This window comes from Puccinia triticina, chromosome 11A (assembly GCF_026914185.1).
Source record: "Puccinia triticina chromosome 11A, complete sequence".
Lineage (NCBI taxonomy): Eukaryota > Fungi > Basidiomycota > Pucciniomycetes > Pucciniales > Pucciniaceae > Puccinia > Puccinia triticina.
This window is the reverse complement of record NC_070568.1, coordinates 3,039,426-3,147,068: the sequence shown is the minus strand read 5'-3', so window position 1 is coordinate 3,147,068 and position 107,643 is coordinate 3,039,426. Positions and strand designations below refer to the sequence as shown.

The following is a 107,643-nucleotide window of genomic DNA, read 5'->3' as shown; positions in this document are numbered from 1 at the left end:
GCAGGCCGACCTCATCCGACCATGCCGACCCGCGAGGCAGCATGGTCGGCTTGTCTGATAGGTCCGGCCAACCCATCTGCCCGGTGGGTCAGCATGGTTGGCTCGCCCTCGAGGTTGTCAACAGGTCGGCTAATGAGCCGACCTTCCCAACGAGTCACCGGACTAGTCAACCTGTCCGTTGGCCCAAGGTCAGAAACTCACTTGAAAAAGTGAGTTTCCTGAGAGCACCAGTACGATCTGCCGAGCGTGCTCGCGGATTGTACATAGAAGAGAAAAAAAAAAAAAAAATGTTGGACTTCACACTGTTTGCTCTTCATGATAAGAAGAGAATGCAGTATATAATCGTAACTTAGATGGAAGCTGATATGAACATTGTTGTCATTGCAGTGGTCGTAAGCAATTGCACCGGTCAGCGGTCAACCTCCAAAGGCATGGCGTGGTCGCCGGATCGACCCACCCTCGGGAAGATTTTTGCTGCTCGGATCTCCTCATGACCCAAGGCCCTGCGGCCAACGTCTGGGCAATCCCAGCTTGAAGCCCAACGTCCGGGTAGGATTTGTGGCCTAGCCGCTGTCTGGGGCAGCCCGACCTTCCCAACATACACTCCTCCCAATGTCCACCGTGCAAAGTATTGCTGCAGGGGCAGAGAGGGGGTGGCCAACGTCGGACCGGACGTCCGCCCGCCGTCCAACTGCACCCGTGGTGTACGCCTAATGTCTGAAGTCTGGCAGGGAAAGGAAGGATATTCAACCCCAAAATAACTAAATAATTATTTAAAAATCAGCAAAACATGTGCAAAAAAAAACTGAATAGACAGTTTCATTGGCAGTGCTGATGCGCACCCTCACCCAAAAATTTGAGCAAAAAGACCCAAAACTGATTGAAGGAATCCGTTTTGAAGGTCAAAGGAACCCTGAAGGATATTACATTGCTCTGAAGATCCATTTTTGGATTTTCTGATAATATGCACAATTGAATTTCTTTTCTGCAACAAAATGCAACACTACATGTGTAGGATCTGCAGGTTTGCAGATCCAGGATCCACCAGGCATGATGGTTGCGCATCCTCAGTTTACATTTCCTCATGTTTTTTTTTTTTTTTTTCTTTCATTTTTAAACCATTAGTACAGTGCAAATGGTTTGTATTGAGGAGATGAGACCAGTGCCAAATAAAAGCTGAGGTCCAGAAGTATCTTTTTGGCTCTGGGGCAGGTCCACAGGACCTGAGGGGGAGGCTGGCTGAGGCTTAATATTTTCCCTCCAGCCAATTGTGATTTCTTTCCCAGCCAAAATTTTGACATTACGCGCAAGTCCCTCCCGGCGGGAGGGGCCGCTTTGCGGCCAGCCACAGCGAGCCTCTCACCAGGGGGGACTTGTGTTAAGTTAGAGGGTCTCCCAGGCGCCATCAGGGCCTGCTGGGCGCCGCCGGGCGGTGTTGCTTGACCATCCCGGGTGAGTACGCCTTGCACCCGCGCACCTTTGGGTAAAAATGAGGGGTGTGCGCGCATCCCACTTCTGCATGAGATCGGGGGCCCCAAGCATCATTCTTGATTTGTGGGGGTTTCCTCGGGGTTACCCGCGGGGATACCTCCATGGGTGAGGTCGGGACCTGTTGGCTGCGGTGGTTTCTGTGGGGGACCCCACGGGGATACCCTACCCAGGAAAAAAAATGAACTCCTCAGTTCCAAAATACCAAAAAATCATTGACATGCATAAAATCCTGCCCTCTCAGCCTCACCTGGGCGCACCGCCCTTGCGCCAGCCAAAGGCGCACCCCTTGAGGGGGTCTTCTAGGCGTCAATTGGCACACACTTTCTCAAATGTGGCGCCGTCAACCCTACGGGTGAGACTGCTTAGACCATCCGCACTGGGCGCTAAGTTAGCCCGGATTAGGGTACTTAGTTCGACCCCGCAACCGCATTGGGTTGGATCAACCGGGGATCAACTTGACCCAGAGCTTGGTTTGGAGCTAAAGGGGTATAAATCTAGCCCCCACTAGTCCTCGGACTAACCTCTAAAATGCATATGCATCATGCTCAATGGCATGAACTCTATGTGTTTAGGTGCCAAATACATACCATACAGGCACCTAATCACATAATCTCCGACAGCCTCGGACCTCCCAATCTACACCGATGCGGTCAGCCACTCGGATTAGCCTACTCCAACCGTAATCTGAGAGTCCAGACTAACTTAGCAATGGATGCGGATGCTCTTAGGGCCCAATTATAAACTAGTTCTGGAATAATTTTAGGATTGGTTTCAAATAAGTTTGAAATATCTTTTTGCTAACTTTTTTGGGATTGAAAATCTCAAAACAACCCAAACCACCTCAGGGAGGTGGTTTGGGGGAAACTGGTTTACCAATACTGTTTTGAATGTGATTACAGCTCAGCATGCAGATGCCCTCCATACACCTGACCAGTACTTCCCCCCCCCCCCCCCCCCCCCCAAAGGCCACAGCATATGTACTTGCGCAAGATACAGCCATCAAGGCTGATTTGCAGGTAATTGCAAAATGGAAACCATGGACGGATAGCCAGGATGCAAGCGCATCTATCAATGCCCGGGACCTCATATGTAGCTCGCAGAATGAGCGAGCTACAGGCTCTCGCAGTTGAACCAGGATGTTGCGCGCAAGAATCAGCCTTCAAGGCTGATTCACGGGTATCTATTGACTTGGGAGAGTTGGCAGACATTGGCGGCCAGTTGTCCCAACCCAGGTTGTCCCCCCAAGTTCGTGGGAACGCTGCTGTTGTCGCTGCCATTGTCTTGGCGCATGCGAGACGGACAACTGCTGACAGAGCAACCTGTGGTAGTGTGATGCTCACGTTCAGTTGCGCCGGAAATTCATCCAGCATGGTGGTGGGTTTATAATTTACACTTGGTTTGAAACAGGTTGGAAACAGTTTTGGCCCCTGTATCTGCACCACCAAGATTTTTTTTTTGATTTCAAACTTATCACCATGGACGTTTGCTCAGCACCTGTTTACGATTGCCTTTGTATAATCCATGCCGAGGTTTGGTCTGAACATTGTAAGGTACTGGTTCAAAGTTGGTTTGAATTTGGTCTGATCTTTGTTCAAAGAATGGTTGATGTCAGGTAGAATCTAACTGGATCCAAACTGGAATTGTATGAGATGTATTGTGGAAGGTACATGTAGAACATACACCATACCTATGCTGAAACTAAGCCCAACTGTGATCAGGTGGACTTGATCCACAATATTGACCAAATATATGAATGGTTTGACCTGATTTTTTACCTCCGTGTATACCCATACCCTGTAGATTGCTCTGATGCATGTTTTAGTATTTTTTTGGGTCAGCCTAAGTACACTCCAAAAAAATCCCAAAAGCACTCCACAAGTGAGTGTATGGAGTGCGCGCTCCAATGATTGTTGGATTACAGAGTAGAATACTCCAAGTTAGCTGGAGTGCAGAACCAGGGACTCAAGAGTCTTTGGAGTGTACCACAAAGAACTGCAGTGGCCAGCACATGTATTGAGTGCCGGTGAGTCCCACTCCATAAAATTAGAGTGCATATCCCCAGCACTCCATTCATGATATTTCTCCTCCCTGAAAGGGGAGTGCAGAGCTCTCCAGCCAGAGCTGGAGTGCATATGGGGTTCAAGTTGAACCCCAGTCAAGCAGGGTATACTGTGTACACACCCTGTCTGGCCCACCCGGATGCCCGCTGACACCTCTTGATCACCGGTACACCACAGGGGCAAAAGAAAAAAATCTTGATGGGAGTGGAATCTCCTCTTGATTAATGGTCCATGCCGGTCATTGAGGGGACTCACACCTCTCAATGACTGGTGTGTACAGGTCAGTGAGAGGAGTGATTCCCCCCAATGACCAGTACAGACCTGGATTGAGGAGGTTCACACCTCCTCTCAATGACTGGCCCGTGCTGGTAATCAAAGGGAGTCACACCTCAATGACAGGTGTGTACAGGTCATCAAGAGGTGTGATTCCCCCCAATGACCGGTACAGACCGGCATTGAGGAGATTCACACCTCCTCTCAATGAATGGTCCGTGCCGGTCATTGAGGGGACTCAAACCTCTTGATGACCGGATTGTGCCGGTCATCAAGGGGACTCACACCTCTCAATGACCGGTACAGACCGGTCATCAACGGGACATGTTAATCCCCTCTCCCCTTGATGTCCGTCCAGGTCATCAAGAGGAGTAACACCTCCCCTCAATGACTAGTCTGTGCCAGTCATCAAGGGCACTTCCACCTCTCGATGACCCATCTATACGGGTCATCAAGAGGAGTAACACCTCCCCTTGATGATCATCAGTCTGTGCCGGTCATTGAGGGGACTTACACCTCTCAATGACCGGTCAATACAGGTCATTGAGGGGAATAATTCCTCTGGATGACTGGTCCGTACCAGCCATTGAGGGGAGTAACATCTCCTCTTGATGACCGGTATGTGCCAGCCATTGAGGGGAGTCACATGTCCTCTCAATGACCTGTAGAGACAGGTCATTGAGGGGGGAGCACTCGGCCATTGAGTGGGGTATGTACTCCACTCAATGGCCATTAAGCAGCATTAAACCCCAGAACGCCGCTTAATGGCCGGTCATCAATGGTGTGCACAGGACTCAATGGCCAGTCATCATTAGTGGAGTACACACCCCAGTTGATGCCCGGTCATTGGGTGGGATGTATACTCCTCTTGATTGCCGTTCATCAAGCAGAGTGTGTACTCCACCCGGTGGTCGGCCATTGATTGGAGTGTGGGTTGAAGAGATCCACCCGGCCAGTTGAGGAGCTTATTACATAAGCCTCTCCAAGGAGGCGCGCAGTGTAGGACTCCCCATTTTCACACAAACATACAGGCGTACATTAGTGTGACACACACCAATTCATGTCAACCGCTTCAAAACCAAAAGAAGTCAAAAATTTAATTCAAAAAATTACTCTACTTCTACAATAGACAGAAGTCTGAAGAGGAAAAAAATACTAACACAACTTGGGAAGACAGCAATTCCCAAATTCCAGACTAATCAACAGTAGTTCAGGCTCAAACTTTGAAGCAATGTCAATTGTAAGTCAGATATGTTATTTTTTTCTTTATTTAAAAATATTCCTTGAATCAGGGAGAAGAAAATGGTGCAGTAAACCAGAAAAAATGTGAAAAAATGTGATCCTTCTGGAAAGACAGTTTTTTATAAACTTGGCATCTAATTCACTACACAACAACTCACGGATTCAGAATTCACGCCTTGAGTATCTTGAAAATTGTTCATCCTCATTCTGAATTGAATCAATCCATATTTTTTTTCTGAAAGATCCATGTGCAGTGGAAGTTGGAATTCAGGGTGATTCAACATGCCTCAATTCACTTGTGCATGGCTTGGCCTTAAATCCCCACCAAAAAAAGAAAATTTGGAAAATTTGCCAGTTACGGCACACAAAAAGAATTTGCAACTATATTCCAAGGTGGCTACACCACCCACTTCCAAGGGTGTAAATATTATATGTTGCCATTTCAAGAATCAACCAGCAAATGGTAGAGCCACTCCACCTCATACCCAAAGCCCATTTCTGCCAATAAATTAGAAGAGAGATCTCACATCCCTGATCATTTCAAATGGACTGAATTGGGGATTGCCAATGCATGCATTCATCATTCTCAAATGGAACTTAACTATCAAATTTTCAAACGGTCTGCTTCAATTTGAACACAGGCTCAGCCACTACCAGCCAGATAAAAAAATATACTCTCTTTAAACATCAGCACCATTCAAAGACCCCATTCCGCCCAACAAACTTGAAGTAAAAAATTGAATTTGAAATCAACTTGCATGTGAACTCCCTCTTCTACCCAACATATAAATCAATCACAACCAGATTTTTGAGTCTTGTACAAATTCTTTCCTTAAATCCGAGTGAAAATAATGACTTGAGGCGTAAATATGATTCTTCTTCTTATAGTTTTCCAGAGACACATCTTGCTATATGTTGATTCAATTGTTGAAAATCTCAGAAATGGTGAACTAGATCACTTCTGGGATGTTGCTTTTGACTATGAATCACAGGTTGTTTTTTTCCGTGCATTTTTGTGTCACATTTTCAGTAACCATATTTTCCTCCTTGATAAGTGTTGCCTAATTGTATCTAAGCCTTGTGATTTTTTTCTACAATCTGTTCATGTAACAGCTAACCTTGAAGACTCAGACAACCAACTTGCCACCAAAAAAAAATCATGGGGATACCCTGTTAACCAAGCTGATCTTTCATTCTTCTTGAATTCCTTTGAGGAATAAAGAATGTCTGCTAGTTGAAACCTGATGGTAAGATTTTGGCTTGTATCTTTCACAATTGTTCTTGCTACCAAGCTCCTGAGAAACCTTGTAATGTTTGCTCTTGTTTTGGGTAGGCTCCTTCACATGTTGAATTTCTCAAGGTTTGGGTTTTGGCCAAAGAAAACACCAGCTGAGGCTCTTGGAATTCTAGCAGAGCTGATTGCTTGCTGGCCATTGCCACAACATGTCAAGCAGAACCAATATAGCATCTGCAGGTCGGACAATGAGCATGGAAAATGATGCACATTCAATCAATAGCAAATATTTCAAAACACTACTCCCCACATCATTCCTGAAACAATAAAAGGGAGCCAATCTAGAATATGATGATTCAATATAAAATTAGCCCAGACAGCCACAGAAATTTGAGTAAGATTAAGATGTTCAGATTGAAATTGATACCCAAGATTGTCCAATCATCATGTCAAGCAGACCCAACATGGGAAATGCATGCGTACTGGAAAACTGGCACAGAGAGTAATGAAGATTCAATCTAAAAGAACTGTTAGAGAGGGTTTCAATTTTAGAGAAAACACACCAAAAATTCATTGTTAAATATTTAATACATCAAAACGTTTTCAAATTTACTACCAAATTTTTGTGTTCAGATTGAAATTCATTTTAAACAATAGATGAATCAGGAATTTTGCCGAAGAGTTTCTCTTTTCCAAGCTCACATATCAAGTTTATCTACAGCTTTATCCAAGTATATTAAAGCCTCCAAATCATGAAACAAAAATTCAAGGGTTTCCCCTACAAATTTACAAAATACACAAAAAAAATCAAGGGTTTCCCCTCTACAACTGCCATGAAAAAAACATCCAATGTTTCCCCTCTATAAATGCTAAAACCAACAAAAAAGCCCACAAAAATCGAAATAGGACAACAAAACATAACCTGCACCCAGCCACCTAGCATCAGCAAGCTGATGCACCGTGGCCCACTGTCCATCCCTGTCTAGCAGGGTCAAAAAACAAGTGAGAGGATGGCCCCCAGCCATTAAGCACAAGGGGGGCCACCGAATGTTCCCCCACCAAACTGCGCAAGCGCAACAGCGGACGGGGGTGAGACAACCCCCCGGCTGGAAGCCAGCCCGGGGAGTTGCCTGAGGGAACAAGGCTTCCTCAGGTCCCCTATTTATAGACTCCCAGCCTCACCAATGCCTGCAGGTTGCAGTCTTCACCATCTTCACGACGACCAACGCCACCACCATCACCCTATCTATCACACAGCGCCGCCCTGGTGCCCGTCACCACGTGCCCTGCAAGATTTTGTCTGGTTACTCCTCATGAACCGTCATTTCTAACAGGCTGACTTCCATTCAGACTTGCGCCTTGCCAAATAAACCCTCACACCTCCCTTTACCACTAGCTCTTCTTCCTGGCGTTGGCAGTACTGGGTGATGAGGGATGAGGCGGTCTGTTGCTGTTGTGAGTAGCATTGGTTTTGCGTCCGGGCGAGGCTCGTGGTGGGTGTTCTCGAGATGATTTGCAGCATGTGTTGTTTTTTTGCAGTGGGGTTTATCCTTATTTTTTCTTGGTGTTACTCCGTACACAGCACTACCTCTAACCCTACCAACTACCACCACCCGAAGATGATGCGGCTCGCCACCTGAGCCTTCTCGACCAGCCGGGCAGCAACACTGGAAGCTGAAGCCCACGCCCTCCACCCTCGCCGCCGTCCCCCGCCAACCTACCCAGCACTGCCCTCCTCGGCGCCAAATGGCGCCCACCCATTTTCCCGACCAGACCCCTGCCTTCCCATCCTTGTCCTCAGAGCTCACCATCAAACTCGGACAGAAAGACTCGCCCGAGCGTGAGGCCATCCTTGCTGGTACGCCAAAAAACTCACCGTCTCTCTCTCTGTTGCTGTTATGCACCCTCTTCTACAAAATTACTCACTTCTCTCCTCCTCCCCGCTGTTCTCCATCTAGACAACTCGTGCTCGAGGGTTAAATAAGCCCGCTATGGTCTTCGAGGACTGCGTGTGCAAAGAGGTGAATGTCAAGATACTCATCAAGCTGATGCTAAATCCCTCGGCCCTGCCGCCGCTGGCGCAAAATATGAAGCTGACAACGGCCGTCTGACAGGTGTCCCATCAAAGCGTTGCAGCATGCACCCCGGTGGCTGGTACCAGCATTGACGACAGCGGACGCGGAGCTGACAGGGCTGCTCTGATACCTTTTTGGGAGCATGCAGCGGACGATGGAAAGGGTATCGGGGAGCGAGTTGGTTGGGACAACAAACAAGGCATTTGAAAAATCTCAAGAAGTAGACTAAGCATTCTAAGTGTCAAGACTGATCTTACTTGCCAAACCTCCGGTCTCTCATGATACCAAAGGGTTTGTTGCCATGTTTGGAGGAGTGACAGTAACTCGAATGCAACAGAAACTGCAAACAAGCTGACTGCTAAGTCACTTTTTATTTGATTTTCTGCAGGGTCTCAGAAATTATCATGGATACTATCCATTCCTTGTTTTTGAATATGGCCGGCTGATATTGAATTTCTTGTTCTGAGTGGCTAGACTACGGAAGAGTCTGTACCAGCCCCACATGAGCCAAGCTGATTTTGTCAAAGGGGGAGGGCTAATGGAGCCAGGCAGGGCCAATCATGTCCTTGGACGGTGATGATGCTGGACCTTGACTGATGCTGACCGGCTGCCGGCGACGCCCCTCTAGAACATCCATCTGCCAAAGCCATGTTGTGTCTTCCCCTTCTCCCTGGCCGCACTGGCAACTTTTCTGAACGAGATCCACACCATTGTGCCTGTGTCCTTGTGTTCTTACTTGTCCCACTCCACCTCCGCTGCCTTACTGCATCTCTTCTTATTCCTTCTCCTCCTCCTCGACCTCCCTATCCATCCTCCGCTCAATGGTGCAGTCAAACCAGGAGATATCCGCATAGCAAGAAAAGGCAGTTGGCTCAAATGTAAGCCTCCTGCGCGAGGAAGAGGAGATGGTGTTACAGGCGGAAGACTGAATGTTCAAGCACAAAAAGCACTGGCTGAAGCGCACCATCCACAAGCTTGTACGCTCTGCGTGCTCTGTGTTGAGGGTAACTTGGTTGACACAAGACTAAGAGAGAGGTTTGACAAGATGTCAAGGAAAAAGTCCAAGGACAGTGAGTCAAGATATAATCATCATTCAGTGAAGGAAAAGAGAAGACAACTGAGACAGGGGCTGAACTATATAAGATGGTACAGATATGGACCAGCTTTGGTGTATGGAGTAGAAGCATACAACTCTATAAGAATATTGTACACTATCTTAATACTCTGGGTCCACCCCCTTGCTGCTTACTTGTTCACCCACCTCCTCTGCTTCCTGCATTTTTCCTTCAATCAGTAATGCTTCTCTTGCTAGCTATCAGTGGAGAAATGAGGGCTCCGAGTTGGAGGGAGGAGGGAACACAGGCCTGAGGAAGAAAGCTCAAGGCCGCAAAAAAAGACAAAGAATCCCAGAAGGAGGGCCAAGCTGCTAGCTTGTGAAGGGGAAAAAAGGCCCCTCACTACATGAGACTCACTGGGTCTCAGGGAGCAGGCGCAGGAACTGATGAGGATTTATTATCTAAATGCACAAACCTTTATAGCTATTACAACTGAGGGAAAGGTTGTGGGCAGAAGTTGGACATGCATATTCATTCAGGAGGGAGAAAAAGAGTGACAGAGATGTGACAGTGAGAGGAATGGAAACCTGGGTAGTTGCAGTTTCAACAATCAGTGCCTTTTCTTCTCCTTCATTGGCAAAGGGCTTCTGGTTCCTACTGGTGCTGCCCTCCCATGCAAGAAATTGGGGAGGGGAGGGGAAGTTGAAATAAGAGAAATGCCTCTTGATTAAGCCTAAGCAAATAATGTGGACTTGTGTGGAGTTTTCATTTAAGTAACAATATGCAGATAACCTTAAGCCATGTTAGAAGGCAAGTGTTTTTATATTTTCATACCTGTTATTGGATTGAGATGATGGTGAGGAGGAAATGGTGAAAGAGGAGATTATTTGGATATCTTCTTTTGGTGCAACTTCAGGATGGCCCAGAGAAAAAATAGCTCTGACTCCATAATTTTCATTTTTATTACAGTGAATTCTGAGGAAAATATAAAACAAGCTCATCTCTCACACTTGTGACAGATGAATAAAACAATTTTAGAAGCTAACTACATGTCTCAACTACAGGAGGATGTCACATCTCAACTGCAGGAGTATGTTGAGAATCTACCCATCTCAACTACAGGAGGATTTTGAGAATCTATACGTCTCAGCTACTAAATCAATTGAGAAACTACACATCTCAATCACAACAATATTGGCAAGGTCTATCTAAGCTGGATAAAATCAAGAACTACAAGTCTTAATTTATGATAAAATAAGGTAATTTTAATATTAAAAATCTTGATTGAATAAATAATGCTGAGAGTGATGATGAATCCAACACATATAAACAAACTACAATGAAGCATGCCCTGGTGAGTTGAAGGTGGAGTTTTGGTCATTGGGTGCAATGTTTGTGGTTCCTGTGGGTGCAGGCTAGGGAGATTTTGAGCTGGAAGAAAGTGAACCCTGCAGCGGCGCAGCCGCTCTGGCCTCTAGTTTCTTATGAAATGACTCTCTGTAAGCTTCAAGGATTTATCTTGAGCATCTTCTAAACCTCAGAAGGGTGAATTTCACTCTTTCACAAGAAGTTGAGGAATATCTCCTGGACATTTGGGAATTCAAGTTGACAAGATCTTCTCATGGAAAAGTTTTTTTATACTCACAAGAGCCTTAGAATTCAGTCTCAAGCCAGATTGAACCCATCTCAAACTTGCCTTGAGCTAAATTCAGCATTGTTTCAACATTAATTCAGCATGGATTGAGCACAAGTTAATTGAGTGGAAATTGAGTGTAACTTGCTGATAGAGTCCAGAAGTAAGTTTAAAAGTTTAAAAAAATTATTGAATGATTGGAATTGCATGCAAGTGCTGAGCAAGCTCTCCTGGTATAACCCCATGATTAATCAAAATATATTATTTAGTAGTAATATGAGAAACTATTGTTTCTGCCAGCCAGTTGAAAATTCCTTGCTGTGTGGTTGTACATATGTTTTTAAAGAGGTAAAGTAATTTATATGGTCAAGTTGCAGTTGGTATCAATATGATATCAGACCCTTTCCAACAAACATTCAGCATAACTTAAGCAAAAATTCAGCACAAAATTACACATCACTTGGAGCCAAGTCCTTAAATAGATCTTAAAGGATTCCTAAAGAGAGGGGTGAAGGCACTTGCACGCAAGTGCTGAGCAAACATCCGTGGTGTATTTGAAAACAATCCCAAAATTATTCCAAAACTGGTTTATAATTGGGCCCTTAGGGTTCTCCACTCAAAAAACATCACCCCTTGCCCAGCATGGTAGCCCGCAGAGCAAGCCCCCTTTACTACAAAATAAACTGACCTGCATGTCTGGGCCATTTCAAGGTGCTTATTTTTTCAAGATGAATATCATGTATGATTGACATCCAACAGCTTCCCCAATTTTGGGAATCTTGTAGATAAAGGCATTGAAAAAGCCTAGTACAGTTCTACATATGCATGTAATCAGCTTGCAGATGTTGAGTTGGAACAGGTTACATGCACATTTCAACACAGCTCATGGCTGGAGCTTTAACCCAACCCACCTAAAAAGTTCTAGCTGAAATGATGCATTACCCCACCCTTTGTGCGCAATCTAACATGGAGCAGGCTGTCCATTGATCACATAGATTTGAATCCTGCACTAGCCTCCAGGTTTTTATCTCTTGACATTTCTATATTTGCTCTCATGAGCTGGGGAAATTAGGCATGCAATTCTAGCTGTCTCAGACAACTATTAACTAATGACAGACAGTGTCTGTCATTACGGTGGACAACGTGTAATGGTGCTTGAGAGTGATTGGTGAATGGTGATGCAGATAAATTGGCTGCTTGCCAAAGAAAGTGAAGAAGTCGTCCTTCCTTGCTAAAACCATCACAAATCTTCACTCCTGATCCGTAGTTATTTGCTCCAAACTTTTGTCAGGCCGGATCAGCTGGTGTACGTAGACCCTTCTGAAGTAGTGAATACGTGAGCCCATAACTAACGCAAATGCCTGATTTAATGTTTGCATACACTTTATCCCGTCGTTTGGCCAGCCCCGCAATCCGGGCCAGGAATACCAATGGCTTGTGGGATGTAAACCCTGGGGTTTCAGATTTTTACATGACATTTTTTGCAGGCCATATGGCTTTCAAATCTGGTGACATGCAAAATTCACAAAACATCTGTGGATTTTGTAGTTTTGCATGCCTTTGGCAAAATATGATATAAGTCTTGCAAAATATGGCTTGTAAAATTCTTGGCGGGTGATGCAGGCAGCAGTTTTGCACGCTTTTATTTGCAAGCTATATGGCTTGCAACCAACTTGTCTTGCAAAAATGCATAGTACAAGCGAGAAAAGAAAATTTGCAAGACTTGCTCTTGCATGACATGCATATCATTTGCAAAGCTGCCCGTCTGTAGGCCCCAAAAAGAATTTTGCATGTCTTGTTATGACTTTGCAAGACATATATTTTGGGATGGAACAGCAAGAAACAAACAAGGAAGGTTACAAAATAAAGATAATAAAATACTCAGTTTTTACTTCTGGCTGACCTTCAGGTAGCCCAGGTGTCTTGTGGAGGTGGACAAGGCAAAACCTTTCCCTTCTTGGCAGGCCAAACTGAATTGTTGAGTGGTGCAAGATTGGGGGACATGACCGTTGGTGGTGGCAGCACTTTTGGCAAATCCTGCGGTTGCAACTTCAACTTAAACTTAAGCAATACCGGTTTTTTGACCTCCGGTGGGTCACTCGTTTCAGCAGAAACATCGGGTACGTCCGGGGATGGCTTGGAGCGTCCTAGGAGGTCAGAAATGTCGGGGAGAAGGCTGTTGGAAGCTTTCTTCGAGGCCAGTGCCAAGAAAGTTGCAGAGACAGGTTTTTTGGATGGTTTGATTGAGGGCGGTGCCGGGGAAGTCACAGGTGGCTGCGAAGGGGAGTGAGGTATCAAGACAGAGTTGTAAGACAAGTTGATGATTGCTTTCATTTGCATGAAAGGCAGATCACCAGCGGGTTGCTTGTTATCTTTTGCAATCTTTGCGATTGAGTCTTCCATGTGTTTTTCTTCTTACGGCGTCCATATCCTCGAGTACATCAGCCAAGAAGTATCCGGGGAGACGCCTGAGATACTACCTGGCACGCGATTGATGAGCTGGGCAAAACCATTGTTACAAGCGTTGTTGTGGAGCCAAACACCAACCATACTACCCAAATGTTTGAGCATCTTGGCCCAATAATGATTATGGGCCCAATAGCCTTGAGACACCAGAGTATAAGTGTGACCGCAGATCAAGAGCTTGAACGGCCAATCTTTGGTCCCCATGAAATCCTGCCTGGCTTGATTGTCTGCTATGTGCATTACTTCGAGGTGGATGTTGAGATGAAGTGGGGGGAGGTTGTCTTCAAATGCCAGCTTGGAGATCTCAAGAAGGTTATTTCCGTTGGTGCTTTGAGTTGGTAGATCGACCAGCTTGACTTTGGAGTTGAGGCGTTTGAGCTTGCGACCAAGGCTGAAACGCTGCGCTGCGCTACAAAAAAGCGGTCTTTTAGCGCAGCGCAGCGGGGAACCGCTGCGCGGTCAGCCCAAAAAGTGGTAGCGCAGCGCCAGTCCCGCTGCGCTACCGCTGAAAATAGCGGGGGCCCGCTTTTTCCCCAACCCAAAAAGCGGTAGCGCAGCGGACGGGGCCGCTCCTTTCAGCGCCGCGCAGCGTCCACCAAAACAGCTACGCTTTGCGCTGCGCTTTTTTGGCTGGCAGCGGGGGAGCGCTACGCGGCCAGGTCAAAAAGCGGTAGCGCAGCGATGGTTCCGCTGCGCTACCGCTGAAAGTAGCGGGTTCCCGCTTCTTGCCAGACCCAAAAAGCGGTAGCGCAGCGGGCGGGGCCGCTACTTTCAGCGCAGCGCAGCGGCCACCAAAGCCGCTGCGCTTTTTGAAGCGCAGCGCTTTCACCCTTGTTGCAACCCTTTGACTTTTTTGGGGTTGCAGGTTTAAACAGCGGTTGATTGGCCTCTGGACATACCCGACAGACACGGCCGCATGGAATTTGAATGCCTTGGGTCGTCCAGATGTGAAATAGGTTTTGAACATCGGTGTAGGCGGTATTGGAGCTAGTGAACATGTGGGGACGGATGGAGATAACGTGGGCATTGCGCTTCTCGTAGGAGTCTGCTTGTTTGGTCTCCGAGAGCGCCTCGCAGGTGAACTGTTGATCTTCAATGAATCGAAACAGCTTCCAAAAGTTGTTGTTCTTCTTGTGGTTCAACGGGTCAAGAAGTATTTTGATGAAGTAATCGCAAGAAGCGAACACCCCTCAAACAAAACTTCTGGGTTTTTGAAGTTCGCCAACTCCCATAGCTTGTTCTGGCCCCTTGTGAGTGTTGATTGGATTGAGCCAGTCAAGTTCATCTTGTAAGTAACTCTTGCGGAAAAATTGAAGAGCAGAGCAGTGAAGATATTGGTCCCCTTGCCGCTGATGCCTTGTTGCCACAAGGGGGTATACAAAGCATACAAGCTCTCTAATCCAGCTGCCATCCAGCATTGATTCTTTTTTGAGGGATGGTTGGGGACGGCGATGTACAAACAGTAACTCTGGCCAGGAGTTTTGACAAAGTTTGCCGACTTTGTCTTGGCCTTCTTGGTATCCGGCTTGGCCAGTGCGTCAGTGGTGTTGGGAGGCCGGCCATTGTTCTGGTACCGCTGGCGCTTACAAGACATTCCCAAAGAGACTCCAACTTTGGTGTTTTTTTTGGCCCTATACTTGATTGCGACACCCTTCATGACGGTGGTCCAGTTGTTGTGTAAAACCTTGACAAAAGAGAACAACTCAACCATTCCTTGCAACAAGCTGGTCCTTCCTTGGCTGAAGGTGGTAGATGTTAGTAATGTTAAAAAAGAATAACAATAACCCAAAAAAAGATGCCCACCTGATCATGTAATACAAGCAATGTAAACTTTCCTGGGCATTGGTCGTGTTTGGGATCCCGTCAGCTCCGTCTTTATCGAGCATTGCCGGCCGAGATGGGAACAGGATGGCCTCAACATCTGCCACTGTCCACCAATCCAATCATCGTCGTACTTTAGGGTATCAGCGGTGTATGTGATCAATTTTCTGTTTGTGAGTCTGACCACCTTGGACCTGAGGTTCCAAAAGATCCAAACAGCATTCTTGGAAGCTGGACTGAAAACAAGAAAAACAACGTGAGTAAGATGAATAAGAAGAAATTAACCAGATGAGCTTAGCTTACTTCATCGTCAACTGATATAAGAGATTGATTGCGTTTGATTTGTGTCACCTGGGCAGAAAAATGCTGCTGGCATCCTTTCAACATAGACACCGCCTTTTATTTTTCTGAGAAACAAAAAACATCCATGTATACCGCCTTGTGTCCCTGCATCTGAGCCTTTGAGAAGTCTACTACTTGTTATACTAGGAGGTCTTGTTCCTGGGCGGTAATTGAAGCGTTGTTGGAAAACTGTTGCATTAGAGTAGTGAAATGTATCTGGTGGTACTTGACCGTCAACCCCCAAATCCACGAAATTTGGACTGGTATCTATTGCTGCAATTTGTCACAGAACATCAAAGTTGATAGAAGATACCCATTCTTGAAATAACGGTACGTCACATCTGAGACCAGTTCTCCGTTTTTATTGCGAGCAAGTAGCCTCTCTGCCATCCACTTTGTCTGAAAAGTGAAATGCTCCAATCCAGGTGAGAATGAGGCCGAGATAATGTAGAGGCCTTGCCTTATTGAAATAAAGTGAAATAAGGGAGAAGTGACAATCAGTTTGTCTTTATAGGGTATTCACAAAGAGGATGGAGAGACTTACGCGGCCCAACTGAACATGTTGAGAATGAATCGGTCCTCCAACCCAGCGCCTTTTTTCCCTGTAACAATGCCTAACTCAGCCAAAAGCGACTTGCGGTAGTATGCAAGACTAAAAACAAACAAGCTCAGCTTGGGCTGCAACAAGATTGGTTGGAAAGTTAAAGATTTACCGGTCACTGTTCTGAAAGCAAGAGTGAATTCCGGTGACACCTTCAAAGGTGGCATCTTTGTCCTTGCTGTTGTCTCCTTTCTTCCCCAACTGGTATTCAAATGATGTCAGTTTCAGACTGGGTACATACAAACAAGCACAACAAAATAGATAATCTTACCTTCAGCTTGAAGGCACCTGCCAATGGATTTTCTTTGACAAGCTTGGAAAAAGCGGCCTTAGCTAAGGGGTCTGGTTTCTTGGCCTTGGCCCACGGATGGTCGTGGGTGCCCTTGTGTCTGAGTAGCCCCCATCCTGATTCAAGATGGACGTCAAATCGTAGTGAGGTGTCTTTGCATGGGAGGTGAAAGACATTCCTGGTGCACTCTCCGGCAAGGCCTTCACACTTAACGGGTCTGAGCAATAACAGTAAGTCAGCTTGGATGACATTCAGACATGCAGACAAGTAAAGATAAATGTACATACTTTTCACGCGACTTCAATTTCTCTATCTCACCGCTCCCGGTGGGGGGGGCGCCCGCCCACTTGCATTCCGGGTTATCGCAGACTAGGGCCCCAAGACATTTATAGCGCTACACCTTCCATTTTCCATTGGCACGGCTATTCCCATTGTGCCGCTTGACAAATGCCGTTGAGCCAAAGTTAGTAATATCTTTGCCGGGTAGTCGTAAAAAAGTTGTTTGGCCATTTGGATAGAGGGGATAGCCCTGCAGATTGAGCTGGCAGCCATGATCAATGAAAGTCTGGTGATCGTTGTTCATATCTGGTATGAACCACTCTTTATCTTTTTTGGTTTATTTCTTCTTCTTCTTTTTTGTTTTTTGTTTTTTTGTACCTTCCGATTGTCCAGAACTGCTGCCGGAGTCCAAAGCGCCTTGGTTGGATTTTTGAGGATGCAGGGAGAGAGGAACAAGGGGTGTATCACTCTCTTGGTTTGATTGCTGATCAGTCGCTTGGTCTGACTGCTGATCAGATGCTTTGTATTCATCTGACGTTGTTTCCGCCACCACGTGTCTGGGACGCCGCATGCTTGTATCCTTCCAGGTCCTTCCTACCTACATACATATTTAAATGTTTGATATGGGTCAAGGGCCCGGCGGACAAATGATAATTGATATTAAACTTACTTGATAATCGAGGATTGTTGGGATTGTGTGCAGTGGAAAAAAAAACTGACGTTTGTGGGATATGATGTGCAAATACGGGAATGATTGCTTGTAAAATTCAAATTGGGCCGGGTGGGGTGGGAATTTTGCAATGCATGAGCTGCATGCAATATTGTCTTGTGAGGCAATGGCATTCAAATTTATGGTTGGTGGGTTAGGGTTGGAATCTTGCATGACTGTGGTGCAAGTGTTGTGACCAAAAAGGAGTAAAGTTACTTGACAGGGGTCCCCGGTAGTAAATTTGCAGGCAAATTTTTGCAAGTGTTGGGCTTGCATGTCATATGTCACGGGGGATGTCATGCAAAATTCCAATATACCCCGGTGTATTGTAATTTTGCACGCTATTGCCTTTGCACTGCTTATGTCTTGCAAAATAAGGGCCTGTACCATACAAAATCTGTTTTTCCTGCGCGAGGAAAACAGCTTTCTTTTTTTCAATATTCTGTTTATCAAGCAATAAAAACAGCTCTGCATAAAAGTGTACCATAACCACAAGTTCCTTCACTGAGTTCCTTGCTGGAAGAATCTTCTCCGCTCGGACTACACCACAGGAGTGCGCCAACGTTGGTTTGCTGATTGTTTTTGCCGGCAACTTGACCCTCCCCAACCCAGCCAAACCTTCCTGCTGGCCGCCGTCGTGGTGTTGGGGTTTGCAGCCACAGTGTCGGGCCGACCACAAGCGCTGCCGCATATCTGACGGCAGCAGGGGCAGGTCGTTGACAGGCTGCCCTTGTTCAAACAAAGCTCTCAGCAACTCTCCAGGTTGTGAGATTATGTTTTTGGGCATCCCCATCAGCAATCAGCTGTTGAGCTACCCGCCATGTGATGGGTGCGTGGGATCATGTACTTGCGCACCTCTGCCGTGAGAGGCCGTGAGAGTCCAGGCATGAGACGTTCGGCGCGCCGCAAAAAAATCCGCACAGCAAGGCTTGAACACATGCTCCAGTAGTAGCCCATGCTCAGAGGCACCATATCTTCCAACTCGGCGAAAGGCCAATTATGATTACTGGTTGGTGAAATTAACAGTTTAACATTAAGCGGACCGCCGCGCCCACCAAAAAAAAAATGGCAGCATTTCCCCCTTCCCCCATCCCCAAAACAATTACGGGTACCAATGCACCTGGATCGCTTGGCTCTTTAAGCAATTGGCGCCGAGCAAGAGCCAAGCAATGACCAGCAATCATTGACTCACTGCCTCCTTTTATACTTTTCCCGTATAATTCAATTCAACCCGGACTCCGTTAATTTAATTTCCTTTTCCCCTCCCACCTTCGCCCACATCCCCCTCCCCTTTTTCTTCCATTGTCACTTTTCCACATGCAATCGATCACTCGAAGATGGTTACCTGAGAATCTTTTCAGAACTCTTAAAATCACCCCAAGCCATTCTCCAGGCTGACACCTTTTCCGGTGTGCCTCCGAGTCTTCCCGGACGCAATTGATCCCACAAAAAAGGGAAACTGAGTTTCATTTCAGAAATTGTGACTTTATTGCGCTGCCGGGAATGGATTCTTCCCCAATTTCCTCTGAGGTCGTGTCCAGGACAAGGTCTTCGACCATTTCTCCAATCCATAATAAGTAATCCATGTCCAGTTCAATGACCGCAAACTTTTTCCACCTCTTAACACCTTTTCTGGCATCCCTCCAAGCTTTCTCGGCGATATGACAAACAAAACTTCAGTTGACGGTATTGGAACTGCCGTAGCCGTCAAGCGCGAGACAGCTGAAAATAACCTTATGGTGACCATGCGCCACCACGACTGGGATCCACAAGTACGGTTTCCCCCTGAGCCCATCTACATGAAATCACCCACAATGCATATTATTGCATAAACTAATTTTGAAATTGTCCAAATTTGATCGGTCCAAAATTCCGCATCCCCGGTCGACGCAACATGGCCAATACCCATTTCCTCTTTCAAGTCAACCGAGAATTTTCCCTGATTGGGTTTCTTTGTGACTGGGACATGGAGAATGGGATGCCAGTAGTCGAGGTTTGTCATAACAGATAAAATGACTGACCCGGGTGAGCCTTGGCAAGACAGCTTCCGGGTTGGTTTGACAGCCCTGTGAGCTCAAGTCTCCAGTATCAGATGTGTCAGAAAAAAGACTGACCTTTGTGAGACGCCGACGACGTGCTACCCTGCATTTGCACGGCAGCCCAACAGTGTGTCCTATGTTGTTGGGTTGTCGCTCCAAGGGAGCCCAGGACAAGGACGGCTTCCGGGCGGCTGACAGGCAGCGCGAGTTGGGTCGAGCCACTGGGTTGCCACCAGGCAACTGACCGGCAGGCTTGCGGCGGAATGACCAAGGTGGTCGCCTGTTGTCAAGAGGGACGGCAGCCTGACCGTTGCAGACGCCAACGACGTGCTGCCCTGCATTCACACGGTAGGTTGACGTGTGTCCCTTTGTTGTTGGGTTGTCGGTCCGAGGGAGCCGAAATTGCTCTTGTGGTGTATGTATGTACACACATACATAACACATATATTAGCACTCTTCACGTAAGCTAAACATCAGCAAGATTGAAATAAAGTTTATCCCATTGTGCCAGCCAATTTGGCTGGGAAAGTATGCTGATGTATATCTCTCACATGGTCATAGATTTCTTACGTGAACAGTGCTATTATGCAGTCTGAGGCCGACAGGGTTCCTCAACATCAGGCCGATAAACACGTATTGGTCCACAACGGAAGGCAGGAGGGCCAAACCTCTCCTTCCTCTCAGACCAATCAAGCTGTGTCGGTCAGAGAGGAAGAGGCAGACAAGTCTGTGACCGCTCCATCCGAGGGGAAAGGGAGACAAACAGGACCCCGGAGAGCCCCTACCAAGCCGACATATGTGGCACGTATCTGGGGGACATTTTTTTGCAAAATGCTCCTGATGTAATTCAGCAGATATGTATCCAAATTGAATTTTTGTCCTCAGATGATCCTGATGTGGTCGGTATCTTTTTGGCATTTCCTGGAAACCAAAACCAAATATTTGGGTCTTGGGTTCAATTCCCACCCAAAAAAGCGTTTTTTCTGCCAAATTGTGCCCTTTAGGCCTTTATTTTTGAAAATCCTCCTTATGTACACCGTATCTAAGCTGGGTCTAATTGGGAAAAACCCAATTTCCCCACGTATCCAAAACCCGGAATTCCAGGAATTTACATATGTCAGCTTGGTCGGGGCTTTCCGGGGTCCTAGACAAACTCCCCCCAGACACATTGTATCGGTCCAAGGGGAAAACACCCCTTCTTCCTCTCGAGCTGATCTAGATAAATCGGGTGGAGAGCAGGAAGGGGTGGTTTTGAGTGATATGAAGGAAGTATTGTTCCGTCCAAGGGAGAAGAGGAGACAGATCCTCTCAGACCGATACCTATACATTGTATCGGTCCGAGGGGAACACTCCAGAGTCCACTACTTCCTCTCGGACCGATCAGGTTATATCAGGTGGAAAGAGGGGAGGATTCCTCTCGGACCTGTATGATAGATGGTCCGGGAGGGTGGAGGACAGAGCTCCTCTCAAACAAATACTTTGTATCGGTGGCAGGACTATCCGGGATGAGAGTGCTGTATCGTCCGAGAGGTGGGACGGGCGGGCGCAGCGAGTGTGGAAATTGCTTGAGAAAACAGGGTCAGACCTGTTTCTGGAAATTGGCAATTTCTGAAGGAAATTGATTACTGGATCCCCCCAAAAACGGGTGCTGTGGTACATGTTTTTGAGGGGAAACTTTTTTCTGTAAGAAAAGCAGATTTCCGGCCGAAAAACTGCTTTTCGAGTCGCTATGGTACTCTTGCAAAATTATGGGCACCCGTAAACCCTAATTGACGCTAGCGAGTCGTGGATGTTCGGATTGGTCCTCAGCCCTTTTTTCATCTCCACCGATCAATCAGTGGCATCCAGTTTTCTGAGTTGGGGCAGGAGTCGTCTAAGAGGGAGCATCCTCGACGGTTTAGGGAATTTGGCTAGCCTTCAAAATCTCGAGGAAATGAAATCATCGACCAATAGCGGCGAGGTTGACTTGGAATTGCCCCCATCTCAAGCCTCACAGCGATCGAGGCACGGCGACAGTTCTCTTGAGCCGAGGGGCGGAACAATCGCTTTCCGCGCTTACGCGGGACGTGGATGTGGGACTAGTGGCTGTCTGTTGATTCCTCCCTCCCTCCATAGAGGCAGCCGCGAAAATGGATACGAAATCTGCAGATAAATAATTCTAAGTAGTGCCCGTACTGCCACCACCCTTCTGGAAGTGGTAGCGAGTCTCCAAAAACTCGCATCTCGTGTTATTCGATCGGCGGTATGCCAGACAGCAGTTCCAGAAGCCAAGTAGCGATAACCAAGCACAAGATGCTCCAACGCACTCGAAGCCTTTGGTCTGCGGCCTCTCTCCTTCTCCCCTGCATCTTCCAGCACATTGCCAGCAGCTCTCTGCCGAATGAAACCGCCATCTCCTCCCAACAACTTCCGGGAATCTTGAACGCTTCTTCGTTCCAACTCCCAAGTTTATCGTCCATATTCCCTTCCAGCAACTCTTCTAATAAAGTTTTGGACGGCTCCAAGGCATCGGCCCCACCAGCTCCAATAAGTGAGTCCGCTGGCGGAAGAGGATAGCAGATCGCGCTCATCTCTGACCGCCTTGCTTGTCGATAAATGTTGCCGTTTTTCTTTTCTAGCCCCGTTGAGCCCAGATGCGGTAGCGAAGCAGTCCGACTTCGATCGCAAAAACATCCCAGGTCGTCCCGTGCACACGGCAGGTGGTACGCAACTGTCTTCCTGTCTATAACCGCTTCACACCTTCCGCTGAAAGAGGTTTTTGTTCACTTCGTTTTCCGCTTTTCCGACACGCGTGTCGTTGTATAGCGGGCGCGTATGGGACATTCACGGTGACCACGAATTTCGCCCAGAGCCAAACTATCATGGACCTGTTTTCTAACGGTAAGCCCTCAAGATAGATTGAGATCTGTTTTTCTATCGTTGATGTCACACGATTTGGCTAAGACTTTTTCTTGTTTATGATGGATCAACAGTGGGTCAAAGCACCCCAGTCACAGTCAGATTTTCGAACGCTCTCGGTAAGAGGAAACCTCCTGCATCTCTCAGAGAAAAATAAGCTGTTGAAAGACGTTCTCACGCAAAGTTGGCTCACTTCAAGGGGAAAAAGGATCGTTTGATACCGCGCGTAACGTCCGGGGATTTGCGATGAAGTCAGTTGTTATCATTTCTGGTGCTATTCAACAGAACATCGTCAATCTAATGAGTGAAATTTGTGTGCTTCTTGCAGGTTTCAGACTAAGCAAGGAGCTTGGGATTTAATTTGTAAGCTGTAGAACACTTCCCAACAGCATCGTTCTCCCTGATATCGCGTAAGCTGATTCTCGGTCTTTCTTATTCAGCCAACAATGCTCCAGTTTTTTTCAGTAAGTCTGTTCATTTTCAAGTCATTTCATTCCTATTGATCTTAGGGAACCGCGTTTGCACAGTTCGTGACCCAGCTAAGTTCCCGCCCCTGATCCAAAGTCAAAGTCGGGATCCTTCGAACAACTTGGCCAATGCGGATCCTGCGTTGTGAGTCAAGGACCTAATTTAGACAGGCCGCCGCGTCCGTGTCGCTGTTGTCCGAGCTGCTGATTAGCGATCATGATGTTTAATAGTAACTACTTTCCAAACAATCCAGAAACCATGAACATGTTTCTCCGAATCTTTTCGAGCGCAGGAGTTTCCAGAGGTACCTGGTCATTCCTCCCCCATGCCCTCTTTTCGGTTTCGGACTCTAATGGATGCAATATTCATTTAACCATTCTCAATAGGATGGATTCACACTAATGCTTGGAGTATAAATACTTATCGATGGTATAAAAGTGACGGTAACTATCAAACTGTTTACTTCGCATGTCCATGAGACTAGCTTATTCGATAAGAAAAAACGCACATTTCATGGAGACTAAAACGAAAACCCCACGTAATAAAATCTCTCGACAGGTACATGGTCTTATGTCAGGATAAACTTCGAAACGAAGCAGGGTGTATTAAATTTCACGGCGGCAGAGCAAGCGCAAATAACGGATCCCAGCTATTCAGCCAGAGTAAGTTGCCTGCAGTCCTCCCAAGCTGAACATATGTTCGGGCCGAAATCGATCGCTTATTGGTTTCCCTTACTTTTTTTAACCATAACTCACAGGAGCTCTATAATTCAATCCAATCCGGCCAGTTCCCTCGATGGACTATGTATGCTCAAGTCTTGTCGCCCACAGATGCCGAGAACTTCAGATATAATGTGCTTGATCCTACTAGTAAGTCACTCTGCAACCATCGATGATATTTTAATCGTCCTAAAGTATGTCGTGGTATAATCATTTTCTAATTCTGCAACGGGCAAATTCTGCAGAGGAATGGCCTACTTCGCTTGTCGTTCCTCAAGAGATAGGTGTTTTGGAACTCAACAAGGTGAGATACTGACTGATCACCAATGTCTTTTAAAGGTATCTTGCTGAACGCTTTGCAACGCTCTCGCTACCCCTACTCACTTAAAACCCGGGCGAATTCCTTCCACAGAACCCAGCAAATTATTTCACCGAAGTAAGGAAACTTATCTAGCTCAACATATGATCAACTTATTCAAACCAACAGAAGCTGAAATCGAACTCAAAAAAAACTAACATTTCCAGGTAGAAAAGCTTGCGTTTTCACCTGCTAATGTAGTACCAGGTTGGGCAGCAAGTCAGGACCCAGTTTTGCAGATGAGATTATTTGCCTACAGTGACAGCTCTGTGAGTATACGGCCTCAACCGACGAATAGTTACAGTGAAAGTATATTAACAAGCTTCGCCGATAGCGTTATCGATTGGGTACAAGCAGTCCCACAAGAATGATGAAGAGGTTTTTGCCGAACCGTAAGTTGCAAAGGTACTTGAGCTGGAGAAAAGACGACGAAGAAACTGTGAATTCCAGATTTTCCTGACCTAGACCACCTTCCTCTTCTTGATTACCCAGCTCCAGTGCTCAATACACCAGGTCAAATTCTCAAAAACTCGGCGAAAATTCTCACCAATTCAGCCCAAAGTCAGAACACGTCAACAAACACTGCTCCTCAGTATGACTCCGAGCATAGCTTATGGATCAACCAAGCGCTCCAATCAATGAACCAGGTCTGCCAGCAGTGTCGATTCATTCCACTCAATAATTTAGTTGAACGTTTCCCATCGCATGTAACACTAGGTCTCGGAAATAGATTTCGAGCAACCAGGTTTCTTTTATGGCAATCTGACTCGAGACCAAAGATCTGAGCTCATCCAGTGAGTGAAAATAGATGGATACCCGAGCATTGCATAATCACTAATTTGGGGAATTTGATTGACGGAAAGAAATATTGCCGGCGGTTTGAGCGTGGTTTCTTCGCCGGATATCCAAGCCAATCTAATTAGTTGGCTGGCCAAAGCTAGTCCTGAATTATCCAAACAAGTGTCTTCAAAGCTGAAAAGTATGACTGGATGATCATGTCTTAAACACCAAAAGATTGTTGTATATGATGAATTAATAAGACCTTTCATCACGGGAATCGAACTCTGTATTTTTATTGTGGCAAAATAGACGGCGGCAAAACTGGCAATGCCCACACGGAGTGACCCTCGACAGTTGCAGCATCAAGATCTGTCCTGAGGTCTTCGTTTTCCAGGTAATGTTGGAACGTCTTATCTGAAAAACCCCGCGGTCGTAGTGAGACACATGGAGCTGCGCGGCCCATCGGGCTAGTTTGTCCGAGAAGCTCGTTTCTTCTGGTCTTGAGGCGGGCAAAACTGGGAAAAAAATCCGAATGGTCATCCGCAGGAAGAGACGCAGCCCTGTAGCCCGTCTGTCTAGGCTCTACAAGCAAGCAGGATGTACAAGTGCAGGCGGTGACCATGTCAGCGCTGTCGGAGGGACAGGCTTTACAGGCATAAAACTTGCTCCAATTGGCACCCTTCCAGTTTATGTTGTGAGACACATGGACCTGCGCGGCCCATCGAGCTAGTTTGTCCGAGAAGCTCGTTCCTTCTGGTCTCGAGGCGAGCAAAACCTGAAGAAAAATCTGAACGGTCATCCGCAGGATGAGACGCAGTCCTGTAGCCCGTCGGTCTGGCCTCCAGGCGGTGACCATGTCAACACGCTGTCGTGTGTCAATGGACAGGCTTTGAAAGCATAAAAATTGCACCAACTGGCACCCTTCCAGTTTAAATCCCCAAATATTTACAACAGCTCTCATCTACCTCAGGGATTTGTTTTCATTGTGGTACATACCAATTGTAAATGGTTTATTTTCTACCTTGGCTTCTCAGTTTCAAACTATTGAATCTCATTGCTTCTGTTTAACCATCACTGGGTTAGCATTCCAGAAATGCTCTACTTGAAGAATTTCAGCTTCATCTTGGCCTTTCTCTTGCAGGTTGGGATTTGTTTCTCAGTGTTGCCCAACAATCCTTTGAGCAAAGCTAAGGCCGCGGGAATTGATGCGGAAGCCTGTAAGTTTTCAAGATTTCAACAAACCATGTAGATGTACACATATTATGGAGCTATATGTTTCCTAAAATTAATCAACAAAAATTTGTATATTTTTCAGCTTCAATGGGGGGCAGCCACAGCAAGCTGTCAGAAATAGGTGATTCTGATCCAAATAGCTCAATGTATACTTGTCATGAAAAGCTAAATTTAACTGGGTTTTCCAGAATTGGGAAAAGATGATTGTAACTTGGTGAGCCAATCTTCTGACAACCTGGATCAATTGTCAGAGGAAAGCCGTGATGAGTGGATGGGGGGAATTCATAGTGAACTCTCAGAAAGTGGCAAGTCTGATTTTGATATAAGTCTTGTTAATTTATGATTGAGAACTGAATATCCCTAGGATTTTTAGATTCAAAAAGAAGGGATTGGTTCTCCATGATTAATTCTGTTGGCCAACTGGAGAAAGACTATGGTAAAATTGAGGTAGAGAAATTTGAGTATACACACACTAATGCAATAATGGAAGCAGTTGAACAATTGAAAAGCCTTCATGAGCAGATGGAAAATCTGTTTGGACCAGACTGGGATCCAGAAGTCCAATTGTCAAGAGCTCAACATTTGAAGGACAAGTACAGTAACTCAATATGGGAAATATACAACCTCCTCAGGACTTTCTTTAATTACGAAAAACCAATCCATCATCTGAAGGTGGCTGCAAATAATTGTATCTTAGAAACCATCAATTTCATCTGGAGATACAAACTCGCAAATATTGATGATTTGGAGAACCTGGAAAGGGAATTCTCAACAAAAGCAGGTTTGAGGTGGTTTGTAAGGGCCATTATATATGGTGTATTTAGAACAGACACAGAGCTTTGGAATAAATATCATTATTATCCAAAGGTAGAAGATCAACTTAAGTATGATATTCACACGAAGCATATTTACAATACATACAAATGTTAGTGAATGATAATTTTATTGTTTCTGGGATGGCAGTTTGAGCTAATTTATCTGAGTTTTCTTTTTATGTGAAATGAAAAAAAAAAAATGCTGATGTAGTTCTTCAAAAAAAACAGAAAGATTTCATATTGTTTATGTTGGCCATTGATGAATATGGAATTGAAGAAAGTGCTGAATGTTGGAAGGATGACCCCATTACAGAACCATTTTCCAAACCCATGATTGAGCATATTCACTTTATGCGCAAAGTGAGAAAATATGTTGAGGACGAATTAGAAAATGAAAACCCAGATGGCTCCACCAAAAAAGAGTTCTTTCTAAAAGTGAAAGATGATCTGATGGAAATGAGGAAATTTTATTTCAACCCTCATGTCCCTCCTGGATACAACACCAAAGAGTTTGAGGTAGCTTTGTGCCACAGATCTGATGCTTTGCAGTTTATTCATGAAAGAATTGGCTCAGAATACATGAATGAGCCAGAATTCAAGGAATATAATGAAGATACTGCCAACTTTGAAGTCAGATATCAATTATACTTCCTTCGTGAAATTTATCGTCCATGGAAGAACATTTTAATGTACTATTCTCAGTATGCATCACAATTCATGACAAAGGGAAAATCTCATGAGGTACCTGCCAATCTCCGCAAAGAACTAGGAATGGTTTATTGGAAAAAGATATTGAAACATGTCAACAATTATGAAAAATTCAAAACTGAACATAGCAAGAGGCTGGAAGAAATCACAAAGCGTGGATTTTACAGATTATTCATCAAGGAGCAGGAACAATTTATTGATGATTTACCACATTTAAAAAAGAAGTTTGAGCTCTTAGTTAGTGATGCTGAAGAAAAATAGGAAGCTTTGTGATTGAGCCACTTGTTTCATAAGGGATCTTCTGTCCACATATCTTTCTCAATTACCTCTGGTATGGATTTGAGTTTTCTTGATCTGTTTCATTCTATATTCTCCAATCTCCAAGCTTCTTCTTCTTTTTATTTGTTTTCTATTCATTTCCTTTCATATTCAACAGGCTTCTCAATGCAGCTCAGTCTATTTACGTCACCGCTTATTCATGCAATTAAGAATCATTGTTTCTCTCACACTCTTTCATTGCAACGGTGTTTCACTACTTTACTCTATGATAACCGGGGCTGTGGAGTAAAGTAGCAAAATGTGCCTAACATTTTGACAGTTATTGTTAACGCTAGCGCGCAGATAGCTGCGTCACAGTTATTGTAACTGACCCGTTTTTTTGTACAGCCGTTGCTAGTCAAGTAACGTGTTATCAAGGAAAGTAACACCAGGAAAAATCAATTGTCACCAGACATCAGGTGACATCAAAAAACAATGACTGTCACTTTGTTCCTGCTCTGATGCTACCACAACCAGGCTGCAATGGCCCCTTAGTTGCAATTCAAAGTTTGCCCCCTGTTGCCACCAAAACTTTGAAACCCCCGGGGGTTGCGCGTCATAAATTTGACCATTTATGATGTATAACGCGGCAGCCAAACGGGGCCTAAGCAATTAAGGGCCAAATCAGCCCTTATCAAGCAGAGCAACACTTTATTAAGCAGTGAAAGGCCAAAGCAGCCCTGAAATGGCCTTTTATTGCTCAACATATTGATAAATATCTGCTGCTCTGCGCATAGATATCGTAGTGGCCTTGAAAGAAAAAACACCCGCCTGGTGCAATATTGATATTGCACCATATTTCCCCATGGCTACCGGTCTGGTTAGCGTAGAGGGACCAGAAATTGCTACAATAATGTTACAATATTGATAACTGTAAAGTAGGGACCCACCGTTGTTCATTGTGCCACCCTGAGCCATATCGGGTGATAGCTTCATCCTCACGGCCCCTCATCCTCAAGTCTCTCTTCTGCGCACCCGGGTCAACACCCTTTCAGCTAATGTATAGTCCGCCATACATTTGAAATTGGGCTACACAATAGTCGCGGTGCGTGCTCAGCCGCGCTCAGCATCTCCCAAGCCTTCTCACCACAATTTCTGGTCATTTCGACCAAGTTGTCTGTTTTCATGTGTCAACCCCCGCACCTCCCTTCAATTCCCATTGATGTCAAGTAGCTGGCCCTATAACGAAGTGACCTACCATTTGCTTGACTTGCCGGACCTAACTCCTTGCCTTCCCTCACACAGAAACAAAAGCCACCTGTACAAAAATAGCAATGCCTTCCAGAAGCCGGACGGGATTTGTCCACCAACGTGCACCAACATTACGCAATCGACGAGCCCCAGCCAACCTACAGCCACCCGACCACAATAATGAACCATCGGCGATGCGGCCTGACTTGCTTCTTTCACCTCCCTGGCCAGCCCAAGATACCCAGCCCCCTCCACATGATCCAGTACCCGAAGAGCATCACTATGGCCATTTTCATGATGACCAGGAACGCAACACTGACCCCTCGCTTCTTCCCCCTGAGATGGTCACACAGTACGCTATCAGAAGGGACACGCTCTCTGCTGCATGGAAATCGATCGAAAACGCAATGACTGCTTCATATTTTACCTGCCAAAATCGAACCCAAAACTGGACGAGCTCATCCAAGTACCTTGATCCCCTGGAAGATTGTGTGTGCACCATTCGCCGTCATCGGGCTGTAGATTTGATAAATACTCATGGCAAGTTAATCATACCTAACCACTCTACCAACCACACATGTACTAACTGAACCCTCCTCTCTACAGATCGATTTGCCCAGCAGCAAATTGAGTTTTGCTCATGCATCCCTGACACCATACGACTGATGTACCATGGGTACATTGCCGCATCACCCACAGCTCCTCGAACAGCATTCGCCATACCCCTGGTCCAGCTTTACCAATCTCTGTGGCATGAGTCAGCTGTGCCATACACATCATTCATCAAAGGCCTTGTTTGTCATCAGGATACCCGCTCTGCCGAACCACTTTTAGCTCGGGGTCGTTCCAGGAATCCACGTGACCTTCGCCTTCCATTTTCGCAAGCAATGGACATCTACGGTCGCATCCAAATCCTTCGCAAAGAGCTGCTGAATGCCACACTAGGGCTGGAAAAGAAAGACTTATGGGCTTCCCAGTGCCCCTCTTGTTTTGGACCCAAAAAATCTGATGAAGTGAGTAGCTTGGATGGAACAGATGCCATTATAGCTATGGATGGAAACTTCCAACATAGGCATCACCACTTCGCAAGTACTGATGTTCCTTCTGAGAGCGACTATCCATCAATTTTTATCACACCTTCACAAATCAATGCGCATGAGAATCAAATACAATCTACCAACGAAGAAGCGGCGGGAGTTCAAGTGAGTTTCCATTCAAGTTCCATCTAATCTTTGCTGGTTGCATTCTGGTTGCAATTTTTCTGAATTTTGGGCACATATGTGTATCTGGTAGTCAACTTGCTCGGATTCTCACAAGGCTGCAAATGATGTTCGGAACTCAGCCTCTTGGGACAAATTTGATGATACCGGGTTATTTGGCTGCTGTTGTCGCCATGACATACCCTTGACACTGAACAACATTGAGGGAACCGGTGAAAAGTATGTACTTCCACCATAATCTCCCCGGGGCATTATGACTGTGACCTTTAGTTACCTGAATGTCTTAAACAGGCTTTACTATCCTATAAGCATACTTGATGATATCCTGAATGACTTTACAAACAAGAAATTTGGACTCCTTTACGACATTGGGTGCCATTTAGATGCGCATGTCAAAAAGGTAAGTGCCAAAACAGCTTTACTTGACTTCCGCCAATGGATGAGCACTTCTTGACCCAACATCATATTCATTGTTATCAAACCAATTTAAGCGAGACCTACTTGGCAATCACATTGATCGTGTTGCATTTGGAACTTCTGTTTTCCATGCATATGTTCATAACTGGGCGTGTCAAATAAAGTATAATCCACGCTACAACACCGACTGGGGCCTAGCTGATGGTGAGGGGATGGAACGGCTGTGGTCACAATTGTCGGACCTTGTTGGCCCACTCCGAAGCGCAACACGTATTCATCGACTGCATGCAATTGCTTGCCAATGCAACTACTATACTTCAAATCTGAAGCAAGGAGCTGGTGAGAAACGTATTTGGATCAATTTTTGTACCGCGCTACTCTTGTCACAGAAATTGATTTGTGCTTTCCAAAACTAAGTTGATTGGATGCATCGGCATCTTCAGCAGGCTATAGATAGCATGGAAGAATGCCAAGTCAAACTGCAAGAGATCTACGGTCGGTTCAACCACTTCTCCGATGAGTGCTATACATCACAGTTCTTCGAAGCACAATGGATTGCGGAGAGGTCGTACTATGGCAATAGAGATCATGTGAAGGAAGAACAGAAGATTGAGCTGGGAAAACTACTTGCATTAGAACAGGATTTGATTGAAGAATGGTAAATATTGTAGCCTTTGCCTCTCCTAGCCCTATGTGCCACACGTACGCAGCTGTGCAATTGCAATTAACTTCTCAAGTTTGTGTTTTTATTTAGGGAGGAAATAAGATCTCCAGAGGAGTCTCTTGCATGTGTACGATCAATGCGGGAAATTCAACTCAAAATAGAACAGCAGCGTCAGCGCATTGGTGCCAACGAGCTACTGGCTGGGCTCACACCTGAATCCGAATCGCTCTTCCTTAAAGTTTGGTGGGCCAAAACCAATCTCAGACAGAAGTTCCTTGCTCTACTTGAGGAGAAGAGGCCCCTCGATGCCGTCCGAAAAGGTGTAGCCTCCAAATTGGGTTGGTGGTGTCCAGAAAAACTGTTGTTTGTTGCATTTAACATACATCACACTGAAATATTTATCTATTACAAACTATGTAGGGACCGACGGGAAGGAACGGCTCATAATTGCCATACGCAAGCGGACTGCCGCCTTGCAAGCTGTCCTCAACACTTATAACCGCCACCTTGATGCATTTCACCTCGCTTTTCCGCAACTAACCACGCTAAAGAAAATCGAGTATGATGAGCTAATGAGCTTGGATGCAGACAGCTCATTTTGGAGCGATGGTGTGTTCACAAACAAAGAGGAGCCATGGGCTGTTGACGCTGACACTCAGGACGGTATGCGACTACTTGCACGTCTGACAAGATGTGAAGAGGAAGTGCGGCGAATCGGCCAGGAGATCCGCAGGGCTGCTCGTTGGGCAATCACCGAACACAACCGAATAATTCCTTTGATGTTTGGGCTCACCTCCGAAATGGACTGGGCAAATGCGAGGCTTCAACCTGTCATGAATCATTCAATCTTACAGACATTGTCAAGTGATGATGATCAATTAGATGCAATCAAAGCCATCCTCCACAACCACTTTATCGAGCTATCATCCCTACAGTTACACTGGAACACCAAGTTGGTTTCCCTTGTATCTGCTTCAGGGCCTTATGAAAATGATAACGAACTAATAAATGATTGGAATGAGCAACTTGTGCGCCTAACATTTCTAAAAGCGAGTGGACACTTATCAGTGGTTGCTGGTGATTTCAACAATGCCATCGGCAACGCCTTGGACAATGTCGATGAAGCAGCTCTCCAAAACTTCCTTACCCAAGATTTCAACGGCGGCGCTGCTCCTACTAATTCTCAGGATGGACAACATGACGAGGATGAAAACAATGAACTTCTAGCCCCAAATGCAGATCAATTTGAACTTGCTCTAGAGCAAGAAGCTCTGACTAATGCCCTGGCAAACGGTGCGTGTTTTCCATGCTTTAGGAGCTAAGAAGAACAATAGTTAAACTATGCTACTCTACCTATCTTGCTATGCTTTAACCCACAGAGATCTGAAATAGGTTTGCAACATGAATAGTTACTATATCCTGTATTGCATCAGTTTGAACAGTTACGTTACAGGTTTTTATAGCATGCGCATAGTTACCACACAATGTGACATGATTTTTAGTTACAATGAGTACGTGTGTTGAGTGAGTTAAGAAAGGATGAGTGTGTACGAGGAGACAGAAAGCGATGATGTCAGTTGTAGAGAGAGGCAAACTAATCCCCGCACTGGCAGAGCTCCTTATGGTCGACCTTGTCAGTAAAAGCCTCGGCAACAGCGGGATCGCTACAACGCAACAGCGAGGCGGACAAGTTATGCTGGTTTATTCAACAATGCTGAGTGAGACCCAGGCATCAAACAAGAAGGAAAATCGAGCAATCGCGGCCTTCCAGCAGGCTGTGGCCTATTGCAACGCCAACGGCCAGTCAGTCGACATTGCTGTATCAGGTGATCCGCTGGGTCAACCAAGGCAAAGAGAGGCGGGCCTTGATAATTCTGGAGCGGTGGCTGATGGACACTGTATCTGGCATCGCTGCCAAGGTCGGAGCAGCCAGAGAGGAAGGAATGAGGAACAGACAATGTGAACTGAGAGCTTAGATCAATTCACAAAGAGTCGAAGCAACATAGCCGTGGGGAGAACCAATAGACCACCTTGAAGAGTCAATCAACTAACCCGAGAAATCATGCATTGCCTCGGGCGAGTGATATTCCAGCTTATTCATTCCTTTCTTTTCTAGCAGTTCCGATAGCTCGCAGGTGCGCTTCCGAACTGATCCTGGTGGCGCGGGGGTTGAGGATAGCTCGTAGATACGTTCCCGAGTGGAATCGCATTGGTGACCGACGTAAGAAGGGTGATTTCGCCGAGCAAGGTGATGAGACAAATCCACGCGCGCATATTGTCCTGTACGAGTCCGATGGGTGGTGGCCTACAAGACAGTGTATGGCTTGTGAGAATGCTGCCATGGCACTGGTCAAGTTGTTAGTATCGGGCCTTCGAGTAGTGTGTAGAAGTGGAGATAACATACAAGAGCATAAGAGCAGATGGGACCAAACTGTTGGCGCCACTCAGCACGAAAAACTTAGGACTCCAAGTTCACCGTCCGAAATCCTTGAAGAGAGTGAAGCGACTGAAGAAGACTCCTGTTTGAGCTCTTCTTTGGCTGATCGAGTTCGCCATCAGCTTCATCCGAGTCAATGCTTTCCTCGTCGTCACTGTTGACAAAGCCAAAGCCCTCGTGGTTCTCCTGTTGGCACCGTTTGACCGGGAGTCGATCCGAGCCAAGTTTTGCAATGGTCTAGCCCTGGTGAGACGGTGGTCATCGAGAGTAACTGTGTTCGGAAACCTCGACTTCTTTTGGGGTTGAGCTTGAGTTTGAGGTGTACAGCTGGTCCAATCGGGCGGGTCGGAGTACATCCCAAGAATGTGTCAATAAATTAAGCGAGCTATCTGGGGGCTTAGACGTTCTAGAGCAAAAACTCAGAGAGAAGTTGTGAGTGGTGACAAACCCGAAAACACAGCTAGATGAACAAGGAGTGAGCATGTTAGAATGCTTAGGTAGCCATGAACCCTTGAAACACCAGCTGTAGAAGATGTTAACTCCAGCATAATGTCCCATCCAAGTTCTTATGTAGAACGGGATCACAATACTGAGGAAAAACATCTTCGAGACGCTGGCGGATCAAGGGTTTGAGAAAGCTTGTGGCAGGCCAATGGAGAATGATTCACTGACGAAGTGAAAACTTACAGTGAGGAGTGGAGAGCTGAATCGTTGGTGGAGTGCGCGATGAAAAAAATTGAAATAGTTATTCAATTGCGGAATGAAGAGTTTGATCTTCAATGAGTACGTGAGTTGTGGTCTTGATGGAGGCTGGTACCGGTCGTCCGTGGAGGTTGAGAGCGGCCAGGGGAAGATTGTGGTGACTAGTGGGGAAGTGGGATCGGTGCCGGTTTGGATTTGGTCAGGCTGCCGGTTAAGGTTTTCCAAGCTGGATTTTACCGGGACATCGGGGGATCCAAGCCCCTCGAGTTGATCAGCGGGTGCTTGGATGGATCGCCACGGCACCTGTGGCCTCCCGCAGGGGTCAATTTAACTCACTGCACGCACACTGCATGCCAGAATCTATTCATTTGTATAGCACCTTTTCTATAACTTTTGATTCACTTTTCTTCAGATCCTGAGCAGAGAATCCAAGCTTCAATGTTCCTTTCTATTATATGTTGATCCATTGGGCAGCTGGTTAAAATTTTGTATTGTCACAGATATTGGTGGCAAAGTGTGCCAAAACATGTAGAAAATAATACATGGTAGATTGTAAATAAAAACCATGCTGTTTTCAAAAAGATGCAAGCTTGTTGACAAGCAAAGAAATGTGGAATGAGGCAGCTAACCTCAGTAACTTAGGACCCAATTTTTAGCATCATAATTGGTTGTGATGAATCATGTGTGAAACTCTGAATTCATCAAATCAATTCTCACATGTGAGATAACACAGACACACACATTATTTATCACATAAAATATGCAGCATTAATATATCAGGAATCTCAATACTATATATTTCCACACCACTGGTCAACTGTGCACAGTTGGGCAAGTTTGTTTTGGCACTGGTATTTTCAGCTTGAGTCAATAATGTCATTGGAATGATAGATGTGTAATTATTTTTTACCTTCAGAATAGCAATATTGCAACTGATGATTTTTGTAAAGAGTGTAAATTTTGTCACAGTGCTAATGATTTTCTGATTATTCCATTTTAATTTCATACAGCTGAAAACAGAATCCCATATTTTCTGAAGGTGAATTCAGGGCCTCATTGGATTATTATGGATTTTGGTTAATACTACAAATGCCAACTTTCCTTGTTGGATAAACCTGTGCTAAAAATTACTATGTAAATAACAGAAAATAGATTGAAACATAAATCACTCCTAAACTGATCTAGTTTTTATGTTGTAATTAGATAATTTATGACCGATGGCATATATGTGCCAGCTACCGCTCCTTTGTGTTTATCCTTTGCTGTCAAGTTTTTGGGGGTAGGCTCACATCATTCAAGAAGTAAATAGGCTCACAGCATTCAAGAAGTAAAACTTGGTTCTATCCCACAAGATTGATACATCTCACAAGGATCTATAAGGCCCGGTCCCACAACAAGCCCAACTTCCAAAGCTATGTACTCCTCACCCGCTTCATATTTGTGCTTTCCTCAACTTGTCTCAAAATAGACTTGTGCAAAATTGTGTGACCAACTTACAGTGCAAAATTGTGTGACCAACCTAGTGCCTATGGTGCAAAATTGTGTGACCAACTTACAACATTTGTATGTATAAGAATGTGAACCTGACAATAATTAGGGTTCTCAAAGTTGAGTGACATAAAATCATAGCATAATTTTTCTTGGACTAAAGGTCAAAAAGTTGATATGGAATCTTGTGTTATGTGATCTACTATCATCCCTCTACCCCCAGCAAATTGGTCCATATGTATCAGCTTTTCAACATTGAACTTGAACCCATAAGGCTTGAAATTTGTATGTTTTGAACTTTGAGAACCGTAAATGAACACATCACGTCAGCAGAGCAACCCCCCGTGTATTGGTTCTCCAAACCTTGCCTCCATTCATTCTGACAATTTGCTAGTCTTATCTGATTGCAGAGCACCTCAGCCACCGCTTCACTCCGTCTGGCCTGATTCACCTAGACCGATGTATTGGGTCAGCACAACTTAGCGCTCTGAGTTTCCAAAGAGTAAATGCCACAGATTGGTCTGAAATCTGGGTTTCTCTCAAACCAATGCAAAAAAACTATCTGAGAGGCCGGCAGGAACAATAGATTGGTGCTAGTCACCCTCATGTTATAATTAGTACAATAGTTTTACTACAGTTTCATTATGCAACAGTTGCCCTCATGTCAATGCATCAGATCTGTCGGAGCTCCTCTTGGGCCAATAAGATAAATCAGTTTGCGAGGTCAGCAGGGAGGGTTCCTCCTTCCTCCCACAGGTAGCGCGGGCATTCAGAGCGATGGAAAGACAGATACGAGGCCATCAGAAGAGATCTTGATAACCAAACACCTGTGGTCTAGCATCTCTTGGACCGACACAGCAGTTTGGTTCCAGGGAGCATTCTTACTTCCTCCAGACTGATTTAAAGAGCTTTTTTGGCCCATGGGAATCTTGGGCCAACACATCACATCATTGCAAGAGGACAGAGGGCAACAAAGATTTATCCATCCTACAGATGGATCGGAGCAAGAGGAGAGGGAGGGGGGAACATCGGAGTAGCCTACCTAGCCGTGTTGGTCCAACAGTATTTCGGGTCGATGTATTCTGGCTCTAATAGGCACTTTTTACATTGTTCCAGCTCGAAGAACCATTGCGGCTGCAGAATCCGAGTAGTACTGTTTGGAAGAAATCAGATGGTTGCCACGCCTGGGTGGCCCGTCGCGGAAAACAGGGATGTAAAGAGATGGTCCCGAGCGTCAGGACACCAAGTGGCGGAGTATGGGGGCTTTCGAACGATGGTCATGGATCAAGGACAAACAACGGCACCATGACTTGGAACCAAGACCAAAGATTAGTTTCAAATACCTGGCCAGTCAAGAATGCGAGGAAACAGGAAGGTATCACTGACATAGCAACCGGCGGCAAATCGCGACAAAAAGATAAACAATCGAAAACATGAGAACTATGTCGAACGATCGAAGTAAGGGTATCAGGCTCAGCCAACTCGTTTGAAAATAAAAGACACATACCGTTGGATGTGAAAGACTGGAGTGAGCCATGACAAACAAACCAATGTCCGATTGAGGATTCTTCAAGGGTGGCTTGGAAGTGGTTTTTCTGATTTTTTTTGTGCCTCAAATGGGTTGAAAATAAGTTGGTTGACATCAGTTCCTGCTCGCTGGAATGGAGGAGAGGGGTAGATGGGCGGGCTCTGGAGGGCAGACCGCAGCTGTGCCTTGCCAGCAACCAGAGATACATAGAGCAAGGTGTTAGATAAAGAGCTTACCGTTCTGCGAGGGCGGCCCAGTGGGGGACGATATACTGATGGTCCATTTCTAGAAAAGCAAGGTTGATTGATTAGTTGTCCACCCAGAATAATGCAGGTTGGAGGGTTCTGATAAGTTTGAGGATGGATCCTGAGCGTTCGCCAAGGGGTTGTGAGCGTTCGGCAAGGGATTTAGCGCTGTCGTAATGGTGAGGATGGCAATTAGGTCTGGATGTGGCTGCTGCGTGCACAGCGGGGGAGAACCGAGTCATTTTGATGAGCTGCGGCGGCTTGCTTGGCAGGCTGGAAGTTGGAACAGCTTGTGGTTGGCCCGATTTAGGAATAGCTACTACGCCGCAGCGGATTATTTCCCCCCCGGAACGGTGGGTAGTTACGTTGCTGATAACAATCAGTAACGGTAACGTAACGGTTTTTAAGCCGTTATGGTTACAGTTACTCGTAACGGTGGCGCGCTACGTTATCGCGCCATTGTTTGGACCATTTTTTTCTGTTTGTTACGTTATCCAGGCCCGCGGCGCGCCAGATAACGAGCTGACTGCAGCGCCAAAACGGCCCTTGAGGGCTTGTTATCGCGTTATCCAAGCGATAACGTAGCGTAACGGCGTCAGAAAAAGACCCGTTACGCTATCCACATGCCACGCAGACGGCCCGTTACTCGTAACGTAACGGGGTGCGGCGGATAACGCAGGTAGTTACGTTACGAAAATAGCGCGGATAACGCAACGTAAAGTAACTACCCACTGCTGCCATTTTTTTTTGGGGGGGGCCCCCCCAAGAAAAAATGCCCAACTTGACGCATTGCTTGTGAGAGAAGTTTTCATACTCAATAAACAGATCAGGTGATCAGGTATTATGAAGAACAAGTTATCATTGGCTGAGTCAGGATTGTATGAGAAGCTGTCCGGGAGCTCAGAACCGGAGCATGACAGATCTTGAGTGTAGAAAGCAACAACAAGAAAAATTGTGCTGAGAGAGCTACAGACAGATGAAGCAAGTGAACACAATCACCGGCTGTCAGAGTCTGATTCTACAATTTGTCGAGTCTTTCGACGTTTTGGAACTGCGGATGATTCAGAGAAGGATGAATCTAGAGCTCGTTCTTCAGCGGTCAATGAAGGGGCTTAGACCCTCTTACGCTGTTTTTTAGGTGCTGATTTTGTTCTTCGTAATTTTTTTGGGGGCTTCAGTGGTTGGCACTTGCGTTTAGAAGGTAGAAGGAGGTGATGAGCTGAGCCGTCTTCCCCACCAAGATGATCTGTAGTTCCCGGTTGCGCAGAGTCATGCCGTTGAGGTTTCTGTTTGATGATGCGAGTGCGGCCAATCAGTGCGTCTTGATCTTGGATCACTCGGATCAGTCCGTTGTCAATGTCTTCAACAATTAACTTTGCCTCAGTTCCTCGGAGGCTGTTGCTGTATGATTTGATCCAATCAGCCTGCAAAACATGTCCTGGCATGAACACAACTTTATAGCCAAGCTTTCCCAGTGCATCGTTGCATCCTTGCCACGACCAGCTGTCTTTCTTTCCATCAGTAGCTTGATCTGTGATCCATGGGGAAATTAATTTTTTTTTTAAAAAAGTGTCTGGATTGAGCTACACATAAGTTTTTGACTCACCAACCAGTTCATTAAGCTTGCTTTGAGCGGTATCAACTTCAGCCTTAGGTTTACCTGTTTGTTCACAGGAGTAGAAGTCAGTACCAATGCATTGTATCTTGGATTATCGACTGTAGACTGACGTTTTTGAGTTCTCTTCTTTCCAAGACAAGCTGATACGTTGTTTAATTGGGCACCAGTCAGAAATGCTTGGAGTCGGCTTTGGTAGTTTCTCAATCCATCTGTGGATGTAATTTCCTGGACAAATTCGGCTGCACCTGGTGTGGCTCGCACGTTCTGGAAACTGTAATCACAGAGGTGGGTTGACACTGCAAAAATGACAATTTCACAATGATTGCTTGCAGCAATATGGACAGCCTACAACATAATAATACATGTCAACATCTTAATTTTCAGATTCAAGGACAGTATTTCATTGATCTCCAATTACTTTTTTTTGCCAAGTGTTCATCCATTTTTCAACACGCTTCTCAGCCTGTCGAAGGGATTCTGAGTTAGCTCGCAATCCAGCAACATCTTGATCTTCATTGCTGGCGGCAAGATTTTCAGTATCATAAGCAGCTTGTTCTTCTGGAGTCATAGCCTTCCACATGGCAGACAGTTCACTCATAGCTGTTGATCCTCCAACACCCTTCCCTTCTAAAGCCGTAAGATTGCGTCAGAAAATCATGGAAGTTGGAGATAGATAAGAAACTGCTTACTTCCTCGAAACAAGTTTCCATGTTTTATTTGGAAATTATTCCAACTTGAGAGGTCACGAACAGCCTGCTTTCGGCCCCTGTTAGGTGAAATTTGAAGGAACTGTCAGAGCCAATCTACTGGACCGGGGAAAGAAGTGTGACTCACAACAGGTCTTCGACCATGCCAACAGACACATGTCGTTTGACGGCAGCGGCAGCCAGTTCTCGCTGTTGTTGTTCATAGAACTTAAAGAAAAAGGCCTCATCCTCCGCTGTCATGACCTTCTTAGATTTATCATGTGCAATCTTGCGTATCTCCGCAGTTGTCTTGTTCATGAACTCAGCCATGGTTGGCTGCACAGCTACTGGGATTGGGGGAGGTGGGTTGTTGTCGTTGAGGAATCGTGTGATTGTTTCGCGCTGGGTTGGGACTACAGGGATGGTCAAGTCATTTGCAGTTGGGTCATCAGCTTGTGTGCTAATTCGAATTTCAACTGGTTCTTCGGCCCTTTTTTTTCGTGGCTTTCTAGATTTGGGTTGTTTTCTCGCTGGATCGGTTGCATTGCTGGCTTGGTTGGGCAAACCTGAATGTACCCTAAGTAATTCCTAACTAGGAATCCGGTTGGGGTGGAGACAGTGCCGAAAAAAAATTATTACAGAGGAAAAAAATTTGTAAAAAGAAAAAAAAGGAAGATCATCGAGAAATTTGTAGCTACTATGACAAATCATGACACACAGCTTGTAACCAAGAGACGTGATCAGCAACATAGCAACGGGACTGGCAGCGGAGACGAACAATTATGACATTGTGACAGACAAGGAGATTGGCACGTTGCCAGGTGGACAGGAAATGGGAAGATGAAAATACACAAGTCAGAGGTCCAAGATGAACCGCTTGAAGCTATAAGCAACGCTTCGGCCTCCGCTCCGTTTCCCCACTATCTTAAACATCTGCTAGCTCCGATTCCTCACCCCCCCGCCTGCCGTATACATATCATCGCCCCATCAGCTCATTGCGCCTGTAGTGTTGGCCTATCGTATTTGTACCCTTGGAGCCAATACTTTTCCCTCTTCCAAGACCCCGACCACCTCAAAAAGTTGCTCCCTGAAAAGCGCCACGGAAAACTCGTCCGACTTTGAGACAAACTCTTTTGAGTTCTTGACGACTTTCAGTAAGTCGTCCATACGTTTGAGTGCCGCCCAACCGACCTCCACCAGTTCACCAATCAGGACCGTCATCTTGGCGCCGTTCATCCGGGAAGTATTGCTGATACCCGGGAACGCAGGTGCTACCGTCTTCGTAAAGCCCGCCAGACGATCTTCGACCGATTGCAGAAGCGCGTGGCACACCTCTTGAAGCCGGTTCATGGCGCTTGGAGATGAATTCTTCGCCATCACCTTCCGCTCCTTCTTTTTCTTGAGTACGTCCACGACCCGCTTGAGTGCCAACACGCCGGAATTGAAGTTTTGTGTCATTCTTCCCTTTGCCGTCAGCTGCTTGGGTGAAACGATAGATTCTAATGTTGTGAGATGTTTGTCGTTAGGTCGGGGACCAGGAGGAACGGGAGTGTTGGCCCCACCAGTCAGGAAAGCTGGGTGAGCGGTGGTAAAGTCAGGGACTTCCTCGTGATCCAGGCGAGTCCTCTTGGCTAAGTCCCGGTCACGAGGTGAGAAAGCCGTAGCGCTTGGTCGCTTGGAAGATTTAGCCTGGTGTACCCGTGGGTTTGTGAGGACCTCGACATCGGAATCGGTGCCCGCGTCGCAGTTAATGCCGTTAGCGGCGTGGGAGATGGGCCTACTGGGGGCCTTTTCAACAACGAGCATCTTGTATTCTCGCGCCAGAAAGTACATGTGAATACATGCACTTCCGGAACGAATGAAGTGCATGCAGCCACAGGCGATGAGCCGACCTTCAATGACGCCAAAGGGGGGCTCGTAATCCACACAATAAGACGCCTCCGTGGGCCTGGAGAACGAATCTACTTGAAACTAAGTTCAGAGTTCCGTCAGTTTCATGCATCAATGTCAGGTTGATGTTGGACAACATACGTGCTTGTCGTACTTGTATACCTGAGCCCCTGTGACTTGGAGGTACTCCTTCGTGAAGCCTTTGGCACGGTCCTTTGCCCGCTTTTGATACTTGTTGGTCCTCTGTTTGACGAATCCTGTGTTCACCTGGCAATAATCCCGGCCGTAATCGGGCTCGACGACGTCACAGAAAGTGTGAGTCAGCTCATCAATTCGTGGCCGCTCGGATACTTTGATGTATTTAGTCTTCAGGACACGGTGCCAGGCTTCCGCATAGTTGTTCGTATGCATACCCTGATGTGCGGTCTTATTCACATATAAGTTATTTCAGTGAATTTGCACAGTGTTCAAGTATGAGCCAGAAAAACAAGAAAAAACTTACCGTACGAAAATGCAGCGACCAATGTTCGATATAAGTGTACCATTGCGTATCTACATAGGTTGCATACATCGGGCTGATTTGCCGCCACTTGCTGAGATACAACATCATTCGGCTCATTGGGCAATTGACTGCGTACAGCATCTGGCGGAAATCTTCGATTGCTTCGGGTGATCGCTTGCCAAGATGAATGATGGCGTTGGTCTTCAATGCCTTCAGGACATGGAAAAGGCACCAGTAAAGTAGCGGTGCTTGTTCGAAGAGGTCGGCAAACACTTCCTCAACGGCTCGCTTGATTGCCAGAGCACAGTTGCTCATCACGGCGTGTGGCACCAGGCCAGAAGAAGATCGTATCCACATTAGTAAGCGTGCGACAGGCCCCCTGTTTTTTTTGTTGAGTAAAGTAGCGAGTCAGTGTTTGTGTCAGCCTTAGAGTCAACACAGTTGACCTAAAACTGCCTTTTATCTCCATTTTATACCTAAATGTGCTCATATCTTTTTAACCTTACAACATAAGGTTGTTTTGACTTCAGATTCTGATTTTTCATGCAATTTTGACCCTAGTGTTCACTGATCACTTTACAATATCTCTACTCCTTCATAGAGTTTGTGGTTTGTGACACACATGCGCAGCAGAGCCGTGTAGTCGCGCCTGAGCACTCCCAACCACATGTACATGTGTGATTATGTCATCCAACTTTGAAAATTTTCGAAGTCAGGATCCCCCATGCAGCTGGAGGATCCACAGACTTCAGCACACCAGAACCACCACCCAGATAACCCAGGATCACCACCAAAGAGCCTACTATACTCCCAGTATACCTACCGTCACAGGCGCCTAGGATATTGACAGTAAGTAACCTCTTTCACTGAACCTTGTTTATCTCAGAGGTACAACTCTGTGTCTTGCTTGATCTGCTCTTTCTTCTGGTTTTGCCTCCTTCTTGATCACAGGGCTGTCCCTCCAATTCTACAGGCCTTTGCCTCTATCTTGATCACAGGGCTGTCCCTTATTATCCATTGGCCTTTGCCTCAAATCTAGGTTTCAGGGCTGTCCCTCAGGTTTCCCTTTAAGAACCTTGACTATCCAGAAGGAAGCTAAAAAATTGTGGCTGGATTAAACTTATCTAATCCAGATACCCTCCTGAGAGGAAGCTGTAGCTCTTTCTAGCACAGATTAGCAGCACTCTTCTGAAGAGTAGCATTGCCAGTGGACGTGCATTCCCACTAGAATAACCTAGTACTCTTCTTCTTTCTTATCCTGCTTGGTTTCTCTCTTTCTTTCTCTTTTTCTCTATAGTTGTATTTTCTTTATCCCAAGAAATCCAACTATTGCTCCCCCCATTTCTTGTGTCCTGCTGTCACTATAGAGACTCAGGCTCACAGTTTGGGTTGGGTGTGACAAGCGGTAACATGGGAGGGAACGTGGATGAAGTTGATTATGAAAGGTACTTACGTTCCTAGAGAGCTGGTGAAGGCCCAGCATACAGGCAACCCCTTGCCAGTGACGGGGTTTCGGATGAGAACCGTGTATAAGCTGACCTTGCAACCTTGAGAGAGAAAGTAGTTCTGGACGGAATTGTGCGTAGCGTTGATGAATATCATGGTTTTACCGTGTCAAACCATCATCTCCCGCTGCCAGGGTGATTGGATGGCAAACATAAAGTCCTCCGAGTCGGTGAGCGCGGGGGCGTAAGTGTACCAGCCGGTACTGTCCAAGCGAGCTTGCCAGAGAGAAAGCAAAACAAACACGTCCGGGTTACATCTAGCTTGGATGGTGAGCCGCGTCTTGATCAAGTAGTTGACGATGTCGTAGAGAACGCCATTCGCCGCTGGCACGGCTGCACCGGTCCTAGTACAAAGCTGAGGAGTTGACATGGAAAACTTGATTCAGCCACTGCCCAGTACTACATTCTGAGCCGATAAGGTGAAAAAAAACTTACGGCGTCAAGATCACGAGATAACAATAGGCGACGGATCCCCTTCCATCCAAGACCTGAATCCACGCGGGCAACGATCCAGTCATGGACAACCTTGGGGATTTGGGTATTTTCCATATCTTCCTTAGTGTTGAGCTCGTGGGAATGCTTCCAGAACCAATCAACCCGCAGCGAGTTGGTGGCAATATGGTGGGTGACGGTGAATCTTGCCTTACAGCCACACTTTCGACCAGAGGGTGCTTTCCGGGAATTGATGGGCGCCTCGTGGAACCCGCTGCGCGGACATTCGTAGTAAAGCTTGAAAAAAAATGTAGCTGGCCAACCGGGTTTCTTAATAAGAGACGGGGCTTTGTTGTAGAACGTATTATCGAGGTTCCATCGGACTGTGGCCTGCATCGCTTCGACAAAGTCGTGGGCCTCAAAGAAGGATCGACCGGGGATGGTGAAGCAGAGCGGATGGGTATTAAAACTGGGTGCAGTACCATTGATCCATCGGACCATTCGCATCGTGCATGGAGGGAGTTTAACGCCGTGCGGAACTGGAACCTCTTCAATAAATGGCTCCGGGACGATGTCTTCGATGTCAAGTATGAGAGGATACAGGTTGGTTGGGGGTTCGGAATGCACATTTAGCATTTGGTCGATAGAGGCTAGCACGGAAGAGTGAAAGGATGTTGTTGTAGGAGAAGTAATGGGTAACATGCTTTCGGTGGGGGATGGTGGGAAAGTCGTAGCTGTTGAGGGTCGGTCTTATAGGGGGGCTGGTGGTGATGGGGGTGAGGCGGTCAACCAAATGGGCGAGTGGAACAGGGGGAGGGTGGAGGGTGTGGGGCAAAGGGTATGGGGTTGGCCGTGGTGGTGGAGGTGGATGGGCGAGTGGAGTGATGCGGAAGGGAATGGGCCGGATGGTGCGGTGATGTGGGAGATGGATTAAAGATTAAACAAGGTTGCGCGGGCTGAAAGGAGCTATAACGTTGAAGTTTGAAAGGTTGGAGAATAAGCTCAAGGAGTATATGTATGTATGCCGGATGCAGACAGATAACAAACTTGGTGGATTTCTGGGCAGAGTTTGAACGCTGTGGTCGATGGAAAATTTGCCAAGTGCTATATCTAAGACTATATCTATCACAACCCTTAATGGTCGATGCAAAACAAAGCAAAATATCAAAGCTGGCTCCGGGCCGAGTGGGTATGTGTTGAATGGGGGATTGCTGGGGGACAGTGGTGGTTGCTTATATGGGGCCCGTGGTCCCAGGGCTCTCCTCGGGAAAACACATTACTTCTGATTGTTTTTTGCAAGGAGAGCTCAGACAACCGGACATGATGTGGGATAATCTTGGTGCTCATCATCCTCACGTACCTTGCCGGAAAGCCGAAGCAATAATCATTAGGTTTGAAGTATGTAATTTTTTTTTTTACCTGTGGCCCAATATCCAAGGATACCGTTCCACATTAAGAATTACTTAGGGTATTTTCAACTCTTGCTTGGTTGGTGTTAGGCGGACTGGTTTGTGACTTGTTTGTTGATTGGTCTGGGCCAGCATGACCGGGCCTGTTTGAAGATTGCTGTTGGCGACACTGCGAGTCAGCCCCAGCGGGGAGACCATGACCGCTTTGGTGATTGAGGTTGGAGGGTATTGGATTGCTGAGGTTGCCAGTAGCGAGATCAGGGCCGCCGTAACGAGTATCGACAATGGAAACACGACCAGTAGCAGCATTGGTGGAGCGGAAATCGCCAAGGCAAGCGCTGAGACCGTGAGTACCGCCAAGATCACCAATATGACTGCTGCTGAGATTGCCGAGATGAGGGCCACCAAGACTGCCAAAATGAGTGCCGCCAAGACCGCTGAGATGAGTGCCGCCGCGCTGAGTGCTGCCGAGACCCCCGTGATGAGTTCCGCTGAGACCGCCGTAATGAGTGCCGCCGCGCTGAGTGCTGCCGAGACCGCCGAGATGAGTTCCGCTGAGACCGCCGTAATGAGTGCCGCCGTGCTGAGTGCTGCCAAGACCACCGTGATTAGTACCGCTGAGACCGCTGAGAGTGCCGTGATGAGTGCCGCCAAGACCGCCGTGATGAGTGTTGCCAAGGTGACTTCCGCCAAGATCTTGAGTTCTGTGAGGAGAATGACGGCTTCCAAGGGGACCATGGCCATTGGGGGGTGCGCCAAGCTGGTTGATGTCCCACAAGCTGGGGGGCGGTGAAATACTAGGTGGCAAGCCAGCTTGGCCAGGGGAGGAGCTGTAGTGTGATTGATGGTTGCCATGGGCTGGAATCATTTTTTTGAAGTGATTTGGTGGTTTGAATGCTTTGGTGGGTGGTGTGCTTGCCGTGACGGTGGTTGAAAAAAAAAACCCGGTGGTTTGGGTACGTGAATGAGGAGTGGTACAAATCAAAGTGAGTGACATCAATGGGAATTGAAGGGAGGTACGGGGGTCGGCACATGAAAACAGACAACTTGGTCAAAATGACCAGAAATTGTGGTGAGAAGGCTTGGGAGACGCTGAGCGCGGCTGAGCACGGGCCGCGACTATTGTGTAGTATGATTTCAATTCTATAGCGGACTATACATTAGTTGAAAGGGTGTCGACCCGGGTGGTAACGCAGCAGCTCTGAAATGGAAAACCTTGATGAATTCTTCCCGGTCGTGTCCCGGAGGAACACGCGGATCGAAATAAAACCGCCTCATCTCCATCAAATCATCTTTCACTTCCAGAAAGAACGCTTTTCTTTCGAGCTCCCCCGGGCCTTCATCCTCCAACGCATCCTTGATAAACCGTCTCACTTTGCGCATGAAGTAGATGAGCTCGATCATGGGCTTGGAGAACGGCTTTGTGATCGGGCCATCCTTCCAACATTCAGCACTCTCTTCAATCCCATAGTCGTTGATGGCCAGGGTAAACAACACAAAGTCTTGCTCTTGTTTCGCAAGAACTATATCAGTGATTGTTTCATAAAAAGTCAACAAAAAAATCAACTCCAATGGCCACCCCAAAAAGAAGAATATTGACTAACATTTGTATGAGTTGTAGATATGCTGCATGTGAAGGTGATATTGTATGTGCTCTTCCACCGTGGGATGGAAATGATACTCATTCCAAATCTCTGTGTCTGTTCTAAACACACCATCGATGGCCCTTACCAGCCACCTCAGCCCCCCTTCCCTGGAAGATTCCCACTCTAGGTCTTCCAAATCGTCGTCATGGGCAAGGCTGTATCTGCGGATGAAGTTGATGGTTTCTAGTATGCAGCTATTTCGAGCTACCTTCAGATGATGGATTGGCTTTGGATAGTTTGAGCCACTCCTGAGGATCTCATAAAGTCTCCACATTGAGTCTGTGTACTTGACCTTCAAGTATTGGGGTCTTGATGCGTGCACTTCTGGATCCCAGTGTGGTCCAAACAGCGTTTCCATCTGCTCATGAAGGCTTTTCAAGCGCACAATTGTTTCCATTATGGCATCAGTGTGTGTTTGCTCATATTTCTCTACATCAATTTTCCCATAGTCCTTCTCCAGCTGACCAACAGACTTGATCATTGAGTACCAACCCCTATCTTTTGATTCTGGAGCACCCAGGGAAACTCAGCTCTTAATCAAACAGTTACCAGTCTATCATGATCAGACTTACCGCTCTCTGAGAGCTCAGCATTAATGCCCCCCATCCACTCTGCATGGCATTTCTGATCAGGTGATTCCTGTACATTGAAATGGCCATTCTCCAGGAGGTGGTCAACAGAAGCCACTGCCAAGTTACCATGACTTTCTCTCGAGTCTAGAACACCCAGTTAGCTCTCTATCAAAACTATGCAGCCTATCCTGGTAAGCCTCACCTGTTGCCGACAACTCATTCCGACTGTCCCCCACCGAAGCTGAAAGGAATATAAAATTGTTAACATGGAAATGGTTAGGTCCATGATCCAAAGACATTCTCATACTGTACCTAGATGTTCGAAAACCTACATGCCTCCGCACCGAGTGCGTCCTTCGCTTCGTTCACAAGATTGTCGTGCAGCGACGCCCGACACATCCAGCCTCGAAGGATGAAGGCCGAGATGAAGCTGAATGTCTTCGAGTGGCGCATTTCTGGACCGCCACCCTGGAGTACTGATGCTGGTCCTCAGAAGATCGAGAATAAGCTACAATCCGTGTGGGCTGCTGCTGGTTGCTGGCAGAGCTCGTTGCGGTTTTCAAGTGCAAGCCTGCACTTGTACCATGCTGTTTGGAGAGCTACGGATTCCGTCCCTGCGGCGAGCTTATCCAGCCTCTCCCCGTTTCAGCGAGAGGCAGGGACTGTGTAGTTGCAGGAAATATGTCTTTCGCGTGGACACACCGGTTCAGCAAGCTTCTCGGAAAGCCCGGACCCATGAGCTTACTCCACTTCGCCTGGAGCGAGGCGGATTCCGATCGGATACTCCGGAGCCTCATCGACAAAAAGTGGGCTGGCGGTGGCCTATTTTGAGCTGGCCAGACACGGGGTGTGCCAGCAGGGGGACAAGGCCCATGTGGCGGTCGGGAAGAGGGATCCGGGCTGGGCGTTGAAGGCTATCCCCATCGGGGTGGGTTACCATCGTTCCTGTCTCCAACCAGCCACGTTCGTGGAGGCCAGCGAGCCCAATAGCTTGGCCGACTCCGGGCCGGCGACTAGTCCGGCGGGGCATGAGCACTAGCCGATGAGCTGCTTGCCTCCATGTGCACATCCGGATGAGCTCTGTAAAATAGCTCTGGGCTGGAGATGATCAGCGGATGGTGATTGTGTGGCGGATCCTGTAGGCGTTGGCTGAATTGGGAAGGGCTGTGCGGGGCGAGGCCTGTTCGCAGGCAGCCGCACAGCCACCCCACCCCATACAAAACACGCCCCCCATCCGCCTGGAAACCCCCACGAAAAACCCCCCACGATGGACGACCACCCCACCCCCACCACCCTGGGACATGCAGCGCAGACGCCGGACGAGAAGAGGGCACCGGCAGACGGCCGACTGTCGCCGGGGACCGCGACGGGCCTCAAGCCGCTGCTGCTCAATGGATCCTTCAGCCCCCTCCTGTCCTCGACGCCCGAGCTGGCCGCCGCGAGCTTCGACCCGCCCCGCAACCCCGCCTCCCGGCCCGGCAGCTCCTCGCCCAGCCTCGGCGGCACCCCGGGGCCCGGCCGACGCTTCCATGGCCGCCAGAGCTCGCGCGCCTCTTCCCGCAGATCCTCCTCGCTCGACTCCGACGACTCGCTCGCCGGACACGCGCCCCCCGCCCGCTCCTTCTCCGCCGACGACGCCGCCCCTATCCGGCCCAAACGCAGCTCCATCTCCTACTCCAAGGTCCCCCACCCCGCCGACTTCCGAGCCCCCCAGCCCCTCTTCGCCGACCCCCAGGACTGCGGCCTCCACCTCCACCACCCCGCCGATAATGCCGCCTTCGATACCGTCATCGACCGGCTCATCAGCGACCTCGTCTCCTGCGCCCACGCCCTAGGAATCCAGGACGAGCTCATCGGCACCGACCTCCTCCAGCCCTGAACACCACTCTCTCTCCAGCCCTCGCTCCAAAAACCCTCATCCAGCTTCCTCGCTTCGCCAGCCCCTCCTCCACGCACCTGTACAATATCGTTATCGACTATCCTATCATCCCATCCCCCCACATAATATGTACTCCACACTCCTTCCGCTTCTGCCCCCTCGCGTTTCGTCCTATTCGGTGTGTGTGTGTGTGTCTTTTTTGACTTATTTTCTTGCTCTTCCAGTCCTGCTCTGCTTGCATCTGTTCCCTGCTTCTTGTGTATCCTCCCTACCCCCTCGAACACACCCGTCCGCTTCGCGCGCTTGGAGACCGCCTCATACGTATACGCATCCAGAGATCTCGGCCTCGATTTGTCGTCTAGTAGTCCATCCCCGTCTCCCCTAAATAATCCTCTTCTCGCTGCGCTGCCAACAGCGCTTGGGCGCACCACGTCCCGTGCCAGATTGTCCATGCGGCCTGTGTGGGGGATCCGATTAAGGTGGCGTCTGGAGCCGCAACATGGCCACCGCCAAGGCAAGTCTCTACACGGCGGACACAAAACTACAAAGGATGTCTGAAGGCAGTTCGGAGATCTATCCAAGTTGCTGCCAGCGAGAGGGATGTCAGCACTCTGGAAACCCCCGAAGTCTGCTATAGGCGGGACATGTAAATGTATGAATTTTTCACATTTTTATGCAAAATGGCATGAATGGGCACAGGGCATTGAAACCCAAAAGAATGGCATGATTAATGCATGAGATTTCTGCCAAAATTTAGATAAATCTGCTACATACTATGTACCCGCAGAACGCGGCTTTTCATCAGGGTATTATTTCCCTGGGGGGGGGGGGGATTTTGGCTCAAGCATACACACAATGCTGTATGGATCATTGGGCCAAAGGACACCATCCAATTCCAGATTTTGCATTGCCCACATTTGCGGGGGGGGGGGGGGGTCCAGGGTCCTGGGAGGTTGCAGAACTTGTCAGCCTTGGTGATGCCAAGAACTGAGTTCTTCTAGCAACACCGGGTGATAGTAAAAAAAAGGGATGTTTTTGTTTTATTTCAAAGAAATAAAAAATAAAAGAAATATTTTTTAAAGCAGGGGCCTGCAAGCAGGTGTTGTTTAGATCCCTCAAAAGATGACTGGGGCCTGCTATGCAGGGGTAGTTTTGTTCCCAGGAAGTAGAGGAAGAGTGCAATATATATAGAGAAGGGTTTTTTACTTACTAATAAAGAACCTCTCTCAATATCGGAGCGCACTCGGAAGGACAACAGGCTTGAGTTGAAAGAAAGCCAACTGCTGAATTGATTGAAATCTGTATAAAGAGACGAGTCAAGAAAGTAGTTGGATTATTGTTTTGTATGTCTAAGCTGAGGAGAGTGAGAATAGAGGAATAACTGACCTCCTTAAATAGTATCTTGCTCTCCTTAGTAACTAGTCTTTCCGTCCGTCTTAGTAGCTCATTTCTATGGGGCGGTCTATGTCAATCGGTTATTACTCTTGAGCTTGGATGGGGCGGATGGTATTGAGATTATCGCACGCTTGGATGGGGCAGTTATTATTGAGAGGATCCTAGTTGGGGAGGATCTCTTAGTTCTTGAAAGTCACCGGATAGGTGACACCTGTCACTTAAATGTCCTTGACAGGGGTACATGTAGCTCGCGCACCCGGGTATAGTTTATTATTCACCTGGAATATATTTCAAATACTCACTAGTTTAAGGATTAATATCAACTTAAACTATATGAACATTATTAAGTATTTATATTTATATGTATTTACGGACTTCGCGCACTGCAAAAAACTCTTTGCGCACTGTGGGGGTTGTTGTCTCAACGTCCCGCCCCCAGTGCGCGCTTCCGCCACGGCTCTTTGCACACTGTGCATTCCCCCAAAAAAACGGCTTACTTTTCTGGAGATATTTTTTGATGAGTCAATAGAACGACCTTTTATGACCCCCCCAAAAAATAATCAAGTCATTTGGTGGTCTCCTTGAGCCTAGAGAAAATTGAGATGAAATAATCATATTTTGTTGCGGCAGGGACCTGTGATATCGCTTCCTGTGCCCCAGTAGCCCCAAAAATTTCACAGTGTCATGGTAAATGTGCAGATTCATGATTTGATAATTTTCAGAATTTTTCTCAGAGATATAAGGGGTGCGCGGCAGGCTTAGTAGGAAAATTACTGCTAACTGTATAGCTTTTTTGTTACACACCCAAACAGTCCCAAAATTTCAGAAATGTTTTCATTGTGGATACTCCCCGCGCCATAAATTCCTTGGCAATATTGTGTCATGATAAAATGAGACATAAGGGGTGCGCGGCAGGCTTAGTAGGAAAATTACTGCTAACTGTATAGCTTTTTTGTTACACACCCAAACAGTCCCAAAATTTCAGAAATGTTTTCATTGTGGATACTCCCCGCGCCATAAATTTCTTGGCAATAGTGTGTCATGATAACATGAGATATAAGGGGTGCGCGGCGGGCTTAGTAGGAAAATGGCTGCTACAGGTATAGATTTTTTGTTACACGCTGAAACAGTCTGAAATTTTCAGGAATGTTTCAATTTTGCATATTCTCTGCGCCATAAAGCTCTTAGAAATAGTGTGTCATTGAAACATGAGATAAGTTAGCAGTCATTTTCCTACTAAGCCCGCCGCGCACCCCTTATATCTCATGTTATCATGACACACTATTGCCAAGAAATTTATGGCGCGGGGATTATCCACAATGAAAACATTTCTGAAATTTTGGGACTGTTTGGGTGTGTAACAAAAAAGCTATACAGTTAGCAGTAATTTTCCTACTAAGCCTGCCGCGCACCCCTTATATCTCTGAGAAAAATTCTGAAAATTATCAAATCATGAATTTGCAGATTTACCATGACACTGTAAAATTTTTGGGGCTACTGGGGCACAGGAAGCGATATCACAGGTCCCTGCCGCAACAAAATATGATTATTTCATCTCAATTTTCTCTAGGCTCAAGGAGACCACCAAATGACTTGATTATTTTTTGGGGGGGTCATAAAAGGTCGTTCTATTGACTCATCAAAAAATATCTCCAGAAAAGTAAGCCGTTTTTTTGGGGGAATGCACAGCGCGCGACGAGCCGTGGCGGAAGCGCGCACTGCACTGCAAAAAAAACTGTGTCAACTGTGAGCAGTTGACATGCGGTAACTCTGAGGAAGCTTGTGGTGTTACACCAGCCTTACCCAAGGTTTGACTCAACCAAAGCATCAATGCACAGTCACTGTGCACCTTGCACAGTGACTGTGCCAGCAAAGGCACTTGTGCATTCAGGTGGAGTTACAATGGTAGCTTGGCTTGAGTATCCTGCATGTCAACTGCAAGCAGTTGACCAAGTTTTTTTTGCATTGCTGGGGGCGGGACATCAAGACAACAACCCCCACAGTGCGCAAAGAGTTTTTTGCAGTGCGCGAAGTAAGTCCGTTAAAATATGATTCTTTCATCTCAATTTTCTCTAGGCTCAAGGAGACCACCAAATGACTTGATTATTTTTTGGGGGGGTCATAAAAGGTCGTTCTATTGACTCATAAAAAAATATCTCCAGAAAAGTAAGCCGTTTTTTTGGCGGAATGCACAGTGCGCGAAGAGCCGTGGCGGAAGCGCGCACTGGGGGTGGGACGTCGAGACAACGACCCCCACACTGCGCAAAGAGTTTTTTGCAGTGCGCAAAGTAAGTCCGTGTATTTATATATACTAGGGAACTTGCGGCTGCGCCGCGTGAACTGAACCAAAATGGAAGTTTACAAATGGCACTATGTATGTGTATCATGTAAATAGTTCCCTTGACTTGCAAACTTGTGTTAAACAGTCCACTTCTGCTCCCAATGGCCCAAAGGATAATGTGTTATTGTACCCACAGATTTATTTCTGAAGTTTTGCACAATTCAATAATACTGGATGAGTATCAGGAAGAGGTCCAGACGTAAATTGTACTGCGTACCTGAATTTGTATTGACAAGCAGCTGGTTTTGGTGGTTGGGATAGGAGATAGTACATATAATTGACCGGGATGACTGTGCTACCCATCTGGCAACAGCTTGGGAATCAAGCACTTGGGTCTGGAGATCAGGCAATTTTTCCCACCATTGTCCAGTGGAGCGCATCACATCTAAGACACACATCTTTGCAGTCACCAAGATGGTTAGGTATTTCATTCCCCCAAAAAATTATTAGATGTTGGTCAAATTCCAGGAAAGTCATTGTGACTTTCAATATGCTGTGGGAGGTTTATTTGCCGGTAGAGATAGTAGAGCTACAAACAGGTGGCAAAGCAAATAATGGATGGGTGGAAATGAAATTACTTGGCCATGACAGTGGTATTTGTATGATACCTGATGCTAGGGAGTGAGACTCATTTCTGGTCATGCTTCCCCAGAATTGGCAATGAGGACCCTGATCAACACAATCAACCCACATTAAATTTATGGCAACTGGTGCCAGTGAATGTCTCTCAGGCACCGTCATGTTTACTCGGACTCAGCAATCATGGCACTGATCAACACAATTGACTTGCATGGACAGTGCATATTATGGACCTAGATTTGCAGGAGTCAGTTGTGATGTTGATCTGGAGTCCAATTCCATTCAAGGAATACACAAAATTCAAAATTGTGTATCGCGTTTGGAACCGGATCTGGCAATTGAGAATAAAGCTTTTGTTGTGCTGGATGGTCTAAACATCCATATTTCATAATTTGCAAACTGTATGTGAGGGATTTGGCAAAAACCATGAGTGGAACGGGAAGTGGTCTTGTTTTCTGAAATTATCAAACCAACACACACCAGGAAAAAAGAATGATCACTTGCCAACAAGTGACATAGCAAAGTAAAAAGGGGCCTTTGTACTTTTTGATGTCACTTGCAGACAAGTGATCATTCTTTTTTCCTGGTGACAGTTGTTGAATGAATCTAGAATAAATCTAGGTGAAAGTGTAGTGGATAGCTTTTTCTTTTCACCTCTGGAATAACAAGATTGTCCTGTAGCAAGAACAGATCCAAAATTAGGTATAACAATCACTACTATAGTGAACAGTTGTGGATTGAAGTTCATTTTTGGTCAAATACATGCGGATGACAGGTAATGTAACTATGAACCAATCATGGAGTGAACATTGTGTCCAGGAAGTTCCATTTGCAACATCAGAAGCGGCCGAGTTCTGCTAGTTGAGTTCAGGAGCGCTAAATTTGCATTCAATGGTATCAAAATTGCCCGTTCCCCATAGAATTGTGCATGACCACCGTGATCAAGACTGCAACCTCGGAGACATCTGATCTCCACGTAAGTGAAATCACATTGGTAATGGGCCGGAGCAGCAAGGCCAAAAGCGGAACGTGGTGGGAACTGCCTCCAAAAAAACTCTGTTCAGCATATCATCTAGAAGCATTCCTAATCAGGTATGTAAATCATTGCGGAAAAGCGGGGAGGACGGTTACGGAAAAATTGTGGATGTGGTATTGCCCATGTTTTTCAACTTACGGTGATCAGAGGACCGGCCTTAGGCAACTTTGAATGATCAGCAAAATGCTGTTTGGCCATGTCGGTGATCGCGGTAGTTTCATAACGCAAGGCGCTGCGGCCTACAATATGGCAGTGTGCGGCAAGTTTGTATCCTTTTCAGTTGATTGCTAAGTGTCTTGTCGGAGGAATTGCACATTGATTTTGTCAGTGGCGAATGCATTGGGCCATGCATGATCTGGATATGGAAGTTAGCCTGAATGTGTCAACTTGAATAGTGTTGTTCTTACTGGTTGGCGTGCACAATGTTCATCGGTTTTGGAATTGTCTGAAAGTCCCAGGAAAGCAAATAGTTCAGTACTATTAGGTTCTATTTCATGAGGGGCGGGCACTGGACGTTGGGCTTTGGAAGTGGTTGCCCAAATATGGAAATGGGTGAGTTGTGATGTGAATGGATTGGAAAACTACTACTTTTGCGACAAAGAGTTAGGCCGATTTTGTCGTCTGGCGTCAGGAATTGTGCATTCGGGTTGTTGGCTCGTCTGTTTTAGAAAATCACAACGGAGTTTGGAACCGGTTATGGAGAGAAGCATTTCGTTTATAGAAACCCAGAGTTGAGGGTGATCTGATCAGGGGGGTCGTGACATTTGTTTGTCGTATTTTGGCAGCCGGAATTGAATGCCTTTGAAATGGAACAAAAGAACCGCGTGCTCTGCAACGGAGTGCCAAGGACCTGCGGAGAATCGAACAAAAGATTTGTGTGCTGTGGATCAAAATGCCGTCGACCCGCGCGGCTATAAATAGGTGCGTCGCCACTGCCTTTGATTTAATCATTTGAGTCACAGGGCCGGCAGAGACAACGCAACTATTTACTTATATCTGCTATCAGCCATTTGAGTCACAGGGCCCTGAGAGGTATTGACTGGCTTTGCCATAATAGTCGTCCTCCCAGGTCGTTCCTTTATATTAAGGGCCTGTACCGTGGGCCTCAATTTTGAAAAATTTCAACTTTTTTTGCCTGGCACACAAAAATTGAAAACTAGCGGAGGGTTCAAATGTTGAAATTCTTCAAATTTGGGCTCAAGCCTACATTTTGGCCAGGCTCAGTTTTTGTCCCAAGAAATTTTGAGGCTAATAAATTTGGAAAATTTCAATTTTCATGCCCTATGGTACAGGCCCTAAAAATCATTGATTACGCCAACAAGTACTTTTTCCGCAACCCTATAAGGGGAAGTGCTGCGCGAAAAAATTACTTGTTGACGTAATTAATGATTTTTAATTTGTATTATAGCTGACAGATCCTATATATATCTGTCACAAAAAACCGTGAAATATTAATTCTAATATTATTTATAATCCCACTTTCTTAAATCCACAGAATTCTAGACCCGCAGATCTAAGTTTTGGGGTGTTTTTTTTCTCACAAAATTAGGCAAAAATTGCCTGGCACGTTGAAATATCCCCAAAGGCCCAAAGGCCCTATGGATGACCCTCCAGCTGTGCCGGAGCAACGAGCAAAAGAGGGCCGGTTGGTAAACTATCCAGGGAGGGCCTAACCAAGCAGTTCGGGGCCTCCCAGGGAGGGGGCGGACGAAACCGAATCCCCTGAGGATCAAACGACTCACCCCCTCCTCTTTATATACCCACCAGCAACACCCCACCGCACCGCACCTTTAGCCAGACCACGGCCACGCCACCCGCCTTCCTATGTCACCGTAACCGCCTTGGTGGCACCTCCACCTCGCCGCGCCACCCAACACGCCACTCCCAACAACCCGCATACATACCATGTGTGGTCCTTGCCCTGGCAAACAACAACCCAGGAAACATCCCACGCCACACATTCAAAAAATTAAATGCAGAAGATATGGAAGTGGTAAGTGGCGCTTCCTTTAACCATTCTCAGCATCTTCTAACTTTGCTGTTGAACTGAAACGGCATTGAATCTAGACTCCGGCACCTGAAAGTCCAACAGCACATCAAGCAAGTGATGCAATGAAGATCGACGATGGCCCGGGAGCAGACTCGACAAAGATGGACGTATCGAAGACAGAGAACGGAGAGACTAAATCGTCAAAGCGGAGAAAGGACGAGGGTTCGATTGACAAGCTCTCGAACCTCTCTAGGGTCACAGCCACTCAGCTGCCATACATCACCTTCCCCGATGATTCACGATACGTCCCGGTGAGACCTTTGCTAGCATCGTCGGCGACCCAGAAGAGCCACCACAAGGTAGGATTGACCGGTAGCTCGACCAGCGTGGCACATGCGATTCTGAGCCAGGCCGACTCGATCGCGACCGGCGCTGGAGGTGGCATATTAGTAATGAGAGACCGTAAACCGGACGAGCCTGCTGAATTCTTGGAAATGAGCTCTTTAAAAAACGCGGCCACTAATCCGGGCGCGGCTGCCGCTAATCCAGCTGGCTCGAATAATAACGCAGCTGCCGAAAGCGCTGCTGATCCTGATCGAGCTTTGCTAGATGGTCCTATTGCTGATTTGCCTCCTTCATTTGAATACAATTTTGATTCGTAATTGTAATCCTTATAATCCTGTTTCCTCTCTCTCTCCCTCTTTCTCCCTGGCCCTTGTCTCCCCCTCCCCCCTTCGCCTTAAAAGATACGAAATACTGCTCTCCTTTCTTTGTTTGCGTTGTCTTTTCGTAACTTGATTTGGATTTTTTCCCTATAAGTACTTGGTGTACATAGTAACAAGAAAAACATCTGTTAGAAAAAGACTCATTACTGATCGGACTCCAGAGCAGCGTGGCGCCCGATGCTTTGAATTGAGGCTAGGTTATTCCCAAAAAAGAAAGTCAAAGGTTGGCGGAGTGGTGGTTGCAACAGGACCCTGGAGAGCTCTGACTAAACCTGCTTATGTAAATAAGGGGAAATCCAGGTTTTGGATTGCATTCAAAAAGGCCCAGAGGGATTCGAGGTGCATATTGTGATTCCGCTTAAGCTTGAACAATTCAAGATTTTTGGTGGGCTAAAGTTGTGGCCTTTGAGCCACAGCACCAGTAAAATTTTGGTTTTCTGACCAACACAGCTGCAACGGCCTCCTCAAAGACCCACCGCCGCCACACCACCTCAACAGCCAAAGACCTCGGCATCCCGGGCCTGAGATTCATCATGATCAAGGACATGAAGGCCGTCCAGCTACGAACTTAACACAAGTCCCTCCCTGTGCTCGCGGGGCGCGAGCACCCTCCCGTCCTTCGGAGACGCTTCGCGACTCCTCGGAGAGGCTTAGTTAAGCTCGGTCCAGCTAAGCTTCCCCGGCTGGGAGGGCATCTAACTCCGCCTGTCCAATTGCCAATCCCTCATGGTTGCTTACCTGGCTGTCATTGCCTCTTTGATTAAGAGAATCTGACCCAATCTCCTGTCCGCCGCCGACCTCGACAATGACCTACGCCTTCTCCTCAACCTCCCATCTGCCCCTTTTAACAAAATTCACAGTGTTCAAGACCCAGTTGAAGTCAGTTGTGGCTGGGTACGCTCACTCCACAATCATATTGCAACAACCTCCTCCTAAAATCTTTGTTTTTTTCTCTTTCAGGACAGGTCATTTTTTTTTTTGTCTGTGCACAGATTGCCGAGTTGAATGTGATTTATGTCACGGTCTTGCCGCTGATCTCCAAATGTGTGCCATCCTGATTGTCCATGTGGTCATCAAATTGATCAAAATCCACCACCACTCACCCAACATTTTACAGTTGTTGTACTTTTTGTTCTTGACTATATAGCAAAAATGTTTATCAGCATCCAATAACAGTTATTTGTTGTTTGTAAGGACAATGAAAATTTGATTTGATTAAGAAAGGATTCGATTTTGCATAACATGCAGGCATCATCATGGGTCCCCAAAAGTAATTAAGGCAATATCTCAAATATTTCAGCAAACTTGCTTGACATGAGCACCAACTGAAAAACACTCAAAGTCATCAAGTGCTGCCTCTGGTTTACATTCAAAAACAATTTGTTGTGATGTTCTTCCTTTTCAGCAGGATGGTTAGATTTGAATCTGTACTGTTGTTTTCCTTGCTTCCTGTCAAAGCAAAGGGTATATTTCCTAACCAATGTCAAAAACCTATTGCACTTGCTCATAAGGTCCTGGAAACTTTATTGGTCTCAAGATAGCAAGCAAGGCTTGTTGAACTTCTTCTTCATCCACAAACCTGCCAACCAATGGGAGGAAAGGAAATATAGTCCATGACATTCAGAGGTTAATAATAATCAAAATAGAATTAATTGAATGTACATGCACTAAGTTTGAAACAACACATGAATTATGATAATTCAATTGCCAGTTTACAGGACAGCTCACATGAGGATATTCTGAGTAGCATATCTCAACAGAAGGACAAATTGCGAGAGGAGAAGAAGCAACAGTGGCCTGCTACCCTACAGCACCCTGAATCTGAGCATTAGCATAGCGGCACTAACAGCGGCCCTGTTTTCCTGTAGTGTTGGCGGAATTTTACACTGCTGAGATGGTGGGAGTGGCTAGCAGTCGGAGCAGTGCACCTTGCAGGGGAGATGGGAGTGGGTTTCCATAGGACTTGAAAGGGCCCACACAAATTGAGTGGGATACTTTATGCCATTGCCTGGGGCCGTGGGGGAAGGCAGAGGCTTGCTGGGGGAAAGTAGTGGGAAAGAGGGTTGAGGGGCTTGCACCCTGCAGCGGCGTAGCCGCTTTGGCCTCTAGTCATTTATAGAAGTGTTACGCTGGCTTGCGCTGCGTAGCCGGCTGACAGAACTAGTCAAACTTGTCAGCTGGCTACGCAGCATCAGCCATTGTGACAAAATCACAGCATACACTTACAGGCCTGTAAATAAAGAATTGAGATATAGTTACAAAATAAAATAAAATATGTGTGCATAGCATTGATCTGGTTGGCTGACTTCATAGTATAACCTAATCATCAACTATCTTTTTGCCAGAAGGATGAAGAAAATATAATTGAGATATCATCACATTGTCAATCAAAGATTAAAAAGAAGAAAAGGCCGGAAGATATGCCTTTTACCGCTACAGCAGCAGGGGTCTCCCTGTTTCCAAATGTGTCACAAGCTCAAGTGACTTAGGTGTCAGCTTTTAAAAATATGTCACTCAAACACCCGCAAGTGACTTGAGGAAATATAGGTAACAGGCCCCCTCTGTCACTTATAAAAATATGACTACACTTCTCATGATCAGAGACCCAGACATATTTACAACAATCTCCAACTGTGTACAACTCCCTCAGGCTCAGGTCAATCAGACAAATGGCTCAAAGACCAACTGCTCCAAGGGGAAGGAAACAATGTGTGAAGAGGTCAGTTCTTCCCTCTTAATCTTTCTCCTCAGATCTTTAGTCACCCACTTGATATCCTGACCGCCTTTGTCTCTGCTTCACCTTGGATCAATATCAAATAACCAGCAAAACTTGCTTTCAGGAACTCTTTGTCTCAAGCCTGCCCCTTTTTGTGTATCCTCATTGAGCTAGTTATTATGGTGGGAAGGTATTCCCCAAGCAAGTAGAAATCTCTTCCCTGATTCTACTCGCTCCCCATTATCTTCTGGGATAACCAGAGCCCCTGATTTGCAGGCCCCCACCTCATCTCTGGAGGGATCTAATGTTGAGCTATATTTATGCTTATATCTATTACATTAACCATGGGAGTTTGCTTGGCCATCACACAATACTTTTTAAGAACCCTGTTAGATATATCCTGGAACATTCACTGCAAGAAAAACTCTAGAAACTGCTTGCAGTTGAGATGCAAGAGCTCAAGGCAAGCTGTGCCTCATGCATGAATCAAGCACTGGTTGATTCCATGCACATTGCCTAATTTATGCAAGAGTGAGTCTAGGTACAAAAAACTGAGTACAGGAGTTGATACCTGTGCAAATTCCCCTTTCATGTAAAAATTCCCCTTTCATGTGCACATACCCCTTTCATGTGCACATATCCCTTTTGTATGCATTCACCCCTTTCATATTCCTTTATGTGCACATACCCCTTTCATGTGTGTATATCAGGACCCTGGAAACCCCCTATAGAGGTTGGTAACCAAAAATCCAAGATTTGGCCAAAATTCATACATTTTCACAAGGCATTCATACCGGTTTTGTGCGTAGGCTCAGGGCTCTGCCCAAAATTCCATACAAATTTGGTGCATACCCTTTTTTTTGGCCCAGAAACCCCACAGCAGGCCTTCTTGCGCAGCCAGCTTGCTGTTCTTTTCACTGCATAGCATCTTATAGGCAGCTGGAGCATTTTAAGTCAAAAAAAATGAAAAACAAATAGATTAAAAACCACAAAAGATCAATTGTGACTGCTTTAATTGGGAGCTTGTCTGCATTCCAAGAGGGGTGACCACGAGCTTTCTTCAAGTACTCAAGCACAACTTCAATGCCAAACTTTACACACCTGAGATTTTATTTGCAGTTTTCAACACCAAAGACCACATCCATGCTTTTATTCACAACATACCACATTCCCTCATCTTCTTCATCTTCAGGGATTATTGGAGGAGAGCTAAACTGCAAAAAGATTAAGTCATTTTGTGTTCCGCAAGGTATCTGTGAATCTGATAGAGAGATTGAGAAGAATTTGTCAAACAGATCTGGAACAATAGTATCGACCAACATTTTTACAAAGATGAATTAAACTTAGATGAGCTCTGATTTGCTCTGATGAGCCCGGACATGTTTCTACCTTTTTTAGAATTAGCTTGAATTTCTGTGCATTCAAGTAGAATCTAGATTGAACAGGATTAAGCCGGCTACTAGTTGTGGGCTCTCAAACCCCCTAGAACCCCTCCTCCTTGCCGGCAGGCAGTTGAAAAAAACAAATTGTTGGCTGGCCTTGGCTCGCTGCCGAGGGGGGGGGACTACCGGGGTGCTTTTCTGCTCAACCCTGAACTTTCATACAATCTTTGTTACCAACCCCCCAACCCCATGAGAAAAAAAGTACATTTTCCGTGCATACCCTCATGCCAAAAAAAGGCCATTCATACATATTTGGTGAGTACCCTTTTTGGTTTTGGCCAAAAAATTCATACATTTTGGTTACCCACCTCTATAGGGGGTTTCCAGGGTCCTTGTATATCCCTTTCATGTGCATGTATCCCTTTCACAATGAGTACATACCCCTTTCATCATGGGTTCATGACCCTTTCATGTTTATATGTCCCCTTTGAGTTTTTTACATCCCTTTCAATACCCCTTTCATCATTCAGGTTTACATACCCCTTTGATGTTTACATATCCCTTTCATGTGCAAATACCCCTTAATGCACATACCCCTTTCATGCATGAATACCCCTTTCATGCATACATACCCCTTTCATCATGTGTAAATATCCCTTTTATGTGTTAATACACCTCATCACATTCCCCTTTTATGCGTACATATTTCTTTCATCTGTACATATCCCTTTCATGTGTACATACCCTTTTTATGTTATTCTGGCTGGATTCAATGGGGCATTGAGTTTTTAATAAAAGAAAATAAAAGGGTGCTCAGGGGGATGCTCATTTGCCTCAGCCTACTGCATGAACACTACAGCATGTTCAACGTTGAAATGCTGAACAAGGTACACACTCAAGGTGCACCAGCACATAATTTGGATGCTTGACTCCAGCTTGAGCTGAGCCTTGATTGAAGCTTGCTGCATCTCAACTGCAAGCAGTTTCTAGAGTTTTTCTTGCAGTGATTAACCTCAAAAAATGCCCAAGTCATGATGAATTTATGTTGAGATGATTCTCAATTGAGCTTAAGGCATGTTGGAATGGGTTTGGAGTCAACTTGAAAGCAACTGCAACTTGACTCTATGTATTATTGGAAATATTTTAGAAAAAAATTGAAACTTCCTTGCAAAGAAATATCAAATACTTGGTGGAAACAAGGGATTTTCCATGGGAATGACATATTTCAATTTATCATGTGCTTATCATAAATTGCAAGAAGCTTAATAGGGGGGTTCACAATAGGATAAAAATAAAACTTTAGAGCCAATTTTAAGGCCTTTACAGACAATTTTTAAAAAAATGAAGAACACCCTCTGATTGCCAGGGGACACCTAATCCTGTACATCCTGCCATATTTTTGAAAAGTTGTTGATAAAGGCCTTAAAATTGACTCTCAAGTTTTATTTTTATCCTATTGTGAACCCCCCTAATATATGTTAGTGTGTCACAAAAATATGCACATGTACATTTGTGTGACACATTCTCCAGTTGCTGAATTATTTTGCAACATATTTAAATTTAAGGGACAACTCCAGGGGAAAAAACCTTGGATTAACCAGGAGTTGGGTATGACTTCATAAAATCTCCCTAAAATTATTTTTTTACATGTTGGTCAAAATTACATAAAATTTGTGAAGGGTCCATCTAAGCCCTTGGTGCTGCATGCGCACTCAGCTTGGCATCACTTGGCTCAGTGATTAAAAAAGTGACACACTAGCATGCATATGTAAATTTATGTTACATATTCTTCAGCTGCTGAAGTTAATTATCCCAAGGGAGTTCAATTTCTGGGGCAAGTCCAGGGGAGCCTCAGGTTACACGGGGTTTGTGAATGACTTCAGAAAATCTCCTCAAAGGGATTTGTGTGCAGATGACTGAAAATCAGATAAATTCTTAAAGGATTCTCCAAAGCCCCTGGTATTGCGGGGGCACTCAGCGTTGCGTGCTATGGTTGTTTGTTGAACAGTGTGTCACACAAACGTGTGAGCGTACGTTTGTGTGACACAATGTGTCACACAAGATCACACACGTTACATGTTTGTGTGACAGTTGGCCCCTCAGTCAATGGAAGCCAAAGTAAAAACCATAGTAACATAGCAACATCAGACCTCTCAGATTCTCCTCCACTCCATCATGAGTTATAACCATTTATAATAGAAACAATTTAAGAAAAACAGGCAGCTTTTTGGTAAATTCCCTGAAAATAAATATAAAGATAGTTTCTGAGAAACCAACAGGGCATGGGTTCAAAAAGAGGTTGAAAATCATGATCTTTGAAACAGGAGAAACTTTGGTAAAAATTGAGGATAAATTAAACCTTCTCATCAAATTGGCCTTGTTTTCAGAATAGGTATGGCATACATTTTACACATACATTACAAAATACATCAAGTATTGTTCCAGGTCATTTCAGGATATTTTGTGGCAGACATTAACATTGTCTTCAAACCAGAATTTAAATGAGATCCAACCAAATCTATGACCAAGTTCAGAGATGGCACTTGCACGCAAGTGCTGAGCAAACTCCCATGGTGATTGTATGCTTCAACTAAACACAGCCAATCTTGTATGTAGTCTTCACTAGATTTGCACTGGAGCTTCATCCTTAGAGAATCATCACCATTTCTTCTCTCACTCACAGTGACACAGTCTGTGAACTTCAGGTGCCTCATCCTGTTTCCCCCTCAAAATCTAAACCACCCCTCCATTTTTCCTCTTTCTTTCTTCTTTATTCTATCAAATGAATCTCTTTGCACATATCTTCCATCACTGGGTGTTGCCAGAAGAGTCCAGCTCTTAGCATCACCTTGGCTGACAAAGCTAATAGAGGAAGGAGCTCCAAAGTGGGATTCCAAAGTCCATTCAAATGTGCTTTGGAGGTCTGTTGGAGGAAGAGCTTACTTGGATTTTTCTCCGAGGGGCCTTGGAAGACAATTTGAAGTGTTTTTGAGAAACATCTAAAGTATTTGACTACAAAGTTCATTTGATTGCAGAGTTTGACTGGCTTTTGAATTCATTTGAAGGCACTCTGAATTCACTTTGAAGAGCATACACAGTGTACCTGAAATTTGAATGGGGACACCTCTGGTTGGGCTCCATTTGAATGGAATGCTCTTGGGTTGGGCCACCCCTCACCATTTGGATTGCTTGCATTCTTGCAAAGGATACAAAAAAAATCTCACAATGCCCTTCAAGAGGCACTCAGTACGTGTATGTTGTTTTATAAATTCAATTGAAAGCAACAGGGTAGATATTTTCCCACTCCCCAGGGAGTGACCTACCGTAATATTTTTCCATAACTGTGCTGGAGGCCTTTGGTAAATAAAAATTGGATAGGTATGAAAAAGACTGGAAGTCAGATGTGGAAATCAGTTGTAAATCATCCTCAAATAAACCATAACTTGCCAAGAAATCATCCAGAACTCATCTAGAATTCATCCAGACCTCATCCAGAATATAGGCCTTTCTTGGCTCCATGACCAGTGTGTCCTTTTCATGGAGATGCAAAAGGCCCAGCCTGTGATATTATCCCCCTCATGTGCTCGCGTACATCAGTGGGACAATTTGTGTCTCAACACAAAGGTTTTACTTTTCATGTGGCTGTGAAAGGCCCATCCTGTGATATTTCCACATCAATGTACGCGCGTACATCAGGGTGACTATTAGCAAAGTGCAAAAAAGTTCACTTGCATGTGCACATGTGAATTTTGAAAAGCAAAAAAAGCAAAAGTCGCCAGATCATTTTTTTCAGGAGGCAAGGATATCTGGCCAAACTGGACTGGCACCGCAGTCCAACCTTGACTTAACTCAGACTTTCACCCTATTAAAAAGGGTTTTCACAATTTTTTTTAGCCAAATTCAAATTAATTCCTGCATTTCCAAGAAAACCGGTTTCACTAATTTTACTGCAACATTACCACATTCCAAAATTCTAAACCCAATAGTACCAAGTTGAATTTTACTTTAATTTTGTACATGAGGGCATATAATGTGAGTTACAAGGATACCATTTGTTCAGAGGAATTACATTTGAGAATGTCAATTTTGCTTTGCTATCCATCAAAATCAGTAAACAGGAGCAATTGATGAGTTGGATTTGCGTGAAATATCATTTCATTCTATTTTTTCCTACAGTTGTACCTAGAAAACAAAAGAATTCTATACAACATTGTTGTCAGCCTGTAGGTAACTAACCGTGTCTGAGAGGGTTGTTACTAGCAAGATGATAGTGTAAGATGCCAAGGATGGGCCAATGGTTTTGTGGTAAGACCTGTAAAAGGTTTCACTCTATCAGTAATCTTGACTGAGAGGCTTGCTCAATTAAGGCGCATCCAGATCAACACAGGGTGTTAATAGGCATCCAAGGAATAACTCAACTTGGGTTTGTGGTTTTACCTACAGAAAGGTAAGGGTAATCAAGAGTTGATGTTATTCCTGAATTGAAAGATAGGTGAGAATGAAAGCACTGTTTAACTATAGTATGGGTTAAACTTTGCTGTAATAATATTCTGAGGGATAAACAGTCCTGGGAGGCGTGTTCATATAGAGGGGAAAGAGCGGGAGGGAACATGAGGCGCTTGGAGGCGCTTCAGGACCAGGGGGGAACTGGAAGCGCTCAAGGGAAGCAGATCCTCATGAGGATCAACATTGGAAATGATCAAGGCAGTGTAATGATCAGTACTGATCCTAGATCAGTAGCAGTGCACACTAGCTGATCATAACCAATCATTGATTCCATTCAGTGCTCTTTGAATTGGATTACATCATGTATTGTTTATGTATTTTTTATCATAAACAACATGTTATGTAAATAGGGACTGAGGCGTAACAGGGGATAAATGAGTGATACCTGTCTTGGGATATTTCACGTGTACAGTAATATTACAATGTACTGTAATCTTACTGTTTCCATGTAACTTAACTCTTATAACAACAGTACATTATGGTAATTGTATTTAACTATGGTTATCTGTAATGTGATGTGTAACAAGAGTACATTCTTAAGCTTGTATCTAATGATATACATATGTAATAAAGGTGTAAAGGAATGTACTATAAGTAATGTGAACAATTGCAGGTACTTGGTACGTGTAAGGTACTGTGACATGTACTGTGGCTGATAATTGTGTTGAGTCCCAAATCAATTCTGACTTACTTTTGAATCAATTCTCCATCCACTTTACATTTCATTTAGGGACAAGTTAATAATCCACATCAGGCCCACATCCAACCAAAACTCACATAAAATGAAGCTCTGGAACTCCCTGGGGAGTGGGAACATATATCCCCTGGTGAAGTAAACTACATACAACCAGTTGTAAGATTTTCCATTGGTGACAATTACCAAAGAGAAGAGGTGAGATGTGAGAAGAGATGTTGAATAATGATAAAAAATGTGGGTGCTTTTATTGGTGCTGTTTACAGACATGACCCCAGTTAATGGAGTAGCAAAAAAGAAAAGAGTCTGGGATTTTGTGACCCTTTTTCCGTGCATCTGTGTATGAATCTTAACAAGAGCTGAGTCAAAGCTTGTATGATACTGTGATCTTCTTGTTGTTGGTTGTTAGCTTGCATTTAAAGGATTTGAGCCGCTTTGTATGATAATTGAAATTGAAGAATGCATAGCTTCAGTCAGTTTTACATGCTCATTTCTCACAATCATTGTTGACCAAAACATTCAACAAAGCAGAAAGAAAGACATATCACTGAAATCAGATAAAGATTTTCATTGAGTCCATAATCAAGCCAAAAGATTTGTTGACTGAATCTGTTTTAATTTGACCTTGTTAGCCAGAAGCTCATGGTTCAGAATATTTTGTGTGCTTGAATAGAAAAATGGAGGCTCTGTTTGGATGTCCCTTTATACATGATAAACGGGACAATTTATCACGTGCAACCCAAATTTTTCCTTTTTGAACCTCATATCCCAGTGTTATGTGGGCACTCAGCTCAGAATCACTTAATGGCTTTGTAGTGATATATGTGTCACACAAACATGCTGTGTAGTGATACATGTGTCACACAAACATACACGTGTATGGTTGTGTGAAAAATTCATCCAGCTAGCCCCTCAGAAAATGCACACCAAATTCAAACCAGATGAAAATCATGATTAAATAATTGGCATATTTTTGGAAAGGCGTAGATACCAACGGTGGGCCGCTACGCTAAACTATCTGTAGCGTGCGCTATCTGCTAGTTTAGCATTGCGTAGTTCCTGACACAGTGCCGTTATCTGTAGCGCCCGCTACGGGCCGTTACGCTACACTAACGGGCGCTAACATTGCTATCAGCATTTTTAGGGGTTGAATAGCACTGCTAGCGCTGATAGCGGCGATAGAGGCCCTGTAGTTTCAAGGGGTGCCTGTTAGCGGTAGCGGGCAATCACTGTCCGCTAACAGAAAACCCCCTCATTTGTAGTTTAGACTCGCTACGCTGTGCTGAAATATGGACTTAATGTAGCGTAGCAGCCCACCGTTGTAGATACCCTCTCCATATTATCCCTTGGCCCAAGGGGAAAAAGTTCAGGGAAAATGTTTAATACTCTCTCAATTCAAACAATTCCTTTTTACTTCTACGGGCCCTGAAAAGAAAACAAAAAGAAGTAGTTCAGATCAACTTACACGGTATGGGTTCACACAGAGGTCAGAAATTATAATGCTCAAAACATTTTGATCTTTTGTGAACAATTGGGATCAAGTAAACCTGATCACTAATTTGGCCTTAGTTTCAGAATAGTTCTGGGATACATATACAAATGCATTCCACCATAAATTGGGTATGATTCCAGTTAAGATCATTTTTGAGTGTGGCACACATTACAGTTGTATCCTAAACAACGTCAGCCCAATTTCAAACTAACATCTTACAATGATCTAACCAAACCTCTGCATGAGTTAAAAGATGGCACTTGTAAACAGGTGCTGAGGAAGCTCCCGTGGTGCCTGCCATACGTGTTGAGCCCCATATTTGCCTAGTCCCAACTGTTCCAGGTGCAGAAACCTGCACAGAGAGAGAAGCAGGTAGTCTCTGTGCAGCCTGATTCAGGCTACACAGAGACAGCTGCGGCCATGCTGCGCCATTTTTCCCCCTTCATCCACACACTGAGTGCCATGGAGGCGGCAGTGGACTGGGCCACCAACACCATAAAAAAGGATCCAGAGCTCACTCATCCACCCCGCTAACTCCCAATTGCTAAATGTTATCTCAATCCCCCCACCCCACCCCCCCCCCCCCCCCCCCCCCCCCAAAAAAAAAAGGAAAGGAAAAGAGCTCAACATAAGGTAATTACACTTTTTTTTTGGGGGGGGGAATTCACCGTGCTCAAAGTGTTGTGCCAGAACTGCACACCAGGGTTGTAACATCAAGTCACCAACCCGCACAGTGCACAAAGTATGTTATACAGTGCACAAAGTATGTTATACAGTGCACAAAGTATGTTATACAGTGCACAAAGTAGGCCTGTTAATGTATTATTTTTGAGAAGGAATGTTTAGTTTTGAATGAATATAAGAGCATCTCCACCCAGGGAGGTAAAAGTGGGTTGCTAAAACCCCGGGATGGCAACTCAGTTTTTGCATATAGCAACCCGCGCGGCTCTGGCACACACCCGTGGTTGCTATAATCCAGAAGCACTCCAAGATGACCAAGTCATCAAATGGAGTTACAACAAACCTCATGAACAATACAGCCAGTCACCAATCGGCAATAGCTTGCAAAGGTCCCTAGGACTGGTATAGCTGGTCATCAATGGCTTGCCAAGCTCTCAATGACTGGTATAGCCGGTTGTCAATGGCTTGCTGCAAAGCTCTCAAAGACCGGAATACATTGCCAGTCATTGATAGCTTTCAAAGCTCAAGCTTTCAAGGCTCTCAATTGGTATAGCCAATTGAGAGAGCTCAATGACTGTATATCCAGTCATCAAGAGAGCTCTCAATGAACGGTATAGTCAGTCATCAAGAGCTCTCTCAATGAACGGTATAGTCAGTCATCAAGAGCTCTCTTGATGAACGGTTTAGTCAGTCATTGAGAACGCTCTTGATGACTGGTCTATACCAATCAAGAGAGCTCTTGATTACCAGTCATCAAGAGGGCTCTCAATGACCAGTCATCAAGAGGGCTCTCAATGACCAGTCATCAAGAGGGCTCTCAATGACCAGTCATCAAGAGGGCTCTCAATTACCAGTCATCAAGAGGGCTCTCAATTACCAGTCATTGAGAGGGCTCTCAATGACCAGTCATTGAGAGGGCTCTCAATGACCAGTCATTGAGAGGGCTCTCAATGACCAGTCATTGAGAGGGCTCTCAATGACCAGTCATTGAGAGGGCTCTCAATGACCAGTCATTGAGAGGGCTCTCAATGACCAGTCATTGAGAGGGCTCTCAATGACCAGTCATTGAGAGGGCTCTCAATGACCAGTCATTGAGAGGGCTCTCAATGACCAGTCATTGAGAGGGCTCTCAATGACCAGTCATTGAGAGGGCTCTCAATGACCAGTCATTGAGAGGGCTCTCAATGACCAGTCATTGAGAGGGCTCTCAATGACCAGTCATTGAGAGGGCTCTCAATGACCAGTCATTGAGAGGGCTCTCAATGACCAGTCATTGAGAGGGCTCTCAATGACCAGTCATTGAGAGGGCTCTCAATGACCAGTCATTGAGAGGGCTCTCAATGACCAGTCATTGAGAGGGCTCTCAATGACCAGTCATTGAGAGGGCTCTCAATGACCAGTCATTGAGAGGGCTCTCAATGACCAGTCATTGAGAGGGCTCTCAATGACCAGTCATTGAGAGGGCTCTCAATGACCAGTCATTGAGAGGGCTCTCAATGACCAGTCATTGAGAGGGCTCTCAATGACCAGTCATCAAGAGGGCTCTCAATGACCAGTCATTGAGAGGGCTCTCAATGACCAGTCATTGAGAGGGCTCTCAATGACCAGTCATTGAGAGGGCTCTCAATGACCAGTCATTGAGAGGGCTCTCAATGACCAGTCATTGAGAGGGCTCTCAATGACCAGTCATTGAGAGGGCTCTCAATGACCAGTCATTGAGAGGGCTCTCAATGACCAGTCATTGAGAGGGCTCTCAATGACCAGTCATCAAGAGGGCTCTCAATGACCAGTCATCAAGAGGGCTCTCAATGACCAGTCATCAAGAGGGCTCTCAATGACCAGTCATCAAGAGGGCTCTCAATGACCGGTATACCCAGTCATCAAGAGAGCTCTTGATCACCAGTATAGCCAGTCATTGAGAGCTTGCAATATCCTTGATGGTTGGTCATATGTGTAGCCGGTCATTGATTGCTTTTGATGCTCTCGATGACCGGGCAGACAGTTAGCAGGACAGCCAGTCATCAATAGCTTGCAGTGCTCTTGATGACCAGTTTGGTGGAGGGTACATATTTGTAGTTGTTCTAGGGTAGGTGTAGGCACTTCTGATGGTGGGTAGGGAGGGGGAGATGAGCTTGGGGAAGTTGCTATTGAGTTGCTAGTGGGTTGCCCTACATAGCAACCCAATCAAGATTTTTAGCTCCCAAGCCAAAATAGAAACTTGTTTGGCACCCCCGGTGGGTGGTGTTTTTTGGGTTTGGGTTGGTAAACGCGGGATAGCAACCCGGTTTACCACCCCGGGTGGAGATGCTCTAAGAAATCCACAATTCAAAACCAGTCAATTATCCAAAAATAAAAATATTTACCAGTGGATCCCAAGATGAGGTAGGTGAATGACCCTCACGTTTTAAAAATGGAGGGTTTTTTTCAAACCAGTCAATTACATAATGGTGGATTTGCTCATATTTGATACCCCCTATTTGTATTATTTTCAAAAGAATGTATTTTTCAAAGGAATGTGTTATTTTTGGAGGGAAGTATTAGTTTTGAAGGGTACTAAGTGAATGAAAGTGTCTAGGTTTGCAACCTTAAATCATTTACAAGGCAAAGGAATTGGAGAACAACAACAACCCAAGAAACATCCAGGTGGAATATTCAAGAAATTGTCCAGGTAGATCCCTTCTCTTCAGAAATTTGGAGCATTGTCACTCGCTTGTCGAGTTCTGTCCTGCTAGCATCTTGATTAACAAATTTTGATGCAGGCCTCAGCCTAAAGTAAAGCCACAAAAGGCTGCCAAGTAATCCGCCGCTCAGGAAAAAGATAGCTACAAAGCATATTAATCCAGAGAATGGACCTTTAATGGGAAGACCACTGCATTGGTGTGAAGATGTCTGAGTCGAAGAAATAATTGCTGAGGAAATCGGGCCTCCCAGGATGTTGCCCACTCCTCGAGTCATGAAAAGGATTCCATAGCCGCAGAACAGCAACTCCGGATCCGCTACGAGGAATATCGTGGATGATGGTCAGCTTCAGCCTTCATCTTTCATCGTTTTAAAATAACAGGAAGAAATTATCACCAACAGATGAAATATTTCAACACCCGAAAATATAGGCTTGTCCATGCACCAGCCGTGCAACCATAAATAGCCGCGAAAACAAACAGCCACACAATTCCGTTTTGGCTCAAAGCACCCCACAGGACGAAAACACTTGCACCCCCTAAGACATTGGCTGTCAAACCAATGAGGAAGGGCGAATAATGGTCTGATAGGGCACCAGCTGCGAGTTGCGCAAATATTGTTCCAGCATGTAGAATAGACAACAGATAGCTTCCCGTTATGCTGCCAAGGCCGAGACAGTGGCTATAGGCTACAGAGTGCAGTTTTTAATGAGTTTTAACATCCACAACGTATTCAAGCTTCTCTCTTTCATGAACAGTGACCGACGCACTTACTCGGAAGGTACAAGCCCGGCAGGTGATATACGGTTGATTGGACCGTGTTTAAAAATATATAAGTCCAAAAAATCCACGTTAAACAGCGAGAAAATTCGCGGAACAAGTTCTCCGAACTTGGCTTGGCCTGCTTTTCACATGAACTGGAAACAGATCGATCCAAGCTGTCTTGACGCCGGCGGCCATTTGCAATTCTCGGGCGTATGAAGAAAACCGCCAACAAGATCGGAAATGCAAACAGCGCCGTCTGAGAACGCTCGTTGGTAATGTATGAGTTTCAAGTTTTACCTACAGATCGCTCAAAGTACGAATAGCCACTCACGATAACTTGCAAGGCAAATTTTGCGTTATACTTCGCAAGAAGACTGTCTAACAAGAGCGGAAAGACAAAGCCTCCCAAGCCGGTTCCTTTGGCAATATCAGAGGGTCAGCCACGTAAAATGCTGGCAATTGTGAGCCCAAGCTGAGTACACACCCGTGACAACCACTCCGTTTGCGAGTCCCCTTCTTACTTCGAACCATTCCGGAAGATGAGATAGCTGCATATTGGAACAATACAATGAACACGGCGGAGAGAAATTTTGATGAGAGTTCAACGGTAACTCACTGCAGAAAAATATAATGCGCATCCGCCAAAACCGTATCCGATCCCTTGGCTCAAGAGAATGTGAAAAGCCTGTTGGCATTACAGTATACTCAGCTAAACCTACCTCAAAACTAAAAAAAAAAACCGATCTCACAGAAGTAGCATAAGCAGACAGGAATAAACTCAGTGTGCATACAAGCAGACCAGAATACATCATTGGACGTCTTATGCCTGGCTTCTTTGCTATCCAAAACGAGACCAATGGTGCTACGTAGAAGAAGGAGATAGACTTGAGCATTGCGTAGTAAATCTGAATTTTGAATCTCTCGGACCAGATCAGGCCGATGTAACTTACCTGTTGTAGACATGATACCAGTGTTAACTGTTCCAACAAGAGTCAGTATAGCCTTGGCATCTGGATCCGACTTTATTGGGCTACGTGGATCATCTTGGTAAAAATTGAGTAACACTCCGAACGACGTGGCAAAACCCTGAATATAAGTCATCAAATATCTTGTCATCCATCTCCGCCTTGGTTTGATGGCTGTTGTTTAGAACTAAAAAGTATCTCAACGCGTCGCTTACCCACAGAAATGTTTCAATAGTGAACATAGCCACCAAATATTGAAGCGCACACCTGCCCTTGTCCACTGGAGGATCATGCCAGCTGGTATCGACTGTTTCCAAATTATCACTCGACTTGGATTTATTGAAGATGGGTAATTTGGATCCCTGATGCGACATTGTAAACGGGTGGCGAAGGTCTTCAAAGTCAATTCAAGCGAATGGGAATTGACGATGTTTGTCTGATTATGGCAATGCGACTAGCCACTTTTCTAATTAGAAGAATTATTACAGGAATTAAGGTCGGCTGGATGGGTCGGTGGCTAGCGCCCTTCTAATATCGCCCGATTTTATATCCCCATTCCAATAGGTGTCACTTCAACCGGGCCAGTGCCACCGATGTAACCAACCGGCTCATGCCAGTGCCACTGATGTAACCGGCTCATGATAGAACAAGTATGTAAATGTAACTGAAATCGGGTGTGCAGAACAAAGAAATCTCGCTAGAAACGCGTCAGACACCGTTCTACCCAGGACGACAAATATTAAAGTTTGAAACAGAAAAAGATCACACAGAAAGGTTAATAAGAGGGCCATGAGAATAGGGTAAGCGATAGAATACACCCCTGGAGTACTTTCCGCTGCTTCGAGGTGACAACCCGACCACAAAGGTCAACCTGACCGAGTGGCTGGGTAGACGAGAAAATGGTGATAACCCCATCATCCACTCAGCCTCCGCAGGGACGTTCGGCGGAAGGAAGGCAAGCGCCGGCCCGGGGCGCGCTGTCCTGCATCCGCGCGTGTCCCGCCGCCGTCTGTGCAGGTTGCTGCAACTCAGTCCGGGCAGATTGCGGTCATGAGAAGCATACAGGGTGCCCGGTCCTGCATGTTGTGTACATACATAAAAATTACGGCTCCCGGCAGCACCCGGCTATGTCAAAGGTCACGCACCGTTGATCACCGGACTGTATGGCATGTATGTAACCTGCAGTACAAAGGTCTGTGAAACCCACTGCTGAGTCACTGTGCAGTGTGCGTGTAACAAGTTGTGACTGTGAGTGTGAGTTGCATGCCACAATCCGGACAGCTTTGTGTGACAAGTTCTCCATCACCTGACATGCATACATACAGAAGTCAGGACCATGCAACCTGCATGTAGGCTTGCCATGGCAGGCCATGGCCCTGATATAAGGCTGATTTGCCCGGGGCACTTGACACACTGCAGAAATTTTCACTTTTTTTAAAAAAAAAAAAACTTGGACCAGGCTGTCCGCCACAATTTTCCACATCCGGATTGCGCCAGAACTTGTCGGACAGAGACTGTCCAACAACTGATTGGACAGCTCAGACAGTCTTTTCCAACCAGGTACTTTACACAGTGGCACAGTTGGGATGGCAAGAGGGCTTGAGTCTTATCTCAGTTTCCTAATATACAGGCCATGTAGAAACCAAAATGTAAGTTGTGCACTACATATGAGATTTGAACCCATGTACTTAACCTTCATGAGTAATGCTTTTTACCAACTAGTGCTGCGGGCATCTTGCTGTTGCTGTGGTCCACAGCAACATCTGATGATTCAGTGGGGATTCAAACCCTGCGCAACATTTGGCTGCAGCAACACTTTGCTGCCATGTGTCACCCCCAAATCCTGCCCACCTAAAAACAGTGAAACCAGTTGTTGATTGAGTACAAGAGGAGTATGCACACACTCCCCCCCATGGATGGTGCTGACTGGTCATCCAGACTCCAGAGGAATTAACTCCCCCAATGACCAGTGCTGACCGCCATCTGGGGGATAAGTACTCCTCTTGATGAGCATCAGTCATGAAGGGCTCAGGGGAGTGTGTTCCTATTGTTGACCAGTGCTGGCTGGTCATTGAGGGGATTACTGTACACAGTCCCTCAATGGGGCTGGTCATGTGTGCCAGGCGTCAGAGGAGGTGCAGACCAGTCTCTGCTGGCCATCAAGGGGAGTGTGGACTCCTATTGAGGGGAGTGTGTACTCTTCTCAATGAAAAGTTGGTGCCAACCACCAAGGGGATTTTTTACTCCTCTTGATGACCAGTTGATGTCGTCCATTGAGGGGAGTGTGTATCCTCTTGACGGTGTGGTGGCCCATTTGGTTGACTGCTAGTCAGAAGCATTCTTGCTGCTGCTGCCAGCAAGATCAGCAAGTCTCAGATTCATTCTCACCCTTCAAGATTTTCAAGATTTAAGACTTCACACCTCAAGACCCAAGATCCTCACTCATTCCTCAAGATCCTCAAAGTTTCATCTTCAAGACCCTCAAGATGTCATCAAAAACCTCAAGCTTTAAGATTCAAGAATCCACACCTCAAGCTTTCATTCATCAAGACTTCAAAATCCTCAGCCTCTCAAGATCTCAGTTGATTCTTCCCAATCCTTCTCATCCTCTTCCCCAGTTTCATTTCCCCCTCTGGTCCACTCCTTTCAAATTCTTGGTCCCAACACAGCATGTGCTGTGGGTTTGTCTCTTTTTTTCTCTGTGGTTTTCATGTGGTTTTGATTCTTCTTCTCCCTTTCTTCTCTTTCCATTGGTGGTTGATTGTTTTGTCTATGTGTCTGCATTATCTCTTTGGTTTCTCCTTTTTCTCTTGTGTTTTTGTTTTTGTTTTTCTTTTCCCCCTGTTGTCTGTTGTGTTGTGCACGCACATGGCGCGCAAGGAGATGATGAAATGTATGTGACAGGTTGCCTCCCTAAGTCCAAGTTTGTCAAACTTGGAGGATGGGAGAGGCATGCCATTCTGATCCAAGAATAAGGGCATCACCTTTTTGATCATCAAGAATCCCAAGTCCAAGTCCTTCATCCAATCCCCCAGTCCCTTCCAGAATCCTCACGCATCCAAACCAACAACCACCGTCAAGACTCCACAGCTCAACGTTACCTCAAAACCAATTCCCCCCAGCTATCACTTCAAATCCTCACAACTCATTTCTGGACCATCCGAGAGGGCAGTCTCACAACACCTGTTTCCCCTCCCAGCGCTGCCGCCGGCCTAGCACCGAGCGGAGCTCCATAACAGCCCATTTGTACTGGCCATTGAGGGGTTTATATGTACTATGTAATTCCCTCAATTTCCAGCCTGTGCTGGTCATCAGGCAGGTGGTTTGTATGTACTTATGCAGTTGTCTCTGCAACTGACAAATGAACATCCTTGTGAAGCATCATGATGTTGCTGCAGCCTGCAGCAACATTGTGATGCCTGCAGTGTAAGCTAAGTGCACTGTTCCTTCTTAGGGTGCTCAATTCACTGCACAGTCACCAAAGTTTGCATTTGACATATATACTGGGATTAATTCTTATATGTGTTTACATTGCTTGTCATGTTACCAGGTTCAAACTCAGTTGTCTTTGGGTGACAGGCTGCATAAGAGCAGAATTGATTAGAACAGTGTGGGAAAAAGAGGGTAAAGGATTCCAATCAATGTCTAGGTGAAAGCCAGGATTATCCTCATTGTTGAATCTGGGACCCTTTTCCCAGAGCATTTACATTTGCTGGCCAATTTTCAGGTCAACTACACCTGGGTGTAATGTTGCAGGCTAACAACTGCTAAAATTAGCAGACATTAGCTTGAAATGGCACAAAATTAGTGTCCTGGTTTGTTAACATGGGCAATGCAATTGAAAGCTGGACTGTGATCAAGTGATCAGATTGGATGTGAGTTTTTTGTTGTTGTGTGGCCATTGATGATCCGCCTGATCCGCTTATGGGTCCAGATTTGATGGTGAAATTTTGGAGAAACAATGAGAGGTGGCAAAGAGGAAGGCCAAATTAGAAGAAAATCACTTTGTAGGTGCCACAAAGAGACTGCTCCTGTTTTAATTTTGAAATATCATGCAAGTTGCCACTAGCACCAGTGTTAAAAAAGAGCCTCCCAACAGTGGAGCCTTGGGGAATTGGTGAGGGCACACAAGCTTTTGATTTTGCACAGGCACTTCATGGGACAATTCCCAGACACAGCCAAACTTGAGAAAATAGGGGGGTTCCCAATAGAAATTTACAAGACTATAGGTCACAGTTTAAGGGGTTTATTATTATTTTTTAAGACAGTGATGAATTGGACTAATTGATTAGTATCACTTGCTGCTGTGCATTTTTCCCAAGTTTTAAAATTTTGTTCATAAAGGCCTTAAATTTAGCTCCAAATTTGGTAAAATTCAATTGTGAACCCCCCTAATATCTTGCTGCATAAAAAAAACATGTTTATTGAATAAGGTGCTATGAATCTATTGCCAACAGTTTTCAGCAAATGAATTTGTTGGTGCCAACAATGCTGTCATTCAAGTTCTGGACACCTTTATGTGCAGTACATCATTCAAGGCCATCAAGGCGTGGAAGGTACATTCCAGTACGTGCCCGATAAAAATAGATAAAAGTTCTGGATACATAAAAGAAGTAAATTACAATATATTTCAAAAGTATTGATGTACGAGGAATAATATGGGGATCGGGTCATCGATTAGAGGCTCTGGAAGATGTTTCAATAGATAATGAGATTGACATGCCCGGGCCGCCGGGATTTGCGAGTAATGATGTATGCAGCCTGGGCAATTAAAGAGCGAATGTAGTGGGAGACGAAATGGGATAGACTTGTGCAAAGCTTGTAAGGAAGCATAGCAAGGAATGTCGATTGATGGACGGCATGTGGGTAAGTGAATGTGATAAGTCACAGTGGATTGGTGTTATGGGTTGAGGGGTCGATAGGGACGGAAATGGCGGATGAGAGGGTTAGGATCATTGTCTGGTAGGCTGAAGGACACCATCATGGTAGCAGTAGCGTTCGAAGCACACTTCGCAGGCGGGAGATCTGGTCACATTCATTCGGTTTCTTGAGCGATCAATCAATGCGCAAGATAAACATGTTGACCAGTTGCCATCTACTATCTTTTTTGGCCCGAAGAGAGGGCGTTCTGTGGAGTTTGTTACCGAGCGTAGAAAAAGGTCCCTGTCTTTGTCCGAATACTACACAAGATGAACGTCCGAGGTTCAAGAACATTCTCAGCGTGAGCTTTTCGAAAGATGATGGTCTTGAGTGCTTTTTTTCTCGACTCAACTTGAAGTTTGAAGGTTGATGGGTTAGTTGCCGAAACAGACAGCGGACTGTTGGGTAGATAAACAACCAAAGGATAGCCGCCATTTCCTTGGGTGCTTGACGCGTTACAGCCAAAAAAGGTCGGTCGGGTGTTGAATCCTGTTAATAATTGGAAGTAATGCTTTTCAATGACAGTTCCGCAAGAATTAAGATACAGAGTTGGGATGCAGACCTTGATCAATCCAGACTTGAGGTTGTAATGGGACAGGTGGAAAGTTGGCGCTACCCGAAGGTAAAACTTTGTGAATTCGAAGCCAGGTGTTGATCATAGCCGTTCCATTGGGATAACTGCAAAGGTTTTCGGTACATATAGCATTCGGATGGGAATAAAGATATCAGTAGTCAGTACTCAAAAGCAACTACCGAGTCGGACTGTTTCGATGTACTTATTGGTGTCAGCCGACGCGTCTGCGGCCATTATAACATCTACATTTCTTGCTGGAGCTAACAATGGATTGAAAGGTATATTCTCTCCATTCTCGCCTAGGCCACACACCTTCGGAGTCATTTTTCAAGCTGTTCACCATGATGGATATAGACCATCTTGGACTCACCGCCGTCTACAATTAGCAACTCATCGGAGGTTGAGCGGTCAAATCCCATTTGGCCATTCACACCTTTGAAGGGGTTCGGGTAATGTGCCACCATTAGCTGGCGATCTCCAACGCTGCCCGTGAAGTAATTCATTACCGCAGTATAAGCTGAGGGGAAATCTGGTACAGCACCGCCAAATACAGTGTTACAGAGCTGTGATTGTCGCAGATAAGTCAAATAGTTAGAATGAGGATCAACTTGATACCCAAGTACACAGTCTGAAGTAACTCAACTGCTGCTGAGCTTCCCATAATGAAACTCATTTGATCAAAACCGCGAACGCAATTTTTACCAACTCCAGATAGGAAGGATGAAAAGAAACCTCCTGGAGGTGCAACGGGATTTCCTGATTCAAGGCTGGTGCCTAAATATTCAGTTGGGATGAAAGCACTTAATTGTGGATCGAAGCTTCCAAACTCGAAGGGCGAATATTCGTAGATCGGTGCTGAAAGGGGAATGTAGGTAATCCCTTGAATCGGAAGCTTGTCCGGGTTGACGCTGCCATTGACCAATGGCAAGTGATTGCTGACGATAATCGGAAGCGGTTTCTGAAACTCTCGAAGTGATGGTGTGTTACGAAAACCGGAGAAAGTGATTCCCGCGCCACGCGGCGTGGTAAAAGAGCTGGAGTAAAAGTCTGATGTTGACGAGATGAATCAATGGATTAGAATAGAAATTGTTTCAGACTGTTTGGTCTGCTGTTTTGTAGAAGAAATAAACCAGGGCATACTGTCGGTCGTGACTGCAGGCAAGAAATGTTGCCCAAGGGCGACACCCCAATAGTCTACCATTGAAGTCGTGAAGCCGGCAAGTTTCTTCTGAAGGACAACAAACAAGATATTCTGGAAGAATTGCCAACTATTGTAAAACGCTCCTCCGGGTAGAATGATATCGAGATCCAATCGTAACCTGGAGAGTAGATTAGGTAGTGTAGGGTAGTTGTGTGCGGTCATCGAAGCCACCAGCCAGCTTCCACCACTGAGGCCTGTTGAATAGGATGCTAACTGATAAACTCCCCGAATTGGACTTGAGATTGTCCCGGAATCACTGTAAAAATGGCGCAGAGAAAAGAAATTCAACAAGCAATTTAAGTAAGTCATCCAGGATTGGAGTCCACTCACAGTGCATTCAAGACTCCAGCTCCATACAATGTCGCACGTTCACCGCCACCAGAATGCGCGATCCCGAGTACCGGCCAATCGTTCTGTTTTGGGGCCATGAGTGGGGTGTTTTGATAGCCGGTGGCTTTACCGGGTCCATCAGTGAAAAAATTCCGCCAAAGTGAGCTTGTGACCGATTGACGACCCTTGAGGAACGCCTGCTCATCTTGTGATAAGGTTTGAGTTTTCTGAATCGCGGAGCCTGACATCCTCAACAGTGGCCTGTTGGTCGGACATTGAACTCGAAATGGTGCATAAGAAGTTGTCGCCTCAGTCGCAGCTTGTGAGTACGCCAGTCCGTCTAGACACATCAACGCAAAACCAAGCAATGATGGTATTCTGTCTTTGGCGATGTAAATCATGGTACTGGGTTCTGGATACTTTGAAGTTGATCAGATTTCGATGGCAAAAAATTAATAAGTATGATTTGGTATTTTGAGGTGCTAAAGAGCGTAAGGTTGTGTAAGTTTGTTGAGATTTTCAAAAGAGATTCGATCTTGACGCAACAGATAGCTCGAGTGGTGGAGACCTTCGAAATGTGAATGTCTTATCCTTTTCAAGAAGCTTGGACATTTTTTGTTTTTTGTTTTCGCAAATCCTCCCAACTATCAGGTTAGACGCACGCGCACATAAATAATGAATACCAATGTGTCTTCCGAAGAAATAATCACTTACTTTTTTAATACCTGAGTCATGGGAATTCGGGGCCGAAAGCGCAGTGGAGGTCGTATAGGCCCGTTCTTTCGATAACCCATTTCGGTTGGCGGCTCGGCTGCCGAGAGAGTAGGAATGGGCTGAAGGGACTGGTTTCGCTGCCGCAGGAATGGGCTGGGGGTGCCAGGGGACGAATAGGGGTGGCGCTGGGATATTGCTTGCTGGTGGGGTTGGCTGCCAAATAAGCTCGGATGGGCTGGGTGGATGGATGGTGGTGGTGGGGCTTGGTCCTCTTTGGCCATCAAATTTAAAAAAGTCCCTCCCTTTTCGAACTTAGCTAATCGATCGAAGTTGCTCACTTTCCTCAAAACTTTGAGGTTGTTTGGGCAGGGTTTGCAAATTGTGGAAGAGCTGCATCTTCATGTTCACCTCACCCAAACTCAGAACAAGTACATAATAGGGGGTATCAAACATGAGAAATCCACAATCAGAAACCAGTCAATTAGCCAAAAATGAAATTTGTCACCAGTGGTTCCCAAAATGGAGTAGAAGAAGGACCAGCATGTTTTAAAAATGGTGGGTTTTTTCAAACCCATCAATAACATAACGGTGGATTTTGTCATATTTGATACCCCCTAATCTTGTGATTTTATAATGATTTTTATAAAATCACACTTCAAACTTTTTTTTGCTCAAACAAGCGGTTCAAGCACCCCGCGCACACCAAAACAAGTCCTTGGGAGCTGAAAACAGGCAGTTTTCAAAAATCATTATAAAATCAGTGAGGACCAGTACAACAGGATACATAACACCAAAAGAAAGACAAGAAGCAGGCCTTCATTGTCTGCTAGGGAAATAGGTGGATATGATCAAGGAAGCGGGTACAGGAGGAGGAAGTCAAAAAAGAGGGTTTTCCCGCGAAATCAAAAAACTCATCACGCGGGAATCCTGACTTAAGGTATAGGCCTCCACTGGCGTGGACAGCTCCGCTGCTTGCTCCCCCTCCTGCCCAGAGGCCTAGTTAAGCTTGCGCAAGCGCTGTCGCAAAGTGACCCTCCAAAGGAGGGACTTACGCCCTACCTCACAAAAGAGTAGGCAGCAGAAATCCCATTTGGCTGGGGAAAACTTTCAAAATTTTCAACTCATTATATCTTGACTCAGCTATATTAGACTATCAAAATTCTGAGTAGACAGTTTTGTCTGCCTACATCAGCACTTGCACCAGCCACCTTCCTGAGGTTGGATCCCTCCAAAAACTCTCTTGAATCCCAAATGAAACAAAAAGGAGTTCATGGGTTTTGGGAGGGCATTGTTCAAACAGGCCTTGGTCAAAGCCATACTTTTGACGCCTGTCAAAACTTAGCAGCTCTTAATTTTTTAAAAAAAATCAAGTTCAACTGTTACAGATAAAAGAAAGATACCAGCAGAGAGCCATGCTTCTTGGCTATCTCTTGAAGCAGCTGACTTGGCCCCAGCTGTCCTTGCGTAGCTTCAATGGAGGGACAAGCAAAAAAGGCTGAAAACAGACATCTGCTGCCTATTGTTTTGTGAGTTAGGGCGTAAGTCCCTCCTTTGGAGGGTTGCTTTGCAACAGCGCTCCCGCGCCTCCAATTGAGGGACTTAGTTAAGTTTGCTCCCGTTTGGCCTCCCTCTGGGTGGGACTTACATGCCTCATTGGTGAAATTTGGCTGAGAGGAATGTCAATAATGGAGGACTTCCCGTCACTTTTGAAGAGATCTGGAATTCCAGGTTTCGCAGGGAAATCTGGAGTTTGGAACTCTGGATCACTTTGGCAATCTTTGGGGACCCAGATTTCCCTGCAAAATTTGATATCTGGTGGCTCAGATCTGACTTTCCAGATTGACAGGAAGTCCACCAATCCTTACTTTTTTATGCTAAGGCCCCTGCACAGTGCCGTCTTGGTGTAATCACCCTCTATATTTACACTGAGACCTATCAGATGCCTAGTATAAATGTTTTTTAAATGAGCTCCCTTGGAATCTTCATGAGTGAACAGGCCCAAACGTACACCACGGAAGCAATTTGGGCTCCCTCGGACTGACAGTGCGCCAACAGCAGCAACCCTGTTGCGCTGCCATGCAAATGCAGGGCAGCGCGTTGTTGGTGAAAAAATTGGAGCAACTGAAAGGTTTTCTTTGTCTTAATTCATTTGTATACACAATTTTATAAATTAAGAAAAAAAAAAGAAAGTGGCACCAGGAAAAAACAATGATCACTTGCCCACAAGTGACATGAGAAAGTACAAAGGCGCCTTTGTACTTTGCTATGTCACTTGCAGACAAGTGATGATTGTTTTTTCCTGGTGTGGGACTGGAGAAGAATGTCCTTTACCTGAAAGCAGAGCAAGATGTTGCCTGGCTTTGGTGATATTCTTCTTGGTTGCTTCTGAGTGCTGAGGCGGCGGCAGTTAATGCTTGAGGCTGACAAAGGAGCTTCTAAAGAAAAGCACCTTTGTCAGCTTTGGTCTTAGCTGCGCTTCTGGTCTGGTCTTTTACCGTGCTCACCAATGCAGGAACTGGCTATCTAAGAAGCTTGGTCTTTTCCTGTCTGAACAAGTGAGCTGAGTTGGTATCTGCTGGTCAAACATTGTTTGTGCACAGTCAGTCTTACAAGCTGTTTCTACCGGTCCTTGAAGAGGACGGTCTACTCACCTTGAGCAGCGGTTGATGCAATCCTGTTGAGCAGGGATTGTTGTTTCTGGCTGTTCTGGTTACCAATGCGGTCTGCAAGGGTTCTAAAAGAGTTAAGTAGGTTAGCTGTTGCTCCGACTTTAACTCTCCTCGAGGTACGTACTTAGACGCTGAGTTCAACTCTAATCTTCCCGTAGCAGTTCCTAATGTGGTTGCCATATCTGCGAGTGATTGAGCGGAGCTTGTCAGCTAGAGAAAGGGTTAGGGTCTGGACTGCAGAGGGGGCTTACCTCTTTGCGCAGCTGGGTCTGGGTTTGCTTCTAGCCGCGCCAGCTTCCTCAAGGGTTGCTGGGGGTCTGGGTCTAGATATTGCTGTCACTGCGCAAGCTTCCTTAAAGGTTGCTGTGGGCCTGGGTCCTTAATCTCACAGTCGGGGTCTTGCAAAGGTCAGTCCACCATACCTCTTGACGATAGGAGGTGCGGCGGACTGACCTTGTTCAAGCCGCCGCAGGTCTGCCGGTCTGTTGCCAAGCAGCCACTCAATGGCTTGACCAACATCAGGCTGACTGTGAGCCGCCCAATGGTTGACCTCGTCCCCACCCGGCAGGCTGCGGCAAAACCTTTGACACTCTTATGCCAGGGCCCAGGCAGCTGAATTGCTGATTGTTGGCAGCTCAACGGACTGTCTGCTGCCCAGCAATGTAAAAGTGGGCTGCCGGCTGGGGCAGCCCAACCGCTCAAAAGAAGTCCGCAGCAGCCCACTTTTTTCCAAGTTTGATGGTAGTGATGTCAGATTCTGGTTTGAAGCTGCTATGTACTCTCTTGTAAGAGCCGGAGCTCATCACTAAGCGTACGGCACGGCACTGAGAGGCAAGCCTCTAGACTTCTGATCCCAACGGGTGGGATGGTATTGCAACTAGCTCAGCGGAGAGAGTGGTCAGTCGGATTCTCTGCTCTATCTACAAAAGTGGTGAAGAGGAAGGAGAATAGCAAGAAAAGGGAAATAGCTTACCTAGCTCAGCGGAGAGAGTGGTCAGTTGGATTCTCTGCTGAGCTAGGACATGAGGAGAACACAAGGTAAGGCCATTCAAGAACAGTATGTGAAAGGTTTGGGCGACGCAGGGGTTTTACATCTCTCCTCTTTGAATTTTCTCCTAAAAGCTCTTCATCTTCCCTCTTCCCCCCCCTGCCTGCTTCATTCGGAAAACACATTCATTCAACTATCCTCTCCAATTGCCTCTTTCCTTCATCTTCCTTTGTCTCCATCCTCTCGCAATATGCCTTGTTGCAACTCATCACACTCATTGCAGCCAAAAATCATCTTGCCCAATCCCGCACTCAGGCCTCATCTCCATGGGATATTGCTTCAAGTGTAAGTGTTTTGGTTTAAACCTTATCAATCAAGAGTAAAACCGCAGGCTGAAGACAAAACAACTGTTCAATTTAGATACATCAATCTCTACATGAGGAAGGACACACATTAATTTGACAGAGTTAAGATGATCAAGGACATTGAGCTTGAAGGTTTCCACCTTCCAACCTCAAGTAGAAACTTGCTTCATGAGCTGTCCCGTCCTTCCCGCTGTCATCCCAACACCTGCCGCTTAACTCCCTTGTCAACATATTGCTCAAGTTTTCCAAACCTGACCTGTCTGTTACCCCCAACCACATGTTGGGGTTTTATTTGATATCTCTATCTTCTCTCTCATTCCTTCTTCAAGTAGTTGAAACTGGACCTGTCTGTTACCCCCAACCAAATGTTGGGATGTTATTTGATCTCTCATTCCTTCCTTGAGTAGTCTGAACCCTATGGGGTCTATTTTATATAGACAGAAAACTATTATTATGTATGGTGTGTGTGGTGAATGAAATCAATAGCTCAGCAATTACTACCTACCAAAAGTTGGATTTGCAGAACCCGGGCTCCCAAGCAATATACCTTGCTACGGTGGTCAATCGGACGGGGGCACACTATGTAATCACTGTCCAATCATTCTCAGACTTCATGTGAAGACCAGGGACTTCACAAGAAGAGCGCAACAAGCTTACATCAGCAACTCTCCAATACTTAACTCAACACTCCCCGCGCCCCACCTAACTCAGCAGAGAGAAGCTAATCTTCTCTCCTGGGTTAGGTGAGTCTCATTTCCTTCTTTCATTACTTCACAACATGTATATAGAGAGAGAAGCTAATCTTCTCTCCTGGGTTAGAAATTCAATACATAAGTGGTTTCTAGAAATTGTGCCACTTAGGCTCTGTGTGAGAGCCCCTTTGTCTGCCCAGTGAAGAGTCCTCTTCAGGACTCTTACACTTTTTTTTTCTCGAAACCACCTCGTTTTGGATACAATGGATTGTTCGAAAGACTCGTCTTGTATGGCCCAGACTCGCGTTGCAGTCTCGGCTAATAATCGTTCCTTTTTGCTTTCAACGGCCAATTCGGCTTGTATCTTCCCTCGTCATCATCTCACAAACGATGATTCTCTCAATCCGTCTCTGCGCCCAACCAAACCAGCTCGGATTATCATCCGATTCATGTTAGGAGGGACGTTGTGGTGCTCCATACCAAACCATAAGTAGTATTTTATTACTTTCCTTTACATATATTCATCATTACATTACCAATTTCCCCATAACCCTTCACAAATACCTCATTATTATTGCATATTCAGATTCTACGCCAAATTTCACCTATAGTCACTCATACATAGTACCCCCTTATCTCCAATGGTTCAGTAGTTATAGAGGATATAAGACTTACAGAAAACCTACAGTCTTCATTAGTTACAATACTCATTTCATTAGTAACTTACTTGAATCATTACATTACATTCCTTTTACATATATATTCTCACATACTAAACCCTTTACATACATTACTCATTATGTACTATGCCTATTGTGTACATTACATCATTGGATCTGTGCTTATCCCTTTCAGTAGTGCTCATCATTACAAGTTGTTACTATGTTCACATCACTTTCCCCATTTGTACAATCTTTTATTCCCATAGCCAGAACCTTTCCCCATTTGTACAACCTTCCTTCCCATAGCCAGAACTTCTCATTGTCTGTGCTCATCCTTCCTTTCATATAAGAACTGTCCTTCCTCCCTCACTTGTACCTTATGCAGAATTCTAGATACAGAAATTATAGTAGAAATTACTCATCACCCATTGATATCAGTGCAGTTGCTCCTGAACCCATTGCTATTGAACCTTTGCCATTGCATTCCCCTCTCTCCTCACTGCTCCAACCCTCTCACCCTCAGTAGTCAGTAGTCAGCTCATAGTACTAGGTCCTAAGATCAAGTAGAAATCAGCCACACCTTTTCTTCTTTTTCATAGTGTTACTCTCATCCCCTCAGCATTAGTCAGGAAGGCAGCCTCATTGGCACCCTTGCATAGCTTACATTATTACTAGTGTTGCTATCCATTTCCCTTCCAAGCTCTATTCTGCCCCTTAAGTAGTTCCACAACGGGCCTCCGAGCCCTAGTCGACACGGGGTCGGAACTGGACATCATTTCGGACAAGGCAGTTGACAAAGCACTCCTTGAACGGCGGGACCTAGCACAACCAACTATGGTCCGACTTGCGCTGGGGGACAATACCACCGTACCCATACCGATCCGACAATACGCAGTGGCTTCCCTGCATACACTGACTCCACCGCTCATTTTTGAAAACGTAGCAATGCGGATAGGCTCAGTACTTGGGGACTATGAAATGATCTTGGGTACTCCCTTTCTGCATCAATTTGGGCTCACAGTGTCGATAGAAGATCAGGCCCTCATTAGCAAACGGACTGGCCTAGTAATCTTGGATTATCAATCGACAACTGAGGAAACAGCAGCTATTCATACAGACCTGCAAGACCAAACCTACCCCTGTGAAGCATCAGGGAAGCTCATTCTTCAAGAATTTGAAGAGCTATTCCCAATCAATATTCCAGCGGTTTCAGACGAGATAGACGAATTCGAATCGACCACTCCCTCTTCGTTTCCAAAGAAAATGCAGTCCGTAGCTTCAAAGACAAGACATAAAATTGTTCTCACCGCCGCGGACGCTATTATCAACAAACGCCAGTTCCCTTACCCCCAGAAACACATGGCAGCCTGGGAGACTCTTCTCCAACAACATCTCGATGCGGGACGCATTCGGCGCTCATCCAGCCAATACGCGTCACCCAGCATGTTAATCCCAAAGAAAGATCCAACCACACTTCCCCAGTGGGTCTGTGACTATCGCAAACTCAACAGCTTGACGATTAGGGACCGATCCCCCCTATCCAATGTTGATGAAATTGTTCGACTAGTGGCCTTGGGTAAGGTATTTTCTGTCCTTGACCAGACGAATGCCTTCTTCCAAACGCGGATGCGGGAAGCTGACATACCGTTGACAGCAGTCAAGACGCCTTGGGGTCTAATGGAGTGGGTTGTCATGCCCATGGGCCTCACGAACGCTCCGGCAACCCATCAAGCTCGCCTCGAGGAGGCTTTGGGAGACGTCCTCAACTGGTTCTGCGTGGTTTATCTGGACGATATTGTCATTTACTCGAACTCCTTCCGCGAACACGAGGATCACGTCAGAATAGTCCTCAATAGACTTCGTGATGTGGCGCTGTATTGTAGCCCGAGGAAAACAAAACTATTTCGGTCAAAGATAAAGTTCCTGGGCCACTGGATATCGGCGGAAGGAATCAAAGCTGATGATGAGAAAGTGGCTGACATCCAATCCTGGCCCTCTCCGCGGTCACCAAAAGGAGTGAAGAAGTTCCTTGGAACGGTCCAGTGGATGAAGAAATTCATCTGGGGGTTACAGCGATATGTCGGCACACTCACCCCCTTGACGAGCACGAAACTAGACCCAAAAGATTTCAAATGGGGGGACAGGGAAGAGGCCGTGTTTCAAAACATCAAGAGGATCATGACCTCCCTCCCATGTCTCAAGAATATTGACTACAACTCAGACGACCCGATGTGGCTTTTCACGGATGCCAGTGGATCCGGTTTAGGGGCAGCACTCTTCCAAGGCAAAGAATGGAAGACGGCGTCCCCTGTTGCCTACAAGTCCCACCTTATGAATGCAGCGGAGCGTAATTACCCGGTACATGAACAAGAGTTACTAGCGGTAGTTCATGCACTGCAGAAATGGAGAATGCTCCTCCTGGGAATGAAGGTCAATTTAATGTTGGACCACCACTCTCTTATCCACCTCCCAACCCAACGTACACTCAGCAAGCGTCAGGCTCGGTGGACTGAACTGTTGGCGGATTTCGATCTGAACTTTAACTACATCAAGGGGGAAGATAACACGGTGGCGGACGCACTCTCAAGGAAGGATATTATCGACGATGGGACCCCACAACAACAAGAGGTTGCGTGTGTTGCAGCGTTGGCGGAGTTCAGCTGTACCCTCTCCCCATCGCTCAAACGCCTCATTCAGGATAGCTATCCACATGATAAGTTTTGCTTGGCACTCCGCGACGCACTTCCTTTACAAGACAACTGTTGTGAGGAAGATGGTCTTCTCTTCATTGACGATCAACTAGTCATCCCAGCCAACTTCTCACTACGTAGGAGGCTGGTGGACGAGGCCCATCAACGACTCGGCCACCTAGGCTACCTCAAGACTACGAAGGAACTACGGCGGGACTTTTTCTGGCCACGAATGTCAGCCAACATCAAGAGATTGGTTGAACACTGTGATACCTGTCAACGTACTAAAGCCCCGACCACAGCCCCGGCAGGGAAAATGTTGACACCATCCTTTCCCCGGAAGCCTCTGAGTGACTTGGCAATCGACTTCGTTGGACCACTCCGACAATCCACCCATTATGACATGATCCTGACGGTCACATGTCGGATGTCAGGCTTCATTCAAATCATACCGGTCCTCCAAGCGGACTCGGCGGAAAAAACGGCGACCAGATTTTTCAGCGGCTGGATTGCCAAGTTTGGACCCCCGGCCTCAATCATCAGTGACAGGGATAAATCATGGACCTCCCGATTCTGGAAGTCCCTTATGGGTCGGTTGAACATTGACTTCCACATGACTACGTCGTTTCACCCACAGGCAGACGGTCGGAGCGAACGATTGAACAAGACGGTGGGCCAAATCCTCCGCACATTTACAGCCAAGAGGCAAAGTCGATGGCTGGAATCACTACCAGCAGTCGAGTACGCCATCAACGTAGCAACTGGCGCTAGCCCTTTCGAACTCATCTATGGACGCAAGCCTTCCTTGTTTGCTGTACGCCCAAAACCGGGATCCACGGACGACCCCATCCCAGCGCTTGATAAGTGGATCAAGTCCAGGGAGCAAGCCTGGGCAGAGGCGCGGGACGCACTGATCACAAGCAAAACAACACAACAAACACCGGTCGGACCCACCAAAGCTTGAAGTAGGCGATAAGGTGTTCCTCAATTCGGCAGACTGGCGAGGAAAACACCAGGGTGGCATTGACAAATTGAAGGAACGGTATGAGGGGCCCTAATCTTCAACGAGGGAATAAATGTGGCCCTTTCACTACCAACAAGCAACACCCTGTTTTTCACATCTCAAAACTCAAGAAATGCCGCCACCCCGAAGATGCCTTCCCGGAAGACTCGGACATCCCAGCGGACTAATCTCCCCTTCTGTCTCATTATAGGAGGGGAGACTGTGAAGACCAGGGACTTCACAAGAAGAGCGCGACAAGCTTACACATCAGCAACTCTCCAATACTTAACTCAACACTCCCCGCGCCCCACCTAACTCAGCAGAGAGAAGCTAATCTTCTCTCCTGGGTTAGGTGAGTCTCATTTCCTTCTTTCATTACTTCACAACATGTATATAGAGAGAGAAGCTAATCTTCTCTCCTGGGTTAGAAATTCAATACATAAGTGGTTTCTAGAAATTGTGCCACTTAGGCTCTGTGTGAGAGCCCCTTTGTCTGCCCAGTGAAGAGTCCTCTTCAGGACTCTTACAACAAGCTTCCACCATCATACTTCACCAATCAACCTGGCTTCAGGTAGAATTCACCATTGAGCCTACCTCAACAATCTGGGAGGTTTTGAGATGCCATTAGAGAGAAATAATCCAAGTTTATTAAAACCACAGTTTCACAGAAACTGACTTCATGGGTTCATGCTGCATTTCATTGAAATTGCAGGCAGAAGAAATTAAAAGTTTGAAATTTGTGTTCTTTAAGTTTAAAAAGTGTGAGTTTTTTTTCAGTACAGAGTTTATGGTTTGTTTGAGTTTGAATTATGGTTTTTGTGTGAGTTTATTTTTTTTGTGTGTTCAAATGTTTTTGTTTTGTGTAGTTCAAAGTTTAAATGTTTTTGTGTTGTGTGAGTTCAAAGTTTAAATTTTCTTGTTTTGTGTGAGTTTAAATTTTATATTGTTAAAGTTTTGTTTGGGTTTGGAATTTTTGTTTTTTAAAATCAAGAAGGGGCCTACTCAAATGAAATAGGGGGCCTTCAGGGAGGGGATGGACAAAACCAGATCCCCTGGGGGGACAAACAGCTTCCCTCCCCCAGCCCTTTAAGTATCCAACCAAGCTCACACACCCTGGGCCCTGACATCCTTCAAACCAAAACTTGACAACTTGGTTGTCAGGGCCCTGCACCTAAGTATACAAGATGCTGGCCTGTACACACTCATCCGAGTGTTTACAGGTCAGCCTGAGAGCTTGACATGTTCCAAATCCAAGGAACTTGGCTGTGAGTAGTTACATAAGCTGATTGTGTCCTGTAGGTATCCATCTTGTCTTGATGCTGATCTGTAGTGGTTATTGGGGGGACCCACACCTCTTGATGACCGGTACAGACCGGCATCAAGCAGATTCATTTTTCCTCTCTGATGACTGGTCTATGCCGCTCGTTGAGGGGAGTCACAGCTCTCAATGACCGGTCTGTGCGGTCTTGGAGGGAGGTAACAACTCTTGATGACCAGAACAGCCCGGCATCAAGGAGATTCATACCTCTTGATGGCCGATCTGTACCGGTCATCGAGGGAACTCCGCAGTACATTACACCTTGATGGCCGGTCCAACCGGTCATCGAGGTCTCACTCCCCAATGACCGGTCCGACCGGCCATTGAGGGGTCTCATAGCTGTCAATGGCGGGTCTTTACCTGTCATCAAGGGGACTCCGCAGTACGGTACACCTCAATGACTGGTTGGTGCCGGCCATCAAGGGGTCTCTCACCTCCACATGACCGGTCGGACCGGCCATCAAGGGGTCTCACCCCTCTCAATGGCCGGTCAGTACCGGTCATTGAGGGGTCTCACACCTCTCAATGACCGGTTGGACTGGCCATCAAGGGGTCTCATTGCTCTTGATGACCGGTCGGACCGGCCATTGAGGAGTCTCACACCTCTTGGTGACTGGTCAGACCGGCCATCAAGGGGTCTCTCACCTCCCAATGACCAGTCGGACCTGCCATCGAGGGGTCTCTCACCTCTTGATGGCCGGTCAGTACCGGTCATCAAGGGGTCTCATCGCTCTCGATGACCGGTTGGACCGGCCATCAAGGGGTCTCTCACCTCCCGATGACCGGTCGGACCGGCCATCAAGGGGTCTCATACCTCTCAATGGCGGGTCAGTACCGGTCATCAAGGGGTCTCATTGCTCTCAATGACCGGTCGGACCGGCCATTGAGGGGTCTCATAGCTCTTGATGGCCGGTTGGTACCAATCATCGAGGGGACTTTGCAGTACAGTACACCTTGATGACCGGTTGGTGCCGGCAATCAAGGGGTCTCTCACCTCCCAATGATAATAAGTTGTAGAAAATCACTATGCTGACCACTGAAGTAGTGGAAAAAAGTGGTAAAAACTGCTGAAGTAGCAATTTTTGGTTGCTAAACGTACCAAGAGCTTAAGTTGTGGAAATAACACTGTACTGAATGCTGAAAAGCAACAATTTCCACTGATCTCTGCTCTTCAGCGCACCAAGGGTGCTATCTGCGCTCTGGGCGCCATTAACAGCAAAGGGGACTTGGTGGCCAATAGCGCTGCGGCATAGTGCGCTATTAGGGCTATTCTCAGTGTAAGGTAACTTAAAGCGCTGCAAAGGGAAACTTCAAAGGCCAAAAGTGTAGCAGTGTGGTGCGCTGTCCACACAATTTCAGCAAAAAGCCGCTAAAAGTGGTAGAAAGTTTGTCCTAATGTTGTCTGCTTTTGCCGCACTGTTTTTTAGTAAAAGCAGGAGAGGTCAAAATACAAGTAGCAATTTTTCCATTTCTCTGGCGCGGTTCGCCGCTACTGCTATCACTAATAGGCACCAGGAATAGTAGGGCCCCGCTACGCTGAGCTATTTGGCTCTTTTTTGTAGAGTAGCATAGCCTTTGAAGTTTGCGTTGTTGATCAAGGCCACATGCTTCAAAGCTATTGGTAAGTCACTAAGTATCTTATGTAAATAAAACAACTACATGGTACTTGATTTTGCACAGATATTGGAGTTACCCCTCTCACATGATTTTTTATGTGTTAAATCAATCTGACTGAGAGCAACTCTGAAACTATACATGTATTGGTATTTATTGATATTGGATCGCTGTTGTTTCCAATACATTTTATCTGTATTGGATCTGCAAACCAATACAATCCAGATGCATTGAGATATGTGCATTGGGTCCCCAATCCAATCCAATATTCAATAAATTGCTTGAATGGGCCATTGGATTTTGTCCGAATGGCCCAGAAAAGAAAGAGAAAAAAATCAATACAATACCATCATATTGTATCTGTTTGTCAATACAATATGTGGTATCAAATTCTTGTGTATCAAAAGAACGATATGATCCATGGTATTGCCAATACTTGTCTTGGATTGGATTGGTTTCAGCGTTGCTGAGAGTGTAAAATTGAAATTCCAGGATCTAGCCAGCTTTGACACAATTGTGAGCTAAAGAATGTGACTGCCCTGTCAAGGGGGGAGAATCTGGATTTGGGGTTTCCAGCGGCGAAGCCGCCTTGGCCTCTAGTTCAATATAAATTGGGCTCTATGATTTTCGATTCAACCTCACTGGAATTCTAATATATGCACTGGTCCAAATTGCAGTCTAGAGAATGTGGCTGCGGACACGGGTACGCTCGCACCCAGGTGCCGCACAAAAGCTGCACCCGTACCCGTACCCGTACACGGCACTCACGGGCGGGTGTGGTGGGTACACCGGCGGTGCACCACGGTACTTTGGCCTTGTCACCCAAACATAATCCCTTCCAGCCAACAAAGGGCTATAGCCTTGTCAAATGGGGGGATCCCTTCTGAGCAACAAGGTTATACAGCCTTGTCTCCCAGAAGGGATTCCTTTGGGGCAACAAGGCTATATAGCCTCTTCTCCTGGAAGGGATTCCTTTGGGATGACCAGGCTATACAGCCTTGTCTCCCGGAAGCGATTCCTTCGGGACAACAAGTTTATACAGCCTCGTCTCCAGAAATGCTTCCTTTGGGACGAAGAGGCTATACAGCCTTGTCTGGGATCCCTCTGGGTCTGGAAGGGGTGTAGAATGTGAGCCCCGACCCAATCCCCGCTCCATCTGGGGGAACTGGGGCAGTACCTGGATGGGTACCCGGGTGTTGCACCTGTTTAGCCCAAAAAACAGATAGCCATACCCGGACACGGCACTCAAGGGTGGGTGCGGCGGGTACCCGCCTACGGGTAGACGGTACAGGCCGCGGGTGTGCAGCCACATTCTCTATTGAGTTCTCATGCAGCACTTCTCTGGATATACTTTGGGATTGTACCTCATGGGATCCGGCAGAAGAATTCAGGTTGTCCCATCCGCAATTTGTGACAGTATCCCAGGGCCTACTAGGCCTTCAAATACAATTCAAGTTGATTAGCACTGGAGTTTTGAATTGGGCAAGGTGAAAATCTGTTTCTTTTTTTCACCATATTTAGTTATAAACTAGGGAACTCGCGGCTGCACCGCATGAACTGAACCAAAATGGAAGTTTACAAATGGCACTATGTATGTGTATCATGTAAAGAGTTCCCTTGACTTGCAAACTTGTGTTAAAAGTCCACTTCTGCTCCCAATGTCCCAAAGGATAATGTGTTATTGTACCCACAGATTTATTTCTGAAGTTTTGCACAATTCAATAATACTGGATGAGTATCAGGAAGAGGTCCAGACGTAAATTGTACTGCGTACCTGAATTTGTATTGACAAGCAGCTGGTTTTGTTGGTTGGGATAGGAGATAGTACATATAATTGACCGGGATGACTGTGCTACCCATCTGGCAACAGCTTGGGTCTGGAGATCAGGCAATATTTCCCACCATTGTCCAGTGGAGCACACCTCATCTAAGACATACATCTTTGCAGTCACCAAGATGGTTAGGTATTTCATTCCCACAAAAAATTATTAGATGTTGGTCAAATTCCAGGAAAGTCATTGAGACTTTCAATATGCTGTGGGAGTTTTATTTGCCGGTAGAGATAGTAGAGCTACAAACAGGTGGCCGAGCAAATAATGGATGGGTGGAAATGAAATTACTTGGCCATGACAGCGTAATTTGTATGATACCTGATGCTAGGGAGTGAGACTCATTTCCAGTCATGCTTCCCCGGAATTGGCAATGAGGACCCTGATCAACACAATCCACCCACATTATGGCAACTGGTGCCAGTGAATGTCTCTCAGGCACCGTCATGCTTACTCGGACTCAGCAATCATGGCACTGATCAACACAATTGACTCACATGGACAGTACATATTATGGACCTAGCTTTGCAGGAGTGTGTCGTGATGTTGATCTGGAGTCCAATTCCATTCAAGGAATACACAAAATTCAAAATTGTGTATCGCTTTTGGAACCGGATCTGGCGATTGAGAATAAAGCTTGTGTCGTGCTGGATGGTCTAAACATCCATATTTCACAATTTGCAAACTGTATGTGAGGGATTTGGCAAAAACCATGAGTGGAACGGGAAGTGGTCTTGTTTGCTGAAATTATCAAACCAACACAGTTGTTGAATAAATCTAGAATAAATCTAGGTGAAAGTATAGTGGATAGCTTTTTCTTGTCACTTCTGGAATACCAAGATTGTCCTGTGGCAAGAACAGATCCAAAATTAGGTATAACAATCACTAATATAGTGAACAGTTGTGGATTGAAGTTCATTTTTGGTCAAATACATGCGGATGACAGGTAATGTGACTATGAATCAATCATGGAGTGAACATTGTATCCAGGAAGTTCCATTTGCAACATCAGAAGCGGCCGAGTTCTGCTAGTTGGGTTCAGGAGTGCTACATTTGCATTCAATGGTATCAAAATTGCCCGTTCCCCATAGAATTGTGCATGACCACCGTGATCAAGACTGCAACCTCAGAGACATCTGATCTCCACGTAAGCGAAATCACATCGGTAATGGGCCGGAGCAGTGAGGCCGAAAGCGGAACGTGGTGGGAACTGCCTCCAAGAAAACTCTGTTCAGCATATCATCTAGAATCATGCCTAATCAGGTACGTAAATCATTGCGGAAAAGCGGGGAGCACGGTTACGGAAAAATTGTGGATGTGGTATTGCCCATGTTTTTCAACTTACGGTGATCAGAGGACCCGCCTTAGGCAACTTTGAATGATCAGCAAAATGCTGTTTGGCCATGTCGGTGATCGCGGTAGTTTCATAACGCAAGGCACTGCGGCCTACGATATGGCAGTGTGCGGCGAATTTGTATCCTTTTCTGGGAGTTGATTGCTAAGTGTCTTGTAGGTGGAATTGCACATTGATTTTGTCAGTGGCGAATGCATCGGGCCATGCATGATCTGGATATGGAAGTTAGCTTGAATGCGTCAACTTGAATAGTGTTGTTCTTACTGGTTGGCGGGCACAATGGTCATCGGTTTTGGAATTGTCCAAAAGTCCCAGGAAAGCAAATAGTTCAGTGCTATTAGGTTCTATTTCATGAGGGGCGGGCACTGGACGTTGAGCTTTGGAAGTGGTTGCCCAAATATGGAAATGGGTGACTTGTGATGTGAACGGATTGGAAAACTACTACTTTTGCAACGGGCCAATTTCGTCGTCTGGCGTCAGGAATTATGCATTTGGGTTGTTGGCTCGTCTGTTTTAGAAAAGCACAACGGAGTTCGGGACCGGTTATGGACAGAAGTATTTCGTTTATAGAAACCCAGAGTTGAGGGTGATCTGATCAGGGGGGTCGTGACATTTGTTTGTCGTATTTCGACAGCCGGAATTGAATGCCTTTGAAATGGAACAAAAGAACCGCGTGCTCTGCAACGGAGTGTCAAGGACCTGCGGAGAATCGAACAAAAGATTCGTGTGCTGTGGATCGAAATGCCGTTGACCTGCGCGGCTATAAATAGGTGCGTCGCCATTGCCTTTGATTTTATCATTTGAGTCACAGGGCCGGCAGAGACAACGCAACTATTTACTTATATCCCCTATCGACCATTTGAGTCACAGGGCCCTGAGAGGTATTGACTGGCTTTGCCATAATAGTCGTCCTCCCAGGTCGTTCCTTGTATATTAAAAATCATTGATTACGCCGACAAGTACTTTTTCCGCAACCCTATAAGGGGAAGTGCTGCGCGAAAAAATTACTTGTCGACGTAATTAATGATTTTTAATAAGATCAGCTTTAGTTGAACATCACATCAATTTGCATTTAAGCTTGAGTTACGCATGCTCCAACAGTTGACATCAGTCTGGGTTACTCAGGAAACATGTGGTCTGTCACTCTTTCTCCCCTGGTGAGTAGCAGTGTTTAAATGGAAAGTGAGTAAAAGCGTCTCTCAGTGACAGGGGTGATGGTACAACCTCTCATGGGTTATGGAAAAGCTGCCAGATCTATAATGATGTCACTGGTTGATTCATTGAGAATGCTTAGTATTACTATGTGTTACTAATAGTCAAATGTCAGGAAGCAAGGAAGACAGGAAATGCTGGATTAATCAGCAGAATAACAATGGGAGGAGAGAAAGAATGACTAAAAAAATGAAAGGGGGCATCAAGTAAAAGAGAATCATCAGTTCATGTGCGTATTTTGAACACATGATAGTAAAAATTGGAAGGGAAGGAATCATGCAGATTTCTGCAAGAAAATGTACAGTTCTTGATAAATGTTTTGTTTTCAATGATAGATTTCAGAAACTACATCATCAAGTTTCCTTTTTCCTGGAACATTGGAAAACTTTTCAAAATCTTGAAAACAAACTGCACCATCCTTCATGAGTTTGAGCATGACCATTGAAAAAGTCTCTTCATCCAAGAAAATCCCATTCCATTGATCTGGAAAGCTTTCTCTGAACCAAACTCCATTCAAACCAGCTGAGATTTCTGGAAGAATTTTATAAGCATGATCTGTACTTAGGAACTTTATTATTCCAATTTGAACTTGTCCGAATTTTGAACTGTTGAGTGGTGGTTGGACTTCATGATTAACCTCTCCAAAAATAGGAAGAGCTTCCTTTGATCCTAAGAATTGACCTTCAAGCCAGTCAAGATATAAACTTTGTGAGTCTTCAAGCAAATTGCCTGATTTTTCATACACATATTTAATTAAGAGACTATGAAGATGGAGTGAATATGTCAAAAGGCTTGTGAGTTTACTGTTAAATGAAGGAGTTATGATTGGTTGATATAACTTGTTTGTGACTTTGACTACTTCTGAAATTTTTGATTTGACTAAGGAAGCTGTAATGTTCTTGAACCTTCTTGTGGTTTCAACTCCACAATTTGGAGATTTTGATGTTTGGTATAAGGATTCAATTGCGTCAAATGTTTCAATAGCCTTCTTTCCAAATGATCTGATTCCATTGTAATATTTCTTTGGTATAATACAAGGAGGTACCTCTCTCAGATAAACTGAGTAGAAATTGTTGGATTGATCTTGATTCAATGAAATCATCCCATTCTTCCTTTTTTTCTTAAAAACTATGTGATCATTTAACAAATTCCCCAAAAGAATATAATCCTTTTTTCCATCTGAGCCTTTGAGCAAGTCTGTGGCTTGATGATTGTGTTTGTGAATTAGTTTTAGGAATATATGGAGAGATTTGTTGAAAAATATTTCATTTGGCATGGAGATTTCATATAGAAGGTTTATTAAATCAATCTGAAGTTCTTGAAATGCACTCTCATCCATTTCATATCTGTCTTTATTGATCACGCCCAAAACAGGGAGGCTGCCTTTAGGTTTGAAAATCTCAATTGAGAGAAAATTAATCAGGTGAATATTAGCATCAAAGTATGTTTCTGAAGCTGAGGCCCCTCTGAGAATTGCTGTGTTGATGAAAACTAGCAACTTGACTAAACACTTTGCAGAAGCAAAAAAATGATCTCCTGGTGATCAATTGATCTCTTGATTCATCAATGAGTTTCACAAACTGGCCAGACTGAACTGCTGAAAGTGCTCCAAATCTTGTTCTCTTCATCTCTGCACTATATTTTCCAAAATGATCGGACAGTGAGAGATTGTCATAACTATTTGAAATGACTTCAAAATAACTGGGGAAATTGGGGTCGTTCAGACATTTAGGTGTTAACTTGTGGGTAATTGCGCTTGATAATTTCTGAATATATTCCTGTTCATCTGCGCTTATGTGAAGATTGTCTTGTTGTCTCCTATCAATCTCCCTATGGAACTGATTTTCCTCCAAGAATTTTTCATTCATGCATTCTGGGGAAGATGTGGCTACTTCAAGGTATTTCTCTGGTGGCTCAGGAGGTAAACCTGTTTCATAGATGGCTCCTGATACTTTATCTTGGAATAACAAAGAATGAAATCAATTAGAATCAACATAACAGATTGGATATCTATGTTTTGACTTTCTGCTCACCAAAATCATGAAATCTATCCTCCAGAATGTTTCCATCTGATTTGTGATTTTTCACCTGTTCCAAAATTGAACCAAATTCTCCATCTGAATACTTCAAAATTGAACTGGATATTTCATCTGATTCTTTGTGAGGTGATATACCTGCTTGCAGGTATTCATTTTGTGGCTGATTGGGGCGTAAATCTATTTCAGAAAGTACACCTGAGACAACCAAACCAAGAAAATGATCAATGCAAATTCTAGAGTGAGACCATCAATTGGGAATTACAGCTTGATCTTTCTAGTGTCTAATTACTCCTGGTTTGAAAGTTTTGGTCTGGACTCCCAGGTGTTTCTGCTGTACCATGGGAAGTTATTGGATAAATTTGATCCCAAATTGGATCTTCACTTGAATTTAGAGAAAACAAATCTGGATCAAATTTACTTGATTCTAAAAATACAGAACATTTCAACCCCCAGTTTAGGTTGACTTGTTAACTTCAAAGAACAAAAAAAGTTGGCCTGACCTGCCACATGATTTATGATATCACCTCCAAACTCATTCAAGTATTTCAAGGTTGGTGAAAGTGGAGCAAGATCTAAAGCCAAGAAAAAAAACCATGGTTTGTCCTCTGGAAGTCAGTTATATGCTTGTTTCATAGGGGTATAATGACAAAATTGGTGTGTGCAATCTCTATAGATATCTTTCCAAGAAAGGAGAAAAGGAGGGAAAGGCTTGCCAATACTTCTAAATTGCTGCACAGTTCCCAATGGAAAGTTGTAATGATTCTGATCATTCCAGTTTTGCCATGTTGAAACATTTGGGCCCAAGAGACTCCCATCTGGATGTGGGTCCACAGGAATCCCATGTAAGGCATGGCAATTTTCTTTCAAGATTCCAGTTGAAATTTCTTGCTGCCCACTAGATCCTAGCAGAGTGTTTCTGTGGCCCAAGAAGTTATCTGTTGGCATGGATGTGATATGGGGTTCAAACTGGCTGTAATGGACTGGACTGTAATGGACTGGATTATGATGCATATTCTCAGGATTTGTGCCTTCCCATGAGGGCAAGTTTCTAGAGCCAAACAGTTCCTCATCAGTTTTGGTTTGGATTTCATGGTGCATACTAGTGTAATGATCATCTAGATCTGATCTTCCAATCTCCATTCCATGTATTCCATTGTTTACTCCATGTATTCTATTGTTTACTGGGATACTTTTGCAGCTTGAGAAGTAGAGAGCTAATTGGAAGATGAATTTAAAGATATTTTTCCTGTTGGTTTGACACATCTTCTTTGGGGTATCTTCTACCATGTGGGCTGTTCACAAACTTATAGCTCTGTTGTCTTCCAGTTTAGGATATTTACTGAATGTTGCAGCTGAAGATCTTGCAATTTTGGGGTCCAGTAAAGTTGAAGGTTGTTGATTGCATGTACACCAGTAACAATTATGGACATCCTCACTGGAACACATTTTTTTTTTTTGGTAAGAGGTTACATAACAATAAATTCATAAGGAAGTTTGGAGTATGTACAACACACAGATTACAGAGGTTTCTGAGTAGAGGGTACGTGTACAGTGAGGGATTGCAAATATAGCTTGAAACTTTGGTGTGCCTTGGTGCTGTGTTGTAACCCCTCATGTCAGCTTCATAGTTGTGTCTGGGCAAAATCTCTCAGTGAAATAGCCCCTTCCTTACATGGAAAGACAGCTTGACTAAAATGTAGTTTTCTATTGACTCATAAGTTGACTCCCAAATCAACAATGAAATACCCATTGATATCAACAGCTGAAGTGTTGAGATAGCACGGGAACTGTGCTACCTGGTGGGAAAACTTCCCTTCAAGACTTGTGAGGATGGTTCACATCTGAGGTTTGAGGGACTCTACTGATGGCTTTTGCTTTGCTGATGACACTATGTAACATTAGGGGGGTTCACGTTAGCCTGATTTTGGCTGCTGGTCACGGATGGTTTCAAATCTCATGCACGCTTCCTGCATAAACTTAAAAAAAATACTACATAAGCATTCCCTTCAGCAAGGCCTTTACAAGGGAGGTCTTGCTGAGAACTCTATTTATTTTCTAGAATATCCTTGCATAGACCTGCATGAGCAGACATCAATTTTTAGCAAGGTTTTTAGACTGATTTCAAAATCAGGCTAACGTGAACCCCCCTATTTAGTGCAACACCTCAGCACTGTGGATGGGACTGATTCTGCTGGTGACTTGCTGACCTGCATAAAATCACAGATAGAATTTGCATACATCTCTTTTTTACATGATCAGTTTGCTGATGGGGCATCAGGAGAGTTTCTGAAAACTCAGACATCAAGTTGTACCGTCCTCAGTATTATCACTCCAAGAAGCGTTGGTTGTCTTGAAGTTCTTTTTAGCAAGACTGGTGCTGGCACAAACGACTGCTGAGGGCCAGGGTGCAACCTACCCTCTGAATGGCAGGCACTTCTTGTATACCGGCCATCAAGCGGATTGTTTGTGTACTCCTGTGGATGACCAGTCTGTGCCGGCCATCTATTTCCCCCCTCTGTTTCCACATTCACAGTATGCAATGGCCAGCAGATTTTTTTTTGAAATCAAAATGAGTGTCTTGAATGCCAAGCATATTCCGGGTGAAGCTTGTTGCGCCGCACGAGAATGCTCAACGGAGCGCCGACGCTTCCTCGTGCGAAGACGCCCGCAGAATGGCGTGGAAGTGGTGTACATTAGGTTTTGGGTCCCACAAGTCAGCCGGTGGGCTCGAACTCGCTCGGAGGGTATATAAACCGCCCCTCTCCAGCACCTCTTCGCTTTTCCTCATGACCAAAGTGAGTACCAAGTCCCCACCCCACTCCTTCCACTACTGTCCAACTGACTCACCTCTTTTCGCCGTGCTCAGCTCTTCAGGATCTATTTACAGTAGATACCCGATTGTTTGTCTCACTAGCTCAATTGAGCCACAGTGTTTCTAAGTGACGATGATTCGAAGTCTTCTGTTTCCTTGAGCAAGAACTGTCTGTCGAGCAATTGGCAGACTCGATGACCTTGGGCCATCCTCCACCACCCTGTCTTCATTGACAGGTCGTCTTGACCTTCCGGGGTCTTGGCTGGCTGTGGTTGTGGCCAGAAATAGAGACTCTTCTGAACTTACACCTTCTGGACACAAACAGTAACACTATCTCTCAGATACACTTTGAGGCCTATGCTGGAGCTGAACTGCAGAAAACCCCATGTTGCCAGAGGATGTTTTAGTTTCCCGCCAGGCTCAGACCTGCATATGTGTTCCCTCATGCCCTGAATAATGTCTGTTTGGGTTACACAAGTTTCCTCCTGCTCAAAATCTGCAAAAAGTTTGGCTATCTCTCAGATACCCTTCAACAGCTATTCTGGAGCTGAACTAAGAAAAACCCCATGTTGCTTGAGGATGTTTTAGTTTCCCGCCAGACTAAGACCTGCATACATGTTCCCTCATGCCCTGATGCCATTTGGGGGCCTTCAAACTCGTTGCCTGATTTTTCCTGGGCCTGTTTCCCATTTTCTCAAGTTTCCTGCAGACCCAAAACCTGAAACCTGCTGGCTCCACTCAGGGTAATGTCTGTTTGGGGTACACAAGTTTCCTGCCTGCTGTAAATCTGTAAAAAGTAACACTATCTCTCAGATACCCTTTGAGTTGCATGCTGGAGCTGAACTGCAGAAAAACCCCATGTTCCTGGAGGATGTTTTGGTTTGCCGCCAGACTAAGACCGGCAGACGTGCTCCCTCATGCCCTGATGCCATTTGAGGGCCCTCAGACTCCTTGCCTGATTTTTCCTGGGCCTGTTTCCCATTTTCTCTAGTTTCCTGCAGACCCAAAACCTGAAAACTGCTGGCTCCACTCAGTGTAATGTCTGTTTGGGGTACACAAGTTTCCTGCCTGCTAAAAATCTGCAAACAGTTTGCCTATCTCTCAGATACCCTTTGAGGGCTATGCTGGAGCTGAACTACAGAAAAACCCCATGTTGTTGGAGGATGTTTTATTTTCCCACCAGACTAAGACCTGCATATGTGTTCCCACATGCCCTGATGCCATTTGAGGGCCCGCAGACTCCTTGCCTGATCTTTCCTGGGCCAGTTTCCTGCAGACCCAAAACATGAAACCTGCTGGCTCTTTGCCTGGGCCTGTTTCCCATCGTCTCAAGTTTCTTGCAGACCCAAAACCTGAAACCGGCTGGCTCAATGCAAGATAATGTCTGTTTGGGATACTGTGAGCCTGAGTCTCTATAGTGACAGCAGGACACAAGAAAATGGGGGGCAATATTTGGATTTCTTTGGATAAAGAAAATACAAATATAAGAGAGAGAGAGAAACTGAGCAGATTCAAGATAAGCAGATATTCAAGTTTATTCTGGTGGGTATGCACGTCCACTGGCAATGCTACCTCCTTAAAGGAGTGCTGCCAAGCTGTGCTAGAGAGTGCAACAGCCTCCTCTCACCAAAGAAACGTGGAGGGCTTCTGGATTAGACAAGTTTAATCCAGCCACAAATCTTTAGCTTCCTTCTGGATACAGTGCCCCGCATCTCTTCTCGACTACCCCGCGCCCGCAAAAACTTTTGACCCCCCATAACTTTTTGACCATAAACCCTATAACTCCATACAACACATTTTTGAGCTCTATGGAGCTTGTAGAAAATGATTTTATATAGCACATCCCTCTGAGATGTCTCCTTCAAAAGTTATCATTTTTTGGGTGGTCAAATTTGGAACACTTGCCTATATTATGGGTTTAAATGTATGTAGTATGGGTTTATAAAGTATGTTTTATGTACTTAACGGACTTATTATGTATATAAAGCACTGTAAACCATATGATTAAGGCATTTGGCGAGTGCAATTGGCTGAGTTCTTGCCGGTGGGAATTGATCTTTGTTGGGATTGCAAAAAAAATGTTCATCAGCCTGTTCACCCTCATCGGAAATCTCAATAGGACAGCTTTGATTGGAATTCAATTTTTTCTTCGGACTTACTTCGCGCACTGCGAAAAGCTCTTCGCGCACTGTGCAGTGCGCGAAGTTTGCAAACACTTCGCGCACTGCGCGTGAAGGGCGCAACTTTTTCAAATTATTTTTTGACCAATCAATAGAAAAGCCTATTATTGTCCTCTGTGAATTTATTTGGAGTTTTTTGAAGCTTCCTTGTATGCTTAAAAATCCCACCAATAAAAAAAACAAGTACAGCCATTTGGGGACCTGGAATTCATATTCCCACCAGTCAAAAAATCCAAATAATTTAGTGAATAATGATACATATGAATTCAAACTTTTTAGAATTTTTTGGCCACTTTGTGCAAGAATAAGGCTTTCAAAAATTAGGAAAGTTCACCACTTACTGGCGCATTTTGGCATATCTTGAGAAACAGTTACTGGTTTTTGAAAGCCTTGTCCTTGTACAAAGTGGCCAAAAAGTTCTAAAACTTTTAAATACATGTTTAATATGATTCTATAAATTAATTGGATTTTTTGGCCTGTGGGAATATGAATTCCAGGTCCCCAAATGGCTGTACTTGTTTTTTTTATTGGTGGGATTTTTAAGCATACAAGGAAGCTTCAAAAAACTCCAAATAAATTCACAGAGGACAATAATAAGCTTGTCTATTGATTGGTCAAAAAATAATTTGAAAAAGTTGCGCCCTTCACGCGCAGTGCGCGAAGTGTTTGCAAACTTCGCGCACTGCACAGTGCGCGAAGAGCTTTTCGCAGTGCGCGAAGTAAGTCCGTTTTTCTTTTTGATCATGCGGCCAACCTTCTTCCTCAGCATTTATTCACATTTGCGGCGGGCTCTTTGTGCTTTAGAAGCTTTGCTAGCAGGCGCCATCGTGAGTTGTTTTTTTGAAGGTCTCTTGATTTGCCGAAGCCAGGATGCCAGGAGACCTCACAAAAACCATAATATGTACACTTATGAAATATATTCAAATATGTATTACAATGTATGTATAACACTTATTTCTTAGGCTAAAAGTTCTGACAGCTGTTGTACCGCATTATTTTCCCCCAGAAACATCAGAAATCATTACAGAAAAGCGGCCCCCGCCCCCAATATTTTTTTTGGATTTTTCCCCCCCAAAATTTGGAACACCCCTGTAGGGGTAGTCAAGAAGAGGTGCGGGGCACTGTAGTCAAGGTTCTTCCTCTGAGATAGTCAAGGTTCAGTGAAAGAGTGATACTTACTGTCAATATCCTAGGCGCCTGGACCGTAGGTATACTGGGAGCGTGGTATCCTCTTTGTTGATGATCCTGGGCTATCTGGGGGTGTGGTTGTGGTTGTCTGAAGTCTGTAGATCCTTCTCAGGTGAGGGAGATCCTGACTTCAAAAATTTTCACAGTTTGCTTACATAATTACACATGTACAAGTGGTTGGCGCCCCTGGTACCGCTGCCACGTTATGGAGCTCCGCTTGGTGCTAGGCTGGTGGCAGCGCTGGGAGGGGAAATGTGTCAATGTTACTGCCTTCACGGATGGTCCGGATGATTTGTACGGATTTGAAGTGATAGCTGGGGGGGGAGTGGTTTTGAGAGTTGTTTTGCCGGGGTTTGGATCCTTGGCGGCGGTTGGGTTTGTTGATAGGATTCTTGAAGGTTGGATGGATTGTGGGATTGGGACTCTTGGGACTCAGGACTCAGAAAAAGATCTTGAAATTGATAACCCCTGACTTGGATCAGAACAGGTGCTATGGCCCCCCATCCTCCAAGTTCGCCAGGAACTTGGATTCCTGGGGGCCTGTCACAAGCATGTCATCATCATCTTGCGCGCGGTGCGCGCGCACACAACACATACAACAGAGGAAAGAAAAGAAACGGACAACACAAAGAGGAGAAAGGCAGATAAATGTGTAAGAGCTCCAACTAGGGGCCTCTTCACTGGAAGGATCAAGGAGGTACTGGGAGGCCAAAGAGCCTGTTGAGTTCTAGTTCCAATCAGCGGGGCTCGATTGCAAAGACTAGCCAGTAGAGAGAAGGGATCCAAGGTTCTCTGTAAGTACAACTAGAGTGATGAGAGAGGAGAAGGAAAAGGCTTACCTAGCCAGTAGAGAGAAGGGATCCAAGGTTCTCTACTGGACTAGGGAAGAGAGGAACTGAGACTAAGTACAATAGGCTTATGTAATCTTGTGAAAGGCTATGTAAAAGTCTTATGAGAGGATCCTGTGAGACCCCCAAAGGTGGGGATCACAAAATGAAACCAAGAGCTGAAAAAGAAAGAACCAAGAATGAATGGAAGAAACATGAATGAGAAGGACAAAGGATCAACAAGACCAGAAGAAAAGCAACAACCAGAAATAAATCCACAGACAAATCTGTGTTAGGACCAAGAAAAGAGAAGAGGAGACAGGAAGAGAAGTGAGGAATAGGAAGAAGGAAGAGAGGGAAGCTGGTCTTGAGATTTGAATCTTGAGCCTTGAGGATCTCTTGATTTTGAGGATGGTTCTCTTGAGGGCTGATCTTGAAGGTGAACCTGAAACTGACTACCATTTTGACCACCACAAAGTCACAACTGCGCATGCGTGCCATAACTCTCATTGAGTCGCGGGACTCAATTGTAATTCATGGAGTCGCGGGACTCAATTTTAATTCATTGAATTGGGGGACT

The 107,643-nt window shown here is 45.5% G+C and overlaps 18 protein-coding genes across 18 annotated transcripts; 8 read left to right on the top strand and 10 right to left on the bottom strand.

The window, feature by feature from the left end:
* Positions 1 to 12,968: 12,968 nt before the first annotated feature.
* On the bottom strand, positions 12,969 to 14,527 carry PtA15_11A311 (uncharacterized protein; the record flags this gene model as incomplete). The annotated part of the gene is made up of 2 exons (XM_053161207.1): positions 12,969 to 13,337; positions 14,429 to 14,527. 2 exons carry the CDS (start codon positions 14,525 to 14,527, stop codon positions 12,969 to 12,971), a joined length of 468 nt encoding a protein of 155 aa, XP_053025176.1.
* A 7,326-nt stretch (positions 14,528 to 21,853) lies between these two features.
* On the top strand, positions 21,854 to 25,045 carry PtA15_11A310 (uncharacterized protein; the record flags this gene model as incomplete). Its single annotated transcript, XM_053161206.1, has 19 exons — positions 21,854 to 22,139; positions 22,228 to 22,311; positions 22,415 to 22,489; positions 22,582 to 22,626; positions 22,707 to 22,758; positions 22,836 to 22,870; positions 22,948 to 22,971; positions 23,035 to 23,119; positions 23,206 to 23,279; positions 23,362 to 23,418; positions 23,534 to 23,637; positions 23,733 to 23,844; positions 23,940 to 23,998; positions 24,107 to 24,130; positions 24,220 to 24,321; positions 24,387 to 24,444; positions 24,545 to 24,699; positions 24,770 to 24,846; positions 24,916 to 25,045. The coding sequence occupies 19 exons, from the start codon at positions 21,854 to 21,856 to the stop codon at positions 25,043 to 25,045; spliced, it is 1,638 nt and encodes a 545-aa protein (XP_053025175.1).
* Positions 25,046 to 25,925: 880 nt separating this feature from the next.
* Positions 25,926 to 26,408, top strand: PtA15_11A309 (uncharacterized protein; the record flags this gene model as incomplete). Its single annotated transcript, XM_053161204.1, has 3 exons — positions 25,926 to 26,049; positions 26,148 to 26,186; positions 26,254 to 26,408. The coding sequence occupies 3 exons, from the start codon at positions 25,926 to 25,928 to the stop codon at positions 26,406 to 26,408; spliced, it is 318 nt and encodes a 105-aa protein (XP_053025174.1).
* A 2,772-nt stretch (positions 26,409 to 29,180) lies between these two features.
* On the top strand, positions 29,181 to 29,959 carry PtA15_11A308 (uncharacterized protein; the record flags this gene model as incomplete). Its single annotated transcript, XM_053161203.1, has 3 exons — positions 29,181 to 29,586; positions 29,704 to 29,854; positions 29,932 to 29,959. The coding sequence occupies 3 exons, from the start codon at positions 29,181 to 29,183 to the stop codon at positions 29,957 to 29,959; spliced, it is 585 nt and encodes a 194-aa protein (XP_053025173.1).
* A 25-nt stretch (positions 29,960 to 29,984) lies between these two features.
* Positions 29,985 to 32,785, top strand: PtA15_11A307 (uncharacterized protein; the record flags this gene model as incomplete). The annotated part of the gene is made up of 6 exons (XM_053161202.1): positions 29,985 to 30,299; positions 30,664 to 30,717; positions 31,178 to 31,392; positions 31,489 to 31,736; positions 31,819 to 32,691; positions 32,778 to 32,785. 6 exons carry the CDS (start codon positions 29,985 to 29,987, stop codon positions 32,783 to 32,785), a joined length of 1,713 nt encoding a protein of 570 aa, XP_053025172.1.
* Positions 32,786 to 33,510: 725 nt separating this feature from the next.
* PtA15_11A306 (uncharacterized protein) lies at positions 33,511 to 34,191 on the bottom strand (the record flags this gene model as incomplete). The annotated part of the gene is made up of 2 exons (XM_053161201.1): positions 33,511 to 33,703; positions 33,875 to 34,191. The coding sequence occupies 2 exons, from the start codon at positions 34,189 to 34,191 to the stop codon at positions 33,511 to 33,513; spliced, it is 510 nt and encodes a 169-aa protein (XP_053025171.1).
* Positions 34,192 to 37,302: 3,111 nt separating this feature from the next.
* PtA15_11A305 (uncharacterized protein) lies at positions 37,303 to 37,836 on the bottom strand (the record flags this gene model as incomplete). Its single annotated transcript, XM_053161200.1, has 4 exons — positions 37,303 to 37,334; positions 37,412 to 37,465; positions 37,533 to 37,714; positions 37,790 to 37,836. The coding sequence occupies 4 exons, from the start codon at positions 37,834 to 37,836 to the stop codon at positions 37,303 to 37,305; spliced, it is 315 nt and encodes a 104-aa protein (XP_053025170.1).
* A 1,074-nt stretch (positions 37,837 to 38,910) lies between these two features.
* PtA15_11A304 (uncharacterized protein) lies at positions 38,911 to 40,432 on the bottom strand (the record flags this gene model as incomplete). The annotated part of the gene is made up of 6 exons (XM_053161199.1): positions 38,911 to 39,329; positions 39,405 to 39,458; positions 39,527 to 39,761; positions 39,835 to 40,043; positions 40,106 to 40,182; positions 40,251 to 40,432. 6 exons carry the CDS (start codon positions 40,430 to 40,432, stop codon positions 38,911 to 38,913), a joined length of 1,176 nt encoding a protein of 391 aa, XP_053025169.1.
* A 684-nt stretch (positions 40,433 to 41,116) lies between these two features.
* Positions 41,117 to 41,826, bottom strand: PtA15_11A303 (uncharacterized protein; the record flags this gene model as incomplete). Its single annotated transcript, XM_053161198.1, has 2 exons — positions 41,117 to 41,726; positions 41,801 to 41,826. 2 exons carry the CDS (start codon positions 41,824 to 41,826, stop codon positions 41,117 to 41,119), a joined length of 636 nt encoding a protein of 211 aa, XP_053025168.1.
* A 3,535-nt stretch (positions 41,827 to 45,361) lies between these two features.
* On the bottom strand, positions 45,362 to 46,584 carry PtA15_11A302 (uncharacterized protein; the record flags this gene model as incomplete). The annotated part of the gene is made up of 2 exons (XM_053161197.1): positions 45,362 to 45,397; positions 45,937 to 46,584. 2 exons carry the CDS (start codon positions 46,582 to 46,584, stop codon positions 45,362 to 45,364), a joined length of 684 nt encoding a protein of 227 aa, XP_053025167.1.
* A 399-nt stretch (positions 46,585 to 46,983) lies between these two features.
* On the bottom strand, positions 46,984 to 47,472 carry PtA15_11A301 (uncharacterized protein; the record flags this gene model as incomplete). The annotated part of the gene is made up of 2 exons (XM_053161196.1): positions 46,984 to 47,363; positions 47,445 to 47,472. The coding sequence occupies 2 exons, from the start codon at positions 47,470 to 47,472 to the stop codon at positions 46,984 to 46,986; spliced, it is 408 nt and encodes a 135-aa protein (XP_053025166.1).
* A 902-nt stretch (positions 47,473 to 48,374) lies between these two features.
* On the top strand, positions 48,375 to 49,097 carry PtA15_11A300 (uncharacterized protein; the record flags this gene model as incomplete). Its single annotated transcript, XM_053161195.1, has 2 exons — positions 48,375 to 48,591; positions 48,820 to 49,097. 2 exons carry the CDS (start codon positions 48,375 to 48,377, stop codon positions 49,095 to 49,097), a joined length of 495 nt encoding a protein of 164 aa, XP_053025165.1.
* Positions 49,098 to 49,325: 228 nt separating this feature from the next.
* On the top strand, positions 49,326 to 49,937 carry PtA15_11A299 (uncharacterized protein; the record flags this gene model as incomplete). Its single annotated transcript, XM_053161192.1, has 1 exon — positions 49,326 to 49,937. One exon carries the CDS (start codon positions 49,326 to 49,328, stop codon positions 49,935 to 49,937), a length of 612 nt encoding a protein of 203 aa, XP_053025164.1.
* Positions 49,938 to 57,272: 7,335 nt separating this feature from the next.
* Positions 57,273 to 57,940, top strand: PtA15_11A298 (uncharacterized protein; the record flags this gene model as incomplete). The annotated part of the gene is made up of 2 exons (XM_053161191.1): positions 57,273 to 57,281; positions 57,356 to 57,940. 2 exons carry the CDS (start codon positions 57,273 to 57,275, stop codon positions 57,938 to 57,940), a joined length of 594 nt encoding a protein of 197 aa, XP_053025163.1.
* Positions 57,941 to 73,203: 15,263 nt separating this feature from the next.
* Positions 73,204 to 74,256, bottom strand: PtA15_11A297 (uncharacterized protein; the record flags this gene model as incomplete). The annotated part of the gene is made up of 6 exons (XM_053161190.1): positions 73,204 to 73,334; positions 73,402 to 73,465; positions 73,534 to 73,602; positions 73,667 to 73,779; positions 73,868 to 74,003; positions 74,131 to 74,256. The coding sequence occupies 6 exons, from the start codon at positions 74,254 to 74,256 to the stop codon at positions 73,204 to 73,206; spliced, it is 639 nt and encodes a 212-aa protein (XP_053025162.1).
* Positions 74,257 to 78,834: 4,578 nt separating this feature from the next.
* Positions 78,835 to 81,308, bottom strand: PtA15_11A296 (uncharacterized protein; the record flags this gene model as incomplete). The annotated part of the gene is made up of 8 exons (XM_053161189.1): positions 78,835 to 79,062; positions 79,155 to 79,291; positions 79,365 to 79,480; positions 79,579 to 79,675; positions 79,747 to 79,939; positions 80,020 to 80,423; positions 80,517 to 80,833; positions 80,908 to 81,308. 8 exons carry the CDS (start codon positions 81,306 to 81,308, stop codon positions 78,835 to 78,837), a joined length of 1,893 nt encoding a protein of 630 aa, XP_053025161.1.
* A 194-nt stretch (positions 81,309 to 81,502) lies between these two features.
* Positions 81,503 to 81,902, bottom strand: PtA15_11A295 (uncharacterized protein; the record flags this gene model as incomplete). Its single annotated transcript, XM_053161188.1, has 2 exons — positions 81,503 to 81,551; positions 81,622 to 81,902. The coding sequence occupies 2 exons, from the start codon at positions 81,900 to 81,902 to the stop codon at positions 81,503 to 81,505; spliced, it is 330 nt and encodes a 109-aa protein (XP_053025160.1).
* A 20,736-nt stretch (positions 81,903 to 102,638) lies between these two features.
* On the top strand, positions 102,639 to 102,946 carry PtA15_11A294 (uncharacterized protein; the record flags this gene model as incomplete). The annotated part of the gene is made up of 2 exons (XM_053161187.1): positions 102,639 to 102,851; positions 102,923 to 102,946. The coding sequence occupies 2 exons, from the start codon at positions 102,639 to 102,641 to the stop codon at positions 102,944 to 102,946; spliced, it is 237 nt and encodes a 78-aa protein (XP_053025159.1).
* Between the last annotated feature and the right edge of the window lie 4,697 nt (positions 102,947 to 107,643).